Source organism: Passer domesticus, chromosome 1 (assembly GCF_036417665.1).
Source record: "Passer domesticus isolate bPasDom1 chromosome 1, bPasDom1.hap1, whole genome shotgun sequence".
In the NCBI taxonomy this organism is placed as follows: Eukaryota; Metazoa; Chordata; class Aves; order Passeriformes; family Passeridae; genus Passer; species Passer domesticus.
This window is the reverse complement of record NC_087474.1, coordinates 80,294,395-80,431,807: the sequence shown is the minus strand read 5'-3', so window position 1 is coordinate 80,431,807 and position 137,413 is coordinate 80,294,395. Positions and strand designations below refer to the sequence as shown.

The following is a 137,413-nucleotide window of genomic DNA, read 5'->3' as shown; positions in this document are numbered from 1 at the left end:
AGGACAGGAAAGATGAAAAATTATTTTTTAGAAGAGCAGGTGGTGACAGGACAAGGGGGAATGGCTTCAAACTGAAAGAAAGTAGGTTTAGGTTAGATGTTAGGAAGAAATTCTTTACTGTGAGGATGGTGAGGGACTGGCACTGGCATCCCAGAGAAGTTGTGATGCCCCTTCCCTGGAAGTGTTCAAGGCCAGGTTGGATGGAGCTCTGAGAACCTGGTCTCGTGAAAGGTGTCCCTCCTGCCTACAGCAAGGGAGGTGGAACTAGATGATCTTTAAGGACCCTTCCAATACAAGCTATTCTGTGATTCTGTGAATTTCAAGGACAGCTTGAACTAAGAAAACCAAAGAAAAGAGTAAACGTTTAAGATGTTTTAATTCTTGCATAAAAATTGCAGGAATGATCACTTAAATGAACAGCCAAGTGAATTCAGTGTTGGTTCTTCCAGTCTTACTGTGACATAACATTCCTTTTGATGCTGTAAAGGAAATTTGAGTTTGTTGGACAAGGCACAAATTAAAAAAAAAAGAAAACCAACGTATTCTTATCCAAAATTTTAGAAGCTTTTCTTCTTTCTTGCCAACACTAGTACATCTTTCCCTGATTGCAGTACAGATAGTTACTAGCAAACATCCACTCTGTGTTTTTCTCCAAACTGACTTCTACAACTAACAGTTTTTCAGCAGCTCTCTCTCCACATCAGATCTCAAGCACCTCTGTCCCTCCAGTCAGAAAGGCTGATTCTACTTTCTTTATTCCCCACATAGAAGCAAACATGAGCAGCATCAGAATCCTCAGTCACTCATTATTTCTAATTGCTCCAATACTCATGACGCATTTTTTGACCTTGGGTAGCCACAGAGTGCACAAAACATTAGCTGTAGAAACACTCATGGCCTGATAGGAACTTATCATCATATCCTACTTTATTTAAGCACAAGAGAAACAAACTTACCATGGTCAGGAAGACTGTATGCGAGGGAACATGCTAATCTGAAAATTCAAAAAAAAAAAAAAAAACCAAAAAAACCCAAAAAACAACCCAAACCCAAACAAACAAAACAAAACAAAAAACAAGCAAAAAAGACCCCAAAACAAACCCAAGCCAACACCCTCCCCACCCCCAATCAAACAAACAAAACTAAAACTCCAAGAATCTCCTAAATACAGCTTACCCCATACCCTTTCTTGGAATTTTGCCTTTCTTAACTCAGAACTTCGGCTGGCTGGCTGGCTGCTCATGCATGCATCTTAATTAATAACCAAATGTATAAATCCCCTCCTGATTGCTTTTACATGTTTTTCGAAACATCTGCTTCTACCTTCATTGTTAGCAAAGCTGCTCTCTTCTACAGCTCAGCTGGGGAACTTATTTCTCTCTCTCTCAGAGTGCAATTGGGTATTTCATGTCAATTATCTTAATTGGAAGCAAGCTTAACCCATTTCCCAATTACAGCTCCAGCTTATTAGAACAAACAAACTCTCAAACCTCCTCTAATAAAATAAACCCAAAAATGCCTCCAAAGAACAAACCTAAACTTTGGTAACAAAACATTGAAGAGAGGACTCAATAAAAGAGCTCTGGTAAGCAAAAAGTGAGTAAGCTGGTACAGGAATGTAAGGAGACAGTGTGTGTGTGACTGGCTTGGTCTCTGACACAGCATTCGCCTAAGTCTGTTCTCTGCAAGTTCACAGAGGGAAAACCCCTCAGCCTGGCACTGCTTCATGTACTTTTATCCTCACATACCAAGGTGGAGCTGTCAGAGCAAAAAATAGAGGCAGGTGCATCCTTGTTTTGCCACTGCTGGGCATTGTGATGGCCTAGCTTTTTTGGGCTGCTCGAGTACAGAGCCAGGGTCTCTCTGCCTCCTCCTTCTCACACTGCTCCCAGAGTTTATCACTCGTGTTCAAACAGACATCAACTTAATTACTGGTGCCAAAGACAAGCAGCCTAAAGAGAAAAGTCATCCAGAGACAAGGGGGCCAAGCCACCTGCTCCTGCTGTTATGCCTTGGTTAGCCATGGTTCTTCACACGGCCTTCACTCTCTTGCTTGCCCATTTTTATGTTCCAGTGTCAAATGCACACCAGACATATCCTTTATTGCACATCTGTGAAGACAGCAGATGAAAACCATTCTATTTGGCTTCCCAGAAATGTCATCACCTTTTTGAGTGGCATCCACCTCTTATGCACACACTGGATACTAAGAAGCAATACACAGTAGAAGTCCAAGAACTCTAAGAAACTATGTGTAGAAATTATTCCACATGTTGCACTATTTATTTGCACAGGATAAGTGGGCCAAACACTTAGGCCATGAAGTTGTAATATTCTTGCCCACCTGCAGCATCTACCAGGTACTGATTTAATGATGAGTGTTTCCCCCTTGCCAAGATTGCCTGTTCAGAGATATTGATTGTGATGCTATTTTGATTTTGTTGTTTTCTGGTATTGTCAACATTTCTCTAAATAATTTCTACAGTTGTTTTTGAGAAACAAGGAAAAGTCAAAAATATACGTTTGAGATTCACCGCTCTAATATCTTGGTATTTAATCAACCTGTAATATAATATTGATTACAAATACCATGGAGACAAGATACTGGTGCTTGTCTTTAGAGCAAGTACTTTGTGTAGCTCTTTATTGCAAAAAGAGCCTTTCTAATGTTTTGCTACCAAATATCCATCTGGCCCATGGGCTCTCTCACTTTCACAGTCAAAATTTTATCATTGATCCTGGCAGAAGGGAGATGGGACTCCTGAAAGGCAGTGCAGATTAACTGTTTGATGACCAGCACAAAGTGCAGCAGAGAACAAAAAGGGACTCAGATGATACATGTTGTTCCTGAGGACTTATGAAATAAAAGAAACACATGTGAACAAAGCTCTCAGGCACGAAGGTCATGACATATAATACATTGTGCCAAACATTCAGAATTCCATGTTACTGCCCATTAACCATTACCTTGCAAAACCAAAACAAAACTCTCATTGTATGTCAGCTGAAACATCGTCAAACCCTGTCAGCTGTCTGCTTTCTCTCTCTCAATTCTTCTCCACTGGAAGGTCATGTCTTTCCTGCAGGCAGGGCTTGCTTTGTGCCAGCTCTGGTCACCCCTCCTGCACACCCACCTTCGAGACCAACTGGACCAAAGCCAATCTTCAAACTTCAATTTCACTGAGCTCTTGTTCTTGCGTCTCCTTTCTTTTATCCTCTGGGTAACCTACATACTGCCACAAACATTCACACCATATATATATATATCTGTTATGTTAATGGTTGCATAGTCTTATCTTACTTTCTACCGTCTTTTGAAATCCTGACAGCTGCTTTGCCCACGCTCTGCAAGTGTGAATAGATTATTCACATTTCATTCGTGCAGATAGTTCTGGGCACTCATTAAGTACATTTTAATAACTGGTAAACTCCAAAAGCCCTTTTCTATATGTCCAGTACTGTCAGCATGAGTTACTCCTGTCACTGTTGGAGCTAATGTGGTGATCAAGTGAGAAAATGCGAACACTGGAAGATGTTTTGATTACTCAAGGAAAAAAAAACCACTTCCCCATTTAGGCTGACTTCCCACTGCCCAATCTCTTTGGGACAGCAGTGAGTTAGAGGCCAACAGAACACTTTCTATGCTCCTTGGCAAATAAGGCACATATTTTTGTTTGGTGTAAGGGGTGTTGAGTTTAGGAAATAAAGACACAAATATCATTCCTCTAACACTGAAAGGAAGATCCAAAAAGCTTTATGAAAACCCTTTTCCTATGCACCCAGAAGCCAGCTAGCATTCTCTTCCCACCCCTCCATTCCCTTACTATCAGCCATGGAAGAGGGAGACAAGAGTCTTTGTTTGCCTCACCTAAGTATAAAGAGGGTTGCCACTGAAGGAAAATTAAAGGAGTGTTGAGGGGCAGCTAGAGAAACACTGTTCCTGACAGAAATAAAACTTGGACTGTCATAAAGTGTTAGTGGCCATATTTACATCTCTCCCATAAACCCAAACCATTAGTATCAGGGGAAGTGGGGATCAAGGGGAGCTCAGAGATTTAAATACTGTTCCAAAAAACATGATGTTGGCTTCTATAACCTGGAGGATCAGAAACTGACTTCCAATTTCTTTGCATATGATGATTATTTAGTCTGTCTGTTCAGGGGAACTAAAGGCACTAGTTGTGATGCATAAAGTGAGAAACTTACATCAGTCTGGGCAAGATTCATGCACTGTTTTCTTCAAGTCTGGAACATGGATTCAAACTCTAATCAGTCTGTCACTTTTAAAAACACTTCCAGACTGGTGAAGATATGCTGATATGCTTCAGGTATGAGAGTTGTACTTGTGACTAAATGTAGACTTGTAATAAATGTACTGCTAGACATTGCTGGTTTCAGGCCTCAGAAACCCTGCTGCTTTACTGCATCAGACTTCTCATCTGTTTGATGTAGCAACTTCAAGTCATTTACTATAAAGTCAGAATAAGAATACCTGGAGCAAGAAGGTTTGGAGAGAACTCACAAATGTGAATATGCTCTAGGACATAATAGGAAATTAAGCAAAACATAATTTTGTCATTTATTGCAGAGGGGTACACCAGTACTTTTGTATTAAGCCAATTTCAATGAAATGTGCTTTGTAGCTGTCCCCTCCAATGGAGCAAGTTTGTAAATATGGCATTAGTTGCTATTACTGTCCTGGGATTAATGCAGTACCCTCCTTTGCTGCCAATTGTTCTGCACTTTTAGGAGGATGCTTGTCTAATCAGATGTTGCTTGACATGTCATGGCTTTATGAAGTTAGCTTTGTTCTGATGTACAGTAATTATATTTAAGTTGCAATGGGCTGCACAGTTTAAATGAATAAATGACACTTTGGCACATCTTGTCTGTAAAAGTTCTTGGAGTTAGTTTATTTAGAAGAAAACAGAAGAAGGAAATTAAGTCCTTGGTCTCCTATTAGAGTATATGCACAGATCACTACATCTGTGCAGAGCAACAGAGCAAGCCAAGGAATAATTTACTATGCTCTCAAAGAGAAAAAAAAAGAAAAGTTCATCTTACCAAATATTTAGTGTTACTGAAACATTCATAGCCCTTTCATACAATCTGTTCTGTACCTGAACAGCCTAAAATTCACATACCTTTAAGTGTTCAGATTCTTTCTGTGTTAGAGATAATTCAAACTCAAGAGTGCCTTCTTTTAAAAAAGTGGTTTTGCCAAGTAAAAAAAGGTCAAACTTCTTGTGTTTTCTCATATTCACTAGTATATATGTTAGAAAAAAATGAGTCTGCCAGGCATAAAGACACACTTTATGTCTCAGACATATTGATAATGCTATTGATACTTAATGTGAATTTGTATTTTGAGCTTATTTAGCGCTGGCTGAGTTTAAAGACTTAATCCTTAATTTAAAGTGGTTATTTATTTTTAAAATAATTTTAGTAACTCTAAAAAAGACTTCCATAAGGGAAGTGCTATCAGTCTTTGTAACTAAAGTGGCACAAATAGTATCTTTTTAATGTGGTGCCTATTGTACTTAAGGCTTGCGCTAAAATAAGCGCAATGCTCTTTCCAATTCCCCATCTAAAAGAAAGGTGATTTTCTTTATTCAAACCTCTTGATCCAAGAAAGAAAGGGAGAGGAGATAAATACATCTCTTTGTAGTACTGCTTGGAAGTAAAGGTTAATCATGAAGTGCAGAGCTGTTTTTAGATGTTTCAAAATGTAAAACAGATGAATTCACACCTTCCTCATAAATGGGCCACTCTAGTTAAAACTTTGCGAAATGAATTCCTGGCTCTGCTTCTTTTTACAGAGAAAAATAACATAGTGGCCTTCTGGGGCAAGATCTTTAAAGATTTTCGATGAGATTTATGTGGCAGAAAGAGCTCTCAGAGACAAATCGATATAACTAAGTACAACGCTCTCATACAATCACGCTGATCAGGAAAACTGGCTGCATCATCACAGGGCTGTCATTTTCTCACTTGCACTGTGTGAGATTGCCTAAGGTTTCTTACAACGTTGAAATCAAACCCTCCAGTTGACAGCAGCCAGTGACAGCAGGGGGTTCAGGGCAAAGGAACTGCATCTTCTTGAGCTTGTGCCTTGTTAAACACATTTCTTTTTCTGACAGACTCGAGATTCCCATTCCTTGGCACCATATTACCTGCACAGACACATTCTCAGGTTGCATCTCTCTGTCTATTAGATAATTTTGATAAACAAATGTGAGGCCAAAGATTTCAAGGAAAAAGTACATTCTTACATTTTTATACATCCAACACCTTTCTCTGTTTGTGGTATTTTTAATCAGTCTGTTTGCAAAGAACAGAAAGACAGTGCCTCATCTAGACGTGCTAAGATATTTCTGATCCTCATTTCTTCACTCCCTCATCATCAGATGAACCTGTTCTGTGGTGTGTTTTTACTTGGCTCCTTGTTGTTCATGCTAATTCCCACTGCACGTACCCTGGGCACTGCTCTGGTTTTGTTTTGCTGCTGTTAGGTACAGTCGTCTTGGTGCTGCTGAGGAACTGGTTACAGCAGGGCTCTGCTGTTCTCAGTACTGCATGGACAAAATGGCAGTGCTCACCCCAGCAAACTACAGGTAGCAAGCGTATGAAGGAATTCAGGTATAAACCATCAAAATCAGGAAATGAGGAGCTCAGCCTGCCTAATCACTTCTGAAAATCATGTTAGATGTGTACATGCAAGTCTTACATACACCTACATACTGTAAGTATGCAAACCTGTAAACCTCGACTGGCATCCCAGAAGCATCTGAAGGAGAACTCTCTCATGGAATGCCATTCCAGTTTTTCCTAGACTCAGCTTGTTCAAATGCATGCACTGGTCTCACGTATGTACACAAGTTATGCAGAACCTGTGCAAGTCTGGGCAGTTTGAACATAAGATATGCACCAGTGAGCTGTTAAAGAAATGGGAACAGAAAGTCCTACTTGCAAAAAATGAAGGCTAAAGACATTTGTTTGTGTATATATGTGTAACTGTGGCTTGGTTAATGTCCAAGCTTGCTGCTGATGGACATTAAAAGCATGAAGCAGTGTGAAAAAGACACACTAACTATCCAGTATATTTTATGGAAATGTCCCTCACAGGTTTTTAAGGTCAGTTCTGCTACTTAGCTATTAATCTTAAATACATGAAAAAAAATCACATGAAAAATTAGTCAAAATGTTAGCTGTATTGGTAATAAGAGGTGATGAGCATACAAATTAGGGAGAGAGAAGGAAGAAGAAAGGAACTGAAGGAATCGACACAGGGGAAAAGAGAAACCTCAAGAAGAAAATGAACATTCCCTGTAAATATCTTCAAGGTAACAATGTAAATGAAGGAAGGAAATTACACCAAGTCTCAGAAGACAACAGAAAAAGAAGTAATGGCCATAAGCAAAGAAGGAAAAAGTTCAGCCTAAACATGAGCAAAACTCTAATATAATTAGGCTAGTGAAAAATTCAAAGGTAGCTGAGGTGCAATTAATGCACATATTCAAGAAGAGTGGACTAAAAATAAAAAGATGAAGAGAACACATTCGTTAAAGTTGAGAGGAAACAAAGAAAGTGTTCATTGGCACCCTGTTAGTGATTTTTCTCCTCTATGACCTGGTAAACTTCAGATCGGCACAGTGATTAAATTGTGTTGCTTGCAACATACCTGTTTGCTCATAGTGCCTTCTTCTTCATTATTTCTTTTTTTTTTTTTTTTTGGGGGGGGAGGGGGAGTTAGGGTTTTTTTTGTTTTTGTGACAGCTAACATCAATGTTATTTTTTTTCTTATTTGACTTCTCAGCAGTTTTAATTCAGCCATGGCATCTGCTCTCATCATTTTGCTCCCTTTCCATCCAGCTCCTTCAATGATTCTGTAGACATGGATGCTACTTTTAAAGTGAGCACCGATATGGATGCATGGTCCTTCAGTTGCACTTGCCTCAAACATTTTAAATTCTGCCTTGTTCTGAGAGAGCTTGTAGCTGTTCAGGTCTAGGTGACTGTTAAAAGCTGTGCAAATGGATGACCCTAGTTCAACATGGGCCTGGTTTTCAATAGGCATTTTCCTTCTAGAGACATCTGTGTTTCACTAAGTCCATTATGATTTAGTACATAGCATAGGTGCTGTTTCATCAGCAGTATCTCCTTGATGTTTTGACAAACTGTAAATTCATGCTTTTAAAATCTCAGTTACCTGGATGCCAAGGTTTCATTTCAAGGTTCAACTTTCAGCTCAATATAGATACTCATTAAAGTCAAGGGAAGGACCCTACTGACTCAGATGAGTTAAGAAAGAGATGTTATACTTCTATTCAAGCTTAAGTAACCCTGAACATAAATTTGCCATTTGGATCCTTCACTGTGCAGTCTGTACAACAGCTTCCACTTCTGCTGTCACAGATGGTATTCCAATTCCATGGTCTGTTTTAAGTCCTCACACAACTCGCCATACCTTTGTATGTGAGTGCTCAAAAACCCTTAATAGACTTACCCTTCCAATTCCCAAAGTCAAGAAGTGCTTCTTTCTGTCTTTCCAGATGGGTGATAGACTCTCATTTAAAAAAGGAGTTGGGCAGCTACATAACTGTGGTGACCTGTGCCAAAGGAACTTTGTGGTGTCCTAGAAGCTCTTGAGTTTTTCCTGGAAAAAGCACTCGAACCAGAGTTTCCTACCGTGTGGCTGTAACAAAGAGAAAGAAGGAAAGAGCCATAGCCCTGCCATGGATGCAAGGGCAGGTTGGCTAGGCAGTAAGGAGCTTGTGCCTGCCCATGGACAAGACAGAGACAAAGGGGAGAGAAAGGAAAGACAAAGTTCATAATCCCTTAACATTTTTCTCCTCATTTTGCCATTCTAAAGTTGCCCTTGCTGGGGTTAATTAACAACTATGAATGCCAGTGCTACAGGAACAAAGTAGATTGCAGTTTTTACCCCTCTCCCACATTTTCCATCACTGTGACTGGACCTCAGGATGTGACCTCTGTAAATGCTCTCTCATTACTTTCCTACTAATTAGTCTCATTTCATTTATGAGTTATATTAGCTGGGGATTTTATATGGTTTAACACATTAAAAAATAAAGCTTCTTGACATTTGAAAATACTCTCACTTTGGAGAAACTGTCAGTCCTCTTCACATCTGCACATAAGGGGATGGTTGAAAGAGTCATCTGGGGATAAAGAAGCATTCTCCTCACAGCAATGGCTATGCAAAGTGTTAAGAAGGCCATGCCATGCTGGCTTAATGTGAGCACTTGTGTCTTATAGCTATATGCCACAAATGCTTAAAACCTAGATTCAACTCATATAACTATGGGCGTTAGACTGTTCAGAAAGATAAAAGAGGTGTCGCCCTTTGTTTCTCAGACAAGAGGGGGTGATTCATCCTGCCTAAGCCATGAACTAGTCTCTGGAGATGTGGCTTTCTCTCTCTACTTATCACAGCAGGGGCCTGGGGGGGGGGGCCATAGTTATGACTTCAGTGTCTGCTGCTTGGTAGGATGTGATTCAGCCTCAGAGTTTAGTATGATAAAAGAACTTTCTAGAAGTTCTTGTTTTCAGAGTATTCTGTGTTTTCTACAGGTGCAACTGACTGCAAGTCCTAGCTTCAAGCATGGCCTCTAAGAGCTGGTTGTGCTCTCCACCACTCTGTGTGCATACATGCATGTAAGCTGAAGGAAAATATCACTGAAAATTCATCTTAGAACAGCAGAAGCCAAATCAGAACATTTCTTCCCCTATGTTGGCTAACGCACTTAAAAAACCAGAGGTCATTCTGAAGAGCCAGGGACACTCACAGCTTGCTGGTATTCATTCACCTTTAGCAGAATAACAGCCTTCCATCTGTTCTCCAATATCACCGCCTCAGAAATTTGCCTGGGATTAAGAGGATTAAACTTCTCATAGTGCCATGCCAGAAGCAAAAGAGGAGCTTTTCTCTGTTCACTGGAACCTCTTCTGAAGGGGTGTCACCTTCAGACTTGTAGAGGACTACACATGCCTCCTTGTATGGAGAAATTGCTGAACAAAAGAAACTGAGTTAAGGTGAGCAACTTCAGTTGTATTACAAGTTTTAAGACATAAAGATGTGATCTATTCTGAAAGTCCCTGATGATTTATTTAGTGGGAATATTTCTACATTGTTTCCTTTAACATCAGAGAAAATGTGCCTTTGGAGAGGCACAGCTTTTATCTCATCCCTTTTAAAATCACACCACTGATTTCAAAAGAAAGGCTATGCCATGTCAGAATTTAAAACATTCACCTTATGGCTGTCACCTAAAGTAGATGAAATATATGCCATTGAGTTTTAAATGACTGCTTATGCTGCCAGTCACAGTCAGATCCTGAACAGAATGATGTAAATTCCCTCTATTTCACTGAAAGTGATGAAGCTGAACATTTTTATACTAGAAAAGGACCTGGCCCTTAAGTTTCAGTGTCTTCCAAATCCAAAGTAATTTTATCCACTTGAATAATTTATCATTATAACCTATTTTCCATTAATTTGACTATGCTCCCGTTCCTCTCGGGCTTGGTACTTACAGCATAGCTCTACTGCAAAAAACAACGATGTGAAATTAGCACTTTCTTACTCAGCAGATCCCTTTCCTGTGAGAAGTCAGAAAGAGTGCTGCTTAACTTACCATGAAAAGTACTAAAATCTCTCTTTTGCCCCTTCCCTGCTTTCCTCCCAAAAGGACTAGTGGAGCAAGGGGGAAGCAAACAGGTCAGGATTTTTGGCTCTTTTATTTATGTGACAGTCAACCAAGCTCCAGGGCCACCTGGGCAGCCTGTGGGTCTCTGGGTTGTGACCAGCATGACCCTCCTGCTGCCGACAGTGAAGCTGTAGCTGCCAGCAGAGCTTGCAGAGCCGCTGCCACTGATGGCAAGTGAAAACAACATGATTTCCCACTTCCACCTGATGTGCTCAGCTCAACAGAGACAGTCATGTATTTAAAATTAATCTCAGGCATAAGGATTGCAGGACGATGACCACTAAAATTCTAGGGACTGGAAAACAGATGAAGCTGTTGGTTGATGTGCTGTAAAACATCTCAGGTGTGAACACTTCTGTACTAATCCTGAGGAATTTGTTTAGCTAAAATCGATTCTGGAATTTGATTGGGGGGCCCAAAATCAAGCAAGATTTGGGGACAATTTCTGAAGAAACTGGTTGTTCATACAGAGATCAATAAAGTGCATAAGATCTCTCAAGGAATAAATTTTGAGGCAATATTCCCCCACTGTATCCGAATTAATTTTTTTTTCTACTTTTCCAGATAAGTCCTTTCTAAAACTCACACTGAAAATTCAAGATTATTATTCCCCAAGAAAGCATATCAATACACTGTAAAAATAGGAACTTTCAAAATAACTTTGGATTTTTCTTTGCCATTGAACATCATTTATTACAAGGATGTTCTTCAAATTTAGACAGTCTCTAACATATGACTAAGTCTGAAGTCACTTTGTCTGTCAAAAGGTAAAGGGCAAATGAGTTATCAGGGCAGCTGGGTCATCAGAATTCATTCTCTTTGGACCCGATGTAGTAAAAAATATCCTCAGTCTTCCAAACAACTGAAGTCCCAAAAGGCCACAAATCCTAGTCTTGCAACAGGCCAACTTATCCACCACAAAGGTCAGCATCATTAAACAGAATAAACAAACCAATCCAAGTGCCAGAAATGACAGATCTGCCTGGGAGGGGAAGGAGTCATGCAGCTGTCTCTCTGGGCCTCCTTCATTTCCACACTTGCACAGTCCCAAACCTCTTTGCACACACCCACTTACTCTCCTGTGTTTCACTCGATACACACATGTGCACACATATGCCTGTACAATGGGTGCACACATGGGAACAGACAAAAATCCCCTCAAAACATGGGAATCCATGAGACAGGCCATTACCAAACAGTATGGAAACAGCAGCTGATGGAACTGATCCCTTCTGATCATGTACAGACCTCTGGCCCTCTAGCCTCACTCCTCACTGCCTTGCAGGAAGTAGTGTTTTGGCCAGGGGTTAACAACAACTTGTAGAGTGGAGAAACAGTGTCTACTTCCAGCTCTCACTACCACGTCACCAGTTTCTGCCAGTCAAGGCTGGGGTAAAACCCATACTCATTCCTCTGCTTGCCTTCTCACCAGATGAAAAGGCACAGGATGGGTTCCCACCAGCCCTGGCACTGGCACACAACACTCCAGCCCAGGATCATGCTCCAGCCCACACTTCCATCTTCCATTACTGCCCTGGAGCCAGCAGCCACCAATCCTCCTGCAGCAACCTGAAAGATGGTGTTTTTCTGCCAGGCTGTTGGGGTCTACTCCAACAGCTATGGACCCTTGCCCACATGATATTTCATAGACGAAGGTAAAAGATTGAAAAGCGCTCTCCTCCATGTGGGAAACATTGTCCTTTATTCCAAGAGACACACCAAGTGGACAAACCCATGGGAGAAAGAAGAGGACGTCCCGTGGTGGCAGGGAGCTTTTATACCCCAGGATGGGGACAGAGGGAGAGGTCCACAGCCAATGGGACACCAGTGAGGAGTGGTGAGGGGAGGGGTAACCCAGGGGAGAGACCACCAGGGGGTACCAGGACAGGTGAGGGAAAGGCCAAGTGATGGGGACATGGGGTAACAAACCACATTATATAACATAAGCTATACAGTACAATATAAAACTATTCTGTGCCAATTCCAAATCAGCCAGTGCAAGAGAACAACTAATAAACTAGTGCACCACAACAGCAACCAGCACACATGGCAGCACAAGACTAAGAGGGGATGCTTCTCTCTTTTTGTGATGTTTACTCACAGCTCCCTCTACCTATCTACAATCCAAAAGTCTCTCAAACAATTAATTTTCAAGGAACCAAGGAAATAACTTAGGCACTTTGCAGCCAAGTATTTTTCACAGATGAGAGCACAGCTGTTTGCATGCTTATTTCCTTCTGTCACCACTCTGGAAATATATCCTGTGCTTAGAGTCATACTAACCTCTAATGAATTTGGTGAGGATACAGACTTAAAAAAACTACAGGCATTAGCAGCAGGCTGTGAATCCAGAAGGGAGACCTGCTTTTTCTTGTGTGTATGTAACAGGGCGAAACCTCAGCTACAACACAACATGGCAATGCTGCTTGTTCCTACCAGAGTGACGCCTGTCACACACTGTCCCAAGGTGCTGAGCAGTGGCCTTGGAGCTGTGAGCTCGAGGTGCCACAGCAGGAGCTCAGCAGCAAATGTGAGCTGGCTGTGGAGAGAAGCTCCCACTATGCAGGACCAGCCACCTGAGTTTTCTTTCACTTTTTAAAATTGCTTTTATAAGCTTTGTTTAAAAGAGATTAGGTAAAGCTCCATTCTAGGCTGCTGTGCATGAAATTTAAAATACCCGTATTAATGCAGAAATAAACCAACTACAACATCTAAAACTAAATGCTGTAAATAAGTAGCTGTGCAGTATGAGGAGAGGTAAATCTCAGCTGGGACTCGACAGATTCAGGTTTTGTTCTCATTTCTACCCTTGACCTGTTCAGTGACTTTAAGTCATTGCTTCCTTTCTATTTCTTTCTGGGTTAGGGATTGCCTGTCATTTTGTGTTCATAACAGCTGGCATGAAAAGTCCCAGTTACAGTGAAGATGTCTGGACACTACTTCAATAAAACTAATATCTAAATACCTGTTAAAAAAGAACATAGGGAAGCCTTTTGCTTTCCTTGATAAAAAGGTGTCATGTTGCAATGAGAGAAAATTTCAGATATTTCATTAAGTAAATAAATTTATACCTGCATAACTGCATTTACACCAAACACACATATATTCAACTATGTTCCTAATTAAAATCAAGAAAACTATCTAGTTGTGAAACTTTTAGTAGAAGTAATCTACTAGATTACTTCCCACCTCTGTATCTCTAAGATACTAAAGTTTTATTGTCTCACTTCTAATAGATTTGCTATATCTTACCAATAAGATTTATTTTCTAGCTTTGCATGAAAATCAACTCTGAATGCATTTTTAAAGCCATCATTATCCCAAGCACATGGCACAGAATTGTATTTATGTTACAATGAAACCTCATATTTTTCAGTCTGTATTTGAGAGTAGTTAACATTTTTCTATCCAAATCAATCTGCTTCTCAGCAGTCAGTGCTGAAATAAGCTTTTTTCTAGTGTTTTCAGCACCTGTTCTGCCTTTTCTTACCTCTCTCTCCTCACTTACACATATAAATGTCCATTTATAAGCTTCCAACTGAAATAGATGCCAAACTTAATCCAATTGCATAAATTCACAACATAAGCTGCAGAAAGTGCATCACTGCATGCCTCAAGAATTCACAGCCTCTCTTAAAACGTCTGACAGAATTCCTGAAATTGTACTGGAAAGATTCAGTAGTTTATTTCCATGGATGTGCAGCAAGGTTTTTGTTCTTGCTGTGGGCACTAGATTTCTGATATAAGTGTTGAGGTGTGACTTGCAAGAGCAAAGAGTTCAAGGTCATTTATTTTCTAGTCTCAGTGAGCAAGGAATTGATGCTCTATCTGCTAAGCAGAAGTAAGGGTCAGGGAACTTTGAAATGGAAGGCAGTAGTGCTACAGATCACATTAAGAACAAATAATGAAAACACTGAATAATAATAATAATGAAAATAAAAGTAATGGGAGCAAAGGTAATGGGAAGCTTTGAAAACCTGTTTTGGGCTAAAGCCATTGAGTTCTCCGAAAGTTCTGAGGTCTTATAAGGTAGAAAGTGTCACTCTATTTTGGATGTCTGGTCAAGCCCTGGTTCAAAAATTAGAAAGCAATAACTTAAAGATTCATTTTGATTGTTAATGTACAGACATCAACTGAGATGGGATATTGGTTGTAAAATCTGACACCTTCTGACAGGTGGAACACACATTTAGAATGTTTGGATTTTGGAAGAAGAAAGCAGACAGCAGCATTGAATGACAGAAATTTTAAACATCAAGGATAAGGAAATTTTTTTTTTTCCTTCAGATGGTATATTTATTTTTCCTTAATGATAAAGTTTAAAGACACATGTATTTCAACAATGTTTTTCATCACAAAAAAAAAAAAAAGTAAGAGCAGAAATTTTGAATTACTTATTCAATGAGATCATTAAAAATTCTTACCTTACAGAATTTTATTTTTTTTTAATATAAAAAAGAAATTTATAACTGGATGCAGAATAGTATTAGCATTTTCAAATGATGCTGGATTGAGAAATGGCTGCTTTTTGTTTGTCAGTTCAAGTATCCCTCTGGAAACAGCTGCAATACCTGAACTGTAATTCTAGTTGGCAGCAAGACCTGGTCACCATGTCAGAACTGTTCTGACAGAGTAAATGACTGAAGGAAGAAATCTGCAGGGAAGTAACTTTATTTTTTTTTAGAAAGAAGTAACTTTATATTTTTTTTTAAGAAATGTTGGCTGAGCTTGCATCAGTGGGGTCCCATGGGTTCCCCTGACCACCATCCCTATCTTTAAATAAGTAACAAGCTACCTCCAGTGACAAACACTTACCCACCCATCACTGCAGCAGCACTTCTGGACCACTGATGCTTCTGCCACCAGCGAATGTTCACAATTTGTCAGCTCAAGAGCCTGTCCTTTGCTAATGGATGACTTTTGAAATGTCTGCTCAAAGTGGAAGGTTTTATTTATTTATTTATTCTAAAGAGGTATACAGGCAACACACTGTTTGGACTCTGTTCCTCATAGTAGAGTCCCCAGATTTCTTGATCGCTGCTTTCCAAGTCTCCACAGGAAAAGGCAATGAGGGTGTCAGTGCCCAGCCTGCACAGCCAAGCTCTTTTTTCTCCCTTTTCCCCCTCAGGCCTGGCAAGAGAACCATAGCAGGCTTGCAAGGACAATACTAAAGCCACAGACTAAAGCATTCACTGGATAATAGCCAGTGAATATTATCCAGAATATTCACTGGATAATACATCACTGCCCTCCCACAGACATCCTGAGCCCTGGCCCCCAGTGACAATTTCATCCTTTTCATCTCAGTAACAGAATACTCCCTCCACAAAGGCACTGTGAAGAACAACAGAACAACACAACTGACACTTTCGGGTATGATTGTGTTGTAAGTCACAGGCAAATCACTTATACCCTTATTCAGGAAAGGCTTTGAAATCCTTTTGAGGAATACAGTGATGACTGAGGCAAAGGGAAATATACTTAGTTAGCAAGACTCTGGGTGCAAGTAGGTGCTCCCTTTGTCACCTGTAGCAGGCAGGTGAAGAAAAGGGCCTCTAAGCTAAGCCTGCTCCCTGATGGATAGAGAAATATGCACAGCTGGAGCATGCAGCTGATTTAATCTTAGGGCCCCAGAAAAAATGTGAATCTGTGATGTGGGTAGGAGGAAGAAGCAGGGTGGATGTACGGGTCACAGAAATTTCTGTTGCAACACCATCCTCATCAAAGACAATGCACAGTGGTAAATGATGCAGATGAACAATTCCCTGAGCTCTTACAGGACTTTACAAACTTCCACCAAAAAGAAACTTTTACAAGTGAACCACTTATTTCTTTTAAATATGTAGCCTATATAATCAGAGTCTTTGAAGTAGGGAGACAGATGATCAGGATTTGCCTTTTGATCTTTCCAAATTGTTTTAGCAAGTAACAACTATGCCTGAAGTCTTTTCTGGGAAACTTTATTAGCAATGATGTTTACAACAATCTTAGAGACCAAGGTTCTCTTAGTAATGCTGTTAAATAATCTTCCAGAAACTGAAATCTTACAAAGCAAACTTAGGGTCTACAAATAACATAATGAATTTTATGTTAATTCGATTGAAATCCCCAATCAAATCAGCTACAATTCTATTCAGTGCTCTGTACATATTCACAATAAAAATATTCTCAGGATCTTTTGGATTCACACAGATCCCAGTCTTGTTCTCTATTCATCACTTGTACCCAGCTCAAGTCAGTGGATCTTGCAAGACAACCTCTAGCTCAGATAACAGAGAACAGGCTCTGAAGCAAAAAAGGACTGACTTTATCAGTAAACCAGAGACCCCCTCACACCTACAAAGGAGCAGCACAACCTGCCTCGTTATAAGCTACAGATGTTCCACTGATTAGCATGAGTGCAATGATAATTTTTACCAAGGCAACTTGAAGAGGCCTCCTTGGCGGCTGTTGTAAAGGACTGTGCTCACATTTCACATTCTACACAACTCCTGAAATCAACAGGAACATTCACAGCCACTGCTTTTACAGTCCATACACAGAAAGACACTGCGGTTTGAATAATGGAAAGAGGATTTTTTTTTTTTTTACTTTTTGTTTTTTGTTCTGAAGACAAGGAAAACAAAATTGCTTCAGGCAATCTTCCTAGCCCACACTTACACAGCAAAAAATGGAAAATAGCCCACTTGTAAAAACACAGTTATCACCAACACTTTATTGAGGAAAGCCTAAAACTCATTATCTGCAATAACTGGAATGCAGGAATTATTTTAAAAGTTTGTTTTTTTCCAAGCAATTTCTGGATCAAAGAAGAAAAAAAGAACAGTCCTGGGTTCTTCCCCCAAAACAGCCTATCTGATAAATTCAATCTAATTTAATGAAAATATTTATTAATAAGACTGCAGTCTTACAGCTGGAAAGTGAAATTGTATATAGGAATAATGAAAGTAATGTTAAACCTATGAGCTAACAATTCCACTGGGGTTCTTTGGTGATGTCAAATACGCTAAAATTTGCTAAGCAATCATACACCTAAAAATGAAGTAATTTTCTATTTATTAAACATATGAAACTGGTCACAGTTAAGAGGGAAAAATAAAATAATGGTTTACACAATTACACTTGACCCTCTAGCACCACACCATTTAATCTTACTGCTAGAAGCAGATGGGCAATTATAAAAAAGAAATACATTTTTGAAATACATTTTTGAAATACAAAAGCCTTGTGGACAGGGGACTTGCTGGTGCTTTCCAAGCTTCCTACTCTTGAGAAGCATTTCAGCTTTTTATTTACTGACTGAAGCTGAAAGAAGTTACAATCACTTCTCAAAAGTCAAATGGCAGCAGCATTCAGCAGAGAGCAGCTCCTTGCCTTTACCTTGTTTTTATTCCCTCTATTATTATCACTCTCTAGATTAGAGAATGTCTTTGTTTTTTCTTTTTCTCTCATCCTCTGAAATGGATTTTAAGCATCAATCCATTAGGAAAAGGCAAATCATAGAGCTGGAAGAAGTGAGGTAGTGTTGTGGGCTCAAGTGTAAAAAAACCCCCCTTAGTTAAGTGCATCTCACATTGCAAGTGTAGAAAGGTATGCTTCTGAAAATACACATACTGATTAGCTCAGAAGTGAAACTTTGGAAAGACATTAGTGTAGCCTGAATTTTTCAGCTTCATTTGGTGTCTACTTTGGCACCTGCAATGAAGTGCTTCTCCTGATGTCCATCCCACACCTAGAGAGAGGTGCTTCAGACAATTGCTGAGGAAGCTGCTCAGTGCAGAGAGGCCATCAGGCAGAAATTTTCTTCCATGAGGTGGCAAGAATTCCTTGGGCCAAACTTGTGCATCCATGCTGCCCCATATTTTAACACATACAACTGTGGGACATGTGGACATGCTTAAATGACTGGCCAAAAAGGATCTGTTCTTCTTTCAGGAAGAAAACACGCAGCTAAGGAAAACAAGGGTTCAATCTGTTTTGCTTATCAGAAAATAAAGATGAAAAATCACAATACCTACCAAGGGACTGCATTAACTGAGAACCAGCTTAATGGAAATAAATGGCTTGAAGCAGCAAAATTAAAAGAACAAACAACACTGACAAACAGTGGGAAAAATACCAACAGACACAGTGGATTTTTAATTTCTGGTGCTGTTCAGAGCTTTTATAGAAGAAACATCTGTCTGTCTAATACAAGCCACAGACACCAAAAAAACCCAAGGCAACTGGGTGACTTAAAACTGCACACCACTTTGGCGATAAATTTTGCCCTTCTTTTGACAAAAACTGTTTTCAATTAACCTCTCTGGAACAGCACCCATATAGAGTTTCTAATTTACCATTTCATAGTAATGGCCACACTGGTATCTTCCTGTCAAAGAAATCCATTAAAGTAGACACCAGCCTGACAGAACAAGAAGCTTAGAAAGAAACTAAACTTGTTAATGTAAACTACATGTACATTCTCTACAAAAACTGCCATTCTCTTGCTTCATAATTATCTTCTCCTTCAAGTCTTATAACAGTGATTTAAAATAAAAAACTACTCAATCTTCCACACACAACTGCACCACATTTCAGATGTGACATCTACTGTTCAAAGCAAAACTGAGTATCTCCTTTTAATTACTGCACCATTTTCTGTAAAAAGAGCCTGAACTTTAAAGCTCTGGTTTAGCAGACTCAAGAAGTAAATTTAGCTGCAAAACATAAGTTAGGTACATGCCTAAGTGCTCAGCTGAATCAGTTTTTCATAATACTTTCCTCCCCCCCCCCCCCACCCCCTTCCTGCAGCAGAATTCATGCAATAACTTGGCCGGTCACTGATAACACAGCACTTAGACATAGGAGACAATTGTTAAACAGCTTTTCCTCCTATTAGCTTTTGAAATTAATACTTTATTACTTCATACAGGACAGTAAAAAGAATAAAAAATAATCAACAAATTTTCATAAAAATTAAACCCAAATCTTATTAAAAAGCCAAACTTAAAACCAAACTAAAGAAATACTGCATTTGCACACACTTTTAAAGGAAGATATTACAATTTTCTTTTTGATATCAACAGGCACTCTTCATTCATCTGCAAGAAACTAGGTTAGGTCTCCATAGGCCACAGTCAGAGTTATTAAGTAAGTAAATATGCCACTGCTTCTGTGCCCTCCTTTTATTTCCTTGCTTCTTCAGTCTCCTCTGACTCTCTCTCTTGATGCTCTCTTTCCCACCTCAATTCCTTCAACTCTTGTCTGTACTTCCGTTCAATGAACCGTTTCTGATGGGCCATCTGGGGAAAGTTATCTGACACAAGGAGAAATATTTTACATTAATAAACAAACTGGTAACAGAGAAAGCCTCAGCTCATTTTGTTTTAAACTTTGATGTTATTAGAGGAAGGGGGCAACAATGTTGTTCCCATTTTTACTCATTTATTTCTTATAATACATAGTAAACCAGGACTGTTTCATAAGACTTCGGTTTCTTCATGATTTCTTTACATCTATTTCTCCTGCTACAAAGCACTGCCAAATCTAATATACTCACAAAAACAAAATATAAAATCCCAGTATAGCGACATGACCAGGTATTACCTGGATTTTACATTCTGTTCCCTTAGCAACAGGTGGTCGATGCTGAAAAATGAATGTGAAACTACTGTTAATGCTGTCAGGGTTTTTTGTCTTGCTCTCACTCCAGAAAGTATGAGCCACTGGTTTCCAATAATGGAAACATTGCACAGATGTTTCCATTATTTTTATTATTGTTTTAGAACACGCAGAATCAACTATATGCCCCACACTATGGCAGGGATCACAACGGGAATGCAATAATGCAGCAGGTTGGAACACAGTTGAGTCTGTTCCTGAAAAAATTAATGCTTGGCTATGTACCAGAAGGCAGCCTTAGCGTAGTCTAGGAGCATGCATGAGTGAAGACTGCCTGAAACAGACTGGACAAGGCTGAGGTGATGGAGAAATAGCTGGGGACATGGATGCTTCTGCTTTCAGGCATTTGTCCATTGGCTGATGTGTAGTACACATTAGTACTGAGACTGCAAGAACAGCTTATGTAAGTGAAAGGAATTGCTCTCACTTTAATGCACAGCTCACAGAATGTGATGTTTTCTGCATGACCAGGGTGCTGACATCCACATGTGTCTGTACTGTGGAGACCTGCACCCTCCAGCCAGTCAGAAAGCAAAGGGATGGCAGTATGTGACAGGCTGCAGCTGGTGGTGAATCCTGCTGGGATCACACAACTCTGGGATCAGCACTGGCTACCTAACCAGTCTGAGATGAATGCAAAAGGTTACTACACTGACCTTTAAAGCCATAAATTTGGTAGATGCCTCACTAAAGGACTGCTCTCTCTCTTGCTGACTACTGAGAGAGAATTCAGCTGAGGCTTCTCAGGGAGGAGTACCTTGGCATCAAGCTTTTTCCTGTTTTTCTGGGTCCCAGGCAGCACAGATTCTCAGCTAGAGAATGCAGTGCAGAAGCCACATAAACTGCAGGAGTTTGATATAGCAGAATAACTTTCTACTGCTTTGTTTTATTGGCCAGTGAAATTTGTGCCCTTTATTATACATACTACAGGAATAAAAGGTTTATTCATCAGTTATTTACAACCTGAGCATAGGAGAGTATATTTATTTAAACCAGAAAGCAATCTAAACAAAATTGGTTTTAAATTGCTGCTGTTTTTAAATGCACTAGTGCTTTGTTTAATGGAGTTCTGGGATATTCTGTTGCTCGTGTGCCCCATAAAATGAAAATCAGATTTTCAGCAGTGCCTGTAACATGATTCTTTAAGAACTCAGCTTGGTAGCAACCTGTTCTAATATGTTTAGGATGGCAAGAAGGAAACTCATATAACAAATTCATCACGGACATCATATAAATAGGTATATGAAAACCACTTTCACTTGAAGTTAACTACATATGCATTGAAAAGCCCCACAAACAAACCAAACCAAACAACTCTACTGCATCACCATATACATAATACAACAGGGCCCTTAAGGGCTTTGTAACCTCCATCCCAAAAGACAATTAAAACTTGACTGGGAAGGCACAGAGAAACGAACTTCAAAGTTGGCTCTGTTTTGAATTGAAGGGCAGCAGGAGCACAGACCTCTAGAGTTCCATGGTATTTAAACAAATATATATGTCAGAAGATAGTTGTGAAGTCCTTGGATTGATAGGCCATGAAACTCACAGCTCTCTTGAGTGGTGATACAAGAAAATTCACTCAAAGAAAACTTCAATAACATCTTGCAGATACTCAGCAGAGAAAGGAAGTTACATTTTTCTACTTGTCAAATCTACTGGTGCTGAGAAGTACATGTTTAGTAGATGGATATGAAAACATATCTGAACTACACAGATTCATTGCCTTCTGAAATATTTAAGCTCTTGAATTTCCAGATGCAGAGATAACAGATTAAAAACCTTTGACATCTGAGGAACTGCATGTGTTTCCTTTGAATGAAATGCAAGAAATAGACTTCCTATGTTCTTCTCAACAGAAAATTTCTGCTGCACAAAATGCTTGTAATCTATTTGCTTACAGGTCACCCACACCTGGCACCTTAACCCAACTGGCCTAAGTTATTTAATATAAGAAGCTTGCCCACACTCATTCATATCACAGACTACATTTCAATGAAGGACTGCTCTCATGCTGGCTGTGCAGCATGTAAATTAGAGAGATGTATACACAGATTCCTGGATCTGCAGCTGATATTAGCCCTTCTTGACAGATAAATATCAATTTAAATTGTTGGGGATCTGCCTCTTAGATTTTAACCTAGTCTACTGATAATCTGGGATCAAATTTTATTTTCTAAGGTTGCACTTTCCTCCTCCCCTGAATTAAAGAGTGAGACAACCCGAGCATCCAAGACTATGCAGTCTTATCCCACTGCATGCATAAGCAAGAAAAACCTCAATGAAACTTTTCTGTACAGGGTTCCCTTGAAGTTGCACCCTCTGTACCTGATCAGCTCCCGTTAACAAATACCTGGTGGGATCATATTAACTTCAACTGCTACAAAACTGTCGTGAAAGTGCTAAGAGAAAAACCTGCTGCTTAGAAGCTGACAGCACTTAGCATGTGTGTTCTGTTCAAAACTTATCCCCCACAAAAACTGCACCTTGTCTTACTAAAGAACAAGGAAATACATTACGAATACTCTGTTGCCCAAATATCTTACATTTTTCAAGTGCGTCCATTGCAGCTCCCATTTCTGCTTGCTGAATACTGTGAAAGTCAAACAAAAACATGTTACATGAGATCTAAGCTGTACAGAATAAACTAAAGTTTCTGACAAAGTGGAGCATTAGTTACTCTTTTGTAATGAAACTTTTTAGATAACCAGCAGCTTGTAAGTCCCAGAGTGTATGATATATCAGCCATTCCATAAATATGTGAGCAATAATACTACAGTTCCAGTAGAGTATTTCTTAACTTAGACCAGTGACAATAACAAAATATTCCAGTCCATTCTTCACTATTTACATTTGCTTTTCTTTCAAATTGAAATAAATCAAAATCAAATCCGCACATTTGCTTTTACTTGAGAGAAGAAAAGGAACAAAATCACAGATGCATGAATGTTAAAAAAAGCAATGATATTTTTAGAATACCACCACTAGATTTGACAACATAAAATGAGGTTTTTGGGGTTCATGGTTGAAGTCTTTGAACTCCTTGAACCATTCCAAAATGCCTAGAAGTAGTAACCTCAGGAAAAAAAAATTGTAATAGTGTGGCACTCTTAAACCTGCCAGTGTAAGTTGCATAGTAATCCAAGAGCAAATACCAAGATAAAGATACTATTTCCTGAAAGCTGTTCTGCAGTTACTACTCCAAAAGCCACAAATAGTTATCATTGCCAGACACCTTGAAGGCAAGTTCACCAAAAAAGCTTAAGATTCAAAATTAAACCAACATTAGGTATTCCTAAAGGTAGGTAATTAGGCATTCCTAAAGCAGAGAAGTTTGAAGAAGGCTCTACAGCTTTCCTTTCCTACATCAGACCATACTAACAGTCTATCTCCATGGCTAGTAATTTTGGACACTACCACACTCCAACACTATGTGATTAATTTTTTACTATACCTTGGACCTTTACCACATCCTATTCTTTCCCCTTTGAAGTAGACAGCTACTGTGTATGTCCTGGCATGAGAAGGTCCCACTGTCTGCAGGGTCCTGAAAGAAGAAATATTTTATTCAATCAGGGTGGATTAAAACACAGAATCTGGTTGTGGCACATAGCTCACCAAGCTTTCAGTCTGGTCAACATATTTAGTGCAATTAATGCAAAGCGTAGAGCGAGGGTTGAAGGATGTCTGTATAGATCACATGAACCCAGAGATTACTGGAACAGTATTTATATCAATCACATTTATTACTCCAGGCTCACTCAGGAGCACCACATGGAAACTAAAACTTTATTTAACCTGAAGGCAAAAATGCAAACTGCAACATGAAGTGTTCAAACACTGTGAAAACACTTGTAATAAAGTAATAAATTATGCATAGCTGTGCGATTGCAAGTAAACACACCCATGCAATTATGCGTGCACTAGAAGTTTAGTCCCTGAGAGTTTTGCAGGTAGCAAGGTTTTATAAGGACTTTGTATTAGACATGGTAGTTCTCTACACTGAATTATCACAGCGCAAAGAAATTTTCCATCAGCTTTGAAAAGTTAATTTCTCACAAACCAAACTTTCCATTTGACCTAGAGTCTAGGACATACATCAACAACCATCTAAAAGGGAAAAGGTAATTCCCTAGATGTGCAATGAATTGCTTCTTTTGCAGTTTCTTACCGCTGTCCCAAATCTCTCCCCACTTTCAGATCAAGTTCTGTCTGCTACCTTGTTTCTTTTTAGAAGGAGCACAAATTTCACATCAATTTTTAAAGTATCTAACTAAAGTACTCTATCTCTCCATGCACTGTGACAAGAGCAAATAAAACCTACCCTAAATTTAAAAGCAATAGTACTGACTGCAGTGAAACAGATAACCCTGAGAAAAGGAATTCAACAAGATAATAGGAAGATAACAGCATATTACCAGGTCTGAGCTGTACTACAAAAATCAATTTATCATCACAGCAAAACAAAACAAACATTTGGTACTTGATATTAAGTAGTTTTTACAAAAAATGGGAAATTGTTTTTTATTGAATTCATCCCCCTCAGCCAAGATAAAGCCCTGAACCCTCACACAGACAGAGGAGTCAGACCTGCAGAGCACTGGCTGCAGTGTTAAGGGGGTGGCATTCTGCAGTGCAGTGTGTGTCACTGTCACTGAACTGCTACACTGCATTGGAAACCTTACTTCAGTACCTGTGACGGATGCACTTACACTTTCATTCTTCAAATCTTTTTGATATAATAATCCCAACAACACCAGCCTTGAATTTTCATAGCTTTTATCTCTTCTTTTTGGGCCTAACATTGCAGCCTTTCCTACATTAATTGAATGGATATGGATGCAATATACAGCCTAAAGTTTATTATTTATTATCTTTTTGAAGCAGCTATTACACTATTTAGCAAGTGGAAGTGAAAAGGAAGATCTATTCCATCCAGCTTCAGGTATCTAACCGAGGTGTACAAGTTAAAAAGTTCACTGCCCTGAGCTCTCTGTCAATTGAACATGGGAACATTTGTCAGCTGTACCACATAGGAAAAATGTCCAAAACTTGCATTGCCCATCAGTGCCTGACTGTGGATGAGAAACAGTGACTATAATTGGGAGGTATAACATAAGGCATTATTTTTGCATAATAATATCAAGAAACTTCATATGTTAATGAGAATAGAATGGAAATATCTTTACCTCATAACAAAACAACCATTTCTTTAACTCTTTTCATTTAATACTGCTATTCTTTACATTAAAAGTAAAGAATATATAGAAATATTCCGATTAAATACTCCACTCCAATATAAAAAATCTATTTTCTCCTTACAACTGTCAAGGTAAAATGCTCAGTAACTCTTCCCTGTAATGGCTTAAACACCTATGGCTTAGAAAACAGTATTTTCCTTCTTCAGATGAAGAAAGGCTATAGAGCTTGGATAACGACAAGAAAAGCAAACTACGGGGAAAATGTAGGGTGATTGATCACATGTTGCTCCATATACAAGTAAGACTTATAATTAGCTGGTATCCATAAGAAGCCTACTCTTACTTGTAGAGAGGAATGTCCGGCTCTTTTCCTTCTGTCCTAAGAGTCAAGCAGCACTGCTGAAGCTGAGATTTGGGATCATTCCAATCTTGATTTAAAATAAATTCCTGTAGAAAGTGCACAAAGATGCTTTTATGATTGAGAGATTGCAGTAAGGATTTCAAATGCCACAATGTGTTAAAACACAGTGGCAGGAAATTAGGAAACTGACTGATCTTACCTTTAGCCGTGGAAAAAAGCAAACATTCATGAAAGTGTGAACGTATTCCAAATCTTTATCAATGTACAGGGCAGCAATAAAGGCTGGGGGAAAAAAAAGGTACTGTCAGTCTTCCAAGGAGGGTATTATTGGCTTGCACTTTTAGAAACAAGTATCTCTGAGTGCTTTAAAGCCATATTCAATTATGTTTCAGAGCAGTGATCTGATGAGGGTATTATCCTCCAAACTTGGGAAAAAATAAAAATCAAGTTGACCAAAAGATTAAGTGATTTACCCAAATCCACCCACTCATTTAAAGTGCTAGAAAAAACACTCTGCTTCTAATCTCACGTTTTAACCAGGAGACCATGAATACTTACAAATAAATCACTACTGGGTACCATAAAACAATTTAGATATAAATCACTCCTGTTTGTGTGCTATTTCCATTTGTTTACTGGATTTTGCAAAAGCCAAGTGGTCTGAATGGCTTCAAAATACATCAAAACATACAAGACAGGGATTAACTTTCCTTGCAGAATATTTATCACTGTTTCCATTTCATGGGAAAGAAGTCAGCACAAACTTCCAAAAATTGACTAAAACTAATTTCATTTCCATGTAGCCTTTCCTCTTGTGGAGCAACCATTTTAAAACCTCCTCAAATGCAGACAAATGAACCATGGAAATATTCACCTGCTGAAGGAACTATCTGGTCTTCCAACAGTGTCAAGAACATACTAATTAAACACTGATACTGCTGTTAAATAGCTCAACTCAGAGCATAAGCTTTAACTTTGAAGACATGCTTTTGACCTGGTCATCTCGACCCCTCAATTTCTAAGCCTTCAACTTTCTATTTGCAATTATGCCTCCTCCATGCTTTTATACAGACTTCAAAAATCTAGGTTAGTCTTCAAAAATCTAGCTTTCAGAGGTGTAGGCATAAATCATTTGGAAACCTGAACATACATTTTTAATAGCGATTTAGGGGATTTCTAATGGCTTTCTTAAACAAGCCCCAAGGAAAAGGAAGTCATTAAATACGAAGTTATTATAACCAAATTAACTCACATTCCAAGAGATCAGCCAAAGTCTTAGTTCGGAGAGTTACAGGTCTTTTTGTCTTGTCATTAGTGATGGCAAACTCTTGCATGCCCAGCTCTTCTGCCACCTTGGCCTGTGTCCTGTTGTTCACCAAAGAACTTCTTAACAGCTGCAAAAGAAAGAAGTTCCATTCCATAGTAACAATTACCAATAACAAACTACAAAACCTAGGAGAGCTGGGGAGAAAAAGTTACGTTTATCCTTGAGGTGTCTCACCTTTCTCAGTTTATTGATTCAGGACATCTCAAGTGATTTATATAGAGACACACTCTGTCACTCTTTCTACTGGTGATTTTTTTTTCTGTTTCAATTCTTCTCACCAATCTTTACTTATTCTATGGACACATTACTTCTGTATATATGTCATGCATTTAAAATGCTTATTTGTGAGCTTCCTTGCAATTATGTATCATTCATAGGTCCTGTACTTTCTCAGCTAACCTGCAGTTTTCTAGTTTAAGTAATACACAGTTGTATACATTTTCCCACATAAAGTGTAAGTAAACAATATTCTGGAGTCCATGGAACAGCCCCCAGTGTCCACCAAATAATAAATAAATAGGTGGTGACTGAAACAAATAAACATTAAAGCAAGATAGTTCAGTGTTTCAGAATGAGCAGATGAGGAAGCTGCTCCATTCTTTTGGCCAAAGAAAAAAATACACAGATGGGCAGCCTGTATGCACTATTTGCTCTGCTAGAAGGCAGCACAGCTTAGCCGATGCATCCTGGACACAGATCTGCCCTAACGTGTTCCATATATGCCAATGTCAAGGATGTGACAAGAAAATACTTAACCTTGGCTCCAGACAGATTACTTAAACATAGAGCTCTAACAAAGACACAGAACTACCACACAGCTTAAAGGAGTATTTTGGAATTTTAGGGAGAATTTCTGAACCTTTGGAGAGGTCAGTGTTTTTCCTGCTTGTTTGCTTTTTTGCTTTAAATGGAACAGCATTAAAGAAGTTACAGCTACTATAGGAGGTAGGAGTGAGAAGCAAAGAATATCTCTTTTCCACAGTTTATGTGCAATCTAGAGCTGAGATGCTGCACACACATTTTTTCCTTTTTTTGTCTTCCATATCACATTTGGCTTATTAGATACAAGTTATATGCTACCTGGCTCCAGCATGTCAACTGAGCTTATGAAAAATCAAGATTTATTTGCTGCACTTGATACTTCATCTCTCACAACAGATAAACAAAGAACAGTATGTTCATAATTTGTTTGTCAATGATGTATGAAGCAGATATTCATAACCTGATCTTCGTAAACCAGGCAAAGTGCAGATAGTATTATTAGCTCTCTCCCTAACCTCTGTTTAAACTCATTTACTACTTGTTCATTTTCAAAATTCTTTCCTTTTATGTCCTTAAGATAAATAAACTATACTTTCCCCAGTAATATGCTAAGTACAGTATCCTAATATGTAACCTATGAGACAGAAGTGCAGTGTCCCATGACAAAAATCTGTTTCTTGTAATGGGAGAAGAAGGATTTCTTTTGTTTCTTTTGCAGACTATTTATTTTGATGGGATCCATAATCATGATTAGTAGTATCATAAAACAAAGAGCCACATATACACTACCCAGTGAATTAGAGGTAGAAAAAAAAGTCCAGTTATCCTCATAGCACTGTGGTTATCAACTTGCTCTATATTATAATTTGCCTCCTATACAAGTGTGATCAGACAAGAAACTCAGTTCCTCTTAATGATACAGAGAAGACACAGACCCTGCGCTTTTCCAGCAGCTTTTTTAGAGTTAGTCTCTACACTGGTAACACACAGCCTGTGTCACTGCAGATGCTGTGATACATGATATGCTCAACTGGAGCTTGATTTTAATTACAAAGCAGTTTTTTTCCTAATTCTTCCATCTTCACCCAACATACTACTACTCACGACTGTAGCAGAAGAATGCATCCATAACTCAGTACTGGAGAAGCTGTATCTTCCAACATTCAACAAAATGTCTGCTTCTCTTCTGGTACATTATTTGGCTATCTCCAAGTATGTAGATGAGACTATGTTCTCCCTTCTTTTTCTTAAGTATAGTTATTTTAGACATCTCTCCACAAGTAATCACTCCAACTGGGAAGCTACTACATTGCCAGTCAAGTAGAATCCTTGACCAAAATTGCCCTCAACACACCAGACACCATTAATGATGTTCTATTATTACTTCAAATTTAAGTATGTTCCCAGATGACAGGAGAAAGAGCTTATAGTGTTTGCAGTTTCTCTTCAGATTCCACTTCATCACCCTCCTCTCTCAGATGTCTTGTTTCATTTGTCATCAAATTTAAAAACATTTTAAGATAATTTTCTTTTTCTCTACACATGAACACGTCTCCACAGTTCAAATTTTATTTTAGGCATTGCCCGCTTCTTCGTATTTTTATGTGTTTTAAGCATCCACTCCACTCTAACTTTTCAGTTTTGCCTAAAAACTGAAGTGTGCAACTTGTACTTTCCAACTCACTAATCATTACATTAAGCAACAAAAAGACATTCTAATCATTGTTCTGGGCATTTACATCCATTAACAGCAACATCCCATATCCTTTTGGCCAAATAGTTCTTGCAAGAATTATAAGACCATGGATGCCTACATTCTTAAAAGTCATGTAGAAAGCAAAAAACCCCACCAGGCTTTATGTCCTGTCTCCTCAATGGTGCAGAAGAACCCACACAAATATAATTGAAACTTAGGAAATGGTGAAGAAAAATTCAAGTAACTTTGAGTCATAGCATGTACTTTTCTTTTCCTCTTGTAAACAGCTTTAGCCCAAAAGATTCAAGAATCATATTCTTGATAACACATTGCCTGCTAGAGACTTAGCATTGTCATGCCTTTATTGATCTGAGGAAACCACTCTAAAATTCAGCTAGTTCCTAACTTTAACTAGAAAACTTGACTCACATTCCTGATATATGTATTGCTTTGCTGATCAACTAAACTAAGAAAATTTAGTAAGCCCAAAAAAATGTGTTACTTTCAAACAAAGCCACAACTCTCCAGCTGCAGAGCTAAATGCATCAATCAGGAAAAAAACTACTTAAACTATCATGTTGTGTTTAAAATACTGTAAATTGTTGAAAGGTCCCCAAACCTAGTTGTTCAAAGCTCAGAAAAGAGAGCCTAAAAGGCTATAGCAATCAACAGATGACTATAACTATATTAAATTTAAATTCAGAAGGTACCTCAGGAAGTCCAGATTCAAGACAAGAGGAAAACCTGACTAAAACAAATTGTAAAAACTTTTTATCAGGATGTATAACCCTGTCTGTATACATGTTCAACAGACTAGAAGACAGGAATAAAAAAAAGTCATGTGATACTTCTATTTAAATAAATGGTTTAAGACATCCATCTTTAAACAAGAACTAGTCTTAGTCCTCAATTTCATCGCTGACATCTTTAAAATTTTTGATCCATGTCACAGACTGAACATAAATTATTGCAGTGGGCTCATAAATCACCATTTTCTATTCATTGCAGTACTCATGACTTAAAATTAACAAAGCCTTATTAAGAGCAGTGGTTGCTGAGGCTTCTTCTATTAATCAAACTCAGAACAATTCACTGGTTGTTCCGATAATTTCGGTCTCCATCCCACTCTTGCTCTTATGGAGAATATGATTGATGGCAGTCTCACCGTTAAGTGCCCTTCATGATGATCGGGGAAATGTATGAATAAATACTCTGTGGCTACCAACTGCATTATGGAGTCACCCAGGAATTCCATCCTCTGGTTGTGGCCTCTGAAAAATGAGACATCAGTGCAGCAAAATCAATAAGCACTCATGAGGAAAAAACCAAAACCAGCATGCTCACACAAATTAAAATGAAGAGTGATCTGAAAGTGAGCCTTGCTCATTTCCAAACACATTTAAGACAATTTTTCAGTGTTAATCAGGTGAGATGAAAACACAGCTCATTACTGTAGTAACACCATCTTACAGGCAAGAAGCAAATCGGGATAGTTACAAATAAATGCAATCATTAGATTACAGATCACAGACTAAATGAAGGAGAAGAGCAGTTAACATCAAATCTGTACTGGGATAAGATCTCAAACTTGTTTTAAGAAAATTAACTAATGAATGCAATACTTCAACAGAGAAAAACGTCCATTCACAAGAAAGAAAACAATCAGGGTTTAAACTCATGCAAGATCCTGGGTAACCACTGATATGAAGTTTAATGAGGGCAAGTGCCAGATTCTGTGTCTGGGACAACCCCAGTGGTGTGTATAGAGCGGTGAATGAGAGGCTGAAAAGCAGCACTGTGGAAATGGACCTGGGGCTCCTGGTCAATGGCAAGTTGAACAAGAGTCAGCAGTGCCCTGGCAGCCAGGAGGGCCAAGTGTGTCCTGGGGGACATCAGGCACAGCATGGCCAGCCAGGCAAGGGAGCGGATTGTCCTGCTCTGCTCTGAGCTGGGGCAGCCTCACCTCGAGTGCTGAGGGCAGTTTTGGGTGCCACCATATAAAGACAACATTAAGCTGTTAGAGAGTGTTCAAAGGAGAGCAACTGTGATGGTGAAAGGTCTTGAGGGGAAGCCATATGAGGAGCAGCTGAGGTCACTTTGTTCAGCCTGGAGGGGACTGAGGGCAGACCTCATTGTAGAGTGGAATGGAGGGACAGGTACCGATCTCTTCACTTTTATGACAGGACTCAAGAAAACAGCATGAAGCTGAGTCAGGACAGGTTTAGGTTAGACATCAGGAAGAGGATTTTCACTCAGAGGGTGGTTTAACCTGGAAAGGCTCCCCAGCAAAGTGGTCACAGCACCAAGTCTGTCTGAGTTAGGAAGTGTGTGGACAACACTCTCAGGCACATGGTGTGACCTTGGGCATCCTATGCAGGGCCAGGAGTTGGGTTTGATGATTCTGATGGGCCCCTTCCAACTCAGCATATTCTATAATACTGTTTACTTGAAAACAGGGCCTGACAGCTTTGCAAGCAACAGAACACAAGGGCTGTGCTTGAACCAAAGAGCACAATTTTACTTCTTTTCTCTGCCCAAATGTACCTCCAGGTATGTTTTGCTACGGTCTCAAGAGCGATGTACAAATATCAGTCATGCAGAAAGCCCAAAATAAACACCAGGATAGGTCTCTAACACCTTCTACAGTCTTTCCTAAGATATTTGCTACTGACTACTGTCAGAGGTGGCACACTGAGCCAGGTGGGCTTGTGAACATAGCTGCTCTGTTCCAGGAAATAAATGTAACAGAGTTTGTTTACAAACTAGGCAATCTGGAATACTCTAACAGAAGGGCCAACAGAGCTACATGAGGACTCTTGCTATGTACTCACAGAGTCAGATGGTTAAAGCCTACTGTCCTCAGAGTGAATGCACGTGCTAGAAGCCGAACATGAGTAAAGATGACTCCAATTGCCTCCTCAAACTCTGTAAGCTTTTGAAGAACTGGAGAGGTTTCAATGAGTTGCCTGTCAGTATTGGACTCCTGCAGCTGCAAGAAAAATGAAGTGTAAATAATGACAAACTCTGACTGCTGCAGAAATTTTTGGAGAAAAGCAAGCCTTCTTTAAATCAAGGGCAAAGTATACAATGAAAAAGTTCCATGGACAGCTGAACTGAGAAAACCACGTTTCCTCTGCCTTTTGGTCTTGAATAATTACCACTCAAGGAAGAGATGAGCTCTGAGGTATGCTTCTTTAACAGCTGAGGCATTTAAACACATCACTTGTATGTCTCTACATGTGGATTCATTGTAGCATAATACAAACTTTCACAAAACATGTACAATTGTATATTGCTGCATTTTCTAACATGATCACATTGTTTGCAACTGAGCAACAGATTAAAAAATTATTAGAATAGGGCTGGCAGACTGACAGCATGTCAAGATGAGACAAAACCCAAATCCATTTCTTCCACTTTCTTTAAGTATTAAAAATCAAGAATAAATACTTTAAATATGAAATTCAAAAGGGCACACTAAGACAAGAAAATTAAAATTATTGCTTTGGGTCAATATCTTTTCTTATCAGTTTTTTGTCTGATGTCCTTATTGTGATGACACTGTTAAATGCCTTTGTGGAGCTGGGAAATGGCTTAAGCATTTCCTCCACCCATTCTGAGCATCTCTTTGGTATATGTCTTAGAGGAGGAATTATGCAGAAGAGGATGCCTGAAAGAAAAGTAAGAATAACCACAGTTTTTAAGTGGGCATTGAGATAATTTTTGTTTTCCTGTCTGCCCCTTTTCTATTAATTGATTACATTCAATTTGTCTTTTTTCTGTACAGAGTGTTCAGGCCACACTTTCATAGAGCTACATACTCTTGCACCAAAATTCCACACTTGGGTGATAATTGTCATTTTGGAGTTCAGCTGCATGTGGAGCTGAGACTGCTTTTTGCTTCATCATGCACAGCCCTTCCTATTTGCCTACACAGAATTTCTTCTGCTTTTTTAAACTCCACAGTGAGACACCCTTGCATTCTCACAGCCAGAGTGCAATTCTTCAGTCTGCTGTTGTCCCTGCTACCTGAAATAATTTGGTACTGTCAACAAACTGCCACCTCACTGCTCATCCTCTTCCCTAGGCTGTCAATGAGAACAGCCTGTACTTTAGCAAAGATCCCAAGGGAAATCTGCCAGTGATCACCATTCCTTGCAAGATGTGGTCATTTCACTCCTGTTCTCCCTTTCTTATGTTTCAGCCATTCCTTTTAATCTGGTAGGGACTGACATTTTTCATTGGAGTTGCTTTTTTATTGCTTCTTAAAAAAAAAATAAAATTTTAAAAGCCTTTCCTGACTGTCTTTCCAACAGCCTGTCAGGAAACCCAGCAGACAATATTGTCTGCATTATCACATGCTGTTTTGTCTCCTAAAACTTCCCGTACATCTGTGAGGCAGGACTCATCTTTACATGTTGACACTTTCTAGAATCCGTACGTATCCAGATGACCACTAATTATTTTTTAAACCATTTCTACAGACTTGGCTACTGCTAAATACATAGAACTGAAGATCTATAACTCTGTTATCTTACCCAGAGGTTTTCTTTTTCATTGATTGGGATCTCATTTGGTATATTGTTACAGTGATTTTTAGTAATTTTTAAAAATACCATTTTTCAGGCTAGCTGTGCCAAAAGGCCAGTCCGAGCTGCCTGTGTTTCACATACTGGCAAAACCTCCTAGGATTGTTTTGGGATGTGGAAGAGAACATTTTTTATCACACAAGTCCAAGTAGTAGTAAGAATTTATAAGCTTCCTACAATGACTTGCTAATTTCTAAGCAAGAGTGCAAGTCTTTGTGAAAGCAGGGATGAAAAGGTTAAAATAAATAAGAGAAAAGAAATAAATTTATAGCAAGAACAATCTTTGGAGCTGCGTGTACCACCACACAGGACAGCTAGTGCTGAATCTCAAAATGTTATCTTCCATTAAGAGTACTTTGTATTTATACTCAGAGGGATGTGGTTGTAAAAATTCTTCACATGCACTGATTTGTTGCTGAAGATTTTGTTTGTTGTGCATGTACTGCTCTTCTTGCAGCACCCTTGCACACTCCTGCTTGCACTGAAGACAAGGAGACACAGTGCAGAGAGGCTCTGAGACTTGCTCTATGTCTGCTCAAGAATTCAGTAAAGGAAAACAGACTGGGACATCAATCTCCCAACTTTCAGCCTCATAAACTCACAGCTTGTGAACTTGCAGCCTTTGATACATGGAAGATAATTTAGCCTTCACACACCTTCACAATTTTTGTCTTTACATGGTATTAAACTTACTGGAATCACTGAAACAACCACGCTATCATTGCATGGGCACAAACACACAAAATCAAAATAGAATCAAATAAAAACTTCTATGGCATTCAATTAATGTGCCTTCCTACTATTAAGGTTTCAGTCCTAATTTCAGGTTAAGAAAATATGTTCATAGATTGGTTTTGCACCCTTTTCCTTCAACTTTGAGAAAACAAACAAGAAGCTGTCAAAACATTACCTCTCATTGGATTTACTGTACAAGAACAGTTATACAACAAACATGAGCCAAGGAAAGGTGAATGATTAATTCTCAGAGAGGCAAAAACTCACTACTTGTTTAAAAACACCAAACAAATCACAAGCCAAACACAAAGGAAAACATATATATATTCCTTTGGCTACTCTTTAGCACAATTTCTGAGACGTCATCACAATGGAAACCTATGGAAAAGCATCCCTGAAAATAAAACAGAACTGTGAAATTTATTACAGAAAGGGATACACTTACTTGGAGTGGGTGTAGTGGATAATTAAGCCATACATCCCGCAGGTCCTGCAAACATTGAGAGATGCCTTTAATGCTCAAGGGAGTCATTTAACAAATTCCACAGTACTAAATAAAATGTCATTACTTGAAATACTGAACTATTTCAGATGCTGACTCTGCTTATTGCAAATTCAATAGTGCTGGCAAACTAATTTTTAAAATCGTGTATTTGCTGTTCAAACTGCCTGTAGTTCTCCCAATTAGCTTGTGTCAAAGAGGTGGAAAAATCCTTGAACCACATAAAAAGTGGTTAAAGGAAGAAAAAGATTTGTTTAAGCCTCAGGACTAACTTTATTTGCAAGTACTCTTCAGTAGCAAGTTTGACTTCTTCAAAGGAGAGGACAGAAAAAGAAAAAAAAAATTCCACTTATTTTCTTCTGTTTCACAAAGGCTTTTTTCATACAGCCACCGAGCAGCAAATAAACAGTGAGTTACAATGGGCTTCCAAATACTTTTATTTCTAATAAGCTTGTCATTTCAAAGACTTAAAGGAAGGAAAATAATATGCAATTCATCCTCTCACACTGCCACGTGTGCTATCCCAGCGGTGGGTGCTTTCCTTCACTTTTACACAGCACAAGTTCTAACTAACAGCCATCTAAGATACAGCCTGATCTATTCTTACACACTGTAATTGTGCAATTGGGTAAATGCTGGATGAAACACCCTCCTATTTTTTTTCCTCCAAATATACGTTTAAAGCTTTTAGGGTAGGATGATTTAATTGATGAAACAGAATAGCTGCTCGACATGTGCATCATTCCCTCAGAGCCAAACACCTGGAACTGCAGCACCCATGTATATTTTCAGAGCAGCACTTTGAATGGAAGCTGTCAGGTTTCCCACACCAGCCACCCTTTCCCTACCTAAGCCGAGCAACCCAAAGCACACCTGAGAAAACATTTTTTTTTTTTTTGCCTGGATCAGTATGGCATGCTGTCCTAATTCAATTTCCAGGAACTGCATAAAAGAGTATTTCTGTTCATTTGTGATCCTTAAGTAAAACAATGGAGATGAAAGCACATCAAGTTATTTTTGAACTGGAAATCAAATCATGTAAGTACATAAATACCTTTTCATTGAAGAGCAAGCGTCCAAATAATTGTTTTGCTTCTTCTAGGCTTCCCTCTAGATAAACAGCTCCTACATGAGAGGACCAATATGTCAAAGGTCAATAATGCAATTAGCACTTAGAAAATTACTAAGCATGAGAAAGTCAAAGATCTTGGACTTCATCTCCAACATATTCATTTTTAAATGCATGCTTTCTGTAGCAACACCTATTTTTTGGAGAAATTTAAAGCACATTAAACACCAGCATAAATCAACAGTCATAAAATGCAAAGAAAAACCTGAAATAATTATATCAGTGATAGAAAATTATTCATCCAAAGAGCAAAGTTTATACAAATTAACCTCTATTTCCAGAAGTACTTTTCAGTAAACAACTAACTAGACAATTGTGCTGGTTTCAGCTGGGATGGAGTTCATTTTCGTCGCAGTGACTAGTACAGGGATATGTTTTCCATTTTTGCTGGACAGAGGTTGATAAAACAAAGTTTCTTTTGTTATTGCTGAGTAGGGCTCACACAGAGTCAAGGCCTTTTCTGCTTTAGGTATTGCCACACTGGAGAGGAGACTAAGGGGTGCTTGGGAAGTTGGGAGGAAACACAGTCAGGAGAGGTGACCCAAACTGACCAAAGGGATATTCCAGACTGTATGACATCATGCTCAGTGTATAAATTGCAGGGAAGAAGGAGGGAAGATGAATGTTAGGAGTGATGGTGTTTGTCTTCCCAAGTCACCATTATGTGTGACAGGGCCCTGCTTTCCTGGAGATGGCTGAACAGCTGTCTGCCCATGGGAAGCAGTGAAATGATTTCTTGTTTTGCTTTGCTTGTGTGCACAGCTTTTGTTTTCCTGTCTTTATCTCAACCCATGACTTTTCCAGCTATTATCCTTCTGATTCTCTCCTCAATCCCACCGGTGGAGGAGTGAGCGAGCACTGCATGGGGCTTGGCTGCTGGCTGAGGATAAACCATAACAACATTTGCAGACAGGGAAACCCATGAAATACATTTCAATAACTAGCAAACAATTACAATTTATTCTATACTTGCAACAAGATTACACTCTGCATATAAACAATGCGTCAGGACTATTGCAAAGATCAAGGACTTCCTGGAGCATCCTTCCTTATTGGTATCATAATAATTTATTGTCTGAGCTGGGCATCTCTGTACATCTCAGTTTCTGAAGACCATGTTTGGTTTTTTTTAAACTTCATGCACAGCCCTCACTAGCTCTCTCCACATGACCATCAGTAACAAGCTCTGCAAAACTTAACATTTTTTTCAGTGTACCTGATATACTCTGTATCTGCACAGGCACTTCTTAAATTAGTATCAACATTTTGGCTTCTGAAATGTTTTACAGGAGAACTTCTGAAAATCTCAAACTTGTTATTGTAAGCATACAAGCAAACGGAATACACAGCTACATCAAGAACACAGAGAAAGGGAGTGCGTGCTCCCACATACAGGAAGAACATGATTTGCCTTGCCTTTCTCTTCCTCTTTGATTCCTCACTAGGTCAACTACTCTTTGGACTCTTCAAAGAACAGTTATAAACATAAGACTAATCTTGAAGAGGAATATTATGAGAGCACAAGATTTTAAACAATTCCTAGGCAGCCTGCTCATACTTCTGTTTATGTTCATCACAGGGACTTTGTGATGAAGCACCAGACTTTGTAAAAGAGCCTCAAGTAGGAGCTCCAGACTTACATATACTTTTATAGTCTCTTAACAAGCTCCCACATTTTAGCTACAGCATTGACAAAATCTTATTGCTCAATTAACTTGCTGAACAGTTTTGTATTGGAGGTTAAACAGCAAGCCTGCTCTCTCAGCAAATCTGAATGCTTGCCAAATAGTTCTCATCACTACATCCTAGACAAGCTGAAGCCTGTGAACAAAGACACAGATACATATCTAGTGTTCCTGTTCTGTTTGCTTTTTATTTTTAAATTAAAGATCAAAGCATTCATGGAAAGCAAAACAGAGTTAAAAAGAAAACTCTTATTTCTTGATAAGAGGAAATGCAATCTGGCCCAAGGCAGAATGCACAGAACTATTGACATCTAAGCCAACTATGATCTATTTTTCAAAGCAGGACAAAATGCTTTAGGAGCTCATGTAGTACATAAAGACCTGCATCAGGGCTAAATCATTCCCATAGCTAGTAACTTGTACAGTACATCTTGATGAACATGAAGTCAAGCCAGTGAAACTAACTTGTCTCGTGTACTCAAACAAGTAAAGGTTCATAAAAATATGCAATTTAAAACAGAGCTTGTGCAGATATAACCAATAAGATTTTCACCCTCCTGGCTTGATAACTGTGGTCAGGCCCTGATTTCTTCTGCAATATAAACCTATAGACCAATGCAGCCAGTCGCTAATCTGCATCTTAGTGCCCAACAGCAAATTTGACACAACTCTCCTTCACCTTTAGCTAGAGAGTAGCTTTAGTACACCAGCATATTACCATGCTTTTTACCTGTAAGAAAAATGCAAAGACTAAAAGGCATTTACTTTGCAAATTCACAGAATGCTAGCAGGGCACAGAGAAAATAGTCTGGTGACTCAGTTGGGAGTGCCTGATGCATTCAGCAAGCTGCTGCTAGAATTCAGGGCTGAAGCTGCAGGTCTGTTCAAGCACTACTGGAAGCAGTGAACCTGCTTATCTTCTGCCAGGCCATGGTGACTGAACTGCTCCCCTCAGACAGGGGGCAGGTGTCATGCCATGTTGGCACAGGAGAGGTGGAGTGCTGCAGTGACATGAAACGGCTTCACCTCCAGTGTGTGGGAGCCAGGATACGGAAGATGAGATTTTCATGGTTGTACTACACGGTCGTGTTTATAGACGTGGCGTATGTGCAGGACAGGGAAAAGGACAGAGATGATGCAAGAAGCTTTACTATTGCCTACTCCTACCAGCACTGCTCAACAGGCCCACATCTCCTCCATCACAGTCAACAGGGCACACAAACATGTAAAAAACGTATCTGCCTGCACACACAAATGCAAACACGTTACCTATCAGGGCTTCAAAGCAGTTGGCCATGGCATGGCGGAGATCTGACTCCCTGCAAAGGTCTGGACCATGAGCATAGAGCATGAATCGTTCTAGTTCCAGCTTCTGCAAAATATGTAGAAAGAGTGAAAACCGTGGCTTTAGAAGTACAAGAGTACCAGCTTAGTCACTAAAGTTCAATTACACTGTCATCATGCAGCTAACTAGGTTTGAAGGAACTATGAAGCTTTTCTCCAAAGTTTCAGTTTAGACACAGGCTAAAATAAAAAAATTCCTTTGTTTATCAGAGGTAAAATCTGGAGTCTGATACCATGGAAAAACTAGAATTATCAAACCAAAAGAAACTAAAGCAGAACAGTGAGGAATAGGAACTCTGGTAGACACAATCCAGTGAACACCTGGCTTTTCCCTCTAAGACCATCAACAGGTGGCAGCCTCTGGGCACTGCAAGAGAAAGCTCATATTTTAATCTGCAGTGCCACCTAGCTTCCTTTGTCCTTTCAAAAGTGCATCATTAACACTTTTCTGTTGTCTGAACTTGAGTTCTGCTTGCCAGTCAAAATCTCAGACAGTAAGGTAGATATTTTCTATAATACATGATAATTCTGCTATAGAAATGCAAGCAAGAGCTCCTAGATTCCTCCTTACATATTTGTCTTTTTGACACAAAACCATTATTGGGATTTTTAAGGAAGAAATTCATGCATCTTGCAAAGTTTCTATGAGAACAGGATCTTCCCAGCTGGGTGTAAGTTTCTACTGATTAATTTCTTGTTAACTTTTAACTTCATCCTCCCAGAGTATATTTAAGAGGTAAAGCTGAAGACTAAGTTGTTTGAGATGCATGGTTTAGACATTTTGGCATGTTTCAATTGCCAAAGAGAGTTTTCCATTTTCAATGAATGGCAGCCTGTTCACTGCTCCAGAACACTGTGAATTAGAACCGACAGTGTTCCATCACACTTCATAATGCACTGCGAGCACTTCCTAGAGTCAACATAAAAGCAGGATATTAATTGTTTTATACAAAATTTCAACTTCTTATACTCATCATTTGCTTCTTAGTTATGAACAGCATTCCAGAAGTTCAAGAGACATTGAGAGGCTGAGAATTATATGAAATGAACTGAATGCAACATGACACCGCAGGGGATGAAACCAGGAACTTCATATAAGACACATGAGAGGAAAATTGGGAATATACTGGGAATATATTGGGAATATATATTAGCTGTAAATCTAATATTTACAGCTGCATCTACAGTTTTTAAAATATTGTAATAAAAAATTTCAAAAATTGTTCTTGTACAATGATAAAGACTATAAATAGACTTGAAGAATATATGAGCTTTTCTGATGAAGATTTAAAAATAGTATAATTAATTCAAATGTCAGGCAATACCATATTTGTAAACAAGGCCCTGATATGAAATGTTTCAATCAATTCATGCTTATCTAAATTAATAAAGAAAGATGTGGAAGAAAATTATTCTGTTCACTGCCTACCCTAAGCCTCTCCTGAGAGCTGAGAGAAAAGATGATATGTTAGAAACCCTGCAGTTTTTGCAAAAATCTCAAGACTGGATAAGCTTGTTTAGGGCACTGCGTGATTACAGAGAGGAAAGATTAAAAGAGCCTCTTGAAAACTATCAGCAGTACACAGTGGACAGTGTGTGCACACGTGTGGCATAATCAATTACATCAGAAAGTCTCAGACTGTTTGTTAAAAAAAGCTAACAAAATTAAGAATGAATAAGGGAATACCTACCTATTTATGAATAGATCAAATCAACTTTATGTATCATAATACCATGCACCAGTATCATATATAGAAATATAAAAAACTCCGTCATTCACAGAACTAAATTAAATAAAATTCTAAGGCATCTTAATTTTTCCTAGGACATAACACAACTCTTCTCCAAAATGCTGTTTAATATACTGCTGACTAATCTGCCAGTCTACAGTGGACCTGAAAATGACTGCATATTGAAAATGACCACCATTTCCCCCCCCTTATTTTTTAGTTCCTGTTGCCATGTTCTCCCTACATATTCTATCAGAACATTCTCTTATAAACAACATGTTTATAAGTTTGATTATTTTTCTTCACTGAAGTTCTCCTGTGAGCTTCATTACTTGTGCAAATTAAAGGCAAGTATAGGCACACCTTCAACAAAGGCTAAAAACTTTATGCCTGCAAAAATCACTTTTCCCAAAAGCATGCTTTGGAGAAAACATAAAGTTTTTCTTCATCTTTAAAATCTACTTTCAAACTGATAAGGGTTCCTGCATCCCCGATCTTTTACATAAAACACAGCAAAGAAAATGATGTTCAAAGCAGGCAGCTCCCACAAGAAGCAGACCAGACACTTACAGTATTGCACCCACGGATGTCAAACACAGAGACACAGAGAGCTGTACCTTAGCCAGCATGGCCAGGTGCTGGTTCTGTACGATGGCAGTGCGGTACGTAGCTAACCCTCCTTCCTCTAGAGTGGGGAACAGGTAGTATAAGTGGACACTGGCAAAACAAAAAGCAAACCAGATGCTGTTAGCATGTGATTAAAGAGGAACCACGCAAAGAGAACTGTGCCCTTCCCTCAGACCCTAGTGGGTAATACAGGTGGGTCCCTTCCCAAAGTGGAATTCAGCTTGAAGTAAGGTAAAGATACAACATTCAAACAATCCCATCTGATGGGATAGCACTGGCAGCAGAGCAGGAAGAGTGCTGCTTCTCTGCTGGGCAGCACATTATGTCTAAATCCTTGCAGTTCCCAGCCTGCAGTTCCCTCATCTCAGGTTTCTCTCCATCAGCAGCAGCAGAGGGCTCAGCACAGCTGACACCTAGAGGATGCTGAGGAATAAAGCACAAGGAAAGCCGCAGCCTTGAGAAACGCCGTGCTGTGGGTACACACTGCTTTCAGGTGCTGCTGCTGCCAACAGGATATCTATCTTATACATGTTTCTTAAAGTACTTTAACAGATGCTAATGGAAACAAAGAACAGAACTCAACAGCCCGGATTTATCAAACGTGTGAAGTCATTATATCACAAGCAACCAAAAAAAAAAAAAAGAAAAGTAAAAATCACAGGCTTTTAACAATCTTTAATGGTATTTGTCATCATGCTAGAAGGTACTTAATAAAACAGAAACAAAACAAAACAAGTAATTCACTGATCCCATCAAGATCTGAGTAATGAATAAATGATTTTGGATACTTTCATCTATGACTATCCAACCCATATTGAAAGAAGTTAATACATAGAGGGTTTTCAACATTCCAATTAAGGCACTGTATGGCACTAATTATTAAAATATTTTATTAAGCCACTATACAGGGAGAAAATGCAGATGGATGTAAGATTATTTAAGGACAAAAACTGCTATAAAACTTAGAGGCGATCCAATCAAGCATCATAATTCACAACAGCAGACACCTGAAGTTAAGAAAGGTAGAAAAAAAATCAGACTTAAATAGGTGCTTACATGCTCTATTGAACAAAAATTGAGCTCCATTTTTTTTCTGAATCGAGACAAAAGTTAGCTCAGAAAGTGAACTGATGGTTGATGAACAATGACAATGAAAAATGCAAGACATTTTAATCAGCAAGTCTTCCATCTTATCAGCCTGTACTGTTGTATGAGAGAAAAGGCCATGAGTTTTAAGGGCAGTGGAGACCTTTATGGGCTAATAGTTTTTAATATCACGTAGCTAATGGCTAGTAGGGAACAAAGATATAAAGGCAGTTTTGTTGTTCATGTAACAAACTAGCTTAAAGAGCAAATTAGCAGTAAACAAGACTACACCTCTACTTAAAACAGTAGAACAAAGCAGAAAATAGATCATAATCTTCATATTGTGCAACCTGTTTGCCTCTAGTAAGGTAAGGTAGAACAATGGAGGTAACTAATAATATACCTGTATTGTTCATTGATTTCAGAATATTCAGGCCAGAACTGGAAAAATTTTTGATGAACCATGGAGTTTTTTTCATTACTTTTGATGAGATTGCATTTGTGCTTAACTATTTAAGTTGTTATGGAAGTTACAGCCCTAATTACTGGAAATACAAGAACTGCAACACATTCAACATTACCCATAAATGCTTCTCCCTTGCAACAGGACAAAAAGAACCCATGGAAACAAAATAGCATGCTAGGAAAAATATTTTTCCTTTAAAAAAGGGGTATAAAGTTCAACTTGTCTACAGCTGAATAATCTCTAACCCAAATCAATTTAAAATCGCACTCCATGAAACAGAAACTCTAACTTTCTATTCTGTAATCTTTCTTGTTTTATCATGACCACTGGAAGAATTATCAAGAGTGTTGTCTGCAGGTGTGCAGGTCTAAATATCAGGCAGGACTGCAAACATTCACAGTGAAAGTAGACACTGGAAAGTTCAATAAACACAATACTATAATAATAACATACAAAGGTGAGAACTGTTGAAGAATTCCCCATTTACCTTGTTAAGAACTCCACCACAGCATCTCCCAGAAATTCTAAACGCTCATTGTGGTTAATCCTGAAAAAGGCATTTTAAAGTTCACCATAACCTAAGTAGCACATACTGATTATTTACACAACACAATTAAAACAGAAAAAAAATCAGAGTTGATTGCTAATCAGTCATTATACTAATTTTTGCAGCCTCCCACACCCTCTCTGGATTACAATCCTTTCCAAAACAGAGTAATAACTAGGTGAATCATGAGACTCAGGACTGACACCACCAACTTAGAAATTTCTGTATGTTCTGTTCTGAGCTATTGTCAAAGCTTCACAAAATGGGAAAAGGAAACAGGACTGCTGCCTGGCACTGAAGTCAGGTTTCTCTGTCCATCAGAGGGCACCAGCTGATTGAAACAAACAGCCTGTTCCAAGCCTTGTGCATGACACTAGGGAGCTCTACCTAATTAACATCAACACCTGCAGGGCAGGATGACCCTGCAGCAGATCGTTGCTATGGCAGAGGGAACAGAAACTTGGATTTTTCACAGCACCTTTAAATGCCTTCTTCTGTAACTTCCTCTGAGCTCAAAAGAAAAAATGGCTGTACCAGGAGATGCATTCAAAGATGTCATTAAGTTATTAGAATATTTTATTTCCTGTTTTCTTTCATCACTGCTCCTGATTTACCTTTGTTTTCCATAAAGTCTCATTTCCTTCAAGCTGTCTGCCTGCTTATATTCAAAGGACTAAAAGGGCAAGCAGCTGAAAAAGAATGTGAGTTTGTCTTTGAATACATACAAATTTCTGCTCCAGACACTAAAGCAAGTAAGCAACACCATTTTTGATTTCACACATGACTGTAGAAGAATCAAGGCAATTGCCACAGGACTTTTTTTTTTTAATTCAGAAGATCCTTGTCAAGAATTTGGCAACTTTTATTGTAATTTTCATTCCTCCAACAATTATATAATTAGTGTAATTTCTGAAATAGCAGGCCTTAGTTATGGGCTGAAAAAATTCAAGTAGTTCTGCTGTATAAAACAGTAATGTGTGAGCAAATCTACAACACCTCTGTGTGGCAACATAACTGAAAACACACCTCTCTCAGAGATGGGACTTTACATTTTTATGTTATTTCATAAGAATGAATGCAATTTAGCCTTATGTTATCTTCAGAGGACTCAAGCTTGAAGAGAAAAGGGCATGGTCTAGCTGAAACAGTATTTAGGGAACAATGCCACAATAATTTATACAGAATTAATTTTCTTCTATTCCCAAGCTTCTTCCAAAATGATGGCTCTTGAACAGTCCAGCTACAGCACTAGCTGACTAAAGTACACATGGCTATCTAGTTCATGCATTTAAAAGATTGCACTTGCAACTGTTCCTTGCATTAGCTTTGTGAGCTTTGTTTATTCAACTTCAGCTCAATATGTTGCCTGTGGCTGTAAACCACATCTTAAACTATATTTATACGCAGAGAATTCTTAGCGGTCATTTACAGATTATTGCATTAAAACATTAATGGGTTTTGCATCTGTCTTTAAATTGGAATAGTAAATCAGCAAAGCCCATGCTCAGCACCACACTCCTGTTAACAAGGTGCCATGCCAGGAAGGCACTACTGTGAGAAAACGTGATGAAGAATCCAATTTATAGCACTGATAACAACAACAACAAATCTTATTTTTTATTCTGCAGAAAGAAAAAAGGTAGCCTTTTAGTCCTCCTCATTTCAAGGATCAACAAAAATGATAGAATTATCTATTAAAACCTTCCTCAGACATTTTCTGCAGGCATGACCAAACATTTACTATGTCACTACTAATGGAGGTTCACCACACCTTCATAATATAAAAGTCAATTCAAAATTACTTTTCACTTCAACTATTTGCCAATGCTGTTGCTGACAGTAAGCTGGTTGTTTATATTAAATATATCCCACTGCAGCAGCTTCCCTACTTGCAAACAACTATTTTTATTACCTGGAAGGAGCTGGATCATCCTGTCCCAAACGGGACATAATATTTATCAGGGTGTTTATCCCTAAAAACATAAACAATGCACTATTAAGTAAACAGCCACTAATTCACTTTGAATAAATGTAGAAAACAATTACTCAAAATGTTACTTTATAATTGCTGTACACAAGATTATCCTGTTATTTACAGGGCTCATTACATAAAGTATAATCCTTACCAATGCTCTCTGCCTAACTGACCACAGTTCCATTACAACAGTATTGAATTTTTACATTCAGGGAGCCAGATAAATACCACCTTTGCATGAAAAGGACATTCTAAACATTACATAAGCAACAAACAATTTACTTCATTATCACTGAAAACACTTTAAAGGGGTGAGGAATATTTTGCAGCAGACAGACCACATGTTCACATTGGTAAGACACATTTACAAAATATATTCCAGTTTGCTCACCATGTTGAGCAGCAAATTAAGAAAACAGTACTTGCCAAAAATGTAAGCAAATACATCCTCCCACCTCTTACCCTTGCTTGTTCTCAGCTCTTTACTTACTGACTAATTTGCAAAATCCAGTCTTTTAGAAAGACTTCACCAGTGTCTGCATATAATCTTTGAAATCCTCTACTGAAGGCATCTCTCAAAAGAACAATGGTCAAGGAAATGATAATGGAACAAAGGGTGTTCTTACTGATTAAATGTGAGGTAAGAGAAAAATGTTAGTGGTGTAAATAGCATACCTTTTTTTCTCATATGTATATGGTGAACTTTTCTATCTCCATACTTGGGCTGCCGAATCCCACAGTTGGATAAGGAATTTCTGGCATGATCCGGATTCATCCCAAAATTTAAATGATGGCTTGGATGAGTCATGGCAAGCTATAGTGTAACATACATAGGGGAAAAAAAGGGTTAAATGTACTTTTGTAAATGAAAGAAAAACATTATCTTAGACCGGTAGCAAGTAATAGTTATTTTTCAGTTTGAAGGAATGTTACAAAGTGATGCAGTCAATCAGAAACTTGGTTCCAGCAATTTAAATGTAGGGTGAGCTATTTCAGATGTCAAAATGAAGCAACATTTATGCTCAATCATCAGTTTAACTAATTAACTTTCATAATTTTTTTCTTAAAAGAAAAATTAGTTTAGAAGAGAAAAAGCATGAACTATCAATTTGCCTTAAGACTTTTGCTTACCAGCTTTGCTGACCTGATTTCAATACATTTGCTTATTTAAAAATGTATTCACTCTAACACTGAACTATAAATATTCATATTAAAAATAAACAATTAAAAGAGCTTCTCAACCATCCACATTTATATTATTAAAGTATCTATAAAACTCTTGTAGCTCAAAAAATGAAACAACAACAAGTACATTATTCTTGGCAGAGTTAATCACAGAAGAACTCTTTCCCTCATGACAATAGAGGACTCATTCTTCAAATGGAAGAGGAATTACAGGACTGGTCCTCTGTTCTACCTTTGTACCACCAAGGATTACCAAAAGCTTACTCTTCTGCTGACACCACTACTGCAGAAATGGCAGCAGTAAACAGAACTTGTTTTTCAAAACTCCATCCTGCAAACGCCTACATTTTCTCCTTCTTTACACATACACAGATCAAAATATTGTGCTTGTATAAAAGTATCTGCACACAAAACTTGTGTATGAAAAAGAGGAAACACTGGAAAATACAAGCTGCAGTTACTTCTGACCCACATGCAGGACTGGTGCTGCAGACTGTGAGCAAAGACATTCAGTAATTCACTCAAACATTGTCTGTTGCTTTCAAAGCTTAAAACTTAAAGAGTAAAATTATAGTTAATCAACAACAAGAACTTTCTCCAAGTCCTTTTTAATTCCTTGATAGTATTACTAAGTTTGTTGTAATTGCACATTCTCAAATTCTGCTCCATCTGGACTAAATGACACATTACAGCTTTTCTGAATAGATAATTCAGTGTATTCTTTTTTTAACCTGCTTGTACTTTAAAAATAATATACCATGATAAAATAAGTAACAATCAATGCAGAATTATACATCTAACATTGCCTATGCTCAAGCAGATTACTGATACTAAATAGATTTTTAAAAAGCTCTTCCTGTTATGGAAAATGTTTTTAGGTTTTAAATAAACGAGTGTAGGGACAAAGTATTAAAAAATACATTTGTTATAACCCAACATGACTAACACTTGATTTTTATGCTCTCAGCTCTTTTTGATTAGAATTTATTTGCTGGTTTGTGTTTGGCCTCAATATTTTGAAAGTTTCCATCACTGCATTTTTATCTCTGACATTAAAACAAAGACAGCTTGCCAACAACCAAATCCTAGAAAATGCTCAATGTTTAATACAACTTGCAGTAGGAAAATGCCTGGAAAACAAATCCTAGAAACCAGAAAATCTGTGAGAAAAGATATTTCCTTAAAATAATTTGGGAGTAAAATCTCTAAAGAAATGCAAAAACTGCCATGTTTTGAACTTAGCCCAGTCATTGGAGGGAGATGATGCTTACTTTGAAAGAAAGTTCTGAAGAGAAGTCCCCATTTTCCTTCAGTAAACTCAGAAAAAGTCTAAGAGGAAAGGGGCCATCATGCAAAGAATCAGCCTCAGAGGTAATTAGTTCCAAATAAGCACTAACATAAAAGGTTGGTTATGTGACATGGATGTACCTAAAACAAGTAAGAACTTCTTTCCAGTTCCTGCTCTTGCTTGTTAATAAAAAAATTTCATCATGTTCTTGCAGAAATCAAGAGCTGAACAGAAGTTTGCAAATTTCTATTCACTAGCTACAAATGCAAAAAAAAAGGGCAATGTTTTATCTCTTCTCTTTTGGAACAACTGGCTATAAAAACAAGAAGCAAGGCACATCCACTCATCTGCAGAATAACATTGTCTTCTCTATAAATACCTGAAAAAAGGAACTTGCCCAACAATGAGTACTTTACAGTCTTTTCAGTAACTGCATTTTTGTCTGGCTACACATTACAAGCAAATCCAGATCTACCACGGGAGTAAATGTAGGTATAATACCTATGTGAACAATAGATATCTCTATTTAGAAGTCTCTTGGGAAAACTGAAACTTTCAAAAGATCTGCAGTACAAGTGATGAGGTCCATCCAAGCTGTGGCAATGCTGTGCACTTCAGCACTATGGATGAGCTCAGTAATATGGAGAGAAACCAGCAAGACATTGGAGTTTTGTTTTCATATCTTACCTGCAGTAAGCACCTATCTCGAAAAGTGTAGCCTATCAATTTGTCCAAGTGCATCAGACACTGATGGTAGCGGACATGGTGGGTGAGGACAGGAAGCATCATTGCATGCTGAAAAAACAAATGCAATAAGCAAAATCATTCAACTTTAGTATACAGAGAATTCAGTTGACTGAGCTAAAAATACAAACACTTCCCAACTGTGACAACATCTAGTTTACTGCTTTGGTTTAAATGAGGGGAAAAAAAAATCAGTTACCCATCCTTCACTTATCAAAGCACTTAATTAATCATGTTTTTATCTCGAGCCCTGCCCAGACTATCTGCAAAGAAATTATTCCTAATATCCAATCTTAAACCCCCTTGGTACAACTTGAGACCATTTCCTTTTGTCCTGTCACTTGCTGCCTGGGAGAACACACCATCTCCCACCTGGCTACATGCTCCTTTCAGGCAGTTGCAGAGAGTGATAAGGTCTCCCCCGAGCCTCCTTTTCTCCCAGCTCCCTCAGCTACTTCTCATCAGACTTGTGCTCCAGACCCTTCACCAGCCCCAGTGCCCTTCTCTGGACACACTCCAGGTCCCTCAATGTCCTTCTGGTATTGAGGAGCCCAAAACTGGACACCGGATTCAAGGTGCAGCCTCACCAGTGCTGAGGACAGAGGACAATCCCTGCTGTGCTGGTCACACTATTGATGATACAGGCCAGGATGCCCTTGGCCTTTCTGCCCACTTGGGCACACGCTGGCTCATGTACAGTCGGCTGTTGACTAGGAACTCTTCCCCCTGGTCCTTTTCTCTCAGATGAAAAAACCAGACAATAGGCAAGAAAAAGACTCTCTGGATCTCCAAAAGGCAGAAAAATATGAAACCACTCCAAGCAGAATTAGGAAGTGTTAGGAAGATTTATTTTGTTACCATGTCACTCATTTACAGTTTTTCTGGGGTATTTGTAAGAACATCCCTTTAATCTCCATATAAACTGTAGAGGTGTGCTTCATATGTGTTCCCTCATGGAAGCAATTAATTGAAAACCAGCAAATCAAACCTGAATTGCTTCACAGGACAACTGTGCCTCCCTGCCTCTACGCTCCACCGTACTAGACAGAAAGAGTCTCCTCAAGCAACACTTAACATTCTTTACAATACATGTGTCCCTGAATTTGAGGACTGAGATACCAAGTTTCAGACTTTTATCAGCTCTGGTACAGTGAGCTGTGGTGCAGCTGGGAGCACACAGAAAGACTTTAATTTGACTCTTGAAGTTATATTGACAAAATGCTGCTTTCCTATTTGATTGGTTGATTGATTGATTCAATCAACATCCGTCATCTTGGGCTACGGTTATTCAATGTTTCTGATGTTTTATGTATTTATCTCTGTAGAAGAGATGTTTTTAAAATATGTACGATTTCAAATACTTTGCATGTCCTTGTCTTGCTGCAGCTAGCATGGCAAGGCAGAGACTCTCTCAAGTGCCCTTAGATAGTGCTCTCATCCCCCAGGACAGCAAGTGCTCCTGACCTGAAGCTACTAAGGGGAAGTAGGTGAGCTGAAACATTTTGGGATGTGTGAAATGCTGAACACTCTACACTGCTGTTGAGAGCTCACCAGCAACAATGGTGTGGGTGGAGAGGTGGAACAGAGGTGGTGTCTTCTCAGCATTGCCAGATCCTGCCACACTATGTATTACGTGCTGCCCAGCTCAGTGGCCAAGTACTGCACTTGATATACTGGGTAACTTCAAGTGAGCCTGTCAGAACTCAGACATTTCATTAAACATTCCACTCACCATTTTTCCTCCCCTTTCAAGCAGTTCACTTCTGAGACAGCAAAGCCCAGTGTCATTAAGGCTACATGGAACTGAGAGCAAGTATAAGCTATCACAAGTGACTTAAAAGAGTTTCAATCTTCTAAACTGCAATGCTTTTAAAAGCAGTAATTTTAAATCACTGCACTTGAGCTCTGCCCCCAGAGCTGATTTATGCGTATTTAGTTTTAGTCTTCTTTAATCTGGGAAAAAGCATGTAGCAACAGCAGCAATCTTTCATTTTACAGACATACAGTTGCATATTCTTGGCCTCTCTAAGAAATCAAATCAAAGGACCTTCATACCAGAACTGGCTGATTTAGATGTTACAGCTGCATATGGGCACAAAAACTGTGAAATAGCCTTACTTTTATCATTCTTTGGTGTTTTGCTGTCCTTCAACAAAATGAAACAGGAATATTCAAGACATTAGGAGATGAATCACAAAAGATATTATGAATAACACACAACAGTTCCAAAGTGCCTAAACTGGAAATTTACACTGTTTACTTAAGCTGTAAAAAGATACACAGTTCACAACACAAAAAATAGGAAAGGACTGTGATGTTCCTGAGCTATGAGATGAGATATTGTGCCATTATTCTCCTTTTACTTCAGAAGCAATAGTAGAATCACAAGAAATGTTTCAGATAGAAGCAATTGTAATTACTAGCATTTCTCTCTAGAACTTCTCCCTTTGGCCTGACCAGACTTCTAAGATTATAATGGAATTTCTACCTATACCCTTGCCTAGCAACCCCCCTAATTTATACTTCACATTGTTAAGCTAATATTAAGTTGCATGCATTTAACTCTTAAATAACATCACCAAATCAACAGCTAAAAAATAATGCAAGTATGTCCCGAGCGTAATTATTTGGCTGTTACTACTACTCAAATTTTACTAATACAAAATTAAATAAAAATTACATTTATTCTTATCATATCACAAAGCTGGTTGCTGTCAACTGATTCAGAATAGGTTCTGACAGAGATGTTCCTTGGAGATGTCATGCATATGAAACAGTGCATCTGAACGATACCTTTCTACTGAGGCTCACCTCAAAAGGTAATTGTGGTGGGGTTTTAGGTTTTTTTTACTTTCTTTCAAGTAAAAATGTATTTCTTCATGCTTTACTGTAAAACTTGGGGTGTTTTTAAAAGCAATCTAAATAGAAAAATATAATAAAATTAAAATATATAAAACCAAGCCAGCTGATGGATTAAGTTCCACATTAGATTCAACATTTGGCAAACCTGCAGCCTCAAGCTGGTCATTCCTAACCTCTCTCCCTTGCACTAATCAACCCCTGGGAGAAAATTTTATATTAACTTTTTTGTGTGTATAGAAGAGGGGGACAGAACACTAGAATAGTTCCCTAGATGAACAGATATTACTGAGGTAATCATTTCCATTTGGTTCCTCAGTCTGGACGAAACCCTTGCAAAGGTAAATGGCAGCTACCAAGAAAGAAAATCCATCTCTCTGGTTCAGTCACCTGGCAGACGTCAGAGCGTATCCCTGTTTTCCAGAAGCCCTGGCTGCTCAACTCCACAGTCACTTCACGTCTCATTGTGTTCTTCTGGCGAATTTTCTGCAGTGCTTCCTAAGCAGGGAGAGAACAGAGCTCCTGTGAAGAGCTTGCTACAACAAAGCAAAGCAATGCACACACCAGCACATTCACAATACCATGTGAGGTTCAGTTTTGGTCAGCAGTTTCTAAGGCTGGTACAGATCTGATAACTCCCAGACACAGACTGGCAGATGTGTTGGAAAAGAGTGTAGGCAGGGGATTTTGGTAGACCAAGGAGAGAACAGAGGTGACTACATTTTCTTTGCTGCAAATGACAAAACAAACCAGTCCAACTCATAACATCCAAGATGATACATGAGTAAGAAAGGTAAAGTCCTTATAATGAAAGCACTTTCTTTACCAGATGTACAAAACAACCTCTTCACTCATGTCCATCTCTGTGTGTACTCCTGGTCTGAACATTCAGGAGGAGCAAAACAGGCTTTGTTTTGTCATCTTGGCTACTTTGCAACAGTTCCTGTTCAGCTATGTCACTCTGCCCAGTCTGGCAAAGGGGTCAGCATTCACCAGTCCTGGAGAATATGCTGATTGAAATCCACCAATTTTATTTCAATAAGAATTATTAAAAGTATGTTTTACCTTGACCACTGGCTATTTTGGTGGTGGGCAAACAATTTGTCTCTAGAAACCATGAAAGGGTCAGAATAATTGAAAGATTTTGACAGTATCATTGAAAGAAAATATTTTCTGTAAAAATGAAATGAAAGAAAAACAGATAAAATAAATAAGCCCTGGATTAGAATCTCTTGGTTCCAATACTATAAAGCCCTGGGGTGTGCAAGCTCCCCACACAGTATGAACTAACCCCTCAGTGCTCTGCCTTCTTCAGAATACAAAGCTCTTCAAAGCTGCAACTTATCCTGCCTCTCCTTCTCCTTTTCATTGCAGGGCACTTGCTCAAAGCTGTCTCTTCCCAGCTCCCAGTTTGAAGCCTGTGAGCATACCTGGGCAGGAACAGGCTCTGTTTTCTGATTTGCAGAGACTCACAGAGTAGTTCCAACAGGTGCATCTGTCCAGACACAGATTCATCAAACCTCAGACACCCCAGTAAAGAGGTGTCTAGGGTAAGACGCTAGATAGCCCTGGTTCCTTTTATATTCAGTGAAGAGGATAAATGGCTTCAAAAATGCATTTCTCCCTCCACTGACTTCAAAGTGAGCCTTCAGGTCCTAATTTATTCATCTGCTGTAAATGCTCAAAGTTAGGTTAGAGGAACAAAGCCCCAGGCATGACCTTGTCACAAATAATATCATTGTACAGCCTCACAGTGGTGGATGACTGATGGCAGAGGGAACAGAGATGCTGCCAGCACTGCACCCCTTGTGCATTGTCAAAGGTGTGTCATTGAGTTTTTCTGAGAAAGGTGCTACAGTGTTTGCCAGACCTGGCTGTATTTCAGTCTGACTGGCTCAGAAGCACTCCATAATATGTGATTCATAATCTTTAAAAGCCCATGTACTAGTCAGGTAGAGTCCTACAGCTCCTTCTGAGTTACTGACACCTCTACTGGCAAATACATAGATTATCCTCACAGTTTCAGCTTCAGCCCTGTATGCCTCCCTCTTGGCCAGCTACTTGTAAAACTCATTATCCTAGATAATACAGTCTAGAAACAAAAAACAGCAGCCCACAGCAAGTGCTAAATAATAAACGAATATTTTATCTTCTGGAGCAAAATATGATCTGCCCTTACAAACAATCCACTACAATTTTACAAATGAGCTATACATTACCCCCCTAATGAAAATATGCCCATGAAACAATGATCTTCTGCTTGCTCTGCGTGTAGTTGTGGCAAACAAAATCACCTCTGTAAGAACAAATTTTTTTTTTCCTTTACAACTGTGGCACAGTTCAGTCACAATGTTGTGGGTTTGGTTTTGGTTATTTGTTTTTTTTTTTCTGTTTACGAGTAAGGAAGCCAAGGGCTTATTTAATATCAGCATTAAATAAAATGTTTACTAACACTCGTGCTCACACAACAGCATACTATACTTTGCAACAATGAAAAAATTCAGGTGCAATGTCATATGTATCAAACACCAAACACTTTCTGCAACCAAAAGTAATTCTGAAAGTGCAAATTCTGAGACTTCCCCAATAAACTGGGGAAGTCTCAGGAATCACACTCCATGATTCTCAAGCATCCTTCCCAACTCAGAGTAGTCTATGATTTTATGAATAATTAGTGTTTCTAATGAATAAATAAAAATACAATAACACTTAATTAATTACCATCCTGTACTCGAGAAGTTAATTTCTCCTTTGTGTATTCTTTACACAGGTTGTCAAATCAAGAGTGCCTGATGGACACTCACCAGACAAATTGAAACCTTCAGTCCATGGGTTTAGAGAAATAAGTTGGTTTAGGCTATATTTAGGAGTGTTTGTTTTTCTGCTTTTAATTCCCAATTGGTTGAGCATTTGCACTTAGGAAATGCTTATTGCTCATCACTTTTCAGGGAAAAAACCAAAATGAGAAAAATAACTTGTCTATCATACAACAACCAGATGATTTCAAGTCAAAGATCTTAAGCAATGTCACCATACCACCTAATAAATTACGGTTTATGCACACAAATGTGGCAGCTTTTATTTCAGAAGAGAAATGTTTAAAATCATGAGCCAGTTAAAAGTGTATTATGAAATAAAAAGTCCTTCTCTATGCTAATTCTTGAAACCATTAATGGCAACAGCTATAAAGAAGTTATGGTTCCATAACAATAATTTCTATAATTGGGTAAAAAACTTGCAGCAGTTTGACAGCTGAAAAGAGGAAAAAACCTCCATTCAATAACAAGCATAGATAAAAATAAAATCTGTGTTAAGAGTCTGGAAAGAAAATGTTTTACAAAGGATTTCTATTGTTTCCATAAACAGGACAGTCATAAAGCTTTATTCCCTCCCAAATTACAATGCTCAATTATCAGTCATAGGAAGGTCCAGAATACCTCTCTTTGTGATAATTTCTGTTTATCAGCCTGTTTGACTTTGGGACTGTTAGCCAGTAGGTGACGCAGCTTCACATAACTCTTCCACAGCTTTTGGTATCTGAAGAACAAAACCAGAAAACAAGTATTTTGGTCAGTGAACAGAAGTGTCTCCCTGTTGTCATTAGAAACACACCAGCTGCTAATAATGCACACAATGTACACAAAGAATGTCTACAAGCACCTCTTTGCTACAGAAATAAAATAATCTCAAAGCTTTTTCTGAGAGGTGATAGTGCCTGGGTAGCTGCTCCAGCAGGGTGGGCCAGGTAGCAGAGAGGAGGCATTGGTGTGCACAGTGAGGTAAAGAACAGCAAAGATCCAGGCAGACCCCAGGTGTCCCAGATACCCACCCATCCTGTCCAAAGAGCCACCTCTGCATGCTGAAAAGACGTGCCTGCCCCTTAACTCAATTCAGGCAGGTGAAAACTCATTCCTCTCTACATGGTTTACCTATCACTCACTGCAAAGGAGTAGCACCCTTCCCCAGGAAGTGTCTGTCCTTACACCAGCTCAAACATTTCAGTGAGGAAGAGCTCTACAAGTCACATGTAACATGAAGTTACTCAGTGAAAAGCAAAATGAAAGTTTTGTTCCCTATGGGTTTGTGCTGAATGAAAAGAGCAATTAAAGTTATTTCTGAGACTGGCATATACTTAAGTTTTCTGGTTTTCTGCAACCATCTAGCCTTTTCTTATTTTGGCAGTGTCTAATTACATACGTTTTCCTTGGTACAAGTCCCTCAGTGATTTAGCACAAACTTTCACCAAATTTGTAAGAACTTACTCCATTTGAAAACAACATAACATTATATTCAGTTGTAACTGACCAACAGGTTCAAAAGTCACAATGGGAGGAGCAACAAAGAGAATCATGACAGGGACCCTGTGTCCTTAGGAAACAATGCTACCTACCTTCAAAATGTAACCTCTGTATTCAGGACAACCATAAATCAGACTTTGAATAGGAAGCAAGGAATTAGAGGCCAGAGGAAAGAAGTTTACTCAAGTTAATTTTTAATTGTATTTATGTTATAAAAGACAATCTTCCCCAGCAACAACTTAGAGCAGTGGTTTCATTAGGAAGTTTTCATGTTAGTGGCTTAGCAGTCAATGAATCAGCAGCTCTTACTATTTCATAATCTTCCCAGCATCCCACATTTACAGACGCATAAACAAATCTTTTCTTATTGGCATTTTTTCCCCAGCTATTTCTCTGCAGCGTTCTTGAATGTATACTCTCTGCCTCTGGAGATACTGATACTTTTTCAGTCTACAAACACATCTGAAATGGTCAATCCATAGATTTTTCTCATGCTCCATTCACCACACTTTTACAATCTGAAGAACAGCACATCTATTTTTGATAAATCACCATCCAAAAAAGAAAAATTAAGTTAATGAACAAATCAACCAAAACAAAAAGAACAAATGCCTTGAGGAAGTTTCAACCCAAAAACAAGAACCTGAAACTGTGATCTACAATACACATTTTTCTGCAAGTATTGACAAGGGTGAAACAAGCTTTGTTATTGCAATTAAATTTGAGAATTAATAAACATATTACCATTACAAAAAATTCTGCATTAGAACATCATCACAAAGAAAAGACACATTAGAGGAAAATCTCTTCTGGGTGCACATACACCAGAGCTAAGCCTGACATTTATGACAGCGCCACAGAGGTCTTTCACAAAAAATGCTTTGTTACTTTGATAAAACAAAACATACCTACGTTCTGCAAGCAGCTCCAAGGTTAAAACCGAAAACAAAAAACAAACCCACGAATAAATTTTCAAGAAAAAAAAAATGTGTGGGAAGAATAATGTGTCTCTTTATACTATTTTCAATGAAAATACTAGAACTTTCCAGCTACTAATAAATTCAGCATCAAAGTAGAGATAATTCTTATATTTTTGGGTCTAATTATTTCCTTTTTATGGACAAGAAAACTAAAAGATAAAGAGATATGCTAATGATCAAGGTCAAAAATCCCATCTTATTATCTGGGTGAGCACTCAATATTCCTACGTCCTGCCACGCTGAATTTAAAATCCTCAGCAAGCAGTTGCAAAAGAATACAACTGTCATACATGCATGTGCATGTTTGGGCCTCAAAACTGCAGATATGTTGAGCATTTTGCACATAAATCATCCTCTCTTACTGCATTTTTGTTTTTAGTATTGTTGCTGTTACTGTTATTTTTCTTGTCTCATTGCTATTTCCAGTAAATCATTGTTCTCTCAACCTGTGGTCTCCACCTTTTGTGTCTCTCAGTGGAAGGGGAAGGGAGTGGCTTGTGGTTCTCTTATTAGTGGGAGTACTAAACTGGGGAATATCATTCCTAAACTACTGCACTGAGGAAAAAGACAACCTTAATTACACACACACCAGAGACAGGCTTTATACTGTCATCATGCAGAAAACAGATGTCCCAATCACTGGAAGAATTCCCTGAAATAGTCAGAGCTTAAGAAAAGAACTGGGAACAAAATCCAATCATCACTTTTGCGTCCCCTCATCAATCCACAGTGAAACACAATTTATTGGTCTGCCCAAAGACCTGATTCCCTCTCTACTCCTTCTCTACATTCCTCCCAAACTCTATCAGGATTTTAAAAGCACAGAAAAGTAGCATGGATGCAAAAGCTTCCAAGCTAGGAAACACTATGTAGACATGATCCTTCAAAGTCCAGAAAGAGATGTTTAAGTAGGATACAGCAGTATGCAAGAAACAATCACCATGAAGCAATCAAACAGAAAATGGCTACATTACCTGAAGAACATCTAATCAAACAATGAAGCAACAGTTCTGAAATAAAAATCATTACTTTTGCATATGATACACAACAGTACTGGTGAAGTGATTACCTGAAATCTTCTCCCTGTCAGTAGCATAAGAAAACTCAAACAGTGACTTGAGAAATTTAAAAACATCCACTCAGGGCTGTTTAACAAAATTACCTAAATACATCCTCTAGCCCAGATGTCTATATGCTACAGATATTAGGAAGCTTGGGTAACTACTTCTCCTTCTCTGCCTTCCTGTTACGCTATTCTCTCTCTGAAAACCCTCCACTGGCCTCTCAGAGAAATAACATGGAGCTTGAGGAACCACCTTTTGCTGGACCTAGAAGAGCTGTTGAGAGGTTAAGACGTTTTATACCACATGTGCATGTGTGTTTGCTTCAGCAGATCCTGAACTATTCCAGAGAAAAAGTTACTCCTCATATTTTCTAACTTGCAGGAGCTTGTGTCCAATATCATAAGCGCTAAGCTTTATACTGGACTCAAGTAAGCACAAAACCAAGCCCTATTTAAGGCACAAATGACAACAGTAATGAGTTCCTGTACAAAAGAAAAGGAAAAGCATCTTACTGAGGATCTCCAGCATAACTGAGTTGAGCAGGTCGTATCCCGAAGTGCACAATAATAGGGAAAGTAATTACATCAGGATTGAATTGTTCGCGGTCTAGTTGATCAATACGAACTGAGCTGGGCTTCTAGGAGAAAAAAAACAAAATGCAACTAAATTGACAGCAGCTCCATGGAAAATTTACTGCCTCAAGCCCACACTATCCAGGAAACACGAAGCAACAACATTCCAGACTTAGTAAGATGCACATTAAACTAATCATTAATACTATTATAAACACTTGGCAACAACAATAACTGAAACAAAGTTAATTGACCTAACACTCAAAGAAAAAATCCAAAAAGGCCTTTTAATTTTAAACATCTGGAAATTTACTTTTACTATTTCCAAGAACTTAAAACAACTTTCTCTGGTCAAGCATCACACCAGAAATAAAAATTAGGATTAGCATTCTGGCATCCAAACACCCACATGCCTGAGTAGTTTGCTAAGATCATGTTACCTCTCTAATTCTAGTTCATGATTTCCCAAAGCAAATGAAGGCATTATTAGATCCATTCAATCACACTGACTAAACAGCATCAAAAAAAATCTGTCATACTACTCTCACAAAAGGTTCCTAGGCTGATGTGTACAAGGAGGAATACAGTCTTGTATAATGAGGAGACTTTTGGCCTTTTAACACTTCAAAACAGAAGTTCTTTTCATTGTTAAAAAGGACAGTGCAAAAGAAGGCAACTTTCGCTTCAGCTCTATGAACGCAGAGAGTAAGTAATTGCACATCACTGTAGCAGACATGCTGCTCACAGAGCTTTTGATCACTTACCCAGCATATTTAAAAACTCAGCTGAAGGCGCACAGTTTGTCTCCAAGTAAACAACTTCTCCATTACCTGTCAGGCTGCTTTGTAATGTGCCTGCTTTCTCCCCCCTTTGCAATCAGCTGGATGAGGCCAATATATTTTGCTTGTCTTAGGTTTCAGAAAAAGGGCATTACTTCTAGTTACCTGCATTTCAGAACTTCTCATTTAGCACTGTAAAGATGCACTCAAAGATGAGTTTCAGTGTTACACAAACAGCTCCCACCATTCTCTTCACAAAACAATAAAAACGGTGTCAAGAATAAAGCTTTTACCCTCCAAACCACCTTGGTAGAACTGTTCACAGGAATAATTTTCTGCACGGAAAAGCAAAGCTATATATGGCCACAGTTCAATCTATTCTAAAAAAAAAACTTACTTAAATGCTTGACTTTCAGATAAAGAAATATTTTCCAAGGGAACAATGCTTATCAGCTTCCCTTTAGAGAAGATGACTGAACATAAAGTTACATCTACCCAGCCAAAAAAATCCAGAAGAAAAAAATATTCATGTTAGTTAATAGTTAACCTAATGAAATTAGTTAGTTACAGCTGATGGTTTAAAAAAAAAAAAAAAAGAAAAAAAAAGGTCTTCCCCACAGCGCTTCTTATAAAAAACGATTAAAATAAAAAAAGCCCTAAAGAAAATAATGGGCAATATTTGCACCAGACAAACTGTTGTTCCCTAAAAAAAAAAGAGTTTAAAGGTGCTGTTTTTTAGGGATAAAGTTAATTTTATTTTTAGGGGGTTGTTTTTCATTTTTTTCGAGATTGCACAACACCAGCTTGAGAAGTTTTTGTCTGTTTATAAGTTGTTTGTTGGTTCTCCCCACTCTTAATATTAAATCGAGGAACTTCTCCCATCTCTGTACCCCTTCAAAAGCAGCCTTGATACACCACTCCTCTGAGAACCAGGTCAGCAAAATATAATTAACAGAATATTAAAAAATAATTGTACTCAATATACCAATTATAATCAATACAATTAAAAAATACAAACACAATTTAGATACATCAACAGAGGCAATGAAATACTCAGAAGTGCAAAAAGGACATCTTTCACTATGAATATAGCAAGGTCTGTGTTAAATGTGTGAACTCAGGACTACTCAAAGCCTTCTTCATTTCCGTGACACTGTCTTGCAGTTGTCAGTCAGTTACACAGCTCCTCACAGAGGGCTGACAGCAAACAGGACAAAAGAACTTCTCCAAGACCTAATCACAAGTGCTCCCTCACTGACAGCTATGAGAGGGGTGTAGCTGGGTTATGCTTTTTTTATTTCATCATGAACACCAGCCTCCTCTCCAGTGCCCTTTCTGAAGGTTAAATGAACAAACAGCAACATACAGAAACATTGAGTATAAATTGCACACCAGCAGACAGGATGCAAGCAAATTAGATGTTATTCTTCCAGAGCTTTATCCCTGTGCTCTTTTAAAAGTGCTTTGATAGACTATCCAATAATCACAACCTTGCCTTTAAAGTCACATCAAAACCAAAAAATTCTAACAGAACAGAGGTCTGTTATTTTTGTCTCCTACTCCAAATCTCATGAATCAAGGCTCTCCTGACATTAGAACAAAACATGAAATAGCACACAGATGCAGTACAGAAGTATATTAATATATACATACATCTATGTAGTAGTGAGAAAACCAACAATATTTTAGGAAGAGTGAAATATGAAAGATAACTACAATTTGTGAACTTCTAAATCTATTCCAACACAAAGCTTCATTGAAGTAATGAAACACCATGAATAAACAAAATAATTTTAAATAATGCTGAAATACTGTTAGTTGTTTAAGTGGGATTTATATCCTATTATAAGTTTTTTCCCTTCTCCATATTGCACAAATATACACCTTACACTGAAAAAAAATAAAACATATACATAAAACCTAGATTCAATCACAAGAGGAATTACATGCTGTGCAACAAAACAAAATTTAGTGTTTTTACTTTGTTGTTTCAAGTGGATATAATTGAATTGAAGAGCTGTCATTTTCTAAAACAGTTTACTATTGTCTCCAACAGAACTGTTTTATCTTCTAATGTTGGAAAATGCATAGGTAATAGTTTCATACTCTGTTTTTCACTTACATTCATAGTCAGTCCAATATGCTGCAATGTACAGGAAAAATCCACAAACTAAGAATGTCATTGCAATCTTGAGAGAAAAAACATGTTCTAATGATGCCATTATAACATGACATTTCAAAGCACTATAGATTTCTTTTATGCTTACATATTTTGATGTCCACATGTCTCTAAAAATGCTGCCTTGTAGAATGCAAGGTTTGCCAGTAAAAAATCACACAAGATCTCAGAATTAACGCTATGGCTCACAAATCACACTGCTTTGTACATACAGACATTTAGAGTTCTGTGACACAAGGAAGGAACACACATGCATTGCTCCATGCTAAACAAAAAAGCGAGTTTTCAGCTAGCTGAAATCAGCATAACTTCAGCAAAATAACTGAAGTTATGTCAGTGCATAGCATTCAGATGCTGACAACTTGTGGACAGGCATGTACCTTGTATCACAGAAACCACAGGCAAGTTAAGGCTGTTTAGGTTTTCTAACAATTTCTGTTATAGGGTTCTGGTTTAGCAATCATTTAAAGCAGTTGAGGTAGAATTTTCCCTAGTGAGAGTTCACGTGTATTTTTGTATGTCATGTTTCCAGAAACAGGCTAATTTTCTTGTTGTTTCAAAAGTTTTACTTTACTCAGAATGAAATCAAGGGGAAAATTATCTGACCCAAGTTATTATTAGCTTATTAAGTACTTTACTAATGTTATGCCGCTATATTTAAAAATATGAACTGAAAAAATATATTTAGCATGTCACCCTGGCTGCAGTTTGGGGACAGGATTTTCAGTTGAAAAACTAGATTTCTTCTTAGGCATGGTACCAAGTCCCACTTTTTCTTAAGAAACTAAGAATTTGAGCTATGAGCAAAGGAGGAAAATGAAGTCAGAAAAAGAAAGGTATTACTACTGAGAAAGCTGCATGTCAGTCTCAAATATTAGGTCCAAAATATGCCTCTAAGATACCCTTTTGAAAACTCTACAAATACAATCCTGCAGCTTTTAGTGGACATTCATCTATTCTTGTGACCTACATTTCTTAAAAGGGAAATTCAGAATAATGGGCTGAATTCACATACACACCGGAGTTGAAAGGAGCTGTGTTCAAGAACATGTGCTTTAAAATACCAATTGTTCCAAAAATAATAAGCCACAGGGGTTTCAAACTAGGCACCAAAAATTATTACATGCATTAATTAACATACACAAAATTCCTCAGTGTGAGTGAGAGCAACACAAAAACAATGTGGAAAAAACTACATAGGTAGAAAACACCTTTTCCATATTCAAGCCAGTGTTAGCACACATTAAATACAACTGTCAATAGGGGGTCAAAGGAGGGAAAGTAAATAGCAAATAGTTGCTATTTCTCTGTGCTGTGTCTGGGAAAAGAGAATGAGATCATGCACATAAAGACTGTCTGAGAAAATAGGAAAATAGGAAAGTTTTACACACGTAAAATATAGCTCTTCCTTTTAACATGCACATTGAAACAGTGCCCATGTGAAAATACATCCTTTAGCACAGCAGCAGAGGGGACAATTCAGGGTTGGAACCAGTCAATAAACTGTTCCTACTGCAATCTGCAACTGCCACCGGTTTTCCTGCTTTAATTTAGCCTGTAACAAGCTCTCTGAAAGAAGACATGTACATGTCACTGGATTGTACAAAAAAACCAAAAAATTATTTATTTGTTCTACCATGCCAGGGCTGGTAACGATCATCCCTTTGCATTCTTCTGCATATTTCTGCCATTCCAGTTCTTCCCACTGAAGCATGTTGGCAATCTCCTCTTCAGGCACCAGAGCTTTACTGCATCGTAACAAGTAGAGAAGAATCTGATGCATTGAGAGTACTTCTTTTCCTCCATCTTAAAACCACAAATAAAAAAAACACATTTCAGAGATTCAATCCTAAAGCATGAGCATAAAAGAAAATATGCAGAACACAAAGCATTTGTAAGAGCAAAATAAAATGCAAAATGCTTAAGTGATTTGACAAATATGAAGACAAATGTTTTACTGATGAATACTGCTCACACATAAACGTAATTGCTAAACTAAAGCAGTAACAGCAATGGTGGCAAGAGTAACAGTTCCATCATACTGTAAACTTGAAGTTTCTAACTTGCCTGAATAAACTTTAAAATGAATAAGCAGAACAGTCAGTTATGCTGTCCAGTTATATCTTCCTTTTCACAATTTTATCATTCTTTTCACAACAGCAGTTAAAAAGCCTTTAGGTGTTATGCAGCTTTTTTTAAGTACACTCAAAATTTTACAGGATACTTCTGGATTAATGTAGTAAGCTATCCCTGCACTTTAAACTCATCTGTAGTGCTTACATGCCATAACTGCAGTAATGAAGACTAAAGAGCCTCATGCTGTCTTCTGTCACTAAATGAATCAAGGGCATGTGAAAATTACTAAACACCTCTGAGACCCCAGGAAAAATAAACAGCAAAGGCTGTTTGTAACAAAAGAAGACACTATAATCTGACTGGCTTCAGGTAGCCAGGTACAGATGTGAATATGCACACAGGAAAGGTGAGTGATGGTCCTGACAGATCACCACTCAGCAATCACTCAGATCACTGACTATTCAAATCCAGTAAGTCTGCTCTTGTCAGTAAAGTCACTGCATGTTCCCCCAATGCTTTAATTTTGACATACATCTCTCTAATTCCCTCCTTTAATAACAGTGCTAATTTGTAGGTATGGAGGAATCTTCGAGTTTCAGCCCCATGGAACACAAACACTGATTTCCTTCCCTGAGGGAGCAGAAACAATCTAGTCCAGCCACTGGGTATGTTTTTTTTCCATCACTACACCCACAAAAGAGAAACAGTGACAAGCCAGAAGTAAAACCTTAGAGCAATATGGGGGACGACACCACAGCACAAAGAGTGATCCCAGGCACGGTGGAAAAGCCTTGCAGAGCTGCTGCACAACAGCAGCACTGCGTAAGATGATGTTCTCTACAAGGTATGTGAGGAACCAAGCCCTCCCTTCTCTTACTTCTGCTGGGATTACAGCACTACTGCATGGAAATGAAGACAGGCAATGGTGTAACTTGGCCTCTCAGAACAGCTAACTCACTCCAAAAGGGAATCTCAAGTGGGGAAAATACACACCAAACCTCACTGGAAAAAGAAAACACTTCTAAATAGCTACAAGGACAGATTTTTAAATGTGCAAAATTTTCCTTCAGATTAAAGGGGGCTCCAGTTACAAGGCTGTTCTTTGTCAACAACTTGATTATACTCTTATGCAAAAGGTAGCCCCCATCCACCAGTCACTAAAATGTAAGTGTATCCTTACCCATGGAAGATTATGTACAGGTTGCTATAGATGGCTGTGCTATGTGAAAATCAGAGACCCTTTTTAAATCAGAATATGCAGTACTTGGGACCTCAAATGTGTTTTTTTCTAGGCTTTTACTCTCTGAATATATTTATCATCATAAAAACCTATGAAAATGGATACAATACAGCAACTGTTCTTCATGCAATGCATCTCAGTAAACCAGATATGACTAGGTCAGAGCTACTCCAAGGCCTGTCCCCAAGTAAATCCACATAGAAAACCTGACATCCCAAACATTATTATTTTTAGACAATGTTAGGAAAGTAAAAAAGAAAAAAGTAGAAGGGATGGGAAATCAGCAATTCATTCCTATCTTTAAAGAGAGCTGATGGATGTGTGGAGATCTGATGCACCAACATCTTCTTTGATTAGACTTAGGAAGTGTTCTGCAAACACACCTGAAGGAAATAGATTTCCATGCTCTGAAAATTAAAAATCTTCAAGGATACTTCAAAAAATAATCAATAAAAAATGAAAGCTTGATTAAAAAAAAAACCTGTCAAAAAGATGCTAAAAGGCAACTACATATGCAGAAATATCAGGAAAAAGACATTTTTAGAAAAGAGTTAGAAGGCTGGGAACCTTAAAGAAGAAGCAGCACATAGGAATACATATTACAGAGACTTATCTCTCCCTATCAGTAAACAACCCAACAGCACAGAAAGAGCTGACTTCTAATCTAAAATTAAAAAAAAAAAAAAAATCAGAATATAAAAACCCTGAACAGGAAAGCACCCTTAAGCTACACAAACTAGGCAGGACGAACTTGTTCTCATTTTGTGATGAGGTCAAGTTAATCAGCCACATGTGGCTTGATGGCTTATTTTGTAAATTGCTTCAGCAAAACCAAATCAATGTTTGCTAGCAAGCCTCAGAGCTCTGCCTCTGATTGAGTAATGTGTATCCAGGAAGAACAACAATTAGAAATACAGTCATCTAGCCATCAGTACTCTCCACAGTAACAAGCCAAAACTCATTTTGCACCAGCTATAATTAATATCCCAATAAAATTTCAAAGCCCAGACCAGAAAGCACCTCCAGGTCACAGCTCACTCGATGAAGGTCGTTCCGTATTTCATCTGCACCCTAAATCCCACAGCTGAAACACATCCTTCTGTCCACACAACCTTCCTGGAGCAATCACTGGCAGGATCTCAGCAGGACACGTTTTCAATGGAGCCATGACATTTACATCGACTGAAAGTCTGTCCTGGTGTCTTAGGATGCATTAAATGCCTACGTAAGCTGTTTGCTCAAAATGAGCGCAACGCTCCACATGGAATCTTGTCCTCGGCTGGCAGGCCAGGGTTGAATTGCATTGGAATGAAGGCTTTTGTCTTTCGCTATTTGCTACAAGGTCTAAGCTTGCATTAGGATAAAGAAACAATCAGAAAAATGTGCTCAGGAGTGCCAGTGATGCTGACCCTCACACATCAAGAATTGTGATCTAACCACATGGCACCCTGAAGAGCTGGGGGCACACAAAATGTGCAAGATTAGATAACAGCACTCTTCAAATGCCAAAGCTCCACCACAGAGCACGCCAACGAGGACCCAGCACTGCCTAAAATGACTACAGACACAAAAGCTGGAAGCAAGACTTAGCCTGTCCATCTGAATTCCAGCTCTGAGTAAACCATCCATAATGCCAACAAGCACTAAAGACTTCAGGTCTGAACTATGTGACTTGCAATAAAGGTTTTTTTGAGGAGGTTTTTCTTCTGGAGGATAGAGTTGTTTGCTGTTTTGTTTTTGGGCTTTTTATAAGATTTTTAGATCTAATTTGTATAAAGCTATATAATACAAACATTACCTGGGAGAAATCTCACAAACCGTGGCATGAAGTGATATCTGGGACAGGAAATAGAATCATTTTCAAGTGAAGGACCTTAAATACAAAAAAAAAAAAAAAAAACAGAAAATTTATGAACAGCAATATATTTGCAAAAGGAGGAGAGGCAACTTTGCTGCAGATAAAATCAATGAATGGTGATTACATTTGATAAGGCTTAAATTTCAATCCAAAAAATAACAAAAAAAAAAAAAAAAGAACAGAGAAACAACTTGTAGTGAAACTTTTCACACAGACAATTTAAAGGAAATCTTAAATAATTTAAAAATAATAAGAACCTAACAAAATACCCAGTACTTTTAAATAAAACAGTAATAGAAAAAGATTGGCTTATATAATTAATTAATTATTACACTTAAGCCTTACAGGTACAAGCACAAATTTATCTCCTCCCAATTAGTGGGATGGTTTTTATTCACCATAACAAAGAGAACATGGAAATTTCCAGAGTACTGTTTTGTGGGTTTTTTTGGTTTTGTGGTTTGTTTTTTTTTCCCTATTCATCATAAAATCTTTGCAAGAAAATAAAAACTAAGCCTGTATGTACCTGGTGTTAAAAAAAGAAAGAACAATCAGAAGCAGTGACAGGAGAGACAATACTGATATTAGAATATATTTAGTATATATTTAGTATCAAACCAAAGGCTGCAAAAAATCTATTAAACCTGTGTGCTCTTCTGTTTAATTGCATAAAGTGCAGAGTGCAACTCCACAGACAAAGTCAAGACACCCTACAGATAATGAAATGCAATTCCTCTAATATTCTCATTTTTCTTTTAGACCATGAGAAGCATTCTCCTTTGTTGCAGTCTTCACAGAAACAAGCATTTTCATCTTGTCAAAAGACAAAAACATTCAGCTATAATGATAACCTTAACTCTCCACAGCTGTCTGCATGACACTGCTGAGCTGACTGAAGAAAAATACTGTATGAGCAACTTGTTAGCTTGTAAAATAAGAGAATAATTTATCTGACACCTTGACTTTCAAAATACCATGCACATGATACTCTGTATTATTAAACATGCAATAATATTTACTGTTTGATTAAATATAAAAGTTCTAGATCAAGGCAGAAATTCAGTTTATTTGTGAGAATACAGCGCCAAGTTTGTGCATTTTCATTGCTACAGCACACACCACTGAACTCTGATTTCGTCTTTTTGAAGAATAGATGTAGTTTTTCCCTTTCATGGAAAACAGCAGTTACATTGTTATTTTGAGGATCCTCTTAAAGAGAACACTACCTTTAAGATTCCAGTCATACAACTCCAAAATATCTTTAAATAGATACGAAGAGAACAGTTCAAGGCCTCTCACACAAAAATTCTGGGGAAACAAAAAAAACCAGACCAAAATTATAAATATATAATGCTGCAATACAAATAATACCATTCATATACAGTTAAATAAAACACAATATAAGAAAACAGTGTCTTCATATCTGCCAAGCACTATACACTAGATTCTGGAAACAGTACTGATATATTTGTGATCATCTACTCTAACACAGCACAGTGGTCTCTTCAGAAAGCATTGTCAAGAAAGAATGGTATTGAACCCTTTTCACTCAATGTCCAAATCAACAGTATAGGCAAAAATTATAAACCTGCAATAATCTGCCAAGCAGTAAAACCCCTTCCACCTGAGCAAGCTAAGCTCATGACACATTTCTGAGAAATATCTTTTTCATAGTTCACTTTTTCCCACATGCTCAGAATAAACATTTATAAATCATGATCTGTGGTATCATGATCACTTCCACAGGAAGCATGAGTACAACACAAATTGAGGACTATGGCCTAAATAGCCAACAGAAAAAAAAGAAAAAAGATGAAATGGGGAAAAAAACCCCAAAACCAGATACTTTTCATCAAGTGAGGAAGTAGCTCCTTCAGCGAACAAACATATAAACTTTCCTGAACAAACAAAATCAGGCCAGATTAATATAAATTAATATGCATGTATGATATCAGCCATAAATTCCAAACTCAACACCACAATCTCTTTCAAAAATCATTACTAAAGATAGTCTGCAAAAAATGCTGTAGCCATTTACCCAGAAGCCCTCCCAAATGGTGACTCCTCTATTTTGCTTGGTGGCCATTTGTTGCTTAAGTTCAAGATCTACAGACAACATAGTACATCCACTAACAAGAAATTAATTCTTTTGATCATATTATTCTTTCTGAGGCATTTCAGGGCTGCTGCATTAATTTAGATGCTGTTGAGCAAAAAAAAGAGGAGATAACTAGAAAGAAAAATGTAAATATACATGACTAAATTAAATAATGATCCAATCATCATAGTTAATATGCAGGGGTGCTTCTGTACCTATACACCCTGTTCCACTGCAGCAATTTACTTCACAAACTGGCTCCACCAGGCATTAATTAGTAATAAAAAACCCTACCACAAACATTATGAACTCAATGTGCTTTGTTTGTATCCACAGGAAATTTGTTTTGGCAACAGCTTATATTAAGTACTGATAAGCAATCTTCAGAGCTTCAAACTTCTGATTAAGTTTCAGCTCTGCCATTGTCTTATGTGATCCTGGCAAAGGGGTATCTCCACATGCCTTATTTTTGTCAGATGTAAGAGAAGGGTATTGCCTATTTCAATTTACAGATATTGCATGTAACTTAAAATGAAAGGAACCTATGACATAAGCACTTCTTATTGTTTGATTTTAATATAAGATAGCCTAGGTAGACAGATTTATGCTAGTACCTACAAGTTCAAGTACTGTTTCAGCCACTCATTCAGAACAGAGCCAGTCTCTTAACACCTCACAAGGTGGGACACTAAATAGTTTAATCCATGAAACATATCAACAACTTATAACCCACTCTGACTTTTAGACTAATTTTCCATCTTACCTCAGGCATCATTTCCTCAATGAAATGAATTGTATAGTCAATGTTAAACCTGATTACTTTGCATAGAGGAATCTGGAAAAAAATGAGAAAATTCTCAGCATTAGAAACTATACAGCATCAAATGTATAGTTAATACAATTTTGTATGCAAAGGTATTACTGTCTGCTGAAAAGGGCCCTTACTGAAACAGCTGCTCTGGGGGATCATGCAAAGACAAGAACACAAGCACACGTAAAGGGAGTATCAGCTCCAACCTTCACCTCAAGAATAAAACACAGTGCTGACAGGAATGATGGTGAAGGAAAGTTAAATAATGCCATCTACTGGAGATGAAATTTTCTTTAGGAGAAAAAGTAAACCTATAAACCTCAGTAAACCTCTATCTTCTTTCGCTTGGATATTTGCAAGTGAATCTGTTTGTGACACAGTATGTCAGATTGATAGAGTGATCTGAAAGCAAGGTGTTTTTAGCATGCTGTCAATTGTGTCAGCTGTCTTAAAATGTCTCAAATTTAAGTCAAATGTTATAGCTTACAGACAAATTGCAGTTTTATACTAATTTCATGCTATAAATATTCTCAATTTCATCCAACTAGCTAGCAAGACAAACAATTCCTTTTTTTCACCTTTTTACAGTCCATAACTTGCGGAAGTTGTTTCATTTTTAAATGGGTTTTTCTGAGGAAAAAAAGCTAAATTCCTAAAAGACTACAAAAATGCCTCATTTTTCCTTACACATCTACAGGTCTTATCAAATTTTACTACTCACTGGCCTCAAAGGTATGAAAGAATGTTAGAACAATTCTATGATCTGTGAAAGTGAAGCAGCCCAAGGTTATTTTACATTTATAAGCACACAATTAATATCTGAACACTGCTGGGGTTGCTATGAAATCAATGTACATAGCTTAAGTGCAATATTCTGCTTGCATCTTTTTACAGCCCATTGTCAAACATTAGACTATTCTGACTACAAAAATCTATTGATATCTGCATGATAAATTATGAAGCTGCACCAAACAAAACAGCATTTCTTACAATTTGAACAGTATTAAATGTGAATACAAAACCCTCCCAAAACTTTGGAAGCTAAATATACCATTTAGAATCTGAGCAAATGAAAACCTGTCACACCTACATCAGTGAGGCTTTTAAAAAAGCACAGGGATTGTTTACTTACTTTCTAACACATATTAAAACTAGAAGTTGAATACTTTAGAGAAGTGACCACAATAAAGACCTCTTTGAACTGGAGTTCCATGTGCACAAGAAAATACACATTAAAGGAGTACATGGTTGGCACTGTAAAACTGGTTCAGTATTTACAATATGAAAATAATTTTTTCTATGACTGTATAACCATCTTCCCTAATACTTGAGCTGCACAGTTATTACTTAGTAATAACAGTAGTAACTCAGTAACCCTAATTATGCAAACTTAAGACTACATACTACAGAAATGTGATTAATGCAAGGATGTTGGTGTTCAGATCTCTATTTTTACTACCTTTTGCTACCTCCATTTTATCAAATATGTTCCGAAGTGTCCTTCAAAGAGCAGGTTTTACGTGGTGTGCAAAAATAATCTCATGACATCAAGAGATTCCTTCCAAAGGGCTGTATATCTGTTATTAACAGGAATTGGCACCACAGTGCGCCTTGTATTCAACTCTGTCAAAAAGAATCATTTGCAGCTGATCACTTCCCCTATCTGGAAGTGCATGTAAACATGCATTTTACAGTAAGCTTAACAGCTTCATCAACTACTCATATCAAAGAAGAGTTTACCTTGTTGCCTGTATATTGAAGATTTCCATAACACTCTGCCTTTCTGTCATACAGTAAACACAAAAAAATAAGGGGGTCTCTTTATTATTTAATGTGAGTAAAACAAAACTGTTCCTTTTTGCTTATTCGCAAAGTGAAAACGTAAAGCCTTGAGATAAATTTGCCTTGAAACCCAAGGCTGAGTTAATGCTACTGGGCAGCAGTGCTTCCCATCGCCATGCCAGAGGCTGAACTCCACTCCCTCACTGACTTCTCAACAAGACTTCCTTCCATTGACCACCAGAAGTGAAGTGTTATCATCTCCATCACGTTAGCAAACCGTCAGGGTCAAAGTAATTTCTTCTCAGTGCCTCTCAGTTCCAGTATCCTGACATCCCAGGCCTGTGTTCCATCCCTGTCCTGTGTTCATGAGTATTCTTACACTGAGTTGTGCCATTGGTGATGTAGCTAGTAATAGGTATAAAAACCATAGAAACTAACACACACTGAACTTTTTGAGAAAACCTTGAAATAACCAAGATAACAAAAAAATCTTCAAGAAATTAAGAATCTGCCTATTTTCCATTCATGTTTTGCTAACTCAGCTTGTACTGGAAAAGCAAGGCAGTCGCGTACCAATCATGTCCTTTTCTTGTTATTTGTGCTTTCAAAAGACAAAATTAAACACCTGTACATATCTACAATTTTTACTAAAAATTATAACTTGCTAGATCCTGAAGAAGCTGAACAGCGGTTACAAAGTATTGGGTACATAAGAGAGAAAACCCTTTCCACAGAGAAATCTCTTAAAAATTTCATTTGTCACTTAAAAGGAAAACCTTTTTTTGTTGTTATTGCTATTTTTTTAAACTTTGCCAACTTAATAAACTCACTCAGCCAATTTAAATCCAATTAGCAGTCTTGAAATGTTCTTCCATGGTTTAATTCACTTCCAAACTGTGAAACACATAAAAACATTACTTCGATGCACATCACAGCTTCAGTCACAGTTCAAAGACACTGCCTACCACAATCAGTCAAGACAAAATCTGAGATTCATTAGCACAAATATCTTTCTCCTGTGCCCAGTGCTGGTAAGATGTTTGTAGCATATATGTATTGTTGTTTTAGAGACGTTTTGCTTCAGGGTAGAATGAGCACCTTCTAAAGAAATCCCCTGTATGAAACCTAAAGTATTGTAAACCTAAAGTAATGTAGCAATGAGCATACTTACATTTGTCAGCGGGGCATGTGCAAACATGGAGAACCCTTCAAAGATATATTCATGGTCATCATACTCAATAACAGTAGGTCTGTCTGTCTTAAAAAAGCAAACAAAGCCACCAGGGAGTAAGCAAGAAGCAGTATGACTTTTGTCACAGAAAACAAAATCAGAGTCCTAGTTTGAATTATTTATAAAGTACTTACTAAGAAATTTGTGGGAGGTGACACAGTAATTCGGTAGTGGTATAGTCTTCCAGCATTGTTGGTCATGGGACGACATGGTTTAATGGGCTTAAAGAAAGAGATAAGTAGAATTATGTGTAGAGTCAAGGCAAATTTAGATTAAAAGAGAGAATAAAGCATTTCTAATAGCCATGAAATACGCATTAGGAAAAATTAAATAAAAGCAGGTAGTCATAATTAAGCATTCTGGGAAGGAGGAAAGTGTGGCCTTATCTCCATTTTCACATGAAGAAATTCTTTTAAAGCTGTTCAAATGCAAAAAAGCTGCTATTTTTTTTTCATCTTGCATTTAACTCTCCATCTCTCTTACACAAAACAGTTAGCTGTTTACATTCCAGACTTATTTCCCTTCCTATATAAATTTATTTCAGGAAACACATTTTAAAAGCTTACAAAGAGGAGCCTGGACATCACGAGAAGATCTCAAGGTACATCATCAAGATAGGTATCAGCTCATTTGCTTGGGGGAAATCTGAGGCCTGAAGAGAAGGGATTAGTCTATCACTACAGAGGTGGCTCTGGTAACACCACTCTATCTCCCAGGCTGTAATGCTTGACTTTGAGGTCCAAAGGCAGCCGGACACCTGCAATTTCATGTTTCCTTCCAGCTTGTACTGAAGCAGTCCTGTGTAAAGACCTAAACCCCTCAACAGCTGGACAAAACCAGCATTTTTCATTTTTCATATGCCCTACATACAGCTTGCAGTTCAGAGGCTGACACCAGCCTGTTTGGAATACACTGGGAAAAAAAAAAATAAAACCACTGTAGTGAGCAGGGTACTATTCTGAAAGGCAGAACAAAAGCTGGCCTATGGTGATGGCAAGACAGCTACACCACTACGTTGCTCTGGCAGTAAGGAAAGTGGTTCTTCAGCCCCAAAATAAGCTTCTCATAGCTGCAATAAGGCAGCTGCAAACAAGCTAGTTCAAAAGCAGGCAGTTTCACCTACAGGACACTGTGAGAAGTTTTATATCCAAAAAGATTTTGTGAAACCTGGGATTCCCAGATGGTGTTGTTCCAGAGAGCAGCTGCCTTCATGAAGCAAGTTTTATATACAGTATAAAATTAAAAAAAAACAACAAACCCAACAAAAAAACCCACCAAAAAACCTCAAAAAAACAAACAAAAAAAAAAAAAAAAAACAAAAAACAAAAAAAACCCAACAAAAAAACCCCCACAAACTACTATATATATAGTAGTTTTCTCCTCCTAAATTTTCTTCCTTTTCTGCAAGAAGAACCCTAGCTGCAATATGGAGAGGAATAGATTCTGAACTGGAGAAATTTATAGCAAGCTTCAGACCAAAGTGAATTTTCTGAACTCAAATAATTCACAGAAATGTTTGTAACTCCTTAACTGCAGAGAAATAAACAATTATTTCAGTAAATATCTGTAAGAAGGACAGCAAAAAATAAAATTTTTCAAGAAAAACTACGGAGATAAATGGTAAAGCCTACATTCTAAGGAGTAAGAATGCCATCTGACAAGCCTTCTGCTTCTTTCAGCAGCAGAATTACTATTTACTTTTCTTTTAAAGCAATCACTTCACAAAGTGGGCCCTTCACAACACATTCATCCACTTGAAGACAGCAGATCTTTGATCACAACTTCTTTTCTATTAACACAATCATGTTTCAGAAACTTAAAAAAAAACCCCAAACAATCCTAAAGCTAAACAAACACAGGCAAAAGTTTTCTATAGTTTCCAAGAGGATTTCATTACTGGTACTGCATTATAAATATGAGGTCACATAACTAAGTGATTTAAAGTTGCACAAGAGGTTTTTTTTCACTCAGCCTGTAAATCATGAGAAAACCCCCTCAAATCAACCCAAGTAGGAGTATACAGCTGCAAGTTTGTATTCATAATTGCAATCCTTAGAATTACTAATACCTCTTCGCCAGGATAAATGCCATGTCTTATTCCTGTTCTCCGGGCTTTAGCACTGCATTTGCACAAAGGTCCATCATTCATCTGTCAAAAACAAAATAGGATTCTGGTTTTACTGAAAAGTGGTTTTGGAAAAGTATGTTGGTTTTAATGTCCCGAGTGCTGACGCTTCTAAAAGCCTGTCATGCTTAGATTAAGTGGATGTTCTTAAGCCAATAAAACCAAAACCACTGTAGACTAATGCACAGCAGCATCCGAACTCCATCACTGTTTCATAAGCACAAGATGGAAAAACATTCTCAGCAGAATTCTACCACCGTGCTATAATATACCTCTTTTCCATTGCTTATACACACAAACAGCATGCTGACTGCCTAAAATAAAATTCAGGTCCTGAACATGCATGTGTCAATATTTACATGCTGAATTATCCATATTCAAACAGTTCCACTGGGTTCTCTGATGGAAAACCCATCCTCGACTAAGCCCTCTGCCATGGAACAAGGCTATCCTCTAAAATGCAGGCCAATCAAATATTTTACTTGGTACTTTAAAGAACTGATGGGAACACTTCAAATCCATCCTGTGAATAGATCAGTAAATAGATAAAAGAGAAAAAAATACCCACTTGAGTATTCTGTATGGGTGCATCAAGTGCCTATACCAAAAAGGGCCACTGCAATACATCATAGAGCTGTGGTGGTGTCTTTCTTTTCACTTTTATGACCAAGATCAATGCAGACTATCAGCTACTGCAACAGCCTTAAGCTTCCTGCTCTTACATTTTATACTCATTGCAGAAATCCAACATAAGAAGCCCAGCAACAAACCAGAAAAACAAACTAAGTTCCCAACCCCAGTTTTTAATCAAAGCTTAAATCCAAGAAGTCAAACTTCTTTTAGCCTTAGGGGAAAAAACAACCAAACAGACAGTGCAATGGAAAAACCAGCAGAACTTTCCATGCTATTAAAAGCAGTCTGAAAACATAAGCAGCATCCATGGTGGGGCTAAATGTCATCATCACATTTTAGATATAATGTGAAGATACCACAGGAAGCAAGAATCACTAAACCACTGTTAATGTTAGCTTTAGGCAGCGGGGATAGGGATACAACCTCTAAGTTTTGATGCTAACTTCAGTTTCTTCAGACTGGCACAATGTGCAAAGGAACATAAGAAGCAGGACACTTCCCCTTTGGAAAAGTTTTTTTTTTTTTTCCTTTGGAAACTTAGTCACACAATCTTAACAATGGAGTGATGTGACAGCTTGTTGTTCACACAGTTTTTCTCATACTCTGAGACCCTCGAGGAAAGGACAGGTTCAAAGAAATAGAATCATGTTCATAGGCAGAAGTTTTCTCTTTTTTTTGTGGCTTGTACAGCAACAAAACAGAAGAGAATTAAAAAAGGAGTCAACAGCTAATTGCACATCAGTGCTCCAAAACTAAGCATCTACTGAGGCTATTTAAATAATCATCACGAATTTCTGAAAATCTCATCCTTAATTCTTAGAACTGCTCAGCGCGAATAGGGCCTCTGTTATTTCAAACGCACAGGCCTAAACTGAGAGAGATGTAAAGCACCTGTAAAGCCCAAGACAATCAGAAACAATCAGATACATATTTATCTTGTCCCTAACACTGCTCACAGAAAAAAATGCAGAGATTACAGAGAGCTGTAATTTACAAAACCATTTACAAATGATGGTAAAATGATGGCGAGAGATCACAAATTTACATAGGCAATGCCTTCTCTGACCAACAGAGCAACACAAACAAGCAGATCACATTTGTAAGGCAAAAGCCATTGTGGTGGCATTGAATTTAACAATTTATTTTGTGGCAACTGCCAGCACTGCTGGAGATTAGCCAAATTAACAAACAAGCTTCTCAGATTGAAGGGCAGGGAAGATCCAACCCACAAATCTAGTTCCATGTCAGACGGTGTACCTGTACATGGCAGAGTGCATGGCAATCATTCCTGTTTTCATTATTGACAGAAAGCAGATAAATACCTATGAAAACTTCATAAAATGTTTTCAAATAAAATCTACACAGAAGTGTACAGCATTGACAGGCTCACCATGATTGATTTTAGCCTTTTCAAGAAAGATCAAGAGTCAGTCTCAAGAAAGTAAAGAACGTTTTTCAGCAGGAAACTCATATACCAAACATTCCTGGATCTATTCCTTCTATTCTTTTTAGCCTTTTCAAGAAAGATCAAGAGTCAGTCTCAAGAAAGTTTTTGGTAAAGAACGTTTTTCAGCAGGAAACTCATATACCAAACATTCCTGGATCTATTCCTTCTATTCTTTTTAGCCTTTTCAAGAAAGATCAAGAGTCAGTCTCAAGAAAGTTTTTGGTAAAGAACGTTTTTCAGCAGGAAACTCATATACCAAACATTCCTGGATCTATTCCTTCTACAGCTATTTCTCTTTTTCTTCTGTTAATATTCTTCATAAAACATTACTTTGAAGTGTGCCCAAGAGCTACACAATTTTTTCTGTTAAATATCTAAACAGTTTGCTAATTTTGTTTTCCATACAAATAAAAACAGCTAGCTATGCTCAATCATTTTTTTAACTAGAAGCATAAATATGAATCTGTAATAGAATATTCAACAGACTTTTGAATTACCACTGTGGGAATATGCATTCCAGTATCTCTTCACATTATGATTTGTTGCATGCTAAACTCATGCATCATACAAAGCGACAGAAAAATAAATTTACTGAGGTGCTACATGAAATGAGAGAATAGATTGTAAAATATTTAAGTAAGAAAGATGAAGATGATGAATTTGCAAACAAAAACTAGTCTTCTGTGCAATGTGTTCATTCAAAACAGCACTTCATGAGCTCAGCAATTACATTTAATGGGAACTAGTCTCCATGCAATTACAAAAGAACCATTAGACAAGAAATTAGAAGCATTAAATGCATATTTAAAACATAATTTATCATTATGAGCTGAGAGCTTAAGGTGAAAATTTGTAAAGGATGTAAACATATTGCCTTTTCTTGTTGTGTACCTTTATCTCAAGGCTAAAAGGACAGCATTAGCACATTGTTAGCATTCAGTTTTTATTAACGCTGTCAGACATGATTCCAACAGAATAATCCCCAGGATTAATTAGCTGGACCCACACTCTTGAAATCAAAAGTGAAGTGCTTTGAAGAAGGGAGAAAAGGGAAAACAGGGGTAAAGAAAGAATTTTGAAATAGAAGTCACTCTGCATGTTTGACAACAAGGCAAAATTTTCAATTCATTGGGAGAACGACCTTTGGACACCCAGTACTTGCCCCACACACCCTACCTGTCCTGGATCATTGTACCACAATTCCTCGTGGAGACGATCAGGGTGTGCTTTTTTACGCTTAATTTCTGCAATGACGTCAATAACATCCGAATCGGAACTGCTGGAGCAGCTGCTGTCATCTTCGGAGTCACACTCTGACTCACTGGAGCTCTCTGATTCACACAGAAGAAATAAAGATGGCTGAAAAACATTTCCACATGCTCTCTTCTCCATAGTAATGCATTTTCTATCATGAATTAATGTCTGGAGTTAATATTTTAAAAAACCAAAAAAAAACCCACAAAGACCTCGATCTCAATATCTCTAATCTCCTGTGGTACTGTGGAGTGACTTCCTTTCTTATGCACACAATTTTAGTCACTCATTTCCACAGATATCCTCAGCTCCAATCTAAATAAATGCTTTCATAGCCAAGACATTTATCTTGTAAATGTTATGCAAGTAAAGCTTATTTTTTTCTTGGAATAAAATGCAATGTTTCTTCCATTTTTTAAGTTTTGACATAAGAGCAAATATATTACTATTCAAATACTGTGAAACTGTGGTTTCAAAGTACATATTTTTCTGAATATAAGACTCTCCTTAGTTGAAAGAAACAGGAGAGAGAGAAAATGAGAAAACATCACTAGGAAAATGTTTCCTTTTTTTTATCAAGATGTATTTTTACACAGTTCGTAATTTGGCATAAGACGTTATCAATATATGTCCTTGGAACACATGGTTTACATAGGTCATCTATTCTCAGCTGAAATAGAATTTTCTCACAAAGTGTGCATGTGTATTCTTACAAATAACTTAAGTTTCAAAAGTTTTCTGATATACATCTGATTAATACTGAAGTCTATTTTCAGGTGCAAAATATGCATGGAATCTGTGAGAGTATGCCGGAGTTTCAAAAGACTAACACAGAACTTTTTGATGTAATGTATTGAAATTATACAACCATAGAATGGTTTGGGTTGGGAGGACTTAAAGACTATCTAATTCCATTCCATTCCCTTTCCCACGGAGAGGGAAACCTCCCACTAGACCAGGTTGCTCAGTGCCCAATCCAGCCTGGCTTTGAACATTGCTAGGGATAGAACATCCATAACTTCTCTGGGCAACCTGTTCCAGTGCCTCACTGCTCTCACAATAAAGAATTTCTTCCATCATCAGCCTTTCATGATCTAAAAGTGCCCCTGAAGAACAGTTATCCCACTGCAACACACAATTGCTGCTAACACAAGCCAGAACAAAGACAGCCTTTACTGAAGTACAAAATAAGACAAACTACTAGACACTACATGGCTGTAGGAGAAGCTGGCACGGACACCAAGTCAGCCCAGGGGAACATTGAAGACATAGAGCCTTAGGGTTCTCCAGAAAGAGTGGGGGGAAAAATGCAGAAGTTGCCCTTGGCCCTATCATATTTTAGCCTGGAGCAGCAGGCTTTCTTCCTTAGAGATCTAAGGAATGAGGCTTTACACAGGTATGTTGAGTATAGCAGCCATGTCCTTGATTCATCCACACATGGAAAAACACCTCCTAAAAACCCTACAGTTAAATTTGCTAGAGATTCTTGAAGGAGGTTAAATATATGCAAATTCACTCTTCAAAAAAATGCAAAGAACTCCTTTACAAAAGTGAGTTCACATTTTACTTCATCTGTATTTAGTTTTTTTTATTTCCTCTTCATTGCATCCTTTTATACCATCAGCATGTAACCATGTAATTATGCATATATTTCAGCTTTGGAATTTTTGATATGTGACTTTTTAATGAGTTACTAAGATGAGACCTGAGAGTTTGAAGCAGCTCACCCAGCCAACATGAAGTAATATTTAAAAAACAAACCCAACAGAGTATCTAAATTACTGTGATATGCCTACAAATTTCTTGAACTAAAGCGAGGGACTAAAAAGCACACTATGAAACACTGAAATGCTGGAAGTATGAAAAGAACAATTTTCATAAAACAAACCAAGAAAAACAGCTTTCACTGACTTCTGAGGAGACAAATTGCTATAACAACCTCTGCCCTGCTAATTCAGCCAGTATTTCCCCAGTACTTGATGCTGCTGGATATATTTCACTATCAGAAGATCCATACAGGTGGAACAAGATAATGCAGATAATGTATGTTATGAAAACTGATACTTTTGCAGATGTCTGAACACACTAAGCAGAGTTGCACAACCAAAATACAATACTGAAGAAAAACTCAGATGTTTGCTTTTACAGCGCAGAGTCTATCACCACTACTCCTGCTTGTTCTTTAGAAATGTAAAACCAAGAGCTCCTTAAAGTCTCTCATGTGCCACTCTCTGGACTATCTGATCATGCTCAGGGTGTTTCATGCCATGGAAGAAACTAGCATTTGGTACTGCTCGATACTCTCTATTTCCCCCCAGGCTTTCTGGGTAAAGAATCTAGCCCCACTTCCACCAAAAGCTACAGTAAAACTCCCATGGATAAGAAATACAAAGGAGGAATTAAAAAAAATACTTACCAACATTATTAAATACATACAACTGCCTCAACAGGTTAACTACAGATTATTCCATTACAGAGCTTTGTCATCACTTCAACCTACCTAAATCTTCATCCAGCTTGGTTTTTGGTGGCTCCCATGGTGGTCTGGCTGCTTTGGCCTTTGCCTGTCGCTTTCCTAACTCCTCGTCAAACTTTTCATACAGATCCCGGAGCTTGCTTGTTCCTACCACAGTAGAGTCCCCCTGTTAATTAGAACACCAGCAGAACAAAAAAAATTAGAACACCAACAGAACAAAAAAAGGACAGTGTTAAAAAAGCACAAGAAGTCAACATCTACCAGCATTTCATGAAAAAAAACCAAAAAGGTGGGAAAGACAGATCTGTCAGTGAAACATGGAAACACATTTCTTCACAAGGTGAACTAGCAGAGAAATTATTTCATTTGCCTGTACAGCACTTCTCCAAGTTTGCAGGAATATACGGTGCTTGAGGCATCTTTGCTTACAGGTTAAACACAGTGTATAACAGGGAAAAAATTGATCTTTCCCTCCTGGAGACAAAAAAAAGTACACCTTGATGTACCACTTACCTGAATGCTAACAGACAGAAGAATGCTGAATGCTAACAGACAGAGAATAGCAACAAATGAAGCCCCTAACAGGGTTAAAAGACTGAGATGATTGGGAAGAGAGAAGAATTAAATGACACAAAATTATGATCCTGCTGAAGGGTTCATATTATAAAGGACTGTCTGCAGTCATTTTAGAGTTCTCCCTGACATACCACTTGATCCATAGGGTCATTGGAATAATAGCTTTCAGAATGGGTACAGCGAACCCAGACTGGCTTAAGCAATTCCTCATCTTCCTCTTCATTTTTTTCAGATGCATTCTCTTCTGATTCTTTGTCTTTGACAGCAGTATAATTTTTCTCTTTACTGGAGCTCTGGTTCTCAGACCACCTTTCTCTGTCTTCCTCCCACCGGGTTCTCTTTCTCTCTCTGCTTGGAGACCGGCTTAGTGGGAGAAAGCAAACAAAAGCAATTCTCTTCATTATTTTAAAATGAAAAACAGTTTGCTTGAGATCAGTAAGTCATTCTATCATATAAATTGCAGCAAAATCCAGTTGCCTTTCCAGCTTTTAAAGTTTTTTTACTCTTGCACCATAAAGAGTACAAGAATAATTTGTAGTTTTGAACAACTATAAAAATGACTTAAAATTCTATGTGCTTTTTATTTTAAACCATATTCAATAAATAAAAAAAATACATGCCATTTTAAATTAAAATTCCTATTTGCATTCTAAGTGAATTTGTTCTGATTTTATTTTAAGTTAGGAGCTCATTGGTAAAAACTAAGTCACATCAGTCACAACTAAAAGTTACAATAAGAAGTTTCAGAGCACAGCCCACAAACTATTGGTATGACAAAAGAACTTAAGTTTTATTAAAAGGCTTATATAGAACCCACACTTCTGTTACTCTAGCACATCTTTGAACAACACAAGGTGCATCACAAGAGTAATGCTTTTGAAAGAGGAGTACAGAAACTACTTACTTTTTTTTATCTCTTCTGCCCACAAAACCAATAATGTTGCAATATTTCCAACTATCCAGCATTCAGAATATTATAAGAATATAATATAATATAATATAATATAATATAATATAATATAATATAATATAATATAATATAATATATATAATAATGTAAGAATATTATATTCTTATATTATAAGAATAATATAAGAAAAGCCTATAAAAGATAATCTAGAGTGACTTTAAATAATTTTTTACAGATTAGAAGACTTAAGAGAAAGTCTTTAGGACACAGCAACGAAACTCCCTCTCTCCAGATATTAACCCTGTTCCTAACTCTGTAAGGTCTCAAGATAACTGGCATGTACCAATAGATGATTACAAATTTAAGACACTCATTTTTTCTAGGTTTCAGATGCATACACAAAACCTCATGTGAATGGATTCACAGAGCCTCAAATGTTCATGAGACCACACACAGCCTCACACAACCTTCCCTACCTTCCTGCTCTCTTGTAGTCCTTTTTATAAGATCTGTCTGGTGATGGTGATCTTCTGCTGTCACGGTGCCGATGCCTCTCCCTCTCCCGCTCCCTGGAAAAGTTCAAAACAAAAGTTAAATGAGAAATCTGGTATTTCATACATTCTATACCTGAAAGGAACACAAAAGCAGCCTAAGATCATGTTATGCAGAATGACATCCACATGCTGACTGCTAAAAACCCAGATGTTCTTAACATTGACCTTCAAGAAACTTGTAAAAGGCAGTCAAGCGTCCATGTCCTCCACCTTTGTCACAAAGCCATCTATCTCAATACTAGAGTTAATGTACACCATGCAGAGGTGACATTTATGAATTCCTCACATGACTTATTACCATTTTTCCTCTTCTTCTGTTACAAATGGCAAAGCAGGAGGGAGCTGGGGTTGTATCCCCTGGAGAAAAGCAGGCTCAGGCAAGACCTTATTGCTCTCTACAGCTGCCTGAAAGGGGCGTGTAGCCAAGTGGGGCTCAGCCTCTTCTGCCAGGTAACAAATGACAGAATGAAAGGAAACAGCCTCAAGTTGCACTAGGAGAGATTTTATTTGGATAGCAGGAAAAATTTCTTCGCCCAAAGGGTTATCAAGCAATGGAACAGCTGGCTGGGAAGTGGTGGTATCATCATCCCTGAAGGCATTTTAAAGAAATGTAGATAGGGCACTTAGGGACACAATTAAGTCTAAGAGTTAGCAGCATTAGGTTACAGGTTGGACTTTGTGATCTTAAGAGCATTTTTCAATCTAAATGATTCTACGAAATTACTGTATTTATTAGGCAGGAAAGATCACACAGGCAGCTTTTTACTCTGCTAACAGCTGGTAAGCCATTGTGCATCTGTTAAAACTTCTAGTCTGCTGATACGCTAGGAATTATGAACAGCTGCCTCAAGTGGCCTGGTGGGTTAACAGAATGAGTCAAAATTATTTATGAACATATATATACGTTTGTTCTCATGCTCATAATATGAAACAACGCAAATTTACAAAGCAAAATGTTCAGATAAATTATCTATTGTTTATCCCCAGCCCCATGTATCCTTGTTTGTTGGTGCCTTGTTCAGGCAAGGATTCAGTCTTCAGAGAAAGCGTACTCCATGCCATCTGATTTGCTTGAGAGACAGATGCTGCACAAAAAAAATCAACCCCAAGTCTGGTAAACAGTTCTGAATAAAATAAGTAGATACATTATCAAGTAGATCTGGAAGCTGTCGGCCTAAAGCAGCAATTCAAAAGTGTTTGAGAAAGAAGCTACTGAAAACATGCATTTTCAAAACTTAAAACTGAAGCTTGAAATTATGCAGAAAAAAGGAGAAAACTCCACAAGCACATCAAACAGAAAAGGCCAGTGCCTTAATGCCAGTTGCATTCAGTTTTAGCAAAATCCTTTTTTGAAAATTGAAGTAAACCTACTGAGTGTGTTGTTTTTTTGAATGCAGGTGTCTAAGATTCTGTAATTAAGTCTCTGCATATCTAAATCAAAGGGGCTTCATTTACACAGGATTTACATGCAAATTCATGTTCCACACATAGTATGAAAAAATTCTGAGCTTTTAAAATTAAGAGTATGTGATCCAGGAACTCTGATAAATACTTAACTTTCCAGTAGCTCTTTGAATATTTTGGCAAAGCTCATTAGACACATAAAGAGCTACAAACAGAACATACCTAAGACGTGAGAAAGATTTAACTGATGATGGTTTGCTCTAAAACACACCACAGCAGATTACATCAGGTCAGCCTATAATTTTCAAGCTATTTGTGTCCATGAAGAAGAGGTGTGGTGGCCTACAGCTGGCCTGTAGGCCTCAAAGTATAATTATAAAATTATAAGGGAAATATGTGATCTGTTACAGAATTACCTTAATTATATAATTTGATCAGTAAGAGCAGGCCCAGGCCATTGGAGACTCAGGCTCCTATTGGCTGGCTGAGCAGGAAGTAACAGGCTCAGCCAATGAGGATCAACCTCATGGGCTCCCAGGGTATATAAGGGAGCAAGGTCTGAATGAAGTGAGCTGCTGCTGCATGAACTCAGTGTGTCTTGTCACTGGTCTGCCTCCGAAGCTGTGACAATTGGTGGACTCTGATGTGATTGCAACAGCTGCTGCCAACAGAGCGGGGACACAGACAGGGCAACCAGGAGGAGCTGCCTGAAGCCTTTGAGCTGCAAGGAGCGGCGTGAACAGTGCCATGGGGCAACCAGGACGAGTTGCCTGCAGCCTTTGAGCTGTGAAGAATGGCATATAGAGTTGTGATTGGTCCAGAACCCCCTCCTTTTAATTTTTCCTCTAATTTTTCTTTTTTGTAAGTGGAAGACACCACCAGCATGGAAGCATGGGCTTCAACACCAGAGGACCCTCTCCTGAAGGTATGGACTCCCATTTTAAAGAAAAGAATCGAAAAATACGAGGAAGGGGCTTTATTAGCCCTCATAATGTGGTGTGAGAGCCACAGACCGGATGTATCAGAAGGGGTTGCCCTAGATTTAAAAACTTGGGAGCGGGCCGGCCAACATATCCTAACAGCTGCCTCCACAGTAGATGACTCTGCCATTTATGTTGTCAAACCATGGAGACTCATAATGAACTTGATAAAAACATTGCAGAGTGAGCGGGTAGTGAGAATGGCAGAAGGAACACAGCTGGCGCCATATGCCAAGGTGAATGGTGAAAGCAGGGCACCGCGGGAGGCGGTGGGGCAGGCAGATGCTGTGCCAGGTGTAAGAAGGAAAAGCATCGGTACAGAAGGTACAGTGCTTTGGGAGGCTTATGGGCGGAGTCATGGGGCCTCCCCAGGCGAGGGTGACCTACCTGGGGAGTGCCCTGACACCCTCTGGAACCAGGATCTGTTGGCAGATCGTGCTGTTCCTGGGGCCATCAGCGAAACCACCCCAAGCAGCCGTGCTGTGTTAAATGGGTACTCTACAGCCCCTCCGTGCCCTGCCATGGCTGCCAAGGCCTCTGAAACAACTGGCCACTTTCCCACTCTGCGCTCTGCTGCCCCTTGTTCTGCCGTGCTGGCAGAAACCTCCGTAACCACCCACGACCAGCGTGCATGGTCAACAGGGTGCACTGCCGCTGATGCAGAGAAACCCTGAGTGCACCAGAACCACTTCCTCCCGAGACCAACTGGACCAGCTCCAAGACCACAGCCTCAAGCCCCCCTCCACGGGGCGTGCCTGCGTTTTCTGCCCAGTCTCCAAGGGGTGGGGATGTACCTGCCCATCCCCATGACATGGAGGTGGGCCCGAGAAATGCGTCACCAGGAGTGCTCAGAGACCTCATACATGGAAGCGGTGCTGCTGTCCCAATCACTCCAATGCTGCTGGAACGTCAGTTTTCCCTAAATTATACACCAGCTAAGAACACAACATACACCAGAGAAGATGCCTCTGCCACTGCTGAGCCACGACAGCGCAGAACTTTCCCTTTCGACCCTGGCGGGTCTCCCCGTGCCAAGCCTAAAATTGCGTTCTCAGTTATCCAGAATTATGCAGACATATTATTTAAGGATAAAAGCTGTTAGACAAAAACTAGCCAGCCAAAGGTACAAATAAAGTTCTAAAGCTTATAGGGTTATTAAGAAAACACCAAAAGTTAACGTACTCAATATGCTTGTAAAAGAAAGCCTTATGCACATTATTCTCAAAAAATATTCATGATATTTACCTAGACTTTATCACTGTATATCTAACTAGACATACCTTGTGATAACTCCAAATAATGGCCACATAACACTTAACTTTGTCACTTTCAGTTTAATGATTATTCATAATCCTTCAAGGAAAAATACACCTTGGGCCATCAATGGGACCCTGAGAATGACAACTCACTTGTAACTTTACTCAAATACTTCAAGAATCAAATATTTTAAAGACTTTACAAACACAAAGATGCATCATTTTTGCTCATGTGCCAAGATGTGGCCTGTGAAACCTAAGACATGCAATGCTTCTTTTGATAATTTTGAATTGGTCTTGTAAATAATACTTTCCGAAGCAGTCGCTTACCTCACTAAATACAATTCTTACAGCTATAAGGTGCGTTACACCACTAATATCCCCTACACAGTACTTAGAACATACTCTTTAAACAGAAGAGGGGGAATGCCTGGTGCTGTTTATACCCTAAAACAGGTGACACTGATTTTATATATTTAAAGAAATGAAGACTAAGGATTTTATTCCTTTAAGACTATAGATAACAGAACCGAACAAATATTGTTTTTCTTGTTGTTTTTCCCGCAGTTCTGAGAATTTAAATGTTTTTTGTTTATAGATTAAGCCGTTTCTTATTTTAGAGTTAAGTTGTAAATTTGTAACCATTGAGTTGTTTGTTATTCTTAGAGCTAAGTTGTAAATTTGTAACTGTTGAGCAGTTTCCAGTTGTTAGAGTTAAGTTGTAAGTTTGTAACTGTTAAGCTACAAGCCTGCACCATGCTTTACTGATAAATTGTATCACTAGTGGTCCCACCTGACAGCTCTCTAGAGTGAATGTTACAAATTCCAAAATATATAGGATACATCACCAACTAAAAGGAGGCCTGAGCCTGTTAAATTGAGTTGACGGCCTCAATCAAGGCCTAGGTCGAGTTTTTTACACAAAGCCGTGTCTATCATCTGCCTGCAGAGGATGACAGACACTGCTTTTGTATTTAAAAACAAAAAGGGGCAACTGTGGTGGCCTACAGCTGGCCTGTAGGCCTCAAAGTATAAATAATTATAAAATTATAAGGGAAATATGTGATCAGTTACAGAATTACCTTACTTATATAATTTGACCAGTGAAACTGTGACTGGGCAAGATCTGAAAGAAGTGAACTGTTGCTGCATGAACTCAGTGTGTTGTGTCACTGGTCTGTCTCTGAAACTGTGACAAAGAGGAACAGACATTTCATGATAAATCCCAAAAGAAGTAGTGCACACACACTCTGAATGACATCAGTGAAGCCTACAACTGACCTATGCTGTTTTTCACCTCAGTCCTCTCTTGAGGTTGGCTTACTGAGGTATTCACCCTGAACACAGCATGCTCTTCACTAGAACACATTATCTATGGGCTCCTATCAGACTATAAACCTCACCAAGTCAGTATTCTCTGCAAATGCAAGACTTACTGAAAGAATGTAACACCTGGCACCCTAACTCTGGTACCTAAATCTTGAAATTTGAATTGTTTGTAAGACTCAACTTTCTAAAGTCTTAGAGTGCCAACTCTATTTTCCTGCCACATGTGCGTAAATTTCTAAGGTCAATACGTTGAGCACTACTCAACAATCCACTCAGTGGGATGCAAAGAAGCTCTTGTTTGAAAACTATCTCTGTGGACAAGTGCAGCTCACAACCATGAGGCAAACCAGTGTATCTGGAAGGTGTCTAAACAGTAACTTTTTCCATGAGAACTGACTACTGGCTACTTCCCGAGCTAGACGGACAAACAAGGGTAAGGGAAGAACGTTGATGCAAACACATACTGATGATGACATCTCTCCCCTTGCAGGCAGATAATAGTTACCTGTTTCGCTCGTAACTTCTGTGATGAGGGGATATCCTTCCTCTGTCATAATCCGTCCGGTGCCGACTGCTTTCCTGCCTCCTCCTGTCCGGACTGCGGCCCCGATCCCGACGATCCCCGTGGTTAGCGGAGCGATGCCTGTCGCCGTGAATGTGACCGTGCTCGCGGTGCCGGTGCTCATCGTAGTGCTTGCTCCTGTCTGGGGAGCGCCGCTCACTCTGGGACTTCTCTCCCTGGTACTGCCCCGTGTGCCGGAAGTGGCCGCTGCTGGCGCTGCTGCTGGCAGTGCCGCTCGGGAAGGAGCCGGAGCTGTGCTGGTAGCTGTTGAAGCTGGGCGGCGGGAATGACTGCTGCGAGTACCCCGCCGAGTACACGGGCTGGTAGCTGACCTGCTGTGGCATGACTGGCGGGGGGGGAGGGTGTGGTACTGTGGGGGGAGGCATCATGTAAGGAAAGGTGCTTTGTCCAGCAGGTGTTCCTGGCACAGGAGTGTTGCTAGGGTTTGGCACTGGTGGAGGGGTGGGAGGGAAACATGGAGGCACTGGGAAGCTCTGCCTCATCTGGTGGTTTGGAAATGGTGGCCTCATGGGACACTGGCTGATGGGATTTTGTGTGGAAGGGGGCACTGGAGGAGGATAGGGCACAAAGTCTGGCCTGGGAGGCATGTAACCGGTGGCTGGAGGGTTGGAGTAGGTTGTCGGAGGGGCAGTTTGCTGCTCATACTGGTACTGCACGGACGGCTGCTGTGGGTGAAGCTGCCGGAGGTTCTGAGGGCGGTAGGTCTGTGTTGAAGTTCTTGCTCCTGGTCCCCCCTGGCCACGGGGACATCCTCGCCCAGAATGGAAAGACATGGCTCACCTTTATTGAGGGAAATAAAAATCCAGTCACACAATTTTTGTAAGATGTCCTCAATGCATCTGCAGGAGCTACTCCTGAAGTGCTGAGGAGTTTCCTTTAACAGTAGCAGTAATGAATATCCACTTTCACTGGGAGCTTTGTGCTCCTCCTTAGTGCATGCCCCTTTTTATTCCTTCAAGCCTCTAATCCATAAAAGTACTTACTTTAAGCCAGAACCCAAGCTGGATCATGCTTTACGAGTTAGGACAATGTAATTTCAACAAATTATTGTTATGATGACAGGTCAAGGATACAAGCACCTCCACTAGTACTTCAACATTTTGATATCAAACCTTTGGATACCCCACACCAAAGAAATCACTCATGACTAATAGCAGCAGTAGTCATCCAATGTTGCATACATAACAAGGAGTTCTCTCTAGAACACAATTCTAAACTTTAGGCAGAATGACTTGACTAACACCTCATTGCATGCCACCTGGCCCAACAAATCATGTAAATTTTAAATTAAATACTAGCAATTTACACTCATTATTGAGTACCCAATGTATGGCCGGGTCATTACCCTCAGAGCAGGAGCCCAGCAGGGAATGCCAGCCGGCCAGGATAGCTCAGCAGGGGCTCAGGCAGCCTAGGCAAGCTAGACTGATTTGCAGCTCTTAGTGATAATCAGCTCTTTTGTGATTTCCAGCTCTTTAGCTTGCTAGGTGCCGCAGAGAGAGGAGAAGGAGCTGTATGACGTTCCACAGGATTCTCTTATTCGGGTCTCCACGAAGGGTCCAGGAACAGCTCTTCTGCCGAACCGGGCAGAATTAAGGGTTTTTACACCCTACAGGGGTTTTAAAAACTGTGCAATAGTAAGAGTCAGGGGAAAGTGACCTATGGATTTACAGGGAGATAAGCAGGGTCCGAAAGGCGGAAGAGAGGGGCTTCTAAGGCCCAGTCATGCTGACTCGGCATTTCCTAGCCTAAGGAGGAATCCATTTCTGATCGCCAAGGAGGCCGTGCAGGCCCTGTGCCTGCTACACCAATGTACCAAAGGACTGAATTCAACAGACCCTCCAAAGTGTTTTATGTGAGGTAGGTATATTTTTATGGAAAAACAGGTTACACCCCTTACAGGTTATGAAAAAAAAACCCATGTAGACTGTGCCATTCCTTAATTTCCTTTGAAATAAATTATTCCCAAGAAATCCCTCATCTGCCTTCTCAGCCCTATTACCCTTGAGAAACGATTACTGCTTAAAGCAGGTTTAAGTGATGCTCAAAACTAGACATATATTTAAGTCATTAATGTTTATAAATGAAAGCACTGTGCTTCATTAAAGTTTAAACTGACTATTTAATTACCATGTTAAGTTTCAAAACCTGAAAAAAAGAAGAAAAAACCATTTAAGAAAATCTATGGCCGGAATGGAAGGAGAGGTGAAAAAAATTATCTAAGCACCTCCAGAAGTCAAATCCTGTGTTTCATAAGGGGAAGGGAGAAAGAAAGGGGAGACACACACACAGACACAATTGGAAAGATCACCAGAGAAAGGAAACAAAGCCTCCCTTTCACTGAGGCTTTGCTGATGCTGAAGTACATGCACAGAATATTCTCCCACCTGCTACAGTGCAACATGGCCAGCCTGGACTGCTCAGAGCACTGCTGTCAGCCACATTCCGGTGACACTGCAGGAAAAGATGTAGCACTTGCTGAGAGAAAGTAGACAGCTTCTGGTGAACTGGAGGGAGAAAGGAAAAGAAACGCAGGGGCAAAGGACTGTTATCAAAGAGGACCCTCTTTACACATGCAGGGCTTAGTGGAAGCCACTGGAATTGGTGGTGGTCATTCCCTCTCCAGAACAACACGAGGGCCAATGCGAGAGAATTGAGAATCCCACTCTTTGAGGAGATAGCAGCCATGATGGTATAAAGCCACTTGCTCCTTTCAGTCAGCCTGTACCCGCTCAGTACCCTCCAATATTGCAAGGGTTCTCAAAAAAAAAAAAATAGAAATAAAAATAATAAAATAATTTTTAAAAGCCTGGCAATAGTCTTTTTTGTCCTTTTGATACCCTTTTGATATTTGTAATTATAATCCATCAGATGCTGAATTAATTTTACTTTGGTTCTCCTGCTGTGCTCTTACACAAGTCAGGCTTCTAAGAGAAGACTGTTTTAGACTTTGCTAACAGTCACATACACATTTTATCTAAACAGGCTGTACCACAGTGCCTTGTCTTTAGGTGTGTTTCTTTCTAACATGTCACAGCTTTCAAACAAACGGTCTTGTTTATCAGGTCCCAGATCTCCCTGATGCCAGAGAACTGCTCTTGTTCTACCACTAATTTTACTCCTTCAGGATGCACAGAATCACAACTGAAAAAAAAATTCAAAAAGACACAAAACTATTTTGCATGGTTACAAATTTTACATGGTTACAAATCATTTTAAAGCTCCCTCTGCTACAAACTCAAGTCACATTCAACTTTGAATGAAAGTTAAGTAACTTCGAAAACACTGAAAAGGGCAAACTCCCCTTCCCCCGTCACCTAAAGAGGGATTGCACTAACAGGAGACAGTCCCTTCTAAAGCAGCACTGGTCCCCTAAAAAACACTGAATAAACTCGCCTCTCCCTGCAGATGCCGTGCTGAGAGCAACACGGCACTGACACATGGAGAAGAGAGCACCGAGAGGTGACACCATCAATGTGTGTAAGTGTCTAAGAGAGGGCATCAAAGAGGACGGAGGCAGGCTCTTCTCGGCGGTGCCGTGCAACAGCACAAGAGTGAATGGGCAGAAACTGATGCACAGGAAGTTCCACCTGAACATGAGGAAGAACTTCTTCAACTGTGCGGATGCCCGCGCACTGAACGGATTCCACAAAGAGCTTGCGGAGTCTCGCTCACCGGAGATATCCAAGAACTGTCTGGACACAATCCTGTGCCATGCGTTCTGGGATGACCCTGCTGGAGCAGGAATATTGGACCAGATGACCCACTGTGGTCCCTTCCGACGTGACCCATCCAGTGGCCTCACCCCACCGCCGCCTCCCGCTGGCCCGGGGGCACGGAGCCGCTGAGCCGCCCCCGGCCGGGCCCCGCCAGCCCCGCGGAGCCGCCGCGCTCCCGACCCCGGGACCCGCGCCCCCGCCCCGGCCCGGCCGCGACCCCTGCGGAGCCCCGCCAGCAGCGCGGAGCGGCCCAAAGGCGGCCCCGCCGCGGGCAGCCCGGCACGCCGAGCCCACCTGGCGCCCTCGCCGCCGCCGAGGCCAGCGCCGCCCGCAGCGCCCCGGCTCCGGAACAGGAAAGCGGTGGGAGGCGCTGCGGGCGGAAGCGCCGCCCGCCCGAGGGGAGCGGCGGCATGAGCGGAGCGGAGCCGGGGCCCGGGGATGCCTCCCGGCCCTGCGCGGCCTCCCGGCGGCGGTACCCGGCCCTGCCCGTGTGGGTGGTGGAGGACCACCAGGACGTGAGTGCCCGGCGCCGGGCTGCGGCGGGTGGGGGCTCCCTCGGCTGGGGCATGGGCAGGGGTTTCGTGTGTCCCGGTTCGCGGGAGCTGGTTGGTGTTTCTGCGCGGCGCGGATGCTCAGTGCGGCGGATGGGAGCGAAGAGAGGTGCGCGGTGCCGTCACCGGCGGCCTCCCCGGGAGATGCGCATTCCCGTCTCCGGGCGCTTCCTTGGGAACGGCCCTCTCCTCCGCAGCCACGCACAGGCCCTAAAGCTGCCTTCCCGGCCGCTGCTGAAACATCAATAAACTTCAGCGCCCAGGTGACCTGGTTCAGCGACTGAGCTACTTATTGCCGTGATCGTATTTTGGCATATTTTAAAGCAATAATTGCTGAATGTTCTTTTCTTCTTTGTACCATTAATTGCTGTGATTTAAAGGAGATAATACCTACCTAACACTGCTGTTGTAATTTGCTAGCTGTTAGTGGGGTGCTTGGAAACTCAACCCTACCCAGTGTATGCCATGTCAGCAGAGGATAAGTAAATATAATCCCATCTCAACTGTTAGATCGACTCCCACTTGATGAGAAATGTTAAAAATCTGGAGCTTTGCCTTCTTTCGTGGAGTCATTGAAAAAGGGAGTGAAGAAGGAATTGCTTTTGAACTGCTACTTCTGGTTTCTCATGATTTGTTTTGTTTTTGTTTTTTTTTTAATAAAAGCATAAACTGAGGCTTTAATCCTAAAGTAACAGTTTCTGTACTAGATTCTTTGAAAAGAGAACATATGAGTGTAGTAAAGTTTATTAAAGACAATAATTTTACAAATTGTTAAGTACTTCAATGCAATTCATTTTTGCTAAGACTCACTGAATATGTGATGCTGTGACAGCTGATTTGTCATGGTAGCCAAGGACTTAGAGTGTCACTGTAATAGGAATTCTGAGATAATGCCTCTTAATGATCCTTCTTTATTTTAGTCTCTATATTTCTGTTTTCAAAACTAACTTTCACTTAAAGTTCTATTAATACTATATATTTAATTTAAAATGTTTTCAGTGTAGGAGTGTGGATGAATTGGTCTATCTTGAATAAAACATAAATGGCTTTTTGTCCCAAAATGTAAGAACTTCAGAGAAAAATTTATGTCGGCCTTGCTGACAGTGATGTTCCTCTAGAGCAAGTTGTCAGTAGCTGCATCATGCACTGATTAATAATAACAGCTGTCATGAAGGAAATTTTGTTCTAAATCCAAATCAGGAGAACTTGTCAGGTTAGAGAACTTAGTCTCTCTTGTCTCTTACAAACTGTGGTTGCACTTACTTGAGGTGCAGTTTCAATTTTAATTGAAGATACTGTAGATTGTTTAGTAGGCCAGATTGCTTCTTTTTTACATAAAAGTAAAAGCCATGGGTCAGGGAACCTGTTTGTTTTAGTCTTGTTTTATCTACTGTTGCAGTAATATACATGTATTTTACAGTTATGCCTATGCAGTATGCAGGGTTGTCATCTTAATCAGTTTTATGCCAAAAAAAAGTAGCTCAGTTGCTGTTGTAATGCAGAGGTCACTCATAATTTTTATTGCTTGTGACAGTCTTCACATTCCCTGTATGATAGGGCTGTGATTCACAGTTCATGTTGGATTTGCTCTGGCAGCCAAGGCAGTTGATGCCGTCTAACTGTGGAAGAGAGTCTGGGTACTGCAGCCCCAAGAGGAATCAGCCATCAGTTTTCTCATTTTTACCACTCTATGTTATTGCAGTTCAGTGGTTTGCTATACTGTAAATTGGTGAGTTGCCTCATCTCTTGTTTTTCACTCTTCTGAGTGAAGAACTTCAGCAGGGAATAAAGTTGGGCAGTTGAGAAAAGTAGTCTCTATTGCAAACAGTCATGGAGGGATTAGGAATTAATTCTTCAAGAGGAATGGGTTTAATAGTCAGCTAAAGTTTAAATCGTGATGGGGTCAGTTTTCAATCTATAGCAGTTAACTTATAAAACATAAGGAACAAACTGTTTTTATCTCCATAGCACCAGTGCATGGCAGGGAAACTTTATAGCATGGGGAAAGAAATATATGGGCAATGGTCTGCAGAAGAGGAAAGGCATTTCTGGGGCTTAGTAGTAAATGGAAAAAACCCCAAACATCTGGGAATTGAATTGAATGGCTAGTGAGAAGAGCTGCTGCAAACAAGACTTCCTATAAAGAAGGAAAAAGTGTGTAAAGCTGTGATTCTTCAGCAGTTTCTCATCTGGAATGCTTGGGCCTATATTGATTGTTGTTCACGGGTTGACTTGCCGCTGGAATTATTTCCACTTTGTATTGTTTTCTGTCTCCTTCTCTCTCTAATCCAAATTCTAAAGGAATAAAAGTGGTACTGGTGCTTTTGCTGCTAAAGCTGTTGCATTTTTCAGCCCACTGGCTATCATAAAAATGTTTTTATTCATGTTGCTTTAGGTGCTGCCTTTCATCTATCGTGCCATTGGTTCAAAGCATCTTCCTGCCAGTAACATCAGTTTTGTTCATCTTGATTCCCATCCAGACCTTCTCATTCCTGTGAATATGCCTGCGGACACTGTATTTGACAAAGAAACTCTTTTTAGGTAAGTCCTAGGTACTGCATCAGAGTAGGCTTTAAGTCTACTTCTTGCTCCCTTTGATTCACGGTGAATATTGCTATGACTGCCTAGGAAGGATGAACAAAAGAGGTATAAGTCAGATTCAAGTTGCATCTTCTGTCATTTCACTTTTGCTGAAACTTTATTTTTTAATGACAAAAGTTACCTTGCATATCAAGCAATTTAAGGTGTGTGAGTTTGCTTTGTGTATTAGCTCAGTAGTGTATGATGGTATTATCCCAAGTGGTTCCTCTGGATAACAAGAAAGGACTCTGCATGGATTCTTTGTCTGAAAAGCTGTAGTTATAAAACAGTCTTTCTCTCTTCACACTGAAAAAATGGCTTTAAGATGGAAATAGCACATCCTTTGTTGGCATGCTGAATATATGAAGTAGAGCAAGATGTTCCTATTACAATCATAAATACCACTGTTTTCCCCCATCATCTAGGGTAGGTAGGTAATAAGCCACTATGATCTTTACTATTGTGTTCCTGTTTTAAAATAAATACTGTTTGCTTCAGTATTATTGCTTCACTATTACTATTGTGATTTACAGCAATTACAAGCTGATGCATTTGGTGTACTTGAATCACCTTAGCCAGAGTCAATATTTCGTTCTCTTATTGGATGAGAAGTTTTGTAGACTCTATAGCAAAATCATTGAATGCCTTGGGTTGGAAGGAATGTTAAAGATCATCTAGTTCCAACTCCCGTTCCATAGGCAGGGACGCTTTCCACTAGACCAGCTTTCTCAGGTCCCCATCCCACCTGGCCTTGAACACTCCTGGCCATGGGTCACCTACAATTGCTTGGACAACCCATTCCAGTGTCTCACCACACTCACAGTGAAGAATATATTCCTGATATCTAATCTAAACACACACTCTTTCACTTTAAATCCTTGTGCTGTCACTGCATGCTGTTGTATAAAGTCCCTCTCCAGCTTTCTTGTAGTCCCTTTGAGGTACTGGAAGGTACTATAAAGTATCTGTGCAGCTTTCAGGATCAACAACCCCAACTCTCTCAACCTGTCCTCATAGGAAAGGTGTTGAAGCCCTCTGATCATCTTGGTGGCCTTCTCTGGACCTGTTTGAACAGTTGCATGTAATTGTTATGTGGGGGGCCCAGAGCTGGATGCGGCATTCCAGGTGTGTGGTTTCACAAGAGCAGAAAAGAGGGGCAGAATCCCCCCCTGTGACCTGCTTATCATTCTTCTTTTGCTGCAGCCCAGGATACAGTTGGCATCATACACCTAAAAAAATAGGGTCTTGATAATGAGGAAAGATGCTAATCCTGTGGATTGACTCGCTTTAATTACTGGGATGACATTTAAAATACACTTGGAGCAGTTCACAATAAAACACTGTCATGAGGTCAGCTTGAAGTTATTTACAGCAATGTTGATGATGTTCCTTGCACTTTCCTCTGTCTGATGTATCAAGAGACAAAGGGCATAGAATCACAGAATCAGTAAGGTTGAAAAGGCCATAAGATTATCGACTCCAGCCGTTAACCTAACACTGCCAGGTCTACCACTAAGGAGTTTATAATCAAAGTGCCATGCTAAGAGTGAAGCCGATTCCACTCTATGTCCAAACATTTTTTTACCTACTACAGATGTTCTTGGTTTGTCTTATGAATAAAGATTTCCCTCTTTTTCTTTCTTTGTTGATGTTGCCCTTACATGGAGTATAGTTTTAGATTATTTGCATGGGGGACTTCAAGGTGTGGAAGATATTTGTGGTGTTCTTGACCATTTTTATAGGGAAAGTAACATTGCTATCTTCTGTCTTTCTCTACTGATTATAGTGAATTAAGTATTGAAAACTGGATTATGCCTGCTGTTTATGCTGGCCATATTTCTCAAGTAGTGTGGCTTCACCCACCCTGGGCTCAGCAGATCTCAGAAGGGAAACACAGTTTTCTTGTTGGGAAAGATGTATCAACAACAACGATCAGGTAAATTGTCTGCTGACATATACTAGTAATACAAAACTCATCTCTATAGCTTTTCATTGGAGTTTTTTTGTTTTCTTAAACAAAACTAATAAATAAAAATAAAAACAAACATTTAATTTGTATTTATAATTTCCTTAGAACCTAATGCAGTTACACTTGTATCAATTTGGTCTTTCGTCTAACTAGTGAAATTGTTATTTGGTATCAGCCATGACTGTTTTTCTAGTGTGAGATGGGTTTTTTTGTTTGTTTGGAGTTTTTTTTTTTGTTTTTTGAAGTTTATTTACTTAAATACTTGAAACAGGCGCTCAGGTAGTAAATTCTCCATCATTTGATAAAGGACAATTCACCTGAGCAACCTCATCTAGCTTTGAAGTCAGTTCTGCTTTGATCAGACGATCAACTATAGAGACTTCCAGTTGTCTCTTTGAATCTTAATTATTGTGTGGTTCAAGTTCAAATCAGAGCCCTCATCATTCTGCAGGATGCAGTCCATGATAATCTTACATTCACCATATTCATAGTGTTGTGATTTTGGGCAGCCTTAGGGGCTATATGCAAATCATGTCTCTTGTGAGCATAGCAAAATAAATATTTTAAAGCACGTTTAACAGAAAACAGCAGAGAAATGCTTTGTTTTGCCACCTTAATTAAAACAATTAAAGCTCTAAAATTCTGAATCTGAAGCCTAAAGACAGCCTAAATTATTTTTTTCTTAAAAAAACCCTAGTGTTTTCTGTTACATTTAATCATTTAGCCAATATATAGGAATAATTCATGATGGTCAAATAGCTCTCTCACTGGTGGCCTTAGCTGGCATGGAAACAACATTTCAGACTTCCTTTTGAAGAAAGTCAGGTACATTTTCATCAGGTTCTAGGCTTACCAAAATCATGACGGAAGAAAGGGAAAGAGTCCTCATAAATACAAATGTCCTAAAAATTTTGATGACAGGAGATTCATAGGCAATAGAAAAAGCCTCATCATGAGTGGACACTAATGTGCTATGAGCTCATGGTGAGCCCTGCAGAGTTTCTGGGTAGATGTGCTGCGGTTGCCTTGTCAACAAGATGGGGTTGTAATCCAGCCCCTGACCTTGACAAACTGAGGGTAATCCATCCACAAGACACTGGGCAACTGAACTTCAAATTTCTTCTGCTTAGGAAATTATTTGTCTTTCTGGTTGATTGATGGTGATTTGAATACCCTGTATTCAAATGAGGCCTTACCACAAGCAAGCCAAAGTTCACACTTCCTAATCTTATTTGTAATTTGAGTTTGTGATGCTTAAGGCTTAATGTACTGCCATACAGGTTGAAATCCGTTCTTTAAATTTTCACTGTAAGCAGAAGTTTTAGTGTTGCTTTTGGTTGGTTAGTTGTTTTGTGGGGTTTTTTAAAGTGGATTAAATTGATAGTTAGCTATTTATCCTCTAGTTATCATGTTTATTACTTAGGGAATGTGTTGGGGGTAGAAAAAAAGTTGAATTCTACTTATGAATTCATAATATTGTACTTTCACTAAGTCAATATTTATGCATTTCAGGGCACTTTGCAAGCCCAACTATCATAATTTTCCCAGAAAATTATAAAATCAAGACAAAATATCTATAGGTTTGTAATCTTATGTGCCATAGTATTGATAATATCTTGGCAATTCTGGATGTTGTCTTTAAAATGCAATTAAATTTCAAATTAATCTTAGTAGCACATAATGCATTATCTTTTTTTAATCAATTAAAACCTTGGGCTATCATAATAAATATAGAATGACATTTAATATATTCCACAATAAAGAAGTAGAAAAAACTTTAGTATAATTTAAACTTGAGGATTAAAAGAAATAATTTTGTCTACACAGTTTTATTGCTTTCATTAGCCATCAAACATCTATTCATTCTTCTCTGAATCCCTAAAGTATAAAATGCTTTTTCCTAAGCTCTTTGCCAAGATGTGTATTAACTGGGAGTTATTGTCAATTGTAGGGTTACAGGCACAGATAATTACTTCTTAAGTGATGGTCTTTATGTTCCTGCTGATCAGCTAGAAAACCAGAAGCCTTTAAATTTGCACGTCATTCTCATCAATCCTACTGAATCATCAAACAGCCGAGAAGGAAATGGTGAAGTAGCATCTGCTAAAAGACTGAAGCTTAATACAGATGACACAGCAAGTGCCACTTCTTCCTCTTCAGAGGCTCCTGATGACTTTGATCACATCATCCCCAGTGTGAGGAAAAAGGAAATACAAAATGCAGGTGCCCTAAATGGGGCAGAAACTTTGGCAGAGGGCTCAGCTTCAAGCTGTCTTAAAAACAGTGAATGCCCAGTAAGGGACATTGCTAAAGATGTCTGCCAAGTACTGCAGAAAGGGGATGCATATGTTTTGGACATCGACTTAGATTTTTTTTCAGTTAAAAATCCATTTAAAGAAATGTACACACAGGTAAGTGTGGAAGTTGAGTAGCCTCAAACCACTCACAAAAGAGTCCCAGCCTTAATATTTATGTCTAGGAGAAACTCTCATCTAAGCTAAATTAGCAGATTAGCTGATCATGGTTAATGATTCATGGTAATATTTTAAAGAGGTATTTCCATTTTAAATAAATATTTCTAAGGGAGTGTATGTGGTAAAAAATTTCAACCACCAAATGGGGGAGTTTCTTACACTTGGTATCAATATTGAGTGTCTGTTCAAACTCAGGGGTATACTCAACTTCTGCTTCTGGGACAAAATGCTATGGTTGGGTTTCCAGAGGTTACCTTCCAAATACCTGCAGCAAGATTCATCGGGGAGATGAGAGCCTTTATCATTTTTTACCTGCTATAACCTGTGCTTAGAAAGCTATGATAGTATCTGGAGACTGCCTTTCAAAAGGCGCAATAGTGTTGATTATCCAAAGAGTGGTAGCTTGTCCTGATGAGAGGCTGTTATACTTATTATTGTCTGCCTTGCTAGAGTAGGGAAATGATCTTTTTTTGAAGGCTTGGAGGATTGGGTATCTCATTTGAAGAGTCATTTTCTTCTTCTTTTTTTTCTTTTTCAAAGACAGAATATGAGCTTTTGCAAGAGTTGTACAATTTCAAGAAGCCACATAAAAATGCAACAGAGGTATGATGCTTCCTTGTGGAACGTATGAAGGAATGATTCTTTTTCTTTACCCAATGAAAATGAGTTACGACAGCAGGAAGGAACCTATCAAAGGTGCTTAATGAAGTGGTCTCACATTAAGCTATGCAGCTGAATGCTAATCAACAGCATCTTAGAATTTTTTTCTATTAAATGTTTTGATTAAACATGTTAATTGCATAAATATTTAGTATGAGTGTGAAAAATTGCTTCTGTAAACAAAATGGTATTTGGCATGGAAGGAATGAAAACCTAGTAAGTCACGAGAAAACTTGTTCTTTTTGTGGTTTAACTGGGCTTAGGTTTGGTGGGGTGTTTCTTCTTTGGTTTTATGGTAGCTGCTTCTTTTTTCTTTTTTTTTTTTCATTCCTCCCTCCAGGCTCTCCCATTCCTTCCCTTGTTGCTCTTTCTTGATAATCAGAGCTGTGATGAATGCGTAATTGGTATTTTGCCTTTTTGTTCAGATGTGGAAAGGATGGTATTATGCTGTATTTGAAGTACTGCAAGAAAGTACCGTGATGTACTTTTTATTTTATGTGCTGTGTGCTTCTAAAACATGGAAATACAGGTTTTCATAATCTCATCTGAACACTAATACAGAGAGATTCAACACATTTAATTATCACAAATAAATGAAACCTAATTAATATATGTGAATAGAGAAATAAAGATATGTTGAATATTGGCAAATTGTTTTTTATATTTCTTAGTTAACCAGGAATAAGGACAGGTACATATTTAAAAGGTGGCTTTTTTAAATTTGTGATGGGAAGACCAGAACAAAGTGAGATGATTGATTCTGAAGGTGTAACAGCTTTTGCAGGCATTTGCTGTGATCCTCTTGAAAAAATGTGTTGGAATGAATCAGTTGTTTGATTCCCCACTTCCAGTAGATCAATCATTACAGAAAATAAATCATAGAATAAGTCAGATGTTCTTACCTCTTTTTTTTCCTAACATACTTTTGTATATACTTATTTAAAGGAAGATTTGCTGGATTGTGTTGAAAACCGTGTTCATCAGCTGGAGGATCTGGAAGCAGCATTTGCGGATTTGTGTGACAGTGATGATGAAGAAACCCTACAGAAATGGGCTTCATATCCTGGGTAGGAATTTTGAGAGGCCTAAACTGCAAATAGAAGTTTGAGAACTGATTAGTCCAGCATTTTTATAACAGAAAAGGATAGGATCTGTGCAAGTACACACTTTTTCCTTTAGTTCTAGAGGAAAAAGAGACACAAAAAAAAAAACAAAAAAAAGAGAGGCAGCCTACTGTCTTCTGCACTACTGTAAGCTTTGGAAGCTCTGTCTTGTACAGCTTCATGCAAGTTTTGTTGTCTGTGGATAGAGGCATATTTGGTGACTAAAACCTTGGTCATTCATGTGTAGCACAGCTCTCAAAAAAGGCAACAAACCAAGGAGGGCATGGAGAAGCAGTTCTTTGGTGCTCCCAAAGGTTCTGCTTTCTTTGGAGAAACAGAAGTTAATGGAACTGTACCTGAGCAACAGTCTCCACTAGACATCTGAACTGCATTACTCTGCTTTTAAACTAGATGTTTTCACATGAAAAGTTTTCAGATGAAAAGAGACAGTCAAAGTGAGCTTTTCCTTGATAGGAAAATCACTCATTTTCCACAGTAAATGCACCAATTACTGAATGACCTCTGTAACAGTGACAAGAAGTATTTCCTATAAAGTTCATATGACTTTTGAGCTGCAACAGCTTCTCTGCAGATATAGCCTAAACGAAGCACAAGGAATATTTGCCAGACGCAAGTATAACTGTAGGGGTTTTATAGGAAACCTGGTGAAACAGTGCAATAATACTGATAATTTCCATTTTTGCAGGTGCAAGATGACAGAGGAGCAAATTTCCTTTTCAAATCCTAGGCCATCATTTCTACTTCCCTCTTTTTTCCTCCCCTTTTTTTTTTCCTAACCATTTAAGGTATATAAATGTTTCCAACTGTTCGTAACAAATGTTGGTTTTGTTTTACCTCCAGAATGAAGCCACTTGTTCAACTAGTTCACAGTTTGAAAACCAGAATGGAAAGCCCAGACTATGAAATGGTAGGTGACCAAAAAAAGCAGACAGATGTCAAAAGCATGGCTTCAACAGAGAGGGAGAGAGTCATACTTCCTTTCAGACTTGCTTCTTGATTCAGGACTTCATGTGTTTTTGGTAATTTTCCTCAGGTTTTATGTCTTATTACTTAGACTTTCCTCTCAAAGCTGCTAAAATTCTAGTCTGCTTGTCTGTCTATAATTAGGCAACTTTAGTGTGATCTCCCAGGACTGTGATGTCTTGGGCTGCATCCTGTGAATGGAGGCTAAATTTCACCAGTCTGTTGATCACCTTTGCAGAGCTTAAAATAAGGTACCTATTTTTGTAACATATCAGAGCTATATCATCTTTCAAGGGCTGCAGCATACTCTGAATTCATAAGAAGAGGTACAATGTACTGGAGATAACAATCCATACAACCTCCAGAATTTTACTTGTTTAAAGAACAAGCTGGGGGTGAAATCCCACTATGGGAAGAGGTGCAAGTTACCTGACGGGCTAGGGATGATATTCTAAAGATTTTCTACATGCATAAGCTGTATCTATAATTTATCAACAGAAATTAAATCTCTCTTTAATTTACCCACAGGTCCATCAAGCTGGTCTGACCTGTGATTATGTGGAGCTTCCTCACCATGTTAGCACTGAAGACGAGATCCAAGGCCTCATGCAATCCATTAAAGTTCTACTGACAGATCTGCCCAAGCCCACACTGGTGACAGTTGCTCGGTAAGACTGTGCAGATCCTTTCACTTCAAAGTATCCAGGCTATGCTTATGAAGCTAAATGATCCTGTCAATATAGTACTAGTTCTCTCTTAAGCTCTATTAAAGTGGAAGCTTTACAGTGCTTCAGCACAGGTTATGTAAAGGCTGTGATGAGGCCTTGTGTGTGTTGGGATTGATAGCTGTCACTGGAGTTCGTACATCTCTACTTGTGTTCCTTGAGCTAATTAAAGCATAGGTGGCTTGGGCTGAAATCCCACCTTCCTTACTCTCTTGCTCTAGGGTTTATTGTACTACAGATAGGATTTCTTTTTTTCAGTGAAACTTTTGCTGGAATGAGTTTTAATCTAGTAGACTGAAAGGCATTTATATTGTTTAAAGCTCTAGTAAAACTTTTTATGGGATAAAAGTTTGGCTTCCAGGACTGTAAGGGTTTTATTTAGAATAACAGAATGGAGTTTGAGGCCAGGAACCTAGGAGAACCAAAGAACTGGTCTGAAAAAAATCTACTTTGAAGACCACAGTGTGGCTCGAGACAAATTATTGCAATTTAATCAGTCAAAAATACTAATTGTGCTCTTAAAGTGCCAGCAGCAATAGCAGAAGCTGATATGAAACTGGTTTTGGCAACAAGAACTAGTATGGCTAATGGCTGCAATAAAAGAAAACTCTGTTCCCTGGGCCAATTGCCGGGTTATTATACACTGCTGTGGAGAAACCAAAATCATCTCTGTAGATCTTAACAGCTAAAAAGTTCAGGAAGTCAGTTTTTACTACTATCTGTTTGAAGTTCATTAATAGATACTGTTGAAAATGCTGTATGCCAGGTATTGTGAAGATATTTTTCAAGTTTTCCTGCCTACTTTACCAGTAGCATTTCAATTTTTCAATCTAAATTTTCCATGTGTCCTTTAATTAGATAATTTGGTTGAACTTTGACTGGCAGTGTGTTCTGTGCCAGATTCAGGAAGAGAGCAGAACTAGAAAGATCATGTCCCTGATCTGCTGCAGACTTTCTATTAAACTTAACATGTAGTGGTAAGAAGCACAGCACTATGCTTCAGAGGGAGGCAAAACTTGCCACAGTTTGAAAGAAGATTTAGCCTAGAATTGCAGGAATACACAAGTGGTTATGGTTGTGATATCTGTAGTCTCATGCTGCTTTTTTTTTTTTTTTTTTTAACAGATCAAGTTTGGATGACTACTGCCCTTCAGAGCAGGTTGACATCATTCAAGAGAAGGTTCTTGATTTACTACGTTCAGTGTACGGCTCGCTGGATGTGCACTTAGATTACTCAAACACTTCATCTTCTTCATGACCTTTCTTCTTGTGTTGCTGTCTAATGAAGAGGATTAATTTAAATTGTTCATTAGCTGTGATTGCAAGGGGAAGACTGCTGTTATTTCAGCAGGTGGCACTAGAACCCAAGGTGACCCAGCTAGGGTTTGAGTTGCATTGCTTTCTCCACATTAGCTGCATGTGAACTGATACCTGTTTGGCTTTGTTCAGATTAGTGCTGTAATTCTTATTTTTACCATCTTGTTTCTTAAAATTGGTGCAAGAGAAACGACTTTTTGTCTATAAATTGAGGGATTTTGTCCCTTTTCTTTGTGTCTGTAAAAAAAAATTAAAATACATAATTTCTTAAAATGGTTTTCTGTTATGTATGTTTTTTGTAATTTGGTAACAGATTTGCTCCTGAGTTGTATTATGTCTTTTAAGAACTGGTTTTAAAGATGCCCTTAAAGTTGTTGGTCTGTGTAGTGGTCTTTCCTGTCTATTTTGCTGAGATGACCCTCTCATTTCTCTAGAGCAGCTCATGGCTTCTGCCCCATCCACAGAATATCATTTATGTTTATTTTCTGTCTCACTAATGTCTTATTTTGCCTTAGAATATTTTATTGGTGGCTTAGATAATATCCCTAATATACAGACATTGGGCTTGGTATTTTCACTTCTACATTATTTTGAGGATAAAAACTATGTGTGCATGTGTATGCTTTTATGTTTTAAATCCTGTAAGGAATTGATTGCTTTTTCAGAAACAAAGATTTTGCTTCACTGAAGTCAGCAGCAAAACATTCTGTACCAGGCTTTCACTCATTTCAGTATTGCTATTTAGGAAATAACAGTTTTAGAACTACTTAATTTAGAAATCAATATAGCTCTAAAGAAAACTGGCACTTCAGAGTTAAAAACCCCACAGGATTTATTGGGAACGAAACTGAAACAGGAAAAAAATGCTACCTAGAACATTGTCTTTTATTATGAATAAATTTTGCTTGTAATTTCTTCTGAAATGGTGGAGTTTATTTGCTAACTTTACTCTTTGCTTTACAGAGACTTTGTGCGCTTTTTAGTGTTTTTTACTACTTCTGCTGTTGATGTAAATGACTATATTATAGATTGTAAGTATATAATTTCTTTAAAATATTTGTTCTAGTAGAATAAATTCCATGACCATGGATCCGTTTTGTTTCTGATTTTGTAACGTGTCATAAGGAGCCTTGGAGCCAATATCCTTAATGCTTCATAAATTATAAACAGCCATACATCACATACAGCAATGAAGTGCAGTCACATTATGTGCTGCTTCTGTAAAGATTGGGTTTTTTTAAAGTTAAAAATGCTTCATGGTGGGCTTTTCATAAGGTTGTAGAAAACAAAAAACCTGTGTGGGGCATGGCTGAGCATCTCCTGCATGGGCAGGTGAGAACCAGTTTTCCTTGGGGAAAGCCTGGGCAAGGGAGAGCAAAATGCTGCCTGGCAGCCAGGGCTGAGGGATCCAAATTGGGAGAACTTTTAGTATGGACCAAACCCAATAGTGCCTGCAGCTCTGCCTGGATGCTCCTCTGGGGTGCCTTGTTTAGTGAAAATTAAACTTACTTCTTGGCCTTTTATCTGTGGTCATGTGGTTGTTCCTGTGCCCTGCCTATGCTGGTTCATGCACATGTGTTCACCACGGTATTGCAGAATAAAAATAACATCCTGAATTGTCTGTTTGTTTTCCAAGTTAATTAAGAAATCTTCCTTTCAAGCACAATTTTTGTTTATGAATGTCAAATTGTTATCATCTGAAATCTGACTAACACAGGCTGTGTATATGCCAGAAAATGCCAGTCTCGCATAATAACAAAGACATTAATTTCTACGTTAAGGACATTTACAAGGTTGTTTTTTACTTTGGTGAAAAGTAATCAAGGCGAGCCAGAAACAGGTGTCTCTTATTTCTCGTTTTTGCCCTATATGGCTTCTTTCTTAACCAGATGCACAAATCCTCCATTCCCAGTGTCTCTCCCTCATTTTCCTCTCAGCTTATTTCAGTATGTATTATGCAGAACCAGACAGTGAAATTGCAATGCATAACTCCTCTAATCAGCACTGCAAGGATGGGACATGTAGGCCCATTAGAAATAAACCCACCTGAGGATATTAGCATAGCAGCACTGTCTTAAGTCAGCAGCTTCATATTGACTCTTATGTCTAGATGCCTCTGCCTGCTCTGCTGCTCCCTTTGGCAGCACAGAGGAGTAAGGATGCCCAATTTGGAAGGTGTCTGCAGATATTCCTCAGTGGTAGAGATAGTTCTGTTGTAATTGTGGCTCAGTTTCCAAGATGCACCATCAACCTGAGCAACCACACACACATTTGTGGGAAGAATGAAATAGGGCCTTAAACCAGATATGCTGAGCAGCCTCTGCCTTCCCTGTGCGTCATCAGCTCTGCACCCCAGCCACGCTGTGGATTCCTAGCTTGTCACTGTGGAACAAAATGAGCTTTTCCAAGAAGAATGAACAGGGGATGAGTCAGATGGTGGAGTTTACTGTGTTCTCTGTTACCATTTCTTCCCCTCCTTGAGGCTTCTGTCTCAGTGTCTGTGGCAGCTCTGTCCCTTCCTGTCTGTTGGTAATGATGCTGTGAGTCAGTCACCCTAGACTTGGTCAGAGCTGGACTGTGGGGGCTGAAGAGTCAACTCCATAAATATCTTCTTTCTGCTGCTACTGAGGAAGAAGAAGAAGATAATTCTCCATCAAGATCAGTCTTGTGGGAAGAGACCCTTCCCTGGAACTATCTAAAAGATCTTCATATGTGGCACTTAGGGCTATGGTTTAGTGGTGAACTTGGCAGTGCTGTGTTAATGATTTGACTCAATGAATTTAGAGATGTTTTCCAATCTAAACAGTTCTAGAACTTTTTCTAGGAGATCCATAATATGGGTCCTTTTCAAGGAAGAGCACTAGAAGGTCCCCTCCTGTCCTGTTTGATGGCTCCGGTTGTTCCCATCAGTGCTACAAACCCTTTGTAAGTCCCAGCCACTCAGGAGGAAGGAAGAAAGACATTCATTTTCTGCCTTCAGCTTTCAATGTCTCTTGCAAGAGGAAATGCTCTGTCATAACAGCAGAGGTGCAGCTCCCACCCCCTAGTGCAGATAGTCAGGAACCCAGTAAATCCAGTCCCAGCTCCTGCTTTGGCACAAATTCCTTCACTGTCATCAGGCTCAGCCACAGACCAGTCCTGGGAGAGAGGCAGTGTGGCTTAGGTCTACAATGACCTCAAGGAGAATCATACCAGCATCCCAACACTATTTTTATTCCTTACCTGCCTTTGAGGCTGTGGACCACTGTCTGCCCTGCTTCTCTGTCACAAGCACAGCTCTGGAAGGTGCTGAGTCCCTTCACTGGTGTTCATGTCCCAGCAGACTTAAAGGGACTCCCAACTCCTCCCTCTCTCAGATAAAGGAGCTCTCATCTGCAAAGGAAAGCTTTACTCACTGTAGTCCCAAGCATTTAAGACATGGCTCTGGTCTAAATTTTTGTCTGGTTTTGTATAGTGGTTGAGTATTATTTTTACAGTTTTATTGCCATTTTCTTTGAGGTTAAATAATTTCAAACGGGAATACTTACCCTCTCAAGGAAGGAGCCATCTCAGCGGAGAGAGAAAAATCATTCCAGCCTTCCCCTGCTAAATGCTAGTTATGTATTTTCAGCAGCTTCCATGAATATCCTGATGGTTTTGCATATCTTCTACCACAGTGGATTGCACTGTCTGCTGGGCTGCATTCTTAGGGATTTCATGCCTTTAGCAGAATTGTTAGCATACCATTTTACTCAGGGTTCTTGCCAAAACAAATAAGTACTAATTTATGTTTGTCTTTCACTGCTTTACAGAATGAGGTCCATCGCAAACTTAGGACTACCTCTCCCAAAACAAATCTAAAATGTGTCCATCTCTTGCCTGCCCTAGGCAATACTAAATCTTATATTTATTTAATGTATGGTGTCACAATGTGCAGTCAATAAATAACTCCCAGCAGAGTTGCTAATATGGAGCTGAATAGTGTACTGAATATCACTGTACTACATTATTTTCTAATGTTTATGTCCTTTGTACTCTGCTTGCTGCCCAGCATCTCTTCCAGCCTTTCTTGTAATTGCTTCTAAACATGTTTTGGACAACACAAATTTAATAAGACTCCAAGGTGTACAAAAGCCTTCTGGAACACTGTGCCCTGCACCAGGTTGTCCTTCCCTGCTGCTTGATTTTGCTCAGCTCTGAATACTAATGGCCAAGCTAACTCAAATCCCTGTCTTTAATGTATCAAAACCTGCCTTGGGACTTTCTTCTTTTTTACTTCAACTTTATTTTCTGACTCTAAGAATGTCACCAGCTACCCAATTCTTATTAACACTGAATGTCTGATATCATTTGTCTAATTTCAATTGCCCAGATTCAGATGCCCCTTGTTCCAGTAAGCTTCTCTGATTTACTACCTACCTCAGCTTTAGGCCAGTCATTAAAATGAGACCTGGCTGATCCTCCTCAGTAAACACTGATTTTTTTTTCTTTTTAAGTGTCATTTTAGAAATGTCTGTAACTAAAGTCAGAATATGGATGCATTTTGTTTCCATACCTCTAGGTGCTATTTTATTTCAATTAATATGGCACTGCTCAAAGCTAGTCATAAAAAAAGTTCCTTAGAAGTACAAGTCAAAAGCTGATGCATTAGTGACTTCCACTTCCCAGATAGTCCAAAAGTGTTGGTGAACATGACAATATCACGTCAGACAGAAATACTTCACTGACAAGACTTTTTACTTCCTTGTTTACAAGTTGCAGAAATATAAATGCATTTGTGAAACACATTTGTAAAGTACATATGGTACTCTGGTTTCTATAGGAAATTTGACAGAATGAAATCTTCAGATTAAAACTTCTGCCTTTGATGAGGTTATGGATGCTGCTTCTTTTCTTACAAGTCACTCATGTATCATTAGACAGTGCAGGAACATAGAAGTAGTTCCCTTTTCTCCCTGTTTCTCAGATTTCAAGTAGGCTAGCAATTCTAGTAATAAAACTCTGTTCCCTCCCAGCTACTCATTCCTGGATTTTTTTTCATCTACTTCCTTACCTTGGTTCTCTTCTTTTTTCTTCTAAGCCTTTAATTCTTTTGATATTTTCTCTCTCTAGACAGCAGATCAATACTAAACTTTAAAAGCACATAAGGCACAAAACACTTCTGGACCCTGAGTGCCATAGTATTAAACATTCTACTTTAGCCACTTGTAATGCCAGTCTTACATATCATTGTTTAAATCACAGCCTTGTGCACAATGCAGAGCAGGTGACACTAGAATCATCAAACAAGTCTTATTAAGAACCTATTTATACAGCCATGCTGCTTAAGCCTGTTGCCAAAATATCCTCTTAATTAGGTCCAACAGGTGAAAAGAAGGACCATTCAGTGAACAAAATACCTGGGACTGCCCTCATGGAGAAGGAACACTTTTGAAGCACTGAATGCTATTGGGGATGTATTCCCACTAGTATGTTTATTTTTGCTGCTGCCTGTGATTCATCAGCTTTCTGAGGAAATCCTGGTAAATGCCTGGCACAGCTCAATAAATATTTGAAAAGTGACTGGAAACAGAAGAGAGTCTGATTACTTAAAGATTTTTTAGGAGAAAATTCCAAATATAAATGTGATCTATAATAATCCCTTTCTTTTGTGTCTTACATCTTTTCCCAACCTGCCAAAGATAGTTCTTCAAATTTCCATTTCTCCCTTTTGTAGTTTGTGGTCTTATTTTTGGTGCCTAATTTTATAATTAATAATTGGTAATTATTGTTTAGGTAAGTAGAAAAATTCACCTCTTCTTTGTTTCACTGGCAATAATGAAACTTTGGCATTTTTATCTGTAATTTTATTAATATCTGAAAAATTTTCATACTGGGTTGGTCAACATTGTTTATGTTTTTAATGTATTTGCTTCAATGTGGAATCAAACTTTTTGTATGATTAAAGAAATGTATGAATATAAGTTTTTCATCTGAAAAATTTAGTATATTAATTGAAATAAGATCAAAGTGTTAAAACTTGCATAATTCAGAAGGAAAATATATTTAAAAAGAAATCCTGACAGTAGCTAAGAACAAGAGTATGGCTGGGACAGCTGACCTGAAATGTCCAAAGGGCTATTCCATAACACAGAATGTCACGCCTAGGATATAAACTGGAGGACTTACACAGAAAAGAGTCTGATGCGAGCAGGTGCTGAGCAATTGGATTGTGTATAATTTGTTTCAATTGGGTTTTAAATCTCTCTCTTCCTCTCCTTTAGTATTGTTGTTGTTGTCATGATCATCATCATTATTATTATTATTATCATAATAATATTTCCTTCCTTAGAATAATTAGGTTTTTTATCTCAATACAGGATTTTAATTTTTTTTTCCAGATTCTTCTTCCCATCCTGTAATGGGCAAGTGGCAGCACATTTTATACCTAGGTATACAAAGAAAACCATCATTGTATTGCATGGCATGTTACTAATCAATTAAGACAAGGAAATATGCAATTTAACTTGTAAGCATGGGGTAGGTATGACAAATATGTCATTGATGTCTTTAGATATTTGCCTATAGAAAGTATTTTAAAGAGTTATCAATAGCTTATTTGTCTTTGTCCAAGAAGAACCTGTAGCTAAATTCCATAGCTGGAATCTCTACAATGCAATCCCTGATGAGCACATCAGTGTGCACCTGCAACTGTGGTCACAATCTGTGATGACACTGTGCACAGCAGCGCATCTTTCATTAAGACTAATTTTTAACATACATCAATCTTTATCAACCTATACTTCATTGAACCTTCACAATCACAGTGAGTGTTCTACTTAGAAAAGGAGAAAAGGAAGAGGGAAATGTAATTCAATTATTTGTCATGTTTGTTACTGCAAAATTTTTCTGTCTGTGATTCTTTGTGTATTTGTGATTTAGCAGTGAAAACACAGGATCTAGTAGGTTGTTTTTGAACAATGATGACTAAGTACCTTTGACATTATCTCAAATTTGTTTATGCTCTCAGAGTTCTCCCCATGGCCAGTAGGACCAATGCTGTGGCTATGCTTTGATGGTACAATTTTGATTTTCAGAGTTGTATATTTCCTGAGGCTGGAAGATTAGACGCAATCAGTCTGCCAGTAAAGGTCAAGTTGTATATATGTTTCTTTTTAAACAATGATAGCTATAGGGAGGGAAAACATATTTGTTTTCTTTAGATGATAAGAATGTAAAATGAAACACAAAAGGAAAACAATGTGTTGTTTGTATTTGGCACATTGGGAAAACTGATTTTCCAGTGGCAAAGCATAAGCCTGAGAAGAAATTTCTGGACAAAACAATTTTCAGTGTTTTCCCAGGAGCAAGAATTTTATATGGTCATTCACACAAGTCACATTGGTATTTGATGGGGCAGAAAAATAATCCCAGCTTTAGTCTGGAAGCTTTAATTGCATCATAAACTGAGGAAGATTTCAGGACAACAAAGGCTGTTGGTGGTGATTCTCCAGTCCTGGAAGGAAAACACAATGACAGACCTACTTACCTGCCCTGTGTAATAGACCATCATGTGAAAGGATGTGAATTAACACTTTAAACCCTGTTCATGCATAGATGGAGACCAAGAGAAATAATTTGGTCTGTAGCAGAGCTAGAGAAGTTCTCAAAAATGTGTAGCCTTCTAAAGAAATGAGACATATATCACCACCATATGGTGGGACTGACTGTGACTATGATTCTCCATCTCCTCTTCCCCTAGATGAGTGCTGGCTGGCTCTGTGGATCTTCTTTCAGTAAATTCTGGGGTGGATTAGCAGAGGTGAAAGGGAAATTAATGCATCAGCAAACCAGAGGTTTTTGGAACCAAAGACAGCTCCAGAACATCTGCAGCAGGAAAACACAATTAAGGTCAAGATCAGCAGCAAACACATGCAATGGACACAGCTATTCTCTGAAACACAAGTTGCCCAAGATATTTCCATGCAACACTATGCCTGTGAGAAACACATGCTTTGATTACACTTATCTGTGAATATATTTTTACTAGGTTTGGACGTTTTCCTAACAATTGGATAGAGAGATTATAGAAAAAAATGTGGGTTCTTACACAGTGTTTTCCAGGTAATCTGAAATTGATGAGTTTCATATTGCTGTAGATTGAGAATAAATTGTCTGACAGTCTAAGGAGAATCTTGATCATCTTAACAGCAGCAGCAGCAAAGGCAAAACCATCTGAATCAGCCCTTTACTGAAGACAAGTTATTTTCTATGGATTAAATGAAGGTCACAACCAGCATGATCCTTTTGCAAATTGAGCCATTTTTTTGCTTTAGAAGACTATTTTATTGGCAAATAAAACACATGCTAAAGGTTGTCTCACCAATTTGCCTTGCAAAGTCAAACCTGGAACTTCAAGAAATTTAAAAGGGCTGGACATTACTGTCTACAAAATAAGTAATCAGTAATATGTATGTACAGCAAATTTCATTTCCATTAGTTTTTAATTGCACACTGAGACAAAACTGGGGAAGAGATCACAAGAAAAAAAAACCACTTTTTTTTTATTCTCCTGGAGTATTAAATTTTGTTCTAATTTATGTCAGGCTTTCCTTTTTCGACCATCTGGAAGCTTCTTGATCTGTAAATAAAATTACTTTCTTTGGTCTTACGCAATCTTATACCTCCTTGCTGAATTGAGAAAATGAAAAGTTTTTCAATGGCTAGCTTAATGCTTCATTTACTTTTGCTTGCAGTGCTCAGTGTGCCACTTAGCAATGTCTAGGTACTAACTGATTGCAGTCATTAAAGCACCTGCTGTAAGGGCAACAGCTGCTTCATCCATGGGGTATAAAATTTTTCTTTCCATTTCCCCAGCTCAGTGTAACTAGTTATAGCTCTCTTTTTAGTTTTTTTACATTTCATTAAATGTGTATATAGTTTAACATTTCCCTGATAAAAAGGAAATAGCATATTAAGAATGGTGATGGAAATTTCAAAGGAGATGCCCCAAGCTCTGCTTCTGCTGTGTAAATCATATAATTGAGGGTCCAGGGAGTTCAGTGGGTGACTTGGGACTTACTTGAGTCAGAAGTGGTTTTTAGTGGCTGTAGCAAGTGGTAGTTGATGAAGAGGACCTGTGATACAGTGAGAAAGGAAAAGCAGAAGAGGGTGAAGAAGCTGTGGTGTGGGTCTCAGGAGCTGCTTGAAAGTCAGCCGCCTCTCTGGATGAGTGCAGTGAGGGGCAGAAAAGACCCTGTGTAAGCACTGCTTAGGTGTCCCCTACCAGGAAAAGTTCAAGGTCAGACTGGATGTGGTTCTGAGCAACCTGAACAAGTTGAAGGTGTCCTGGTCTTTCCAGGGATGTTGAACTAGAAGGCTTTTAAAGGCTCTTCCTAACCCAAAGTATTTTATCATTCTATTCCATGAGGGAAATTAATTTTATCATTCTATTCCATGAGGCTGTTTCACAAAAGTTTTTTCTTGTATTTGATGGTTAAGACACTCGATGTCATGCACAACTAAATTCCTCGTAGAGAGAAAAAATGAACTATTGTTTGCAAAATGTGTGCATTGTGCCCTTGTCACTGAGATCTTTCTCATATTAATTATATCTAAGTGAGGTTTTATTTCCTGTACTACTTCATCATTGTTGGTCATAAATTGTTCTGTCGGCTTTTCATGTCCTTGAACAATGGCATATACTTCACTTCTACTGCTCACTAGTTAGGGGGATTGGCCACTTTTTCTGAAATAAGAGAATTTCAATCATGCAGGGACTTGGCATATGAAATCTTCTGATTCCTGATGAGGTCAAATGGTACTTAATGTCTGTCTTCTGAGGCAGAAGCACTTTAGTGTACAGTGCATGGTAACACAGCCTGGAAGCCCAGTCTGACTCCAGACTCTCCCTACATGAGCTTTCAGGAACAAAGAGATCCCAAACACTGAACAGAAAGAATCAAGTTGTTTCACTGACCCCCAAAAGAGTTGAGGGAGAACTGTTAGGTCCTCTAACCCAAAGTTTCTTATTACTAACAAGAGTCGGTTCAACAGGACCAAGTGCAAGGTCTTATACGTGGGTTGGGGCAATGCCCAGAAAAGATGTAGGCTGGGTGGAGAACAGATTGAAAGCAGCCATGAAGGAACAGAATAGGGGGTGTTTGTGGACTAGAAGTTCAGGGGAACATCCCATGTAGGTTCCATGTCTTACTTACCTTTGCTGACAGCTGTCCAGGAGGTGCTCCTAAGCTATGAATTGAAATGCCAGAGAAGTATTAAGAGTGAGAGTACGAATATATATTTCAGATCAGACAGAAACCTCCACAGGTCTGCAAAAATAAATTGCACTCTGAAGTCTTTACTTACTAGGTCATACAGACTTTTCTAGGGGACCCGGAATTTCCTTAATTTCTTGCTTACTTTGAGAAAATATACATTCATCCTGTTTCCTCTCATTGCTCGTTTTCCTCTGGATATAAATGTCAGTGAAATACATTTAAGGGAGATTATTCTGAGTGAAATTTCAGGATGTTTTTAGAAAGCATTACCTCTCGCTAAGTATAGCAGAATTCTTTTAAAGTTCCCAAGAGATGCCTCATTGTCCCAAGAAATTTTGTCTTGTATTAATCCAATCGGCTGCATCTGTGTAAAATGGTGAAACTGAGAGTTTTGAACCCACCAAAACAGACAAGGAAACTTACCAGGAAATATGGTACCTTTCTTATTTTTTAAAATATGTCAAAGTACTTGTTCAGACTGTGTTGAGTCTGAAATGGCTCAAGAATTGGAGAAGAGCTGTCAGGATGTAAAAACATTTTGCTAGGAAACATTTCTCCCAGTACCCACTTATTGAGGCAATTGTTCCCACAGGAAGTAATGTCTTCAGACACAATTTTAACATTCCAGGTTAAACAGTTCTTGTTATCTTTGTTCACTGCTCAAGAGGTTCTCATCTGAATGCTTGTGAGAATAAAATTATACTAGAATAACTGCAGAAAATTACATTCAAACAGGAATATTAAGAGTGTAGAGTAGCTTGAGATTGCATACAAAATTGAGTTGCTCTTTAACATTCATTTAATTGTCATTGTTATTTTGAAATCGATCTGTACTGAATCACTCCTGGGGAGACAGGTTGAATGAAGCTGACATTTCTCAATTCTACAGTTACTGTACCAACTTACTCTCTTCTCCAAGACAAATTATTCTTCAGGATGAAGAGAAAAGTGCCTTTAATGCTTACCAGTTGTTGCTCTGTTTCAAGTAAAAGCAATTTAAAACTACCATTACATTTTGACACAGAACAAGTATGAAAATGTTACTGGAACCCATAAACTTGATAGAGTAGGATTACATTTTCACAAGAGAAAGAGAAATTCAGATCTGTGTTGCTTGTTTGAAGAGGTATAACATCCAGCAAAAGGCTATAGCTATTAAATATAAGAATGAAAATGAAGATGGGTTTTCTTTCCAGAAATATATGGAAGGGAATAACATTTTTAAGATGTGGTTTTGGGCTATAGAAATAGAGAAAGAAGAGCGTACTGCATAGAAAAACTATGCAGTTTAACTCTTATTTTTGTAAAAGCTGCTGCTGCATGTGAATTGTCTATTTAATTGGCATTAAATTCAACAGTGAACTTTGATTTCTCCAAGGTATAAATTGTCAAAACAGCTTTATGGATTTTGTTCTCTTTATGGTTGTATATGCTCTCTCAAAATGTGATATGCTTTCTGAGTTTTGGAGCAGGGCAGCAAGTAGGAGACATGTTGGTTAAATCAGAATTTGCTGCCATGTGGATAGGAGTTGACTCTGGGTATAGTGTTACCAGCTCCAAAGGAAAAGCAGTCAGACATCCTGGAGCTGAAGGCTATTTCTCAGGCTAGAGGCAGTTCCCAAGTGCCATGCTACAGTGTTAAACCCTCAGAAAGGTCCTGATCTCTATCCTTGCAGCCTCGATTTAGATTAACGATTTCTGACCTTGCGATTCTTGTTTCATGAAACAAAAAATGAAATGAAGGAGGGTTAAACCAAAGTCTTTTGAAGTTGTTTTTGCCTGGGGAAAAGTTGTTCAAAAAAATCCCTGCTTGGGCTCAGATCTCCCAGTACCCAACCTGTCAGGAGGGTGATGATAACTGGCTGCAGTTATCTCTGGTGAACAGGGTTCTTCATTACTTTCTGCTTAAAAAGTTCTTCTTCAAAATATATCTGTCTGCTGTTGCATATCCATGAAACATGTATGATAAACATTATCTTGCTTTAACAATTAAGCAGTAGCTGTTGCTCTTGAAGATAACATGGTGTATATACATCTGGAATCTCAACATTTCTGTGCAAACTCTTTCATTACTGTAAATATCTTCCTCTCTCAAATCTATGAAGTTTCCTTCTTCAGTTAATATTCCTTCTTTATTTCATGAGTTGGAATTGATTATCCTTTTGGGTCCCTTCCAATTCAGGATGTTCTATGATTCTTTCATAAGTAAGGAGAAATCACTGAGTTAAGAAAACTGTTTCCATAAACTCTTGGTTTGGCTGTGCAGATCTCTAGCCTACAGTCATAGATACAGTGATTTCTTAATCACATATTGTCCTCTGTCAACAAGGAGGTACTCTAGTTTACTCTCTACTTTACAGTAGTTTATCTGAGCTGAGACTCTACACATGGTACCTTTCTGTTTCAAAGCTTCTTCTCAAATTATCATCTCCTTACTCTTACTTCTGGGAGGTTTCTTTCTGAGTAAATTTTAGAAAAAAAATTCAGCCATTTCTAATTCTGCTCCTTACAGTAAAGCATATGGTTCAGCAGAGTAAAAATCATTCTGCACTTCAAGTTGCATTTCTACTTGCATTTCTTATCCGTAAGTGCATTTTTTCAAAATGTTTACTTTATGCATGCTAAGAGGTCCACTGACTGCAATATGCAGGACTGAAAGCAGTAAGTGATGGATAAAAGTTGTAAAATGGTTAGTTTGCTCATATGAAAGTGAAAGGAAATGTAACTTTTACTATCTGTAAAAATCACTCTCACTATTGCAGCATAATAATTTTTTTGGTTATTGCACAGAACTTAAAACTCAAAATCAATGGTGAAGACAGTAGGTGCACGGAACATAGGAATATAATATACATGGCATTAGCAGTGGTCTATAAGTGGCCTCATTAGAAAAATTACTAGGTATGAAATGGATTGTTCTTTCTCAGTTATAATGTTCAAGTAATAGAGTGGTATTAACATTCACTTTGGAGGACAAGACATGACTCAAAAGTTAATTGACTGTTTAGTAACCTGTTGTATTTGAAGATCTGAAATGACTTTTCCATGACACTTAATGACCTAGAATTGTTCTAATTGGAAAAATATTAGTTAGTTCTCCAGCTGTTTATATTATAAATGCCTAGGGCCTGCTCTTGTTTAATTTGTTATGCCCTCATTTAAAGTTCACCAGAATGCATTTTAAATAGTGACATCTGAATTATGGGGGAAATAAATCATCTCTCACAGAAGACTCTTCAAAGACTGAACAAAAGCAAGCTGCAAGCCCTGACAAAACTATAAAGCAGACACTAAGGGCAGATTATTGCCTATGGAGAGGGACATGTCAAGAGACAAACACCCCACTTTGAAAAAGGATATTTATTTTCTAAGGAATCCATCTGAATGTTTTCTTACAACAGAAAACATATCTCTGGGATGCTGCAGTTGTTATTAGGTTGGAAGGGCAAGGGAAAAATTGTATTTTGGTTGTATTTCAGTGTATTTAATTATAATTCTAAAACATGTCCTTGCTTCTGTTTGTCTTGTAAAATAAAAATATCTGTAAAGGTTTTTTTTATTGTCTTAACTTTGTAAATGTTCAGTCAGGTTTTAAATCTGAAGGTAGCTAAAATGTATGTGAAATGCTGTGAGAGAAATTGATTTTTGCGAGCTGTCATCCAGTTCTTTCCCTACATCATTATTTATTACAAAAATAATTATTTACAAACATGCCTCTTGGCTACGACAGACACCTGTAATTGAAATTTATTTCACATTTTTGGCTCTTGATAAGAAGTGGTGGCATAACTAAAGAAATAATCAAAGTTGTCAGAACTCTTAATTAATCTAAATTTGTGAATTGTGCTTCGTAACTAGAAGCTTCAGGGCAGACTTTCTCAATATAATCAGGGCATTTACTTGATCACAGACTAAATGTATGGCTTTGATTAAGTATTCACACTGTTGTTCAACATGTGTGCTTACAGCAGAAATATCTGAATCTTTAAGTTTCTCTATCTTCTTGCTTTATGCCTGCGTGCTCTTTTCAAGGAAAGAAAAGTGTTAGTCACAGCGTACATTAAGGAGGAGTGATTGTGCTTCTCTCTTGAGTAGAACCTCCAAGCCAAATAAGTCCAGAAATGCTATGGACTTTCCAAAGAAAGTCATAAGAACACACTGAGTAAAGCATATCTCATGCAATTTGCTGTTTCTGTCAACATCACAGTAACAGTGTGTGTCCATTCACGACCCTGTTAACATTTATAACCTTCTTAAATCAGTTGATACATGCAGTGAAGAGACTGAATAATCCCTTTCTTTTTACTGCATTATCTGCCCTAACGTGGAGATTTTTGAGCAGCAAACACGAATGTGATTTTGATGGGCTGGAGTATGAATTCTTCTGCACACATTAAAATGCAGAAGATTAGATATCTGACTTCAATAAACAAGATCATGAAGTTACAGGTCATCTGTTTTGCAAGATATACATTCCCTTTAAAATTACTGTGCTTTGTAATGCTTTGCTTGTAGCTGTTCACTTGTGGACTTAGCATCATTATTTGCCTTGGAGAGGGTAGAGCTCCTGCCTGAGGAGAGTTTAATCAAGTGTCACTTCAAACCTCTTGGCAGAAGTAGTGGCACTATTTTGTAGCCAGCACATTCCCTTGAAATGTGCAGATCATCCTTCAATTCCCAACTGTGCTGTCATTTGATTCATAGCAGAATCACATGTAAGAAACAAAGTTAGCAGTAGTCCTCAAAGGCAGCTGAGTATTAAATTGTACTTTTTTTTTGGTGAGAAGATGATGTCATGAGTTCAAGAGCCTGTTTCTAAAAAATAATAAATTGAATTTATTTATGCATAATGGAACATAACTTTTCACCCATCATCTCCTTGACAGAAAGAGTTGTGTTCTCTTTACTGGGTCAGATGTCAGAAGCCTGAAGCAAGAAGTTCTAATCTACTTGGTACAATTTATTTATTCAGAAGTAAGACTCTAGATTACAGCACTCCAGTGTGAACAGACTGAGACAGGTCATTCTGTTGATTTGTTTTTCTAATGGAGAAGAAATAACTGTAGGTCAATATACTTCAGCAATGGATGAGCTGACTTCTTAGAAAGAAACTACTCAGAAATGAGAACCTGAGGCTTGCTGAATAGATGAGTCTAAAACCTATTTATTATTTCTGCAGGAAAATACAGGCCCCTAGCAGTTGTATTTGATGTTCCGCTATGTGGTGATTTGTCAGTGCCATGACAATTGCTTAACACTTTTCAGATCATCAGATGTAATGTATGTATTTCATCATTGCACACAATCTACATTGAAAAGGAAATTGTGATATTACAATGCATTGAGCATGTCCAATTTCTGACAAAACAAATTACTCTAAACATACTTGCATCCCCTTGTAATCTAATTTTACAGCTACCTCTGGGTATATACTGAAAAATATCAGTAAAGAAAAGGGAAGAAAGTGTTCTCACATTTCAAACAGTCTTTTACAGGGACACAAGAAGGGTGTGTGATATGTTGCTGTACTTAAACAAAAAATATTCATCTTTCTAAGATTGCTTAAATAAATAATAAACTGTAGGTATATTTAAACGAAATACTGCTTGGCATAAAAGCATAGAAAACTGCAGCATGAAACAGATGCAAACCAAAACTATGACCAGAGGCAAAATATAGCAGAAATAATAAATAGCAGAAATAATAAGTTATATCTAAAATGCAGATTGACAGAGATAACGGATATATTAGAGCTTCTTTTCCATGTCCTGTGGCACTTGGAATTAATAGTGTCTCTTGCTGGTCTCTGAGAATCTGAAATATTAATGAAATGTGTGCTACATGTCATGTGGCAATAGTGTAAATTCTGCAAATTTCATGATATGTTGACTGGAAGATGTAACCTCAAGAAAGTATCATAATTGTCAAAATGTCACAGAGCTTAAAATTTATCATCTATAAGTTTATCTGACCATGAAAACTTGAAGTGTGTTTGGACTGAGAACTTAACAGCTCAGTTAACTAAAATTTTCAACATTAAAATGTTGTTGCAGTCTTTTCCAAGTGTATTCAGATGGGATGTTGTGGCAAGCAAAGGAAAAAGGCTCACCCCAAAAGTCTATTCATCAAATATTTTAAATGTACTGAGACAGGGTATAGTAATTTTTGCTTCTGACCTCCTCTCTGAGCTCTTGATGTATGTGTCACTCTCTCAAAAGAGTAAACAAATGCTGCAGTTTGGTTCATGTCACTGTAACATCCAAAAGCACTAGGAATTTCTAGAGCTTCATGGAAAAGAGAAGAATCCTGTTGATGTCTCCTTGCCAAACACCTTAGGTCTAGATATTCTTTTGCCTGAGCTGAAGCTCCCTGCCAAGGCTGGAGAAGAAGCGCATGACTGACAGTTGACCCTATTATTCGTTAAACAGGGAAAGTTCCATCATCCTGCCCTTGGTATTCTCAGGTTTCTCAGCAGAGGTGATAGAAAAGAAGCCATATCAACAACTTCAAAATGAAGTCTTTAAGAACCAGTATTGATATTTTAAAATTGAATTTTACTGTTACTGTCTTTGGTAAGGAGTTCTTCTCTTACAGTCTAGTTGTCTGTACCATACTTCTGAAGGTTCAGGGTCAAATCCTGATTGCAATGGGGTTTTGAAGTCAGGAAAGAGGTTTTATAACTGCATCAGAAGACGTAACCTTTGAAGAGATGAAAGCAGAATATAGTTGCTTCTCATATACCCTGACAACTCTTCACAAATGGTATTAAGTTCATTTTTGTGTAGGGCTGTGAAAGAAGGATATGTACCTCCCACCAGTAGAACAGAGCAGTCATTCTGCATTTTCTAAAAGTCTGGGATTTTTCACAGCAGCAACTTCTGATACATCAAGGCTAAATAGAGGTATAAGAGCCTAGTGACTAGACTTTTGCCAAACTGACGTCTGAAGAAAAGCACATGATATGATTAAACTGAGGCATGAATAGCTGTAAAAGGCAACCTTTGGCAAGTCATCAAAACTGGTCCTCTGTTTTCTTTTCTGAGGGTGTAGCTGTAATGATGAGGAATCAAGATTCTGAAGGCTCAATTTCCTTCTGCATATTCCTCATGCAGCTCTGAAAACTGGCAGTAAAGTGCTCTCTGTTAGCACCTCACTCAGTTCCACTAATGAACAGACTCCCTACTTCCCAATAATGGTTGCTTAAGAATCAATTGATTGAGCTTCACAGTGATGCATTGTGCTACTGCAAATTCTACCAGCCAAGAGGTTTTTGGCAGGTCTAGTCTGAAAATCTAGATATCTTTGTAGGACTTTCTTGACAGTTCAGAGTGCCTCAGTGAAATATAACAAGCTCTTAAGAATTGTTTAAATGTCACACCACTGTACAGTAAGTTAGAAGTCCAGTGGAGCTGGATATAGAGCTGTCAGTTTACCACAAGAAATAACATCTGTTAAGATTTATCTTTACTGTTAAGACCCAGCTCAGCTATAGAGTACAATATTTCTTAACCACAAATTAACACAACGGCTTCAAATTCAGCTAAACCTGTGTGCTCATACATTTGAATAAACTTCCTCTACAGCTGTAATAATCTGTTTTCTTGGTTTTAGTAGCATTAAAGTCATGTTGTCATGTTCAACTTTTCTGTACAGCGTTATCCTTATATGTGTGTGATAGGTAGATTTTAAAACCTCTTCCAAAATTGCTTTACTGTAATGAATGAATTAATAATGATCTAAAAAATCAGCTACACATGGTTTAGTATATCAGAATAACCTATATTGAGAACACTGTGTAAAACTGTTACATTAGTGACCTAGCAAACCTAATAACAGGTGTTAATTGTAGTGCAAACATGACTTTTCATGCCAAGGGATAAGATAAAATGTCAAACCCTCTAGTTTAATACTAACTACCACTTTGGTTAAATCCTCAAGTGGGGCTAATAACACAGAAGACAAGACCTGGGAGAAGATTGTGAGCAATGGTGTACAGTGCAAAGCAGATTCAGCTGTACTGGAAATTTATGGCTTCTATTAGATACAGTTTCTCAGGAATAAAAGCGCTCAGTCACATGGTAACAGTGGATCCAGTGACTTTCAGGACTTAGTTATGGGTTGTGTTTATGTCAACAGTGTTACGGTTCAAACTCAACCAGCAACTCAGCACCATGCAGTTGCCTTCTCACTGTCCCACCAGTGGGATGGGGGAGAGAACTGATGAGATAAAAGTGAGAGAACTTGTAGGTTGAGATAAAGACAGTTTAATAGGCAAAGAAAAAGCCACATATGCAACCAAAGCAGAACAATGAGTTCATTCAACAGGTCCCTTGGACAGGCAGGTGTTCAGCCATCTCCAGGACAGCAGGGATTCACCTCTGGTAGAAGTGACTTAGGAAGACAAACACCATAACTCCAAATATCCCCTCCTCTCCTCTTCTTTCCCCAGCTTTATATTTTGAGCCTGATGACATATGGTCTAGAATATCCCTTTGATCATTAGGGTCAGCTGTCCCTGCTCTGTCCCCTTCCAACCCTTTTGCACCCTCAGCCTCTTCACTGTTGAGGTGGGGTGAAAAGCAGAAAAGATCTTGGTTCTGTGTAAACCCTGCTCAGCAAGAAAAAAAACACATGTAGATTAGCAACTTTTTTTTAGCACAAATCCAAAACACAGCTTCATAGCATCTACTGTGGAGAAAATTAACCCTATCCCAGCCAAACCCAGCCTAAACACCTGCTGTGTAAGTGCTTACTCTGAGTTATTTCAGTGGATGTACATCTCTCAGATTAATCCAGGAAACTTCTATTATAAACACACAGATATTAATAAAACAGAAAACTGTGGAGTTCTTTGTCATTATTAGTTTCTGTCTGTCTGCTCATCTTCCAAAGGCACAGACACATAGATCACAAAAATATACCGTAGCAAAGCTACAGTTTGATAGCTGAAAATCACTTGAGATAAAATAACTTGAAGTCTTCAAATCATAGTCCTTTGACTTTCTGAGTCACATATTTAAGTCAACAGGTAACATTTCAGCTGCTCTATAACTTCAGGATGTGAATTTCCTCTGGCTAGCCTATACATCAGTGCCCCTGGCCACTGTTGCTTCGTTGATCTAAAACTTCTATATATGTAAGTAAATGTACTTTATACTTTTCTGACATAGCTAGAAACAACAGGCAGTTGGTTTTTTTGTCATTTGTGGTTATTTTGTTTTTTTAAAATTTATCTTCCTTTCAAAAGACCTTACATTGTTCAAGAAAAGCTTTGTATCAAATCTTCAGGAAACTGAATTTTCATTATTATTCTTCCCTGTCTGTTGTTACTTGTAAAGCTTGATGGAAAGAGACACAGAGGTGAGGAAAATACTTTATACTAAAACTTCTAACACTCTGAATGCAAAACTATGAGAATTTTCTTCAAACATCTACAAAAGCTGGGCTAGCCATTTATCTAATAGATTCAAAAGAATTGCCTAGCTGTGGCTTAAACATGCTCAGCTGAGATACCAAGTAAACCATTACTCTCAGAATAGATAAGGAGTATTTGGTAATTCTTCAAGCCAACGAAGAATATGTTGACATATCAGGCAAGCACAAAGCTTTTCTTACAAAGAACAATAACGAAAATCAATTGTCACAGTGCAGTTATGGAAGTGCAGCTGTGTCTGGAAAAGTATAAAACCAGAAAGGCTGCATTGCAGGGGAAAGAAATTAAATGCAAGTAAGATGGACTTCACTTTAAAGTCTAGCAAGTTCAAACGTAAAAAATGGTGTTGGTTCTCCAAGCTAGTTCTACATATTTACCTTGAATAGATGTTCTAAGTGAACCTTAGAAAATCACATTGTAGATTAGTGTAAACAGAGAAATAGAGACCCCACCAATAGCTCACTTTTCAGTCTCTGCAAGATGAGTTGTTTCTTGTGTGCATTGTAATGACCTTTCAGTGAACATGAAGATTTAGGAACAAAAGCTGCCTTTGTTACAAAAGCTTTGTTACTGTGCATCTTCATTGCACTGCAGCATGGGTGATTTCAACTACTTCTTTTATTTCTGGCAGTCAAAGTTTATCTGGCTGATATCAACAAATTCTGGTGATGGTGAACTCTCATTGAGATCAACATTTGCTGGAGTTTAGTTCTAAAAGATGAATTCTCTTTCCTGCATTATACTCAGAATCTGTATACCTGTTCACATGGCAACATAGGTCAGTTCACAAAAGCTAATTATTTTGTGAGGTTCAGTGAGATGTCAATAGTCATGCAGGGCTATGGGTGATTTACTCCTTATCACATAGGCTGAAAAGTAGGAGAGATGAAAATGAATACAACAATAACTGAATTGATAAGTTCTTCTGAAGTGTCACCCAGAAGCTGCAACTAAATCTATGAAATATTAATCTTGTTGTGAGACTTTGCATCTTCTTCCTACCCCAAAGGCACCACTGAAATTTTGACATCCTTCACGCAAGTCTCTTGCTGAATGGTTGCTGAGGCTTAGTGCAGACTACACAAATCTCCAGTGGATTTTGTGGCGCTAAGCTGGTAAACAAGGTTGTAAGCTGAAGTGCACACATTTCCCAAACTGCCTACCTTGAAACTATCAGTTATCTAAGCAAACAGAGATGTTGCAGGGTGGGAGATGTATTTTACATGGAGATTTTGTAGTGTGGTTTTTGTGGATTTGTTTGTTTGCTTGTTTGTTTGTTTGGTTTGGTTTGTTTTATTTTGTTGTGGTGTGGTGTGAGGGTTCTGTTGTCTTTTTTTTGTTTAGGTAGTTTTGGTTGGTTTTGTTTTGACTTGTTTTGGTTTCTTGTTATGTTTCTTGCTATGTTTTTGGGTTGCTTGTGATTTTTTTGTGGCTTTGTAGGTTTTTTGGTTTATTTTGGGGGTTTTTTGTGTTGGTTTTTTTTGTGTGTGTGTCAACTAAAATTAACAAGCCTTGTCTTTAAAAGAATACAAGCTCTATGTTTTATGTTGAGATGCACTGCTAGCCACAGCCTTACCTGTGAATTGTGAGTTCATAGCTGAGGCACCCTGGTATTTCTCCCTGGCTCTTCTCCCCACTCCTACAGCACATCCCAGGAAGTGGCAAGACATCCAAACAGGAGAGGACCCATTTGCTTCCATCTGGCATCAGGATGCACATCAGAAGGATGTGCATCCTCGCCTGTTACAGGTTGGTGAGTGCGGGTCTGGCTGATGGACTGCCAACTGCAAAACCCTGCAAAACAGCTTTTTCAAGTCTGCTTTCTTTAGGTTCTTAGTTAAGTAGAAAACTGTTCTTCCTTTATCTCAGTCCCTTGGAGCAGCTGTTGTTTAATGCTCTAGCTCTAGCTAGACACAAGGCATGGCTTTATGAAGTGCACAGTACAATCACATTTCTTTTCCCTCACTGAGCTGCACACTGGGAACTCCTGCAGGCACTCAGCCTGTAGAGACCAGCAGCAAGACAGAGGTGACTGCACCATTGGCTGGACTTCCTGAGGCAGGGAAATCAATTCATGCTTGGGAGCTGCCTTGGAGCCCCAAGCTCCTGTCCCAGCCACTGACCTCCCTGACTGCCGAGCCTGGCCTGGCACCCACCACACCATCATCTCTCCAGGACATTGGGAGCCCTGCATGTAGGAAAGGCCAGTGTGATAGCTGTAGGGGAAAAGGTGCTGAGTGCATCCCATTGAAAAGAATTTTCAGGAGAAAGAGCACATCCTTTTTTTTTCTGGCACCTTCCATTCTCAGCAGATAGGAGTCTTGTTAAATCTCCCTAAGCAAGTCAGCTGTCCTAGCTCACCATTTTTTCCTTCCTCCTCCCTGGATAATGCTCACATGGACCACAACATGCAATTCATCATTCCATTGGAAAATAACACTCAAATGGTTGTGATTGGCAGATTTTTTCCCCTGCTTTCTCAGAGTGGGAATGAGTGTGTTTTCTCCTTATAACTCAGAGGGAGAACAGCCAGAATCAGGGGGAAAATGCCATCCTAACACCTTTCCATGCCAGCTTTGGGCGTGGGAGGGTCTTGGCTTCAGCGCATCTGGGCTGCTGCTCTAAATCCCTGTGTGGGAAACTCATGAGTTGTTTGATCCACAAGAGAAGTCTAATATACAAAGTTATGGCTCTGATTTTAAAATCAGGATGAGGGAACTAGCTGCTGTTGTATTTCCTTATCAATCATTTCAATGTCTGTTTGTTGCCTCTCTATGTGAGTTGCCTTTTCAAATGAATTGCAGTCACTGAAAACACACACACAAGCATACAACTAAGAAAAATAATTGTCAACTACTGGCCAAAGGATTTTTATATAAGATAATAATCCTTGATTATCCCGAGATCAAATACTGTGCTTGGAACATGCTGATGAAAACTGAACAAAACAGACTGTATTACTGCAGTGGAAGAAAAAGGCCAGTAATTACACTTCCTAAATGAAGTGCTGTGAGCCCAAGTTACAGCTTTGCAGCTCTTCCAAAATACTCAGACTCAAATTTCTAGATACAATTGACTCTTTGATATTCTGAGCCTGCATTTCAGAGTGCCTGAACTGCTGAAAAGTAATTGCTCTGCTTTTGAACTCTCTCGAAACCACTCTACTAAAACCTTTGATTACTTCTAGTATTTAGAATCATCAGGTAGCTCAACTACGAAAACAACCAGAGGACGGATGTTAAACAGCCACTATTTTGCAGAAAGATATTGAGAAATACTCTGAGATGAGATTCTATCAGTTTTATGTTTCACTATGAGAAAAAATATACCTGATTGACCATCTTCCTTGTTGTGTTCCTCCAAAAAGGTTTAGACTTTTTTAATAGGACTAGATTTTCAAGCCAAGTGATCAGAAAGTCAAGCATCACTTCTCATAGCAAAAAAGTAGAAAATTGATGGATTTCCATCTCTCATTTTCCAGTAAGTATCCTTCCAGTGAGGAAACCTTATGGACCTTTTCCCAATTCTCCTGAAATTTTTTGTAAAAGAGCCACTTGGAGAGATCTGTTGGTGCTGATCCCTAAAGGAGTATTGCATATTAAAACTTGACTTTATAAATAGGATTAATGTAAGTTTGTAATACTTCAGTCTGGCTGAACAAAATGAACTATTGCAAAATGATTACTAGAGTTCACAGATTTGGTGGGGGGGGGTTTGTCATTTATGGACTCAAAGACCAATTTTGTTGTTATATTCCTTTTGCTTTTAAAACTTTGGACATGATTGGACCTGGATCAATGTACTACCACAATGATATTGTCTATGAGATAATTATAGAAAATCCAACTTCCATTGTAGATAAGCCTCCAATCTTCTGTGACACCTTGCTGGGCAGAAATATGTTAAATTGGATGTTTCTCTTTTTATTTCATTCATTTTGGTGTATTACATCAAATAGTTGTGGAAACTAAAATGTCTGCTCTTGTGCCTGAAATGTATTTTTTAGCTCTGCTGCTAGAGCAAAGGTTGAAAAGGAGGAAAGAAGGAAGCAAAAGGGGAGAAATTAAATGTATTATATGTATGTGAAATATATTTTTGTCCTTACTAAAATTCATAATGACTTTAGAAGGAAAATTTTACTTTCATTTATTATACAATTTTATATAGTTGACACAGATTTACCAACAGTAAATGGATATAAATTTTTTTATCATAAGCATACAATTTTATGTGGCAAATAAATGGAAGGACAGGGACATGAATTAATCAAAGCTGGAAAACTGAAATGGGCATGTGTGTGATGCATATTTGTTCATTTTTAGACAGTTATATGATATGGTGATTATAATTCTACATTGTACTGGGAAATTCAATTTCTTCTACCAAAGACCATGCTAATCCACTAATAGTATCATGTACCAAGAGTGAAAAAACCTTCTTTTCTGCTCAGCCATTAAATATGTTTGAAATTAATTATCTTTGTAATTGTAAAGCTTGATATCAGGCTATTGAGAAAGCAATATATGGTGAATTGAAGGAATATATGGGGAGGAGATTGATTCTTTGAATAACTGGACTTAAGCCTTTACAACTTTGTAAGGCTACATGTCAAATCCACTCACTGTATAGCCTCAGTTAAGATTGTAGTTACTACTATTCATAGCAAACTACATTTGTGTGTATAGCTAATGTGTAGTTATTCTACAACCTTTTTCACTGTTGCTGAAACATGAAAATCAAGAGAAAAATCACTTGCTGATAAAAAATATAGGTCCCATTTACTGAAACTTGGGGAAAGCAATGTCCTATATACTTTATTACCATAATTTAGTCTGTACTGCATCAGATATAAGATTTTTTAAAAATGTAGTTGCTTCTGTCAACCATCCTGAAGTCTTTCATAATCTTCTTCCCTACCTTCTGTCCTTCTTCAGTCGCATTTTAAAAAGAAAGGAATAAGGTACATCGATTTTCAAGGATTGCATATATCCATTTCTAACAGTTTTAAACTGAAATTAGCTCAGTAAAAACCCTAATTTCTTCCTATATACTAGGTCAGGAATAATATTTCCTTGTTATGCCATTCTTTTACTACCTAAAACTAAACTGACCCTACTTGTTACTATGTCTTCATTATGATTCCTTCCATTGTTTTCACTCAATAAAATAAATTTTAAATACACCAGTTTAAACTGTTTACAAAAGCATCTTAGTAGCAAACATAATGGTGAAGAACAGCTTTAGGTTGAATATGTCAGTATTTTACTACAAGCAAAATTCTCAAAGGGCTCCAAAATTCCACTTTCCTAACCACAGAAGCAGATTCTGACTCCCCTAAGGTGCTGGCAGAAAACAAAGCACATGAGCAGCAGTATGAATGGCAATAACTTAATTCCCAGCTGATTCCATTCACTGCCAATGGAAAGATGGACATGATAGAGCATTAGCAATTTTCATCTCTTAGAATAACTAGTGTTTCATTCAGGATTTCTCTCTGGAGAGGGAAAATGTGCTGGAAATTTTCTATCATTTGCTCACTTGCCTTGCTACACAGGCAACTGCCTGATTGACATTCAGCTTGGCTGCAAACAGAAGTGGCCATTTATGTGTGTGTCTCATCTGTTTGCAGATGTGACCCTTAGCTATGACTTTAGTTGCAGGTTAATGTCATGCTGATGTAATGGAAAATGTTCATGCAGCCCAAAGCTCAGCTTTTCAGGCCAGGACAAAATAGCAGCTGCTCATGTTTGGAAAGGTAGTCTTTGCAACCAATAGAGACAAGCAGTTTTCTCTCTCATACTTGCATGTTAGGAAGGAACAACATTTATATAGCATAAGACAGTTTTGAATTGAGAGTAACAAAAATCAGATTTCTCAGGCAATTCCAATTAATCTTTATTTATAATTCCTACACAAACTGATCATATCCTACCGTCAGCAGGACTACAGGCTTGTTGTGGCTCTTGTTTAGACTATTAAAAAGGGAGTTACAGTGAAAAAATCCGCTTGACACTGTTCCTATTTGATGCTTCTTTTGGAGTCCATCTACAGTAAGACAATAAGGAAAAAGTTTTTTTGTTAAAGAGGTAAATAAACGCCCCTCTGAAGATCCTCATTTTGCATTCCTATAAGGTGTTTGGAAATGTCTTCAAATATTTTTGTGCATATTCACTAATAGCATGTTCCCTGTATGCTATATGATTAAACTGATTCAGCTACATTAATGCTAACCTGGGATTCTCTAGAATTAAGAAGACTTTGAGCAAACCCAAAACATATTTTGCATAATACAAATGTTCATAACAGTACCAGAACAGTATAGTTTCTTAGTTGGAAGAGAGTTGCAATTGTTCATAGACTTAACCTTCAAGTCTTGTTAAGTAAATAAGATGTGTAAATAGTGTAACAAATTAGATTTTGCACTGACAGGGAAAAAAGACATACAATATTTTTAATACTTATTATTCTAGCCAGTTATTTCTGGATGTTCTGCATCAATAGTGATAGGTGCTTGAGGACATATCACACAGAAAATTCTATTCTCAATAGCAAAATCATATAGCTCACTTATTATCAAATCTATTCAAAAAGAGCTTGTGACTGTCTTCCCAGTAAAAAGGAACAACCCTGATATGAACAACATATGTTGGCTTGCATTTTTCACAAGTGTTATCAGAAGGTGCTTTAGAATTTGATCGTGCCCAGCACTAAGGATGCCATGAGCTTCTCTATACAATATATTATCCACCTACACAACTGCCACCCCTCCCCTGGAACACTTGTTACATTTCTATGGTGCATCAGCTGTAAAGCATGAATTATCCTAATTTCCCTTAGCTTGTTTATATTTAAGATTATATTAATTATATATATATATTCTAAAATACTAGTCTCTTTTGTACAGCAGTCCTTTTAAAAATACTACCTGAAATAGAAGATAACTGGAAATATATCAGGAAGCAAAAGTAACATGAAGATTGCCAAATATTATTTTTTCTATGTGCTACTAGGATTTCAAGTAAGATTCAGTTCAGTATATTAGGAACTGGGAAAGCCAACTTCTGAGATTAACTTCACTGTTGCAGCAGCTCTGTGTATGTTACCATGGAAGCATTTTTGGGAGGGAAAAGGTAGCTGGGGAGAGGGAACTCTCTCAATATAGCTGAAAATAACTGTTATAATACTGATCTCCTTCCTCTATAAATCTCTTTGCAAGACAGTAAATCCAGACCAATGATTAGCCCCACTCATGAGGATAATAATCAACCAGCTGTCTATAGAATTGAGCTCATTCTATAAAATGGATCTCAGACAAAAGGCTCACATTTGAGCCAAATAGGAAAAACCACTCTAGCAGAAAAGTGCAATGCCAAATCACAGCGAGAAAACAATGTGAAATGGCAATTTAATTGGCGAGGTATTCTGGGCAGGGGTGGGTGGACAACATTTGTACAAGACAGGAGCAAAAGGTGCTTTTGTCATTTGACTCTGTCTCCTCATGGTTTCAGCTTTGATCTTGGAAAATTTCATATATATGAAATTTTATATAGATATTAAATTTTCATATGTGTATATATATATATACATACGTATATATATACACATACATATATATTTCAGTACTGTTTTAATGTTCTGGGGACCTCATACTTGAGATAAACTAAATTTAACCTGACAATTAAGTGGATATTATATAGCTAAAGGTGCAGAAGTACACTTTGCATATTTTCTTCAAAAATACAGTAACACTTAGGCTTCCATGTGCTTTGGGATTACTCCACAGCCAGTCCAATGGAACTTTGAAAAAAGCTAAAAAAACACTTGAGTCACTGTTCCATAAAAATGTGCTGAAAAAATCAGTTTTGATTTGTGCTGATGTATCACATATCTCATGTGTCATTTACAATATTTACTAAATACTTATCCTTGGGAGGTGCTGAGTATATTTTCTTTAACATGGCTGTCTTAGCTGGTAAACCTTACCAGTGCTAATCTCTTATTTTATAATCCATTATCTGAGCATTTAGTCAAGGGGTTTGAAAATTACCCCTACTCACTGGAAACTACTTTTAAGAAGCCTTTTCCAATACAATGCTATTGTTTGGAAGTTGCAAAATAATTTCATTTTTTATTCACTGTGTATGTTATCAGTGAGATGAGAGTGACAATGGTATGTCAGGGCTGAAATTTAATCAAAAGCTGAAGAATTTATAGGAAAGGACAGAAGTCTAATGTTTAATTTCTGTCAATTAATCCAGAGTGTATGTAGTATCAGCCTGTGCCAGCAGAGACTGATGTATGTTCCCCATTAAATCTGATCACCTATCCTATATAAAAAGAAAAAAAGTTTTTCTCTTGTCTATATATTTTATTATAATGTGTTTGCTTGTGTGATCTGAAAAGAAGACAGAACTTAAATAACTATGAAGTATTACTTAACAACTTTTATAGCTTCATCAAAAGGGACCAATCTAGGCAGGCCATAAGCAAAGAGAAACGAATAACAAGCCAAAACTTAAAAGAACTGAACTAAAAAATAATGAAAAGAAAATCACACATTTCTCTCCCTACCTACAATAAACATAAGAGTGAATAGCTGATGAAGTTTTGAGATGTTTGATAATTCAGACTATCTTTCTACCTTAATTATTGTCTCTGTTCTGAGATTTCATTCCACTAATTCTGAGTCCATCACTGAAGATGAGTTAGGAGTCCTTGTGGCTTACAGTATTATCCGCTCCCTAGGAATTTCTAGCTGGTGGCTGATGCTGGCATAGCTTAATCAAATCTCAGGTCACAAACTGAGTTCTGGGGGTCATCTAGGTCAACCTCCTGCTCAAAGCCAGGACTGCTGCTGAGTCTGGACCAGCTGTGGCTGTGTCTAACCAGGTGTTCCAAAGCTTTGACACAGACTCTGCATAACCTCTTTTTGTGTTGCACTAGTCTGTCACTGAAAAGGTTTTTCAAATCTCAGTGTGAAGTAGCAGTTTGTGGCTGCTGCTTCCTGGAGTATCATTTGGTGCTGCCAGGAGACATTTGGCCCCATAATCCTGGTTAGGCTCTATAAATAGAACAACATGTGCCTTAGCTCCCTCTCAACAAGTTTAACCACCTCAGCTCTCTCCACCTGTCCCTACAGGACACTTGCCCACAGCCTCTGTCCATCATTCTTGTTCCCTGCAGGACCTTTTTCCTATTTCTCCATATCCCTTTTGAGGAGGGAGGCACATGACTGGTTTGCAGTTTGCCAGAGCAGTCTCACCAGTGCTGAGCAGAGTGGGGATAAAAGTTTTCCTAAGCCTGCTGGTCATCTTTCTCCTAATAGAGCCCAGGTTTTAGTTTATATAATTTGCACTGAGATTAATGTAATACATAACAAACTGAATGGATTCAGAAGAAATTTGGCATGGATAACAAGAAAGGAACTGTAAGCAGCTCTGTGAAAAATAACTGGGATAGCAGTTCAAGGACAAGAGATGGGTTTGGCAGGAGTTTCAGGTAGGTGGAGTAACAGCGTCATCTGTGCTCAGAAAGTGACAGGGAAGGTATGAAACAGAAGTGAGGAGATGGAGGGATACACTGAGATATGTTATTAGATCTCTTTTGATAAAAATTTGCAAGAGGCAGCTGTTTAATTTGAGTCACTCCTGTTCAAATCATGGAAATGTAAACAAAACAAACTAGATGAATCAAAGCATTCTCAGTACAGAACCTCTCAGGAGGTTCAGCTTTTTTTAACCTGGAGACAGACCACTGAAATAAATGTCTTTAATACTTCCCTTTCTGTATGGTCACTAACTACATGATTATGTTGATTGATTTAGGTTGGGCTCCATTTTGATGCCTTCTATTCTTTCATTCTCCTGTGAAGTGGTTGAAATAAGGACAGAGAAAGAAAACTCACCAATTACCATCAGTAGGAAACAGACCCATATTCAGGGAAATTAATTTATTACCAATCTATCCAGTGTAGGATAGGGAGAAATCAAATCTTAAAACACATCCCAGCTTTTTTCTTTTTTCTTCCTTAATTACATTCAGGATTTTTTGCCTCCTCCTCCTCAGTGGGAGAGGAGTACAGGGAATGTGGGCTCTGATTAGTTCATGTATTGTCTCTGCTGTTCTTTCCTCCTCAGGGGGAGTTTCCTCACAGTATTTCCTTATTCCAAGGCGGGGTCCTCACTGGGCTGCAGTGGATATCTGACCCACCATGGACTTCCCTGGGCTGCAGGGAAGCTGCCTCTCCACGGTCTGTACCACGAGCTGCAGGGGAATCTCAGCTCTGGCACCAGCAGTACCCCTTCCTCCCCCTCCTTCTACATTCACCTAGGTGCCTTTAGAGTTGTTCCTGTCACATATTCTCACTCTTTTCTCAGGCTGCAGCTACTCTGTCTATATTTATTTTTCCCCTTCTTGAATACATTATCCCCGGGAGCAACCATGGTCAGGGCTTGGTCTTGGCCTTGGCCTTGGCCAAGAGGCTCTTCCTTGGAGCCAGCAGCCATTGGCTCTATCAGAAATAGGGAAAGCTTCTGGCAGCTCCTTACAGAACCCAGCCCTGTAGTTTCACCATCCCCTCACTATCAAAACCTTGTCATGCATTCTACTGTAATGTAAAATTGACAAAATATATGAAAATATCCACTCCTCCTCTCTTTTCCATTTCTACCTAACCAAAGATGAAATGAGAAATGCACAGATTAATAAAATTCTGGAAAATGAAAGGGAGAAAGTGTGAATATGGGATGATTTTTTATCCATAGTTCCTGTTTAGTGTTATGCCTAAGTTTTATGTTGAGCAGAAATCTGCTCAAGACCATGGGTGACACAGGTATTGGTAAGATTCATGTTTTCTGTTTAACTTCTTAAGGGTTCTTCTACCAGAAAAGTGTAGAAGGTGTTTTCTGGGTCATGGTTCACCATGCAGCTCTACTCTCTTAACAGAGCCATATTTACATAACTAGTTACCCCACAAGAGAAAAATATTCAAATAAGCAATCATTGACACCACGAGTAGCCTGATCCCACTGAATGCTGGAGCCAGAGAGGGAGCTGCTAACACAAAATATTTGCCTTTTTGCTTTGTTGTTGTTGTACTAGTTTTTTTTTTCACCCACCTGAAGCCTCTTGAATATTAATCAAATGTTTTTGCTTGAAAATTTCAGTGTTGAGCTGTTTGAGCTGGATATAGAGAGCTTGATTTATTTTCATTCATATTTAGTCAAGAGTTGCAGCTAATGGTAACTGTGGCATTGAGATTATTAATTCATGTTTACAAAATGTGAATCAAACAGTTAGATTTTTCTACCAAATCTCATACTTTGGAGCTGAGTTGTTTGATACTGACAACAGCTGAAGCCAGACAGGTAGAGATGCTATTGTTTTGTTTATTTTTATCAACACTTTTATCTTTTGCTACTATCTAAGCCTTCTTGCCTCTTGATGCAAAATACTATCTGAATAAAGAAAAGGTAGTTGAACGTTCGTGTGTAGAGACTAAGACAAGACAGCAAATAAATACTTTGGAAGACATTACTCAGGGAAGTGCGACAAGACAACAGCTTCATTCCCACTTGTGTATGGAAGGACCATTGATTCCAAGGAGAATTATGAGGCAGGATTTGAGTGAAGCCAGTGAAATGGAACTAGAGTCTTAGAGGGCTCCTTCTACTCCATGGTGCCAATGCAGAGACAGAAGATTGAAAATGAAGAAAATTTGGTGATAATTACCTTCCTGGTGGTACAGAAGACTGGGTGATTTTCAATATTTTTTTGTACAACATCATATCCACTTGAGTTAGCCTGTGTCTCTGCACTGATATATGAAGGATAACAGTGTTTATCTGAATCAGGTCATATAAAGTTCAACAGTTCTCTTTCAATAGAAGAAAAACACAAGTGGATAGAAATGTATCATTACAGCAAATGAAGCAAGAGCAAGACTAGCAGCAAATACCTAAAACAGGAGCAGGATGTGGGTTTCAGGTAAATGACACAGTCGGAGAGCATGTTGTAATGAGCTGCAGTTCAGCAGAAGCATTCTGCAAGTGAAACAGCACAGTCCTTTATAGTCCCATATTACTTTCTTTTCCAGTTGCTTATATGGATGGCAGTGTACTGGGCAGAAGCTCATCTGTACTTTCACAAATATTACATTCTGCATGCAGAGTCATGGAAGCACTTGTCTGAGCACTGCTGACAAACTGCACACCATATCTAATACTGCAAATGTTGTAAAGAGTCCAAATCGATTTGGTGCTTCCAGATTTCAGGAGTTTGTGCTAGCTGAATTAATTTGAAAGGGAAGCTCCTTTTTACCTTGATACAGCTTGCTGAAGAGGCACTGGGGATGAGGCTTGGGCAAAGAAGCAAAGCCTATTAAAAATAATTAAAGTGAACAGACTTGGTGAGGAACATATTGCTTCTATGAGCTGATGAGAATTCACTGCATGAGAAGAAATCTGATAATGCAGAAGATAATATGTTCTTAAATGGGAGCTCAGGAGTCTGCTTAGTGGAACAGGTGATCAACAAAATTTGGCTATTAATCTTTGAAACTCTTCTCACTTTGAGAACAGTTTTCCATATGTGAAAATGCTTCTCTATGTGGCCCATCAAGGTGGAAGTTAAACCCTTTGCTCCTCTATGATAAGGAACAGTGCAAGTTTCTGTCCTGGTTTCAACGGGGATAGAGTTAATTTTCCTGTGACTAGCTGGTACAGTGCTGTAGTTTGGGCCTAGCATGACAGTAGGGTTGATACCGATGCTTTGGCTGTTGCTTAGTAGCGCTTACCCTAAGTCAGGGATTTTCAGTTTCCCATGATCTGCGAGTGAGGAGCTGCACAAGAAGTTGGAGGGAGCATGGCCAGGACCCCAACTGACCCCATCTGACCCCCAACTGGCCAATGGGATATTCCATACCACAGAATGC

The 137,413-nt window shown here is 38.5% G+C and overlaps 2 protein-coding genes and 1 long non-coding RNA gene across 6 annotated transcripts; 2 read left to right on the top strand and 1 right to left on the bottom strand.

Moving 5' to 3' along the window:
- Window positions 1-16,673: 16,673 nt before the first annotated feature.
- On the bottom strand, window positions 16,674-92,806 carry DROSHA (drosha ribonuclease III). Of its 3 annotated transcripts, none has more exons than XM_064427260.1 (33): window positions 92,743-92,806; window positions 91,117-91,236; window positions 88,652-89,509; window positions 83,100-83,192; window positions 81,845-82,076; window positions 81,162-81,303; window positions 78,584-78,738; window positions 75,271-75,351; window positions 73,337-73,423; window positions 73,143-73,229; window positions 70,142-70,213; window positions 68,507-68,588; window positions 67,221-67,295; window positions 63,743-63,912; window positions 59,089-59,213; window positions 55,672-55,771; window positions 52,625-52,732; window positions 49,319-49,426; window positions 46,834-46,972; window positions 46,096-46,156; window positions 44,124-44,183; window positions 42,075-42,174; window positions 39,653-39,755; window positions 36,624-36,694; window positions 35,513-35,557; window positions 32,575-32,732; window positions 30,909-31,014; window positions 27,211-27,352; window positions 26,158-26,240; window positions 25,941-26,044; window positions 23,851-23,943; window positions 22,943-22,989; window positions 16,674-20,028 (listed from the first exon to the last, which is right to left on the bottom strand). In XM_064427260.1, the coding sequence occupies exons 3-33, from the start codon at window positions 89,500-89,502 to the stop codon at window positions 19,898-19,900; spliced, it is 4,011 nt and encodes a 1,336-aa protein (XP_064283330.1). In that variant the 5' UTR covers window positions 89,503-89,509; window positions 91,117-91,236; window positions 92,743-92,806; the 3' UTR covers window positions 16,674-19,897. The 3 variants fall into 3 exon arrangements, with proteins under 3 accessions (XP_064283330.1, XP_064283337.1, XP_064283344.1); XM_064427267.1 differs by having other exon boundaries at window positions 91,117-91,183; window positions 92,743-92,790; XM_064427274.1 differs by lacking the exons at window positions 91,117-91,236; window positions 92,743-92,806 and having other exon boundaries at window positions 88,652-89,514.
- On the top strand, window positions 85,097-87,284 carry LOC135304660 (uncharacterized). Its single transcript, XR_010365951.1, has 2 exons — window positions 85,097-85,506; window positions 85,994-87,284. It is a non-coding gene; the product is annotated as an uncharacterized LOC135304660 (long non-coding RNA).
- A 3-nt stretch (window positions 92,807-92,809) lies between the features above and the next one.
- C1H5orf22 (chromosome 1 C5orf22 homolog) lies at window positions 92,810-105,899 on the top strand. Of its 2 annotated transcripts, none has more exons than XM_064427287.1 (9): window positions 92,810-92,963; window positions 95,395-95,540; window positions 97,366-97,515; window positions 99,500-99,959; window positions 100,563-100,625; window positions 101,628-101,749; window positions 102,647-102,713; window positions 103,298-103,437; window positions 104,620-105,899. In XM_064427287.1, the coding sequence occupies exons 1-9, from the start codon at window positions 92,859-92,861 to the stop codon at window positions 104,750-104,752; spliced, it is 1,386 nt and encodes a 461-aa protein (XP_064283357.1). In that variant the 5' UTR covers window positions 92,810-92,858; the 3' UTR covers window positions 104,753-105,899. The 2 variants fall into 2 exon arrangements, with proteins under 2 accessions (XP_064283357.1, XP_064283367.1); XM_064427297.1 differs by lacking the exon at window positions 92,810-92,963 and adding an exon at window positions 94,616-94,728.
- The last annotated feature ends 31,514 nt before the right edge of the window (window positions 105,900-137,413 follow it).

What these genes read in the sequence shown, in the direction of transcription:
- C1H5orf22 (XM_064427287.1), top strand. Translation starts at nt 92,859, where the DNA reads ATGAGCGGAGCGGAGCCGGGGCCCGGGGATGCCTCCCGGCCCTGCGCG. An exon ending in TTAAAGAAATGTACACACAG is followed by an intron (nt 99,960 to 100,562) that starts GTAAGTGTGGAA and finishes TCTTTTTCAAAG; the next exon opens with ACAGAATATGAGCTTTTGCA. An exon ending in AAAGCCCAGACTATGAAATG is followed by an intron (nt 102,714 to 103,297) that starts GTAGGTGACCAA and finishes ATTTACCCACAG; the next exon opens with GTCCATCAAGCTGGTCTGAC.
- DROSHA (XM_064427260.1), bottom strand. Translation starts at nt 89,502, where the DNA reads ATGTCTTTCCATTCTGGGCGAGGATGTCCCCGTGGCCAGGGGGGACCA. An exon ending in AGTTATGCTGGAGATCCTCA is followed by an intron (nt 55,772 to 59,088) that starts GTAAGATGCTTT and finishes TTTGTTCTTCAG; the next exon opens with ATACCAAAAGCTGTGGAAGA. An exon ending in AGAAATTATCACAAAGAGAG is followed by an intron (nt 52,733 to 55,671) that starts GTATTCTGGACC and finishes CTCCCTGCTTAG; the next exon opens with GAAGCACTGCAGAAAATTCG.